The 144,179-nt window shown below is 38.5% G+C and overlaps 1 protein-coding gene across 1 annotated transcript; it reads right to left on the bottom strand.

The window, feature by feature from the left end:
• Window positions 1-130,336: 130,336 nt before the first annotated feature.
• LOC149240296 (transcription termination factor MTERF8, chloroplastic-like) lies at window positions 130,337-131,795 on the bottom strand. The gene has a single exon (XM_089373677.1). It carries the CDS (start codon window positions 131,690-131,692, stop codon window positions 130,697-130,699), a length of 996 nt encoding a protein of 331 aa, XP_089229803.1. The 5' UTR covers window positions 131,693-131,795; the 3' UTR covers window positions 130,337-130,696.
• Between the last annotated feature and the right edge of the window lie 12,384 nt (window positions 131,796-144,179).

Below are 144,179 nucleotides of genomic sequence, written 5' to 3'. Positions count from 1 at the left end.
AGCCGAAAGCCATTAGGCTCCTCTTGCTTTCCATATTTCAGTATAAGTGTTAAAAACATTGCATTAAGACCTTCCCACAACCACTGTGTCTGGCACAAATCCTCCACTAATTCATGAATCTCCATACCTAAAAACCCCCAACATTCTTTAAAAAAGTCTGAGGTGAAACCATCCAGACCTGGATATTTATTACGCGACATTTCCATAACAACCATCTCCACTTCCTTACTAATAAGACGAGCGATATAGTGAAGGATTGAATTAATAGTTGATTATCGATTATGAGAATTCTCTGACAAAATATCATGACAATATCGAACCAATTCATTTTCAATTTCTGCATGCAAAAGCCTTTTGTCCCCATCATCACCAATAATGGAAAAAATCCAGTTATTATGATGATGTTGTAACATTAAGTTGTGGAAACATTTAGAATTCCTTTCACCCTCCTTTAGCCACTGAACTATAGATTTTTGTTTCCAAAGGATTTCTTCCTGGTGCCATCTTTGTTCCAATTTATGGAGGGTAAGACCTTCGTTTATGATTAGTTCAAGAGATCAACCTTCTACAATCATTTGTTGTTCAACCCTTCACATATGATCTTCTAATAAAGCTCGTTCTTAAAAAATGTTTCCAAAATCATGTTTATTCCACAATTTGATATGGGTTTTCAAAGCCTTGAGCTTTAATTGGAATGTGTGCATTTTGTTCTTACCTCTTACAACAATTTTCAACCACCATTTTTTAGTAGATCCACAAAACCAGACACTCACAACCAAAGGCTCTCAAATTGAAAAGGTTGATTCCATGGAGCTTCCTTCAAATCTAGTTCTAGCCTAATTAGTCAGTGATTAGACCCAAGACATGGTAATATTGTTGCTTCGACAAAAATATCCTTATGTAACACTTCTTCAGAGAGGAAAAATCGATCCAACCAACTTGTAATTTGGTGTCATCCTCGTTTTCTATTTTCCAAGTATAAAGACCTTTTACAGTTGGAATATCTACCAATTGCAGTTTCTCAATGAACCTGTCAAAAGAGGCCAATTTTGGGTCTAATTTTTGAATTCCTCCTTTTTTCTCCTTCATATATCTTATTAGATTGAAATCCCCACCAATAATCCACAATCAATCTATAACATACCTCTTAGTCACCAATTTTTTCCCCAAAAATTAAGCTTATGCCCTGCCATCAAAGGACCATACATTGCTTTTAAAGAGACGAGCTCTTTGGTTATGATATAACGAAACCTACTAGTTAAGATTTGTGGACAGGCCATCCAATCCGAAAAACTACTTGTAAAGAATTCAACAAAACTACCAAACCACCAACAGTACCCCACATGCCGAGAGCCATTATTTGACACCCTTTCCAACATTTTTCACAAATTGGTGGCAGTGTCTCCCGTAGGAGTTTAGTTTCCTGCAAGATTAAAATTGTTGGTTTCTCCATCCTGATCCCATCCCTGAGGCATCATTGCTTCCCTTTTCTATTTAACCCCCCTCATGTTCCATGATAAAATATTCATGATAAATACTTTTGTGATGGGGAAAAAACCTCTAGGATAGCATTAACTTGGCTGGAGTTCACTAACTCCTCCCATGTATTATGTAGTGTCTACCTTTTTTATTTTTAACCTTTCTTTTTGGTATATTTTGACAATTCCTTCATCAAAATATATTTCCCTTTCTCCTTCAAGCTTGAATAGAATGAACCCCTTGACCTTCTCTAGAGGATTTCCTTCCAATTAATAAAAATTACAACATACTACACCTTATTCTCCTTCGACATTTCTACTAAGTCCTACTCTGCCCAATCATTCAAAAAACCAAAAAAAACTTGTTCTTCTCCTAAAAGTTCTTCCAAATTTTTCTTTACCAACAAAATGACTTCCTCAATTCTAGGTAAATCAAAGTAATCAAAATCTTCATCATTAATAACCTCTTTTCGTAATTACCACTTTTGGGGTTGCTTTTCTTGCGAGGATTCCAAAGTGTGATTAGAAATAAGAGTGTCATCCTAGATGTTAGAGTCCTCCTCCATTGTCTCCAAGGTCGAAAAGGTATTCTTATCCCCCAAGTTCAAGGCATGTGTATTTTGACCACATTGGGTGCACCATCTTGTAATAACCCTCATAAACCCATTATTTCCTATTGATCCACTAAGAGTTTGATCCTTCCTTTACAACAAGAAGTCCCAGAACAAATGACCATGCTCATGGCAATGTCGACACCAAAAAGGTACATGCTTGTAATCTAGTGTTTGGGTCCAAATCTCACCCTGGTAATCCAACTCTATAGATTCTGACAAAGGCTGTGAAATATTCATATACACACATAAACGAGCATAAGGCATGTTCTTACCCATCCTAGCCACCTCTGAAATATTTACAAAATGCCCCAAAGCATGCCCAATACCTTCCAGAATTTCAGGAATCTAGAAATCCATAGGAAGAGAATAAAGTCTTACCCATATTGGCGCCGCCAAAAATTCCTCTTTATTTGGATTAAAGCAAGCTTCCTAGTGTCTGATATATAGACCTGCATTATTATAGAAATAAGGCCCTCCCTCAAAAATCTTAGCTTTATCCTCCAAGTTCGTAGAAATGATTGTAAAGAAACCCTTGGGCCACAATCGTAAGTCTACTTTACCCTTAGGTTTCCATGTTTGTTGGATCCACCTCTCCAATTCTCCCTCAGAAGGTCAACTTCCAACAAATTTACATATGAAAGCATGTTCATGCATACATTTATGGTGATCCTCCAAGCACGTAGGAGGTATAACAAATCTAGGGTTTTGAGGAGCCTTCGAAATGCATTGTCCTCGTAAGCCCGCTTGTCATTTATCGCCAAGAATAGGAGACTACTGAAACCCAAAACTTCTCCGAGTGGGTTACTTCCGTTCAGAGGGAACTACTTTTATCCCTTGTTTGAATTGATTTTCCTACCACTATATCTGGGAAAGAGGGGTAGCCCTCCTACGTTGACACTCATCCCTAACTCCTTCACAAACCACAAAAGTGAATCAACCTTCAAATAATGAGTTGAAAAATAAGAACCATATCAAACCCTAAGACGAAAGAATGTTAATATTAACAGTGCCAAAGAAATAATGTTGATGATTAAGAAAACATTTTGGTTGTATTTGATGAGACCCATCAAATTTTATCTTTTGAGTGAAAGATTGAATAAATAAATATAATCGTTTTGAAATTAATTTATTGGTAATAAAAGAAATATTATTTTATGGATATTTTTATTTTATTAATTTTAAGAATTTGCTTTACAATTTGTTTTTCTATTTTGCTTGTTATTTTTTAAATTATAATATTATTTTATAAGTTAAAATGAATTAAGTGGAATTACATTACTAAGGAAAGGAATTGGAATTACGAGAGTTGTGCAAAAGATACAAAATGAGATAAGTTATGGAATTTAGTGTAGAAGTTAGTTTAAATCACTATTGTAAAACAAGTTGTATTTGATATAGAAAGCGTATTTAAATTGTTTATTATGTTGGTAAAATCATGTTCAAAGGGGTTGGATTCAATGGTGGAAAGCAAGGAGTTTTTCACCATTGGGTAAGATTCAATTTCAATGAGGGCTTAATCTAGGGCCATGGGGGCACCTTGAGGTATCAATTGAATATGTGGTTGCACCTAGAGAGACCATATCAAATATTTTTGTGATTGATGCACACATAAGTGGATCAACGTTCACCCCATGTCCTCATTTCTTAATAAAATCCGTTGAGGACAACTCAATTAGTAATTGTTGTGATATGAAGTATTATGTAAACTATAAAATGCAAGGTTCAATTTCCCCCAGTTAACCTATGTTTCGAGAATACAATTTTCTATATTATAGATCAACATGTTGTTACAAAGATATCAATTTGTTGTTGATGGACTTGGTTGTTTTAGGCTTGGCTTTTTCAACGATAGTAATTAGCATGCCAATGCAGTGCTTAGGCCCATAACATTTAGACTCATAATGGATAATAACTTATCCATACTATATCTATGAAGTATATTTCATGGGAACATCAACCACGAATTATCTCCTTTGATAATAGGGATGCCAAACATGATGATGGCATGTAATAACTCAAATTAGGAAGGGCATATGTGGGCACCAAGAGATATAGTGGTAGCAGTAAGAATTTACCCTAGCCTACTTGTCGATTCCTCTAGTAAAAAAAAAAAAATGTTGGTAAAATCCACCCATAAGCTTTGCTCAAACAATGGTTATTTGGCAACTAAAAAATGAACCATTAAAAAAGTAAGACTACCCAAAACTATTCAAAAAGCCAAAACCTCCTACATGGACCCTGGTTTTGGAGGAATAATACATGTTTCTTTGACAAAACTATGAAATTGGTTCTTTAGTCAACCATGGTGTTTTCTTTGAATATCAAGAATGGCCCAATTACCCAAAGATGACAATGTACTTGAAAGTTTGCCTATATTATCACTTAATAATTAGATTATTATCAATTTAAAAATTTATAAGGTGACTCGACTATAAAAATAATGCCTCATGAATCCTTTAAATGACAAATAAATATCCATCCTATTTGCATATATGGAAGAAAGAAAATAAGACGATGACAATGTTCAAAAGAAGAGATGCTAAACTTCTTCATAAATTTCTAACAAGAGTATGAGAGGAATGCATGCTCAAGGTTACACATATCCAAACATTACTATATAGTATAAAACTATTTATCCTCTAATTAATCTCTTGAAAATCTCCAAATTTCAAATTCCCAAAGAAAAGTACTATAAAATTAGTGACCATTGTAACAATCTAAATACAAGCCACTAAATTCATATAGGTGGCATGAAAGCCCATGTGGATTAGGTTTGCAATATTTGAGAGAACATAACTAGGGTGGTATCAACCCCAACATTGTGACCCTTAATATTGATGCAAGAGAAACAAACATGCAAAATGGTTGAATAAAAGGGGTAGAGTGATACATGAGAAATATGGATAAACCAAAAATGGTTTTCAAGGTGTTTCCCTTTTGAAGCAATGAACCCTAGTTTCATCTTTAATCCTCATCTAGATAAACTCTTAATGATTTCAAAATTATCTTGTTGATGGTTGAAACACAATTAGGATTTGAAGTTGATATTGGAACTTGGGGTATGATTCTTAAGTAGTTCCTTTGTTTAGAAATCACTTCATTTATTTGATTTATCTTCATCATACTTTACAGAGTATCAAACTTGGTTCTTTTGTAAGTCTTTCATAGCTATCTTTTATATTCATTTGAGGGTGGGGCCATTCACAATTGTGACAAATGCACTAACCTTGATAGCCATCTTGCAATATTGAAGAAATTTTTTGGGTTATAATCTTTTTTTTGAAGTTGGGTGTGGGCATATGTATCTTTACTTAGGAATAATCACATATACATGCTCCTCTTCTCAAGGACAAATGTATATAGGGTTATTCATACATTCCCTATGACAAAGGGAAGCACATATGTGCACCCCACCTTTTTAAAATTAATTAAAACCTTTAATTTCTTTAGAAACATATAAATGAATGGAATCAAATTGAAGATAAAAGCTTGAGGAATCACCTGGTCTAGGAAGGCCATGATTTCAACAATTCAATCTGTGAATATCACTTATTGAAAATCAAGGGATTTCACACCAAAATGCACATGGTTTGATAAAAACTTTAATGAATGGTGAAAATGAGTTATTCACTATTTTGTAAAATGTTTTACCGACTTCTCTATAGTTCTTAACCCTATTTTACATGTTTAACTAATTGACTAACTTATAACAAGTGGCTTCTAAAGGAACTTTTTGTTATTTTAGGTGCGACATCAAAATTTGTGACTTTGCAACACTTTTTCATTACTATAATTCACATTAGATCTAATGTGGTAGGTAATGTTTCCTATATTTGGCATACAAGGTAGGGATTTTTCACCTTGCATTCAACATTAAGATGTGATTTTCATTTTTTCCATAGGATCAATTCCACTATTTTGTAACATGAACCTTTCTTGTCATTTTATAAGTATTGTAAGTGGGTAGTAGATACTACACTTACATAAGTGCTTAGTTAGTACCTTGTTAGCCATTTGGTGCTCATGCTGTTATTTGTTAGTAGGTTAGGGACCCCTCTTCAGTCCCACCATGATTTTTTAATGAAGTTTCATTACTTCCTTTTAAAGCTTATTATGGCCATTTCCAGGGGGCTCGCATGGTTGAGTTGTATTATTACATTAAATTTTATTGTTTGGACTTTTGAGCCTAATGTCGACTTCAACTTGTTCTCTTATACCCTTTTTCTTATGAATTATCTTTATTTTCTAGCATTGCATCCTTTTCCTTTGTAAATCAACACCTTTATTCTTGGAGGACACATTCCCCGAGTGTCCATATATTGTACGCCTCTCTTGCATTAAGCATAGGTATGTTCCAAGTGCTTAAACTAGTTTTCTTTCCCACAACACTCATTGTATCTGTTAACACCCAGGTTGTTCCCTATGACTCCCAAGGGAATACGGCCGGGGTAACCACTAACCAATCTTTGGGTTACAGTTCCTAGCCCAACTGCAACCAGAGAGGGCTCTCTCTTTATGATTTATCTTTGTTATGATTGTGTTTTAGGCTAGCTATGATGCTCAGGTTTTGTTTATGTTTTGGTTGAAGGATTCCTTTCAGGTTTTATGATGTAGTATTTAATGATGAGATGTCATTGGGCAATGGAGTCCGGATGCCGTCAAATGATTTTATAAGTTGGGTGGTGCTCTAACTGCAAGGCCTATTGTGTGTTTAACAGACAAGTTTAAATTTGAGTGATGATATATAGCAATCAGCAGAAATCTGTTGAGAATTTTCTGTTAGGTTGGTGAAATGAAAGTGGACGCAGAGCACAGGAGCAGAGTTTGAATTCCTGTGACAGGGGCCAATATGAAAGATGTATTCTGGAAGTGCATCAGCTTAAGAATCACACTTTGTATAGATTACATCTGAAGAAAACATTTATAAACAACACAGACTGAACTCAGGGTGCTCAGTGAGCAAATCCTGGGAGTTATTCTTTTTCTTTGTTGCTTAATATTGGAAATCAGATAGCGTATATGGATTTATAACAAAACAAACTAAACATGGAGAAAGTTACAGAGACTTATTGCATGGTAAGATACGCAGGGATCCAGCAGTCATGAACAGGCACAGAACATCTTCAACACATCAAGCATCCATGAAATTCCATTGCTTCCTTTTATTAGCTTCAGAAAAATGATTACAGCATAAGAAAACTCTTTAGGGGAAATCAACAACAACCCTTGCTATCTCATGCGAAGGGGATTTTATAGCAATGTGTATACAAAATATCTCAGGCAATGAGTCATCTGAGAGAGAAAAATATCTTCAATGACGTTCAGAAAGTAGGCAAGGAGTTATTACAATGTTAAATGCAGCGTAAATGCCCTTTATGTCTGTCAGAGGATTGTTTTGACTTTTAAGAGTCACTGAGTCGGTTGCATTACTCTGTGTTAATTCTGGAGATACGCATTTACTTTAGGCTGCGCAGTGCGTTCTCGAGTTTGCCAGCTGTGGTTCTCTTTTTCTGCTTTGTTGGCCTCTACATCCGCTGAGTTAGCTCAGCTCTGATCTGTGATGCCTGCTGACTCTTTTGACTGTTCTTTTCATCATAGTTTGTAAAAAAACAGAAGTTGGTGAATAGCTTATTGTTTACAAAATTCTCTGGATTGCATCTGTCCACCATTCCTGTGTAGGGAGCTGATGCCTGAGGATGGCCTCCATTGTCTCTTCTGCTTCAGTATATTTGAAAAAATTTGGGGCCACATCAAATAAGTGATTAATTTCATTCATTATATAAAATAGATTTTCTATCTTACCATAGAAAATCTGCCCTGTAATAGGCCATGTGTCTTCTGAAGTGCTGGCCTTCTCATTGACTTGTGTTGAGGCCAAAACATTCACTCTTTTAGCATACTGTTCATGGGTGAATAATTTCCCTCCGTTGTTCAGTAAGCTAGGGAGTCCTCTATTCTGCAATACCTGGAATCTCTCCATGAACCTGTTTACCTCTGTTTGCATATCCTGGGTTCTTCTGTCCAATGTCTGTACCAGATTTCTAAGAGTAAGAACCCTCTTGATCATTTGAATAGTCTCAGTTCTATTTGTAATTCCCATGGTGGCCAACTGAGAACTTGTTTTGTGATTGAGCACATTGATCATTCTTGTAGCAATTTCAGGCATATTTCCCAATAAGGCCCTTGATGTTCGGATTTCCCTCTGTGCCTTTGGGATGAGCTCTAGTTGCTCATGGATTGTCTCGATGTATGGCCATTGGTTGTTGATGGATTGACCAATATTGGACCATATCATTGCTCTGATCTCAGCTATGATTTTATCTAGCTTGAGCTCATTCTCAAGCTCCTTGATCTTGTCTTTGAGGGCTTTGATTTCCTTGGCCTTTTCTCCCACTTGTCTTTTTGTCTTATCATGCCTTTCATTTACCTTGGCCAACTTTTCCTTAGTTTCATTCAGCTCTGTCATCTGGGCTTCCAAAATTTGTATTTCATTCTTTAGCTTCTGCATATCTAGGCTCTGATCTGTGCTGATGGGTGCTGCTGAAGTAGATGTGGCTGTTTGTTCAGCCTGCTGAGGTGGAGGCACAGTAGTAGGAACAGTCTCCTCAAGATTGATGACTTGAGGAGAGGGCTGAGATGTCTGCCCTTCTTGTGCTTGTTTTAATGATGCTTGCAGAGGTGCTTGTATAGCTTCATATTGCCCCAATTTTTCTTGTGCCTTCACAAGCTCTTTGTAAATGGAAATTAGCAGGGCAGTAGAATCCTGCTCATACCTTTGCTTTGCTACCTCATCAGTCTGTGGATGGATAGTGGCTGGAATTTTTATCTTCTTTCTTAGTGCAGCGATGTCAGCATCTCTAAGTTTCAGGATCTCTTGTATCCCTTTGATGTCATTGGGATTGTGCCCAATTTCTATAATGATTTCCTCCAGGGATCTTATCCTGTTGTCTTTGGCCTGAGAAGAGGCCCTCTCCAGTTCTAGCTGGGAAGCTGTGGCATTCAGACTACTTGTTAATTTGTAATTCTCCAAAGTCTTGTCTGCCAATGAAGCATACACCATTTCGCCAGTTTGCTTATGCAGCTCAATTTTGTCCATAGGGTGTATGTCTTTGGCAAGGACCTCTAGGTTAGTCCTAAGATAGTCAGCAGTGGATTGTGGCTGGAGTGTCGTAGGCATAAAGTGACTCATTATCAGTTTGCCTTCACTCACATCAAAAGCGGACATAAGTCTCTGCTGATTGGAAGGAGCCATGTTTAGCAGGTGATTGTACAGTTGTACTTTGATAGGATCACTCCTCCTCTTGATGTCTATAAATTGCTGCTTGATGCCTACTTGTCCTTCTTTCTGCTGGCTGGAGGAGCTGACCTCCCCTCCCATGGTCCTGTACTGTTCCTGCTGGAAGGAACTTGCTGAAGCCTCTCTGCTGGGTGGGCCCATGCCCAATGCCTCTCTTATTGCTGTATCCTCCTCTGGAAAATCATTGAGTCTCTGCCTTTTCTCTCCCTGGTCTATAGAGGATGTCAGGGGAGTCTCTCTGTCCCTTTTTCTAAAGACAAATGTATCCTCCTTTTGAGGGGTTTGGAGGACCGAGGCATCAAAGGTAGTGTCTTGTCTTGTAGGCACCGTTCTTTCAGTGGTCTGAGGAGTCTCCACTGTTTTCTTTTGCTGGGCAGACTGCTCCTGCCTTTGTTCTTCTTGATGTTGTTGCTCTTGCTGTTCTGCTTCTTCTTGCTGCCCTTGCTGCAGCCCTTCTGCTTGCTGCTGTTGGTTTTGTTGTTGTTGCTGCTGCTCCTGCTCTGCCTCCATCTCCTTTTCTTTTCCCTTCTCTGGTATCTTTCCAGCAACTCTTGTAGTTTGCTGTGGGGTGGTTGAAGAGGACGCTGCTGCTCCAACTTGTATGCTTGGCAGTGAACTGACCTGTGAATAAAACTCAAGGTCAGCCATCTTCTTTAGGTTTCTTAGAGCTCTTTGATTAAGCTCTTCTTGTGTAACAGCTTCTTCCAGAGTGCCTCTCTTCCATTTGCTTTGGTTGGCATGTTTTTCTATGTGAGGAAGGCTGCAATGATCATAGGCAGATAGTTTGTATTTCAGCCTTCTCATGGTTATGAAGTTGTTAGGGTCATAAGGTTTCCATAGGAAGCTGTATTTGAGACCCAACCCCCCAAGTATTCTATCTGCTTCCTTCCACCCTTCATCCCTTTCATTATAGAGGAAATGGCCAAGTTGACTTTTGACCTTTAGCTGTGCCTTTTTGCCTTTGCCTGAAAAGTGGAGCATATCCACAAAGCCAAACTGCCTGAAGTATTCTAAGGCAAATAGCCTCATAGGCACATATCTGGGTAGTCTAAATGGGGGCACCTCACACCCATACATTCTGATGACGGTGTGGTGTTGGTAGAAGTACCAATCCCCAATACTGTATGCTTTTGATAGCTGAAGGAGTCTTTTCATCTCATCTGTCAACCTGGGAGGAGGTGAGCCCAAGAGTAGAGTCATGGCTGGATGAATGAAGTGATCAATGAACTCACAGTAGGTGTATGGCGAATAGCTATGGAGATGAAACACAGAAGTCCAGTACACCACGGATCTCAGATTTCCCTGTGCATCTTCTCTCTTCATTGGGAAGGAGAACTTCTCATGCTGGAAGTATAGGAGCAAATGATATATGTAGGAAGTGTATTTGAACACCCTATCTCTTGATAGGTTCATCAACTGATCATGTATCTTGTCTGAGATGTATGTGGCATAGTCATAGCAGACTGGTTTTCTCCCTGGAGCAAACATGAGCATTATGTGCATGACTGTTTCATCCACATATTCCACTGAATCATATCCCAGGATGGGACTGATCATGTCAACAAGGTCTAGGCCCAATTGGTTGAGGTAGACACAGTTGATGGGAGGAGTTTGTAGAGTGTCAGCTTTGATGAACAGCTGATTGATCTTCGTAATCTGGGCCTCTGTCATTCTGGCTCCCTCCATTATCAAATCAGCTAAGGACAGAGGGACCATCTTCTTATCTGTTTTAAACTGCAGCATTTCCCTGATGATTTCCGGGGTAATGAGAAACAGAATTCCACCTGAAGAATCAAGTACAGCCCTCTGGGATGCATCATAATGCTCAGCACATAGGTGGATGAGTTCTGGGAATTGGTTGACCTGAGGTAGCTTAAAGATTGGGAGAGAGGAATCCCAAATTCCCAGGATGTCTGTCCCATTCTGCTGTTTGATTTTGATTTCATTTAGTATCTGAAGATGGAACCTGCTCCTGCCCAGCATTTCTTCTGATATTTTATAGTCTAGGTCAGCTAATGCCTGCCAGCTCAATGCTTTGTGAGGGGCATTCAAAGGAGCTACATTGAGGGCTATAGGAGCTACAGGGGGGTCCATGACTCTTCTTGGGATGTAGTTTTCTTTTGAAGACTGCTGTTACTATGCAGAGTAACACAGACAAAGTTTCTTTGCAGAGAGTGAAGATGTCTGAGGAAGAGGGTGAATGCAGAGTCTACAGCAGTTTTGAATACTATTTATAGCAGCTAGGACCAATGTTTGGCTTTTACTTGTCTCTCTCAGTGGTGAAATTTGGTTTAAATGAACCTGCCGCGATTGCGCAGACAGACGTTAGTTTTTCAACAGAATGTAGCTAGAACAAAGCTCGGCTGGTGTTTTTCGAGGTGGTAGTTGGAAATTAAAAGCTCTGCCGAGGAATTCACTGGTGAATTTATAAGTTTTAACTTTTTTTAAGCTTTCAGAGTGATTTACTGAGAATTGCAGGCGCACGGAGGATAAATGATGAGGAATACCTGGTAAAACAGTGAGCAAAGGTCGTATATGCAGGCTGAACTCGTACGCTGGAGGTCTCCTGGTCGATTTAGCAGGTTGACAGCAAACTTGGTCGTGGACGCATGCAGCAAAGAGAATGAAGAATGAATGAAAAAGAACGTAAAAATGTGATTTTTGGCCATAATATAGATTTTTAGCAATTTGGCGCCCTTTTTTGATGACGTCAGCATGACGTCATTGGTGGGGTCAAGGTCGGATGACGTCATGCTGATGTCATCGGGTGACGTGGCGAGCTATGACTGGCCCCCGGGGATGATGAGGTGGCGGGACAGATCGGCCAATGACTGGAGTGGAAGCTGACGTGGCGGCATTGGTGGCGGTGACGTAAGGCGACGGGGAGCTGACGCGGCAAGGACGTAAGGCAAGCGGAATGGGGAAACCGGAGACCGGCAGTGGTTTCGTATCGCACCGCTTCCGGTACGGGAGCGGTAATTGTCAGTTGTACCTCCGACGCGTTGTGGTGAGGGCGCGTGGCAGCGGAGTGACGTACCCAAAATACGGCCGTCGGGAGGTAAGTTTCGGGCATTGGATGAGCTCCGATGCTATGGTGGCCGTCAGATCTGCAGAGGCTAAATCGGACGGTGGTCGGCAGATTGATGTGACAGGGAGATAGTACCAATATTTCTCGGACGTCGGAAGGACTCCGACACGATCAGGGCCGTCGGATCTGGAGGGCCTGATCCAACGGTCATCGGGGAGGTGAGATGGCCAGTGTATACTGCAGCGGGCGGAGGCATAAATACGCGTTTTGATCGATTTTCCAATGTATTTCAGAAAACAAATTGTATGCGCTAACCTTGGTTAGGGAGCAGAAAGTGGGTTTTTCATGATTTTTGCTATTTGAAGCAGGTGAAGGTGGGAATTAGGCCTTTTAGGGTATTTTATGTGCAAAAAGGGGGTCAAAATGAAGGAATTAGCTCATGAAGGGGAAGGGGTAGTTGGCATAGGTTCATCAACATGACCAGGTGTCATTTGATCCCTGACTCGAGACTTTATTGGCTATAATACCAAGGGGGTGGGTATTTATAAGATTTTTGGGGTTTATACACCTTGGTGTTAGTAATATTTGGAAAAAAGGTGATATAAGGGATTTATATAATAGGGTTAGTGTTAGCATGGAGTAGAGGGTAAGTGGAGGGGGAAACCATTAAGTTTATGTGAAATAAACTTGGTTTTAAGAGTAGATCAAAATGAAAAGATCTTTAGACAAGAAATGTGGCTTCTAAAGATTAAGAACCACCATGGAACCTTAGTCTTTTCCATGAACCTAAGCTGATGGGGGAATGTTAGAAATGAAATTGGAGGGGGATGAGGGAAATTAGTCATGCTTCCTGCTGTAACTTTTGCTTTGATGCCCACCATCACCATTCTTGCAATGATAGGGACAACCTTTCTGCAACCCCAACTACTTACCCAGCTACTTACCTAGCATTTTTATTTCTTCTTGGAGGGTGCATTTGGACTTGCAGACCCTTACTTGCCTTTTCTTTTCTTTGGCTTTTTTCTTTTGCTTTTTCTATCTACCTCTACCCTTATCTCTTCCAAGGTCCCAGATTAAGCTGTTGGGAACCTTTTCTTCTCTACCTAAACTAGTTGTCTGCCAAGATTGAGCTGTTTGGACAGACTTCTTTCTCTAGTCTATAGCAGAAAATTGAACACGTGGCATGATCCAGATTAAACTGTTGGATCATCCATCAAAATTGAAATAAGGTCATCAACATTGAAACACTTTACACACCTTCTTGTTCTCTAGGAAATATGAGATCTTTGTGATATCAAAGCAGAGCATATTTGGACTTTCCCTTGCCCATCATGAAATATGAAACCTATTGGTATAGGTATCCAACAGTATCCACCATATATTAGCATTATTTTATTCATTTTCAAGGTTTTATAATTTGAAAAAGTTGAAAAAATTAAAATATGAAAAAAATAGGAGATCGAAAGAAGTGAGTTTTCAGTTTAATGTTGGAAGCAGTCATAAGTCATGTCACCCTTGTACAAATCACCAAGTTATGAATCTTTCTCTCATTAGTTTGAGTTATAGTTGTTTAGTCAATTTAGTGTTCCTAAATTGATGTCATTAATTGTCAACCCGGGGCTCATAAGCTGATGAAGTGAGGGTGTACTATATGTACTTAAGTAACTTTCTTAGAGCTTTTGTCGTTTTTGGGGGTGTTGTTTATGGTTAACTTATCTTTGATGGAGTGATGATTATAAACAGATGAGTGCAAGTGTGTGAAAAGTGAGTTCTAGATGAGTGAAAGTGTGTGTGAGTGAAGGTGATTTCTAATTACTTGCTGAATTTGTAAAGAAAAGAACTTGAAAGAAATGAGTAAATTAAAATGACTTGAAAGTAAATGACCACGTTCTAATGGCATTAGTCTCTATCCATACTGCTGCAAATAAAAGAAACAAGAAAATCACTTCAAGGATTGATGTTAATGATTATCTCCTCCTAACTCCCTGCTTCTACCACTTAGTACTGCGTAAAACACGATTAGGAGGTAGCTGAAAACAAATCCAAGAATTGATAAAAATTCTAATCTACTCTAATTGACAAATTGTAACACTACTAAGCCTTTTCCAACATACTGCTTCCTACATATGTGATTATGTGTAACAAGTGGAAAAAGTATTAGTATCACAAGCCAAGACTACTCAAATACAAGCTGCAATTAATTAGTGTTTTGTTCTCTTGAAATATAAGCCATTCATGATAAAGAGAGCATAAATGAATTAGCATCCAACTTGTAAAACTAAGCTAAAACTAGTCTAGAAAAACAAAGTCAAAAGGGCAGCATCATGAACAAGACAACTGCAACTACCATTAGAGTTTAAAACAAACACAACACACTTAATCCCGGGTGAAAACCTGCAAAGAAGTAAACCTGATCAGTGAAAATAAAGGCTGCAGCAACAAAGAGAAATCAAGTTGTACATAACTCAAGAAAAGAAATCCTGTTTGTAAAATAAAGGAATTGCAGAAATATGAACATGAAAATACTTTACAAGGCTAATACGAACAGGGGCCCTCCATCCATATTATCCACAGAAAACTCAGATGCTCTTAAGACTTCAAAACAACGTTTCCATTACTTTATATGCAAAGATACATAATCCAAAAGTGTTGGAACAGCTCTTATAAAAAGAGAGTTTGAAAACGTGCCAAAATTCTCACAAATACATACACTACAGCCTCTGAAAAGGTAACCTTAGCGTACGCAGACGCAAGTATATATAGGCACCTGTAAGATGGCCTAATACGTAAACATAAAAACAGAAAATGAACTAACTGTCATGCGTATTAAAGATGCAATTAACACGTCATAGGCTTCGTGGTCAAGCTGGAGGTCTTGGTCGATATGGGCAATGAATCTAACATTAGATCATGTCCCCCACGGCTTTCAAAACATGGACAGGTCACCTTTTCCACCGACGTGATCAAACAGCTTACGTATCCACGTTGAGCTGTCTTTATTTGACCGAAACTTGACCCCCTTTGACCGGAGGTACAAATGACGTGGCCGGCTGAACTGATGGCACAAGAACCTCGAGCATGTATATTCCAACATGCCCACGTGGCTCATTCTGCAAAATAGCACGTGGATCCTTGAGAACAACAAAATGGTTGCGGGATCATCAGATGGCTGTGGAATCAGCAGATGGCTGCGGAATCAACAGAAAGTTGCGGAATACCTGCAAGTATGTCAAAAACTAAACAAAACAATTATCCATTAGCAAAGCTCACTTGATCATGTTTAATGACAACTAATGTAATGATTTGGGTGGAAAATGAGGTAAAAGAGAGAGGAAAGTGATGAAAACAGTAGGTAATGATAGAGGATAAGGTGTAAAGTAGGGACTCTACATACCCCCACTACGAGGGCATTGCATGTCCTCATGAAAAAACACTGATCAATCAACCTGTTGTGATGCCTCTGCCAAGACATCCAATCTCCTCTTCTTTCTCTGTGTAGACACATTCACCCTTGGCTTCTTTACTAAGCATCTGAACTTTAGGTTGATCAAGGCTCTGTTGAGCTTGTTGCATCTCTTCCTTAACTTCTTGTTATTTCTTTGCCATAGGCCCAAATGTAACATGGTGTTATCATGAATCATCTTATCCAATTTAGCTTGCTCTTTCAACTTCTCATTTTCTTGCGTGATATGTCGATTTAGAACCTCAATCTCAAAAAGTTCCTGTTTCAAGGAGTGGACTTATTGTTCTAAAGGCTGAACATTACTAGGGCCAGCGGCTTCTTGCTCCAATGTTTCCAGATAATTATACACTTTTTGCTGCTCCGGGTCCACTTCAGGTGACTTTTTGGGACTTGGTTCATAATCAAATTCAGATCCATGTTCATGCTCAAGTTCATGTTCAAACGGACTTTCCTCACGTGGAGGAGAAGTCTCAATGTGCTCAGCGTGTGGAGGACTTGCAGTACCTTTTTGAGGTGAACTTAAGTCAATGAAGAATGACTGTTTACCCTTTGTGGCCCCTACTTTTCTATTTTGCAATCTGCTGCTCCTTCTTACAGAGGTGGCACTCTGTTTTTCTTTTGGTACCTTCTGCTGTTTTTCTCTTGGTACTTTTTGCTTCTGTTTTGTCTCCTTTTTGGAAAGAGCAGTTTTGTGAAGTTTGGCCATTCTCTGAGCTAAGGGTTGAGTGTCTTCCTCACTAGTATCTTCAGGGATGAGGGAAGTTTCTTGGACTACAGATTTACCCTTATCTTGCTTACGTTTCTTCTTCCCTTCTTTCCTTTTCTGAGCAATTTCTTGAGCAAGTTCTGAAAGGGTTTCAGAGATAATTCCTTGGGCTGCTTGGTTATCATCTTCAGCAAATCCAGGATCAATATCCTGTCCAGAATGTTGTATATCAGTTTCCTCATCAAACTGGTCTTGAACTGTTTCCTCTTGGGCAGTTGTTTCAGGCATAGTAGTATCAGGAACAATGGTTTCTGTTTGGGTAGTGGTTTCTTGGTTAACCCCCTCTCCTCTTTTCCTTCTACTTATTTTTGGCACTTCAGGGGATCCTCCAGAAGTTTCTCCTAACTCTTGAAAATGGTTTCTTATGAGAAACCTCTCCCATGAGTCTCTTTTTGATTTTAATTGTTCCTCTACCAGCAATTTCACAAGACCGTGATGACATAAATGTGCTTCAGCATTTCTAGGGTTCTTTTGGACCATTGCACACATTTTCTTAAGACTTGAAAAGAGAAAGTAAGGGATATTAATGTCATCACCTAGAAAATGCATCATAACCTTTGCATGATAAACATATAAGACCCCAAATCTGCCTTCACAAGTGAAAAAATTCTACACTAACAAGAGTAAAGTGGTCCACTCTTCTTTAACATAAGAAACCGGAATCCCTTTGGTAAAGATACTTGTGTCCATACCTGGGTTTTTCAAAATTCGTTTCCACTGCTGATCTTGGACTGCCCGATTCTTAAACCACCTTTCTCTTGTCTGTGGAAGTGAGGTAGCTTGAGCTATGCTGCTTTCATTGACTGTGAATTGTAAGTCTCCTATCTCCACGTGACCATCTTTTTCTCTGAAGGACCTTGCAAAGGCCTTTGTCACCTCCTTATGGTAGCCTTTGAACTTCTGTACACATTGTAGCCAATTTGCCTTTTGTAGAGCCTCCTTGACCTGAGGATAACCTTCCAAAAACTTTGAACCTTCCGGTTCTGCCCTCAAGAGCTTTCCCATTTGCTTTTACGGCTCTGTTCTATTTGAAACACGGCTTTGAACGGCTTCACACAGTCAATTCACGGCTTTGGTTTCAGGACACGGCTTCAACAAGGGTTTTACACAGTAAATTCACAACTCTGTTCTGGAACACGGCTTCAACAAGGGTATTATACAGTGAATTCACGGCTCTGTTTTGGAGCTTGGCTTTAAAATGGCCTTACACAGTGAATTTACGGCCTCAACACAGAGGATTATGGGTTCAACTTTGAATACAGCCGTAACAGACCTCTACTGGTGTTTCGAATTAGCGGAGAGGGAAAAAATAGAGTATGGTGAATGGCAGCGTAGTGAGCCCAGCATAACAGAGTGTGGTAGCAGCGTAGATGGAATGAAACATGCGAGTGGAAATGGGAGTGAAATAATATGAGCGTAAGAGGGTAGAAGGGTTAATGAATAAACAACGGCTATGTCCTTAGATCTCGGCTTCGAAATTACACTTGGCTGCGTGAGTGGAGACGTAGTACATTAGGTTACGTCACCTAAGTACGAGATCTTAATGGAAGAAGCAGCCGGCAGTGGGATTTAAAATCATGGTAATCAAGGACTGATAGTCGTGGATGATACGTGGATATATGTTCTCATGGCTAGGCAATCATTACACTTAGTGGCAAGAAACATAATTTAGAGAACTTTACATAATGAAATAATTGTTAGCTTAGGATTTGAAACATACCTCAGATTCCCGCTTAGTTTTGTCTCTGATAACTTGCCACTTAACCCTTCACTGATTTTTGCATGACTATTATTGATGACTACTGCTGTAGAGAAATTTCAAACAGACTGTGTTTTTTATTTGTGCAGGTACAGAGAGCTGCAGAATCATTAGATGGCTGCAGAATCCTCAGATGGCTGCGGAATCTGCAGTAGTGGCCTCCAACTGCACAAAAGCACTTTAGTTATAAAAAAAATAACTTTATTGATGAGATGGAGTGTAGTGGGTGGATGGATGAATGAAAACAAATGAGGTGGAGTGGAAAATGGATGAAATGGTGGGTGAAATGGTGGTGATGATGAAATGAAATGAAATAAGGGAAGAAAGGGAAAAAAAAAATTATTTTTTTTTTTAGAAAACATGAGGTGTCAGGTGACCCTGATTTTCACCTCAAGTTTTCTGTATGAGACTGCCAATCAGAGATTGGTTTTCAGGCTCATACATTTATTCTTTTTTTTCTTTTTTTTTTCTTTTTTTTTTTTCTTTTTTTTTTTTCTTTTTTTTTTTTCTTTTTTTTTTCAAAAACCAAAGCTTTAGGCTGATGGAGGAGAAGAATCCTTCTCCACCAGCCTGATTGCAGAATCTCCTTTGAACAATTTGACAAACTCTTCTTTTGAGAATGGCTTCTGATAGATTTTCAAGCGGTGGCCATTCACAATAAGAGGAGTATGGAATTCATCGATAGTTTTTACTCGAACTGCTCCATTGTTAAAGACTTCATCAATCTCATATGGCCCAAGCCAATGAGTTTGAAACTTTCCTTTGAAGTCTTTGAATTTTGAATCAAACAATAGAGCCCAATCTCCTTTCTGAAACTTTCTTTCTTTGATATGACGATCATGCCATTTAGATCTTTGGTGCTGAACTAGATCGGTCCTTAGAATTGCATCTTGTCTCATTTCATCTAGCTCATTTAGCTGGTCCATTCTGTGTCTTTGAGCTTTTGAGAGGCTCATTCCCAATTGGACTGCCATCTTGAAGGTCTTGATTTGGAACTCAATAGGAAGCAGGACTTCCTTCCCATAAACAAGTTCATAGGGGGAATGTCCTGTTGTGTTCTTCCATGTGGTCCTATAGGCCCATAAGGCTTCAGGGAGCCTTTCCGCCCAATCTCTTCTATGAAGATGAACAGTCTTGGTGATAATGCCTTCAAGAACTTTATTGGTAGATTCCACTTGACCATTAGATTGCGGATGGTAGGGAGTAGATGTTCTGTGCTTGATCTTATATTCCTCCATCAGCTTTTCCATCAAATTAGATGTAAACTGGCTGCCTTGATCTGTCACAATTTCCCTTGGGACACCAAAACGAGTGAAGATATCCTCAAAAAGAAATTGAACAACTGAATTTTCAGTGGCAGAAGGCAATGCTTTTGCTTCTACCCACTTAGTAACATAATCAGTACAAACCAGTATATATTTCTTTTGCTTTGATGGTGGATTAATTGGTCCAACGAAATCTAGAGCCCATTTCTCAAAGGGTTCGATGCATACCTGAGGCTGTAGAGGCATTTCATTTGAAGGAGTTGGTTTCCCAACTCTTTGGCAGCTGTCACACCTTTTAACATACTGCTTTGCATCTTTAAAGAGAGAAGGCCAATAATATCCTAGAGAAAGGATTTTATAGGCTGTCCTCTTGTCCGCAAAGTGCCCGCCGCATGGTTCATCATGACATGCTTTAAGGATGTCAGGCATTTCATCTTCCCGCACACATCTTCTGATTATACAATCTGGCCCTGTTTTGAACAATTCATTAGAAATCCAAGCATAATGTGAACTCTCCCGAATGATTTTCTTTTTCTCATTAGGAAATAAGTGTAGAGGAAGTTTCCCTGTAACAAGATAATTAGCCATATCTGCATACCAAGGTGTCTTGGTAGTCACTGCAAACAAGTATTCATCTGGGAACTTATCTTCTACTGGAGAATCCTCATTAGTGTTTTGGATTCTAGACAAGAAATCAGCTACTGTGTTTTGCTTTCCAGGTCTATCTAACACAGTAATGTTGAATTCTTGCAAGAGTAAAAGCCATCTTGTAACTCTACCATTAGTGACAGGTTTGTTCATTAAATATCTTATGGCAGAGTGATCAGTATGGACAAAGGTTTCATAGCCGGTTATGTAATGTCTAAACTTGTTGATTGCATGTACCACAGCTAAGAACTCTTTTTCTGTAACAGTATAATTTAACTCAGTAGGAGTCAAATTCTTACTTGTGTAATAAATGGCATAAGGGATCAAATCCTTTTGTCCCAAAACAGCTCCTAGAGCTGTATCTGAAGCATCAGTAGAGATGTGGAAAGGGAGTTTCCAATTTGGCCCCCTTAAGATGGGTGCTTCAGATATTCTAGACTTTAAAGCTTCAAAGGCAGATTGACATTCAGGATCCCACTTAAACTCACAGTCCTTGGTAAGCAATTTGAAAAGAGGGGACGCTATCCTAGTGAAGTTTTCAATAAATCTTCTGTAATACCCAGTAAACCCAAGAAAACTTCTAACATCCTTTTGGCAATTTGGAATAGGTAATTTAGAGATGACTTCAACTTTGGATTTATCAACCTTGATCCCATCTCCTGAAATATGATGTCCTAAAACAATCCCTTCAGTAAACATCATAAAACACTTTTCATGACTTAAAGAAAGATTTGTTTCCTTACATCTTACCAGTACTTTTTCCAAATTTTCCAAAGCTTCTTCAAATGTATTACCATAAACTGTGAAATCGTCCATGTATACCTCTACACAATCATGAATCAGATCTGAAAAGATTCCTAATACAGCCCTTTGAAATGTAGCAGGTGCATTGCACAATCCAAAAGGGAGTACTCGGTAGGCAAAAGTTCCCCAAGGACAAGTAAATGTGGTTTTGTCTTGATCTTCAGGTGCTACCTGAATTTGATTGTACCCACTAAAACCATCCAAGAATGAGAAATACTTTTTACCTGCTAAAGTGTCTAGTACCTGATCAATAAAAGGTAAAGGAAAATGATCCTTTAAGGTTGCCTTGTTCAATTCTCGATAATCAATGCAAACTCTCCATTTACCATTCTTTTTGGGCACTATAACCAAGGGAGAAACCCATTGGCTATCTGAGATGGGGTAAATGAAGTTTACCTTGAGCAATTTCTGCAGTTCTTCTTTCACAATTTCCCTAAGATTTGGATTCATCCTTCTTTGTGGTTGCCTAATAGGTCTGCTATTCTCTTCAATGTAGATGTGATGAATACAAGTCTTAGGATCGATTCCTTTCATGTCAGTGTATTCCCATGCAAAGGCAGTGGAATGTTTTTGCAACAGTTTAGTTAATTCTTCTCGTTGTGGTCTTCCCAAGTTTTTGTTAATGTTTAATGTTTTTCCTGGGAGGATTTCAACTGTAGAACTACCAAACTCTTCCATTGAGAAGAGAGACATTTGTCTAGAGGAGAGATATTCGATGTCTGCATCTATCTGAAAATGTTCAGAGTCATATTCTAAAGATACTTCAAAATTTTCTAATGTATTTAGAATTTGACTATCCTCACTGATCTCAGAGATGGTTAGAACTGGTTGTATAGTATCTTCATCCTCTACCCATTCATCTTCTCCTATTTCTGTTATGGCTTTTGCTGGGGGATACAAGTTGAATTTCTTGGTGGAATTACCATCTGATATATACATGTCTCCAGACCTACAGCTTATGAAAGCATCAGCTGTGGCCAGCCAAGGTCTTCCTAAAATAAGAGGATGTCCTCCTAGATTGTTCTTGGGAGTTAAAATCATAAAATCAACAGGATATTCCCAAGAATCTAGAGAGACTGGAATGTCTTCCAATACACCATCAGGTTTAATGATTGATCTATCTGCAAGCTGCAGTAGAGTGGGTGTAAAGAGAAGGTTAGGAAGCTTTAACTGATCCATGGTCTGTCTACTCATGATGTTGATCGCGCCCCCTAAGTCAATAAGAGTATTTGGGATTTCAACCCCATTAATATGAGTTTTGACAATAGGGCTACCGGGATCTACATACTTTTGCATGGTAATCTTACCCATCATTATGTCTGCAATTTTTCCAACTAGATGTATCCTTTTAGTATCTCTGGTTCTTTTTACTGTTTTCTTCAAACTCAACTCCTTTATTGTCTTCGCTAGAATGGGAATTTCCTTAATGGCCTGTAACAAGGGAATCTTGATACATACATTTTTCAATTCATCTAGGAAGTTATAGTCAGGAACCCATATCTGCTTTTCTACCCCTTTATCAATTTGCAATCTTTCAGGAAAGGGAGGTGTAGCTGTAGGTGTAGGTTGCTCAACTAGGGGAGTTGTCAAGATTGATTCTTTTTCTTTTTCTTTTTGGATATTTTGGGTTTGAAGTGATACTTCAGAACCTTTATTGACTTTGAGAGATTCTTCCTCAGAAATGCTTGGTTGTTGAACACTTGTGGAAGGTTGATCTAGGATTCTACCTGATCTAAGTTGTACTTCATTAAGAGGAACAACCATGTAGGTAGGGAATGGTTGACCTTCCATCATATAAGCATTTTGAGGGTTCCTATTATTTGGATTCGGTAATGGCTGAGAGGGAAGTTGGTTAGATTTCTGCTGGGATTGAAGTGCTACTTGAGAATTTTGATTTTGTCGAGGAGTTTGTTGTTGTTGAGGGTATGGCAATGATAGTTGTTGACCTTGGTTTGGAAGTTGTGGAGCTTGCTGATTCTGAAATGATGAAGGATATTGATAGAATTGTGCAAATCTCCCATAAGGATTTTGCATGCTTTGCATCCATGCTTGGAAAGCATTTTGAGGTTGAGGCCAAGGTTGTTGCCAAGGATTCCAACTTGGTTGGGATTGAGAATTCATAGAGTTGTTAAACCCTTGATTCTGTTGTCCTTGCCAAGGTCTCCTTGCAATAAAACAGAGAGATTCGAGTGTATCTGGATCCTCTTGAAAGACTGCTTTGAGGCCAGGGATTGAAGGACAATCCTTGGTCTCATGAGTTTCTGAGCAAATTACACATGTTTCTACAACGTGTGCATCTAAGGGACATTCCCTTAAAGCATGTTTCTTTCTACATTTCGGGCAAAAGATAGCCAAAGCTTCGGCTTCTGCTTTTTGTTTGTTGTGAATCTTAAGGGTATCAAGTTGTTCACTTAGACTCCCTAAGATGTCAGTTTTAAACTCATCAAGCATACTGCCGATTTCAGCCCTACTCACTGATCCTGTTGCAGATTTATTTGCCCTAAGGAGAGAAGGATCTCTAGGCCCTTTTTGAGTTTTTGATTTGCCCCTTGAGAGATGGATACAAAGTTCGGCTATGTCATTGAGAGAAAGTTGAGAAATATCCCCTTTCCCCATCATGTTTAAGATGTCTATCCATTCATCCCTGATGGCTTTTAATAAGAGGGCTTTTAAGGTCTCTTCATCCAAGGTGTTCATTTTTGCTCTTTTCAAGTTATATTGAAACCTTTCAAGTAAATCTTCTAGACTCTCATCCTCTTTTTGTATCATTTTAAAAACCTCGTCCTTGTGATTAGTAGGCATGCAATAGTCTAAATACCTATCCAAAAATGTCTGTTTCATCTCATCCCAAGTCCTAATGGATTGAGTGAGTAACCCCATAAACCATTTCAAGGCTTGATCCTTCAGTGTTGAAGGGAACAACTTGAGTTTCTGAGAGTCATCCAGGTAGTCATAAGTTCGACACACCACTTCAAACTCAAATAAGAATGTTTCAGGGTCCTCAGTCCTTAACCCATGGAAGTTAGGGAGGACAGATGGTGATATGTTTTTCATAGTGGCTCGGGAATCCTCATTAACAATGGGAAACCCAAATGAATTATCCCCATTTCTATTTCCTCCTCCTATGGGACCTCTACCTCCATTATTGTTATTGTTGTTTCCTCCTCCTCCTCTACCCCTACCTCTACCTCCTCCTTCTTCCTCTGCCATGATGATTCTCCTAGGGATTTCAAAATCTTCTGGTTCCTCTACAAAAGGTGAATGAGAAGGGATTTCTCCTTCTTCTTCAGATGATTCCAATTCCTCAATTACAATTGGTCTTCCTGTAGGAGAAAGAGAAGAGTCTCCTCCTGGTTCAAACTCAATAGAAGGTGTAGGAGAGTCAACTCTTGGCTCTTGAATTTCAGGAATTCTAGGACTAGGAGTTTCGGTTGGAGATGAGGGGGGTGTCTCTTGTCTATCCCTTGAAGCAGATGGACTTGTAAAAATTGAACTTCGAGCTCTAGCTAAAAACCGTCCTCTAGAATCTCTAGCTCTATGCATGTCATTTTTTATTTTTTCTTCAAGTCAAGTTAATAGTTCTTTTTCTGATCTTCCAGTTCACTCTAGGTGCAAGAAGAGAGCATACTCAAGAGACTACTAAATCAATAACTTTCTCCTTTCTGATCCTCCAGATCACTTTAAAGTGCAAGAGGAGAGCATACTTGGATAGATTATTAACTTCTTTCCTTGAATTTTTTTATGTTTTTTCTAAGTATGGCTACTTAATTTCACTTCCCCGGCAACGGCGCCAAAATGTTTAGTCAATTTAGTGTTCCTAAATTGATGTCATTAATTGTCAACCCGGGGCTCGTAAGCTGATGAAGTGAGGGTGTACTATATGTACTTAAGTAACTTTCTTAGAGCTTTTGTCGTTTTTGGGGGTGTTGTTTATGGTTAACTTATCTTTGATGGAGTGATGATTATAAACAGATGAGTGCAAGTGTGTGAAAAGTGAGTTCTAGATGAGTGAAAGTGTGTGTGAGTGAAGGTGATTTCTAATTACTTGCTGAATTTGTAAAGAAAAGAACTTGAAAGAAATGAGTAAATTAAAATGACTTGAAAGTAAATGACCACGTTCTAATGGCATTAGTCTCTATCCATACTGCTGCAAATAAAAGAAACAAGAAAATCACTTCAAGGATTGATGTTAATGATTATCTCCTCCTAACTCCCTGCTTCTACCACTTAGTACTGCGTAAAACACGATTAGGAGGTAGCTGAAAACAAATCCAAGAATTGATAAAAATTCTAATCTACTCTAATTGACAAATTGTAACACTACTAAGCCTTTTCCAACATACTGCTTCCTACATATGTGATTATGTGTAACAAGTGGAAAAAGTATTAGTATCACAAGCCAAGACTACTCAAATACAAGCTGCAATTAATTAGTGTTTTGTTCTCTTGAAATATAAGCCATTCATGATAAAGAGAGCATAAATGAATTAGCATCCAACTTGTAAAACTAAGCTAAAACTAGTCTAGAAAAACAAAGTCAAAAGGGCAGCATCATGAACAAGACAACTGCAACTACCATTAGAGTTTAAAGCAAACACAACACACTTAATCCCGGGTGAAAACCTGCAAAGAAGTAAACCTGATCAGTGAAAATAAAGGCTGCAGCAACAAAGAGAAATCAAGCTGTACATAACTCAAGAAAAGAAATCCTGTTTGTAAAATAAAGGAATTGCAGAAATATGAACATGAAAATACTTTACAAGGCTAATACGAACAGGGGCCCTCCATCCATATTATCCACAGAAAACTCAGATGCTCTTAAGACTTCAAAACAGCGTTTCCATTACTTTATATGCAAAGATACATAATCCAAAAGTGCTGGAACAGCTCTTATAAAAACAGAGTTTGAAAACGTGCCAAAATTCTCACAAATACATACACTACAGCCTCTGAAAAGGTAACCTTAGCGTACGCAGACGCAAGTATATATAGGCACCTGTAAGATGGCCTAATACGTAAACATAAAAACAGAAAATGAACTAATTGTCATGCGTATTAAAGATGCAATTAACACGTCATAGGCTTCGTGGTCAAGCTGGAGGTCTTGGTCGATATGGGCAATAAATCTAACATTAGATCATGTCCCCCACGGCTTTCAAAACATGGACAGGTCACCTTTTCCACCGACGTGATCAAACAGCTTATGTATCCACGTTGAGCTGTCTTTATTTGACCGAAACTTGACCCCCTTTGACCGGAGGTACAAATGACGTGGCCGGCTGAACTGATGGCACAGGAACCTCGAGCATGTATATTCCAACATGCCCACGTGGCTCATTCTGCAAAATAGCACGTGGATCCTTGAGAACAACAAAATGGCTGCGGGATCATCAGATGGCTGCGGAATCAGCAGATGGCTGCGGAATCAACAGAAAGCTGTGGAATACCTGCAAGTATGTCAAAAACTAAACAAAACAATTATCCATTAGCAAAGCTCACTTGATCATGTTTAATGACAACTAATGTAATGATCTGGGTGGAAAATGAGGTAAAAGAGAGAGGAAAGTGATGAAAACAGTAGGTAATGATAGAGGATAAGGTGTAAAGTAGGGACTCTACAATAGTATGACTTTAAGAGGTTGAACCTTGTTTTTTGAGTTTTTTACTCATTTGATTGGTTACTCTTCCAATCATATGGACAATCTATTGATGCCTCCTATGTCGCAAGCCTATATCATTGTCCATTTTGAGAATATGATAGTCAGGTCACCATTATGTCATGCTTATGTTCAAGGACAATTAACTCTATGTTGACCATTTTGTAATTGTCTTCTGACTCAGTTTTTCAACCTTCTCATTTGTCAAGACACTTTCAATGTTTAAAAGTATCTTTCTGATATACTCATGTCAATGTGGAAGGTATCAATTTACTTCTCACTGAAATTTTTACTCTCATCAACTACAACACATTGAGCACCAAACCTAGAGTAGAAATTTAGCCCTATTTTCATTATTGATAGGTGACCTTGTGCTCAATAGTGACATTCATTATTGGTCATTGATTGAATGATCTCCCTTTTGTTCGATGTCAACACATGTATTCACACAATGAGGCTTTTCCAGCAAGGTACTTTTTCCCACTTGCACATGGAATTCAACAATGTAGTTGATATGTCGTCAGAGGAAGGTCTTTCAATGAATTCGGTTCATCAAATTTTCTGTCTACAAGCAGGGGCGCCACATAAATTCCGATTTTTTCCCTTGGAGCTTATGGATAGATCCATTCTTTTATTTTTTGTTTTTGTTTTTGTTGCATCACAATCCCAAGGTTTTCCAACCCACTTTTTCTAGGGGTTATAAATTTTCCTTCTTGATGATGGTTATTTGTTAGACGATTAATTTTATTATGCTTTTTTGGTGAGTCTCCTAGCACCTGGGTTAGTGATTTTTTTGGCATGAAGAAGAATTGGTTTGTGCAAGTAATATTTGTAAAGATGGATATAGTGTATCAATGTTTAGATACCATGGGGTTAAATGATATAAGATGCATATATGTTCATCTATATTAATGTAAACATGGTTTTTTCTTAATGAAAACATGTTTGGTTTTTCTTTCCTGGAAAATATTCACACAATGGGATTTGTTCAATACATTGGGTTTCATTTGCACCATTGGTGGGATTCCTCACTTCTATCAATGTTTTTCATTATTGGTTGTTTCTCATAGGGTCTTCTCTATATGTTATTTCATTTGGTGCATGCAAGAGACACACTTGGTGGTGGTATTAACAATTCTTCATTTGATTCCCTCCAAATAATTGGCCATATAGTTTCACTCATGTCATTTGATTGGGGATGCCTTAATACCCTCCTTCCATTACATTTTTTCCATCAACGTCAACTCATTTTATCTAGGAATAAGATCTCGAGTCTTATTTATTAACTTGAGGTTTGTTGCCATTAGTGGTAGATTCACTCACTATTGACAATGGGAATACATCATGTCCCCTGATTGATAGATGCTATAAGTGTTTGAATTCATCCCAGTCATTTGCACTTGTTAGAATGTAATTAGTACCTTGATTCCCATTATCATCAATGGTGGGTTGTCTCATGTTAGCAATATACATCAATGACTAGTAAACAAATGATTACTCTGGTGTTTGAATTCAACTCATTTATTCGCGTGGCATAAATTTGTACCCATAGTAGTTGGTTTGAAGACCTCGGTTCAATCTATGAAAACATCTTTGTTTGAGTTGAAACATCATCAATTTATGTTGGTAATATCCTATTTGTTAAGTTTCTCTCCATTCCAGTAATATCTTTAATGATGTTGCTCAAGTTGCTGGAAACTACCACTCTTACTCACATGATTTTGGCACTTCATAGATGATTAATTTGTTCATTCCTTTGCTCCATATACCCTCCTAGTACTTTATATATATATCAAGATGTAGCTCCATTGTGTGTAGCTCATGGCTACGGTATTTTGACATGGATCCATTGTGTATTTTTTCATGGCCATTCTTACCACTCTTTATGCATATTTAATGGATTTACAAAGTACTTGATTTGGTGGCCATGATTTTCTATATCTATGCATTGGTATCCCTGCCTTAGGAAATGAGTTATCTTGATTTGGTTTCTTTTTGGAGGTGGTACTTTTGTCTATTGTTTGGTGAGCTCTTCTTGGGTCCACATAACATGTCCTCCTAGATTAACCCCACTTGGAAAGATTAATATTCAAGAGTAATCATACTTAAGAATTACCTATTTTGTGGTTGATTGGAGTAGACAGACTCAACAATAAACATAAATTCATATATATAGTTTATTAATAAATTGAAGGATGATTACAATGAATGAGGGCTCATGCTTAAAAATAGCCCAAGATCCATTTACATGAGTGGAATGATCTTTGATTGTGTCCCGTAGTCTAAAAATGGAGTTAATTAAATTAGAATAATTGTATACATAACATTGCCTCCCTCTCAAAAGAATGCTTTGTCCTCAAAGCATACATAACAATTGGTGTTGTTGATGAAATGCTGCTATCTCTCAAGAATCTTCTTTTGGTAAGTTCTTCCACTTGATCAGGTATTCCTTATTTACTCTAGATTGCATCTTCCTTTCCCTGGCAGTAACAATTCATTTTGGTTCTAAGATGAACTTGCCTTCATCATCTAATATCAGAAGCATTGTATGTGCTGATTGGTGTTTGTCCACTGCCCTTTTAAGACAAGATGCATGGAAAACATTGTGAACTCGATTATTATCCGGAAAGCTTAAGTTGTATGCTACTTGGTTAATCTTTTTTTTAATCTTATATGGTCTATAAAACTTTGGCGCCAATTTTTTTTCCCTTTTTGCTTTAGGGATAATTGCTTGTAAGGCTGAAGTTTAACAAATACCCATTCTCCAACTTCAAATTCTCTCTCTGTTATGTGCCAGCAGGCTTGCTACTTCATGCGATTTCTTACAATACTTAGATTTTCTTTTAATGTTTGAAAGACTTTTTGGGTTTCTTCTAACTGCTCATTAGCTGTTGGAACTTTTGTCTCAGAAATGGCCAAGTCCTTCCATTTAGGAGGTTCATATCCATACAAACCTTGAAATGGGTTCATCTTGCAGAAGTGTAATAAGTTGAATTTTACCACCATTCAGCGAGGTGTAACCATTGAGCCCACTTATTTTGTTTGTTTACTGCATAACAACGAAGGTAATCTTATAAGCACTTATTGACAGTTTTTGTTTGACCGTCTGTTTGAGGATGATATGTAGAACTCATGTTGAGGTATGTCCCAATATGTTTGAAATGATATTTTCAAAAATTCCCTTTGAACATGGGATCTCTATCACTAACATGACTTTTGGAAATCCATGTAATTTGTAGACATTCTTGCAAAATATCTCGGCGATCTCTTTTGTTGAATCTGATTTCTTAATTCCTATGAAGTGTTCATACTTTGTGAGTTTTCCTACTACTACAAGAATTTTATCTTTATCATTTGACATGGGTAATCCTTCAATAAAATCCATTGATATTTATCCCCATTTTTGGTTTGGGATATTTAAGGGGTGGCACATACCTTGGGTCATAATGTTCTCACCTTTATTACGCAAACATTGATCAAATTTTGCTACATATTTTTGAATATCATTATTCATACCCTTCTAGAAGAATGATTGATGTGCATTATAGTAGGTTTTAAAGAAACATACATGTCTGGTTGACAGTGAATCATGGGTCTATTTGAGAACCTTGACTTTAAATTTGGAATTTGGACTCAGGTAAATCCTTCCCTTGTACCACAAAATATCGTTTTTCCATTCAAATTTTGAATTATGAGGAGGGTTATTGATTATAGCACTTGTTTCTAGATCTTTTGCATACTCACTTCAGATTTCATTAAGCCATTATGGGATTATCGCTGAGACTGCAAACAAGGATGTTCGTTCATCTTTTCTGGAGAGAGCATCTACCACCACATTATCCTTTCCCTTTTTATTGAATATCTCCATGTCAAACGCAATAATTTTTTCAATCCATTTTTGTTGTTCTTCAGAGAGTGTTTTCTGTTGGAGGAGGTACTAGAGACTGTTATGGTCTGTTCGTATGGAGAACTTACTTCCCAAAAGATATTGTCTCCACTTGGCTAGTTCGTGCATAATCGCAAGCATTTATTTGTTGTTTGTAGACTTAAGACGTTCCCTGTTATTGAGCTTTCTATTTTCGAAAGCTATTGAATGACAATCTTGCATCAACACTGCTCCTATACCAAAAACTGAATCATCACATTCAATTATAAATGGTTTTGAAAAATGAGGAGTTACTAATACAGGTGTTTTAGACATAATTTTTTTTAAGTCTTCGAAACACTTTTCTACTTCCTCATCCCAACAAAATGAATTTTCTTTAGAAGGTTTGTCAAAGAAGTAGTTACATGGGCATATTATTTGATAAACCTTCGATAGTATCCAGTTATACCTAATAAACCCCTTAACTTCGATATGTTAATTGGTTTGGGCCACTCTCTTATAGCCTTGATTTTACTAGGATCTACTTTTACTCCTTCCTTGGATACTATATGTCTGAGATGCTCTACTTCCTCTTTCCCGAAAGTGCACTTGGATTTCTTGGCATAAAATTTATTATCTTTTAATACAATGAGAAATTTCTCTAAATGTTGTAGATGCTCCTTCCATGTTTTACTATAAATTAGAATATCATCAAAGAACACTAACACAAATTTCCTTAGATATGGACGAAATGTCTCATTCATGGTGGCTTGGAATGTTGTTGGAGCATTAGCTAGACCAAAAGACATTACCCTAAACACATAGTGACCTTCATGTGTAAAGAACACAATTTTTGCTATGTCTTCCAACCTTATCCTTATTTGGTAGTACCCTGATCTCAAATATAATTTTGAGAAGTATGTAGCTCTATGTAGTTCATCCAACATTTCATCGATAAAAGAAATTGGAAACTTGTTCCTAATCGATATTTTGTTTAGCCCTCAGTAATCTAGGCATAGTGTAAAAGATCCATCTTTTTTTCGCACTAATACAACTGGCGCAGCATATGGACTTCTACTTTTTGTGATAATGCCACATTTTAAAAGATTTTGGACTAACCTCTCAATTTCGGTTTTTTTTTATGATGTGGATACCGATACGGTTTGATGTTGATGGGATTTAATCCTTATTTGACTTTGATTGTATGTTCGATTTCTCTTGTAGGAGGCAATTTCATTGGAAGGTCTTGGAACACCTTCTTGTGTCTTTGAATTATTTCTTGAACTTCAGATGACTCTTTGTTAATCATTTTCATCATTTTCCTTTCTAATTGATTCTCAAGTGGTTGGAACCTATATAACTTGTATTTTTGTCCTTTCCATTTAAATTTTATAAATTGCTTTTGATGATTAGTAGAGTAAGTACCTAGGATTTGTAGCCATTGGATCCCTAGGACCACATCAACTCCTCCTAATGGTACAATGTAGAACGGAGATTCTAGATTATAGTTTTGAATATGTAATTTTACTTTATGGCATTTCCCTTCTTTTTCAATTTTCTTACCATCAGCTACCATAACCTTCATTTGGGCCATAGGAAATGTGAAAATGATGAGCCTTTTCACCATAGTTGAGTCCAAAAATTTGTGGGTGTTATCGATATCAATTAGAACCATTACGTTGTTTTTTTATATGACCTTTTAACTTTTTTGTATGGGACTATGATATACATGTCACTGTTGATAATGACACTTGCAGAATGTTCTCACTATCTGGTTCTCGAGAAAATTGTGGAGAATCTTGGATTTCTTCTACCTTTGATTCTTCACTGTCTGAATCATTAGTGGTTTCACACTTATACGGTTTCTTGGTTTATTTTCCCTTAACACATCTATGTTTAGGGTCCCATTTTTCGCCACAACATTTACACTTGCCTTCTTTCATTCTTTGAATTTCCAAGTTAGTTTTTTCTCCTTCATGGAGATGTGGTGGAACATATCTTGTGTTATCCATGTTCGCGGTTTGGGGAAATCTTCATCTCGAATATACTCTTTCAACCTTTGGCCACTGCATCTTTTCATGCTTCTTTTCAGCAGTTTTTTCCTTTTGTCTTGCTACTTCTATAGAAGTGACGTCATGAAGCTCAAGCTCAGCCTGGAGATGGGGTTTAAATCCGGTGATGTATGACTGAATGAGACAAGTTTTTGATAGTCCAGGTACTCATGTAGCTAAAGTTTCCCATTCTCGGGTGTATTCGTCCACATCTTTTTGTTGCAGTAGACTACTGAGTGTTGAGAAGAACTTGTCTTACTTGACACCTTGGAACCTCTTAAAGAATGCATTTTTGAATTTCTTCTAACTGATAGCAAGTGTCGTCTTCTTCCACCACATATACTAGTTATATGCTCCTCCTTCCATTCGCATGGACGCATACCTAATCTTTTCATCATCATTGTCAATACCATAAATCTTGAAATATTCTTCTGCTTTATTGAACCATGCAACAATGCACTTCTCGTTACCCTCAAATTTGGAGAGCTCAAGTTTTTCTCTTCGTTGATATGTAGCAACTGTTGGAGTGAAGAAGGAGTATTGATTCGCGAGCTTCATATTTAAGTATTGATTCCAGAGCCGCATATTTTGAAAATTCATGTTACTATGTTGTTGATGGGGTATGGACGATGCGTTTGGAGACTCATGTGAGTCTGACGAGTTTGATGTATTCAGTTGAGATGTTGAGTAGCTTCATTATTTTGGGGTATTTGATCGGGTGTAATCTTCAACTTGTCACAAATACAAGTCAACATCACCATTACTTGATTATGACTTAGATCCACCTTATTTGAAAGGATTGCATGATCCTTTTTAAATTCGTTATGGTTCTGCTCGAGTTGACTCTCTATTGTCTTTGTTGTATCCTGGAGCTACTCGATTTTTTCACCATGTCCGGTCACCTTAGTCTCAAGATCTATCAATATTTTATTAAAATCAGTCATCAACATTGATGAAAACATTGAGCTGGTATGAGGTGGAATATACTTATCCAGCATAACATTTTTTCTTAACTTGACCTAATTTTTTATTTATTTTTTTAAATAATATATATATAGTACTTTTTTAAATAATATATATCTACATATATTAATTTATATGACTTGAAATTATACAATATAATGTGTAACTATAAAGTTATAAATTATTTAAGTCTTCCCTACAAAACGAATTAAATCACATCACAGAATATTTAAATGTTAATATATATAATATAGCATATCATTGATAATTATATACTTATCGAGATAAAAGGCAACAACTCGATTTGAAACTGAAGCTCCACGACTAATAACCTTTCAACATTGGTTTTTTACCTGCTCTTTGAATTGAAGGTGGTTGTGAATGGGCACTAGTGGAGTGGTGTCGGGTCGACAAGATACAACAGAATGGTCAGAAGAGACACGGGTTGGGGAACGGTGCTAGGTTATGGGCAAATGGAAGTCATGTTAGCAGAGTGGTGGCAGTAGCCCGCGTAGGAGCGGCAAGCAGCAGACAGGGAAGACGACGATGTTTCAAGCAGGAAGGAAAGATGGAAATGTAAAATGACTGAGACGAACGATGGTAATGTAAAATGCGGTGGAAATGTAAGCGGCGACACAGGTGGGGGTTACAGTTTGATGTCTATGAAGAAACAAGGCGGCTGAAGATTTAATGGCATTGGTCACTGACAGCGTCTGCAGAGAATGATGGTGGATGGAAGGAATATGAACCAAACACAAAAATTTGTGCATTTGCAAGCATCGACCGCTCTAATACCAGATGGAGTAGACATACTCAACAATAAACAGAAATGCACATATATATATAACTAATAAATTGAAGGATGATTATAATGAATGAGGGTTCAGGCTTAAATATAGCCCAAGAGCCATTTACATGAAGGGCATGATCTTTGATCGTGCCCCTTAGTTTAAAAAACAAAGTTAATTAAGTTAGAACAATTTTATATATAGCATTGATGGCATTGTGCTAAATTTTGGTGATGTTTTACCTAATACTATGAATTTCCTTTACTCTAGTCTCGAGGAATTTGACCTTACAATTCTGGTAGATGTAGTGAAGCTAGATCAAGACATTTGCACTATTGTTAATAATTATTTCAAAGGCGATAGCCTTCATGTTGTAATTTTGGTTTTTTACACAATCTACACCTATGTCACTTGAAATTCTCAATCTAGAAAAAAAATTGGTTCACTTTTCTTTATCGAAGGGCCAACCTATTATTCCAATCAAAGAAAATGGTTTTTGGGGGAAGCAAACTTGAGTTTATCTATAGAGATAAGAAGCTTTTTAAACTTAAAATCAAGTTCCTAAAGTCAATCCATAACCAAATGAAGATCCACATTGCACCCATGGTTCAATTTTTGGGAAATGGAATTAACGTTAAAATGACTCAAAATTCTAGGTCGGGTAATCGCAATATCATCTATATTATGTTGGCATGTGGTAACCAATATGTGTGGCTTGGTGCTAAAAGTGGTGAGAAATGTTCTCATAATCAATTGTTAGATGTGAAGTTCAATATGTTTATCTTTCTTAGAATTCTAAGGGTAAATTCAAGGACTCATCCTTTATAACACCATCCACTTCAACAATTTTCATCATGGGAGCTGATATTAAGAGACAATTACAATTTTATTCATTGGAGTTGATATTAAGAGACATTTACAATTGCATTGTGTTTATAGTTACTTAAAATTTAGTGAAGTTGTCAATCCTACGACATTCAAATTGGGCATGTTTATTGGTTCATTGCAAGTTCATGAATTTGTTCTTTTCACTGGTTTGTTGGAAAAAAGGATTAATCCAGTTGAGCTAAAATAAGATCTAAAAGAAAGTAAACACTCTTTTCCAACACATTGAAATTCAAAGTAGACATCTAGGTTACAAGGGATTGTGTGTGGATAGGTGCAAATATGGCAAATGAGAATCATTAAATGGGTTTCACATGCAATTTGAAACCTTGCTATAGCATGATCATTGCCTCTCTACTCTATATTAAACAAATCAACAAGTGCACTTAGAAAAATTATCTTCTTACAAGATGAGCCTACCGAGTGAAGGCATTGAACTTGAAGGAATTGAGGAAACAGTGGTAACAATAACATTATTGTTATCTTTAGCAATATCTTGGTTACAATGGGGACTAAACTTTTAATTGTTGTTTCATTGGATGCATAAGTGGAAGGTAATATGCCTTTGTCATTGTGTTCCTCTCTCAATTCCTTTAGCCATTGTTCTAGAGTAATGGAAGGCCCCACTGTTTCATTAGGAGTTTTTATTAAAAAGTTGAACCCCTATATAACTTCCATTCCAGTACAAATTACATAATTTATAATAATTCTTTTGCTAAGCCTTGAACCCTTAGCACCACTTTATATCAAAATATTTCCTCAAAAGAAGCATTGATGACATGATTATGCAATGGAAATGGAAAAATTAAAGATAAGAGAGGAGACAATAATGTCTACTAAGAAAATGTAGTGCTAAGGAAAAAATCCTCATATATATATATATATATATATATATATATATATATATATATGTATTTATTGAAGAGAATTCCTTATTGAGAAGGCAAGGACTAAACATGATATAATTAATAATGCAATTGTTGGTTGTCTTATTGGGGAAACTTATCTATGAAAGTCTCAACCTTTTATAGGTTATCAAATTTCTATATTCAAAGTTATCTTCAATCATTTAGGTGTGGGGACATTACATATCCATTTTAGATCACATCTTCACATTGAGAAGCTTTTTAGTCTTCAAAATCTTACAAAAAACCAATCTAGATCAATGTGTCTTCTTTCTACTTCTCTAGAACATGGCTTTGACTATGTGTCGTCTTTCTACTTCTCTGGAACATGGCTTTGACTTTGGTTGATAGGTCTAGCTATTGGATCGAGTTGACTAACATTTGAGTCTGATTTTTGGCTTGCGTGTTCAAGCAATGAAAAAATTTGCTCATTGATTCTTAGTTTTGAGCAATCTCCAGATTTGAACTCTACAATTAATAGCCATTCCCATCTCTTTCAAACTTGGATATGGTCAATCTTGGTAGTCAATGAAACCAAGTCAAATGTTGATCTTCTTGTTTAGCATGACCCAAACAAGCTATGCCATCAAGTAAAAATTCCATAAAAGGTCATGTGACTACTTTCTTTGCTACAACCAATTACATCTTAGCATGGAAAAAATTCTCTAGGACTGTGTCAATTGAATGAATGTGTTGCATACCCCTACATGGTGCTTGTAGGTGACTTTATAACTAGTAATATAGTTTATATATTGGTGAGTCATTCTTCAACTAGCTCGCAATAAAAGAAATGTCAACCCATCTCTGAAATCCTTCTCTGCTCTCTCATACTTCCATTGAACAACTACTTGCTTCATTGGTGAGTCTGGCCTCCTCTGCGAGTCGCGACTACAACTCCTTGGATAGCTTCTACTCCTTGGGATGGAGATGCAAGGAATTCTTGATCATCTTTACTCCACTCTTCACACTCTCCTCTTGGTTGTGTGGTTTCTAAGGTGAAGCTTTAATGACCACTTAACTTGTAGTGGTTGAAAATATGTGTAGTGGTTGAAAATATTATTGCATTTTCCAATAGAATCATATTCATCCTTTTTGTAACTCTATTATGATGAAATACAAACGTCATTTGCATTAATGAATTAGATGAATCCTGGCCATTGATCTCAAGTGAAGTGAGATCTAATCTCAACTGATTATCACTTTGGAGATTAGAGTTATGGATTCAGTCAACAACTCAAGCTTATATAAGCTAGGCCAGAGACTATGACTTAAAGAGATCTTGATCTTAACAACGGTGAAGAAGGACTTTCATACAGAGAGCAACTCAAGGGAGGAGAGTGCAAGCAGATTGCAACAAGAGGAGGATAACCCAACTGCTAAAGAACAGGTTTTTTTTACGGACAGTTTGCCCAGTTTTGCTATAGCTTGTAATTTTCTCAGCAGACACATTATTTCTCAGGTTAGGAAAGCGCTTCTAAGCTTTGATCTTATTTAATAAGAAGCTGATCTGAAGGGTAGAAATTTGTGTACATGTGTAAAATTGATGTCTGCTTGCTTCTGCTGATTTTTTATTAACTGTTAAAATCCCAAATGTGCAATTTATTTAATAATCTGCAGTTTAATTTAGTTTACCGAAAGGAATTTACTAGGAAATATTTTGTTTGTTTGTTGGGCTTAAGAAAATTCAACAGATCGTTATTTTCATTAGGTGGAGTCATCAAATTGCAGGTGAAAATAATTATCATCTCAAAAATGACAAATGTCCATATACCAGTCATCACAATCATCATCTAAATCCAATAAAAGATGGTCATAGACTAAACCTGGCCCGTTTCTTTCATCAACATTAGCATTGCCATTTTTTAGGTCCATTAGGTTTTGAGAATAAAAAATTTCATGGCTATAACATAGAGGATATTGATCGAAAGCAGAACATATAACATAACAAATCAAACCTATGAAAATCCTCTATCCAGCGCTGTTGATCTGATGGCAATCTGAGAAACCTGTCACAAGATATCAGCTCCACGGTCTATACGGTTGTCAAGAAAAACCCCTGAAATATCTGATTTCATATCAGTAATATCTTGACCTCCCGAATTCCAATTGAGATGATTATTTTCTTTTGAAATCAGAAGTTTTCCTGAGAGGAACTCAGATATCACATGTTTTTGCCAAATTTTACACCAATGCTTCAGAAATTGATCGAAGTGTCGCAGCCCTCTTTTCTTTTGTTCCTCTGAAAACCTGTAAAATGGAAAGAAAAAAAATCTGCCCCGTTTGTGGACAAAAAAGTGCTCTGATACAAACTGCTAAACACCTGGACATCTACTATTATTCGGCTTAGGTACCTCCTCTAATTACACTACAAATCAAAAAGGGAAGAGCACAGTTTGAATTTATGTCATTCTAACACATATAGAGGTAACGCAGACATGTTATCAATGAAAGCATTAAAGATGCAGGAAGGCAAGACGAAAATCAAAGAAGTGGAGGGGCACGCATATCACTTTCTATATATTCCTAAAAAACAGATTCGAATGGAGAGCTGCGGTGGATGTTGCTGGATTATTTTCAGTTTCTTCGGATTCTATTATATGTTTTTATAGTGACAGTCTTTAGACCTGGCTGGAAGATGCTGTTAATGATGGATAATATATAGGATTAGGGAGATATGTAAGTTATACAACTATTTTTGTCGAATGAGAGAGTTGAACAAACACAAGCTATGTATATTTGATTTCTACTTTAAAGATCAACATATGTTTTTTTTATTCTTTGAAAGAAAACATTGTCATTTCTTCTTAACAGGGGAAAAAAAAATTATCAATGACACAGAAAAAGTAAAAGCGGACACATTAGAAATATATAAAAGAAGCAACACTCTTTAACTTAAAGAAGCTATAGCTAGCTGTAGGTTGTTAAAGGATTCAGTACTTACCGATGACACAGAAAATGTAAAAGCAGAAACTTTACGAAATATATAAAAGAAGAAACCCTCTTAACTTAAAGAAGCTATAGCTAGCTGTAGGTTGTTAAAGGACTCAGTGCATCCAATTTCGGTTTCACCAGAAATTAGTTTACGGCTCTATTTCCATCTCCATTTGTCCATACTGGTCCTCACTAGATACTAACGTTGCAGGTGTATTCTTATAGTAAATACTAAATAGCATTAGTAGAAAAGTTATATAAATGCTTAGTGGGATGTTACCACTTAATGCAGGGTTGTATTTAATAGTGTGCAGGGTTGTATTTAATAGTGTGGCAATGTTAGAATAAACTTTTGTCACAAGGTTCGTCGAATTTCAATTTTGAGGTTCGAATTTTCGCGAATTTTAATTTTTTTTGAAGTTTGGTTAACCTTATTGAATGTCATAGCCATTGATCAATTCCATAGATCAAAACTCATAACCTTAAGTTACAACTCAAGCGTGTAATTTATCTTTGCAGTTTCCATGTCCATGATAACATTTTTCAGATTTATTGATATTAACTTCTCACTATTTTTTCTTCCATCTCATTATAGAAAATGTATATGGACTAACCTAATGGCGAACATCATCCTAACCTCATCAAAAAATTCAAACTTGAACCAAACCTAATCATTGTCGAACTCAAACTTGAACCATATGACTTAGGACTAAACCCGATGAAAACACTTGCTTTGGTTAACACACGTCCAAGTTTAGTGTTAAGCCATTTGTCAAGGTTAACGCTGATGCAATGCAAATATTTACAATCCCATACTGTGGTCCATGCCTACTTGTATTGAGCAGTTGAGGTGGGACAACACATGATATCTCTCTGGTTTAGTGATCTGGGTTGTTGCATGTCAGCATCATGTCTGGCATGCCTATCATCAAAGGAGATAATTTGTGCTTGATCTGCCTATGAAGTCCACTTCATAGATATGGTATGGATGAGTTATCGTGCGCTATGAGTCCAACTGTTATGGACTCAAAGACGGCACTGTCATGCCAGTTACTATCGCTGTGAAAGCCAAGCCCAAACCAGCTAAGTCGATCTACAGCAAACTGATATCTCTGTAACAACAGATTGATCTCTAGTACATAAAAATTTGTTCTTGAAATAACAGCATTATGATAACAACAGATTTACCTATAACAGCTGTAGATTGAGCTATAACAGCAATAGTTTGTAGTATGCAAAACACAAATTTAGAGCACCGGTCTGGTTTTACTTTAATTTAAAATTATCATAACAAGCATTGCAAAGCAATTATAGAAACTGGGAAGCGTAGTAGTGAACAAAATTACAGAAATCTTCAAAAAAACATTATTGATAAAATAAACTCTTTAACTGTAGAGAAGACAGTAAAACTTTCCTAAGAACCTATCGTCACAGGCTCAGGCCCAAGAGGTTTCTCACAGATTCCCATACAAGCATTCACCCAAGATATCCCTACTCTAAAGCCTGAGCTTTTTTATAATGAAAACTCTCACTTTTGCTTCACTATCTTTCTCAGCTTGACCAATTGAAAATATCTTAAAAAAGCCTTGGCAGCAAAGATGGCATGATTAGTGTTGGACAGGTGAAATTTTGAATTTATTAAAATGTTCAATCTCATCATTAACTTTCATACTATTTCAGAAAAACGGTCCTAAAGATCAACCAAGTGATGAGGGGCAAAAGGTAGCAAATTTGAACTAGTTATAAGAATGGTTGCTAACTCCTTACCAAGTTTTTCAAATCCGAGGCTGCTGATTCTGATCCATTTGGCTTCTAGCATGCTTCTTGCCAACATCCCAAGGGGGAAAAGTCATTACCACACACTTTTTTCCCAAGCAAAGAAACAGAGACCATTAACAAAGCACAGAGAGAAAGTGTGCATACTAGTGTCCAATTTTTAGCTTGGATTTGAAATGTGTTAATTCCAGCTAAGTCTCATAGATATCGCAGATCTGGAAACAATCAGATCATGCTACTGTAGAAACACATAAAATTTTGAGGTCCCTACATTTGGGATTTGAATATTTCCTTTTACAAGTTAACCATGATTCAAACAGTCAGAATTTCACATCTATCCCATCACATTTCAAAGGGAGAAAGCAATGCATGATCGTTGCAAAACTACTAGCAAAAAACAAATTATCTGGCAATGAGAGTTTTTTCATCTTTCAAAAACGTGTTACCTGATGCATTCTCTGTGATTGTATTACAACTGAGTATCCTTCAATTACAATCAATCACAACTGAGTATCCTTCAATAGTGCATGTTGATTGTGATTGTGGTGCGACAAAAAACTGGCCAAAACAAGATCCCAGACCGGAACTGACTGTGTCGTGATTATCTTCTATATATACTAGTTCCCACTCACTGTGTCTTCTATATATCACTCATTACTCATGTGGGCTAGAGGGATCATGGCACTGGATCATAACAGACTGATGATCCCTTGGTTAATGTTCTCAAACCTCTTTCAATCAATAAGACCAACGCAACACAATCTAACCCTCTAACCCTGACCAAAACAGAACCCGAATATCTAGTCTTTTAGAGGAGGGCAGGCTTGCCACTGTACATTTCAAGTAACAATTTGGCATGAGGACTGCTCTGGACATATTTTTCGAGGAACTTCCGCTCACTTAAAGCAAGAGCACTAAAGAGACTAGGAGGACGCTTGGAAGGTTGCATTGCACTGAGAGCACTCAACACCTTGTGGCGCGGCTTGATCCTACGCTCCAAGCTGAAACAAGACACGACAATTGGATATGAAAAAGAAACTTTGCAGGAAGCCCTGCAGTATGCATAAAAAAGCCCATGTTCTTCTGCACCTTATCCATGGAAGCTTTTAATATATGTGGGTGCCTCCTAACAAACTCCTTGATGTCATCTTCGAGGAGCCCAAAACTTGTCAAATGCTTCAGTCTATTTTCCCAAAATTCAGGCCCGTTACGTCTAAGTAGAATTGGGCTGTATGAGCTGATCTTGCCGCAACCATGCGTGGCCTTGCTTTAAGGATAGCTGAGAGCTCAGACTGACAGAACCCACATTCGTTGAGTAAGAATTCTGTAACGGGGCATGTGTTCTCTGCTTCTGGGTAGCTTGTGGAGTTGTCATTATCAGTAGTCGCAGAAAGCCATGTTAATTTTAACAAAATAATAGGGGGAAATGGTGAAGATAGTGTTGCAACAGCCGCTGCCAGGGGGTGACGCTGAGATCCCAAAGATGAAGCCAAGAAATGGGCGAACATGGCCATTGCTGAAGCTCTGGAATTAGGGATTCCTACAAAATGATTCCATAACAAATCGCTGAAATGATAAATGTATTTGTTTATATATCCTATACAAATAGATACATAAGCTATAGGTATGAAATTATGTATGAAAGGGAGGGAAATATCCGTGATTAATCATTTTGCAATAAACTAATGATATAATAACGGGATTATTTATTATTAGTATTTTTATTTTTTTTTAATTTATTTATTTATTTATTATTATCATGAACGATATTGGTTGGTTCGCTTAAATCTACCAATCTGATTTCTCCTAAAATAATTTCCAAAAAACAAATTATTTATTATTATGGATTATTATTAATTTTTTAAAATAGATTTTTATTTATTTATTATTATTACTACTATGATATTAATAACAAATTATTTATTATTATGGATTATTATTTTTTTAAATAGATTTGGTTTTTTAATTAATTTATTTATTTTTTTAATTTTAAATTAGGGTAATTTTTTTATAAATTAAAATTAAATAAATATAATAACATTAGGGAAAATTGAACGAGGGAATTATGCCAAAAATATACAATGAAATTAGTTTATGGAGTCACCAAAAGACTTTAGCTTGAGTGGTTTTGTAAACAATTATGTTGTAAGTGACCAATGTGTGGCATTTATGAAAAAGTTATATTTAGTGTAAGTCACCAATTCTTCAAAAAAAATCATTCCCGTTAAAAAAAAGAGATAAATTTATGGAATTAGTGTAGAAGTTCTAAATCACTATTGTAGAACAAGTTGTTTTTGATATAGAAACATATTTAGATTATTGAATTTAGGCTTTTGTGATCCATATCAAGTTTATTAAGATGATTTTCGGCAATAATCACATCATAATCCATTTGTCGACGCATTTCGAACCAACCAGTGTGGTTCATCGTCAAGACAAATGGATTCTGATGTGATTATTGCCGAAAATCATCTTAATAAACATATTTAGATTATTTTAGTAGAATTTCCCTAGAAACTTTCTCTAAGCAATGGGAATATAACAAGTAAAAAATGACTAATTGGATAATTAACGCTGCCCAAAATTTGTTTACTTTCCTTCATTTTTGAGGTCGACTTGTCTATAAACCAAATCTTCATGCATGGACCTTGGTTTTGGGGAAAACTACATGATTCTTTGCTAGCACTCTGAAACTAGCTCTTTAGTCAACCATGGTGTTTTTTTTTAATATCAAGTATGGACCAATTACCCTAAGATGTGAGTGTACTTGAAATTTTGTTTCTATATCTTATTGTCAAGTTGGAAAAAAGTATTTGCATGGAGATGGTTATTGCGCAGAGAGGCGCTCTCCAACCCAGTATGGAAGAGATGGCATAATGCCTTGCCTTGTCTTGTCCTATTTTGTCATGCCCTGCTATGTTAAACATTTTGACCTGGTAAAATTGCATGAAAGTAAAATAAAATTAATAATTAAACATTATCGGACTCTAGATTTTGACAACCAATGGTTTTTCCCATAGTATTCTTCGGCCCTCAACCCGGGGTGTGCTTATCCTTATCCTTATGGCAATACACTTCCCAGGAGGATAAAGAAGAAACATTAGACAAAACATAAGCAATAGTTTTAATATGTTCTTGGTTCTCTAGGTATTGTACTCTAAGACAATTTTTTCGTTCTGCTTGCGCGTGTAAAGAGGCATCAACATTTCATTCAAGGTGCCAACCCATGAGATTTCATTCCTCTTCTATTGAAAACAACGCATATCAATTTTAGAATCATGGTGGCAAATCCTCAGAAGAAAAAAAATTCATGAAGAATAAAAGTAATGAGTGCTTGGTATCAGGCCAATTAGATGAAACCCAAGATTTATTGTTTAAGGAATTTTGTAATCTTTCAGAAGCATAAATAGAGTGTGTTCAAGATAAGGATGGATTAGGAACCATGGATGATTCAGAGAGTGATATTGCATAGTTTAGGGTGGAGGGAAGGGCTTTGGAGGGGTTTAAGTGCTTTGTTGATGTGGTGGGTAGGGTTGCGGAATGGTTTGAGGGGGCGTTGGAGACAAAAGTAAGGTTTTGCAAGGATTTAGGAGGGAATATAACAAAATTAGGGCTTTTGAAGGGTTTACAAGCAAGGCATAATCTATAAGTAAGAATTTTGATATCTTTATGGACGTCGCTAGAGACAAGGGCAAAGTTAATGAAAGCTTTCAAAATCAAATTGGAATAGAAAGAAGAGTTTTGCAAGGGCATGTTTTGGAGAAAGATGTTGAAAAAAATGGAGGAAACTTAGAAACAAGAAGAAAAGATATGCCAACCTCTATGAGAAGTTTGCAGGACAGAAGGAAGGATTTTGCGATAGAATAGAATAGAATTGCATCAAAGTATAAGAGAAAATTTTAACAGAGAAACAAATATTGAAGTCCATCATTATCAACCAAAATAGTAAAATAAGAGCATAAAACTAGCAATTGTCCCTAAAGGTGCAAGGGTACACCAAAGGAATAGAAGATTTGGGAAAATCATCTCGACAACCCATTATGAACTAATGGATGGATCTCATTGGTTGGGATGAACAATGTTTGCAAGGCCAACCCCATATATTAATCGAGAACAATATCATACTTATGTGTGTTTTTTAGAAGTAGTTGGTAAAACATATCATATCTATGTTGAAATTGAGATTTTGAGATTGAAATATTTGTTTTTTTTTGTTTAATTAGGTAAAATCTATTAGAATTTCGTTAACAAATAGGGAAAATGTAATGGTCATGGTTTACAATTTATTAATATCAGTTAATTCATTACTGAAATTAGGTTATATATATATATATAAAACAAGTAAATTTTTATGGTAGATATGTTTGCTTTAATAAATATTTACTTTTATCATATTAGTAGGCTTTTATTGATGTTGAATTTAATGGTTAAAAAAAAAAAAAACTATTCTCTTCTATTAAAAACACCTTTTACTAATAAAAATATTTTTAAATTATATTTCAAAATTTAAAAATATTATAAATAATTATTAATATCCACCAAATACCTAACACACAGACGCAAATATATATAATATTTTGTATTCAACTATATTTTGATATATAAAAGATAAATATAATTTTGCATTACATTTTTTAATGCAATAATCCATAACATTTTTATTTTGATATTATTTTAACAATTCTTATCTCATAGTTAAATAAGATTTTTTATTTTTATTTTTTACACTATTTTTGTAATGCAACAATTATAATCTATATAAGCTAGAATAAAATTTTTTAAAATCTAAAATTTGTAGAGTAAATTAAAAAAGTCAAATTTATATTTTTACCAAAATCTGTCAAAACTCACAATTTTATTAAAAGTAAAAAAATAAATAAAATATAAATATTTCATTATTAAAATTTTCAAATTTTAAATCAATTATAAAAATATTATATTTATTTACCTATGACAACTGACATATCCTTTTGGATTTGAAGTTGATTGTTCCAGATATTTGGAGGTGTCGATCACATTATTTGGATCAGTCGAATGAGACTACTTGCAATGAGCAATCGATCCTTGGATGCCATCCTCCTCTGTGTAGCTCATAATTTTTTTCAGAAGTGCAAGGCTGCTAGTGGGAGATTTATTGTTTGGAGAACTTAATGAGTTTGAATTAGGTTTCACTTGTTGGAAATAATACTGAGAGGGGGGGTGAATTAGTATTAGCAAGTCAATACTATTTCATTCCATAATCAGATTCATATACGCTACTTCAGTTAATGGAACTTGCGTGTATATGCAACTGTATTTAAGGCAACTAGCGTATATCCTGCAAACTTATGATTCAGTTAATTCATCATATGTTGATCTTTAATCAGTGCATCATAACCATATAAACAGTAACCAATCGCAGTAAAAACAGAACAGACAATCACACACATGAACACAAGATATAAGGTGGAAACCCAATATGGGTGAAAACCACCTGCTGCAATCGTCTTTATCTTCTTTTTAATAAGAAACTTCTTTTTACAATTTTTGTGCTAGTGCAGTCTTATACCAGTACACAGGCTTCTACCTGCAGAAGGCTACAACCTTCTCTCGTTCTCCAACTTCTCCTGGAAGGGAGCTACAACCCCCTAGCTCTTGTACTAGCTAATATGTTTACTAGTGCGTAGGTGTCGACCTACAAAAGGCTACAACCTTCTCTTTTCTTCCAGGGACCACATTTCATAAATTTTCATACTGGATCCATAAATAACATCATTCAAACATCAAATATATCTGCATCAACCAATCTCCTTTGCACCAACCTCAACTGAATCAATCAATCACTTTTCAGAATGCTGTAACCAGAATACAGTAAGCAGAACCCAAGCCAGAACCCAGAACACTGCAACAACAAACAGAAGTAGCTAAAGCATATTTTATGAGGTATATGCTACTTCAATGTGTTGAACCTGCGTACATACGCACTTTTCTCAAGGCAAACCTGTGTATAGATTTGCAAATCAAATTTAATATGTATACATTGTTTTGGTATGCAGAACCAACGTGTATACGCACCTTTTCTAAAGTGAACCTACGTACAAATCTGTAAATGATGATTTAAACTTTGCAACAATTCCAGACATCAGTTATACCCAGATCATCATATTTACAGATTACAACATGCGCCAGTTATTCAGATAAAAGATCAAAACCACACAAAGATACTTCACTTCAAGCCTTAAGATCTTGACCCATCATTAGATCTTATCCTTCATCAAGCGCTAAGGTTCATCCTTGATTCAGATCCAGCTATGCACCATAAACCAATTGCCTGTATTATGGATCTTTCTCTTTATCACATATTGAATACTTGATTGCTTTTGCCTAATGATCTTCTCCTCCTTTTATAGTCTTAGGCCTTGCTCAATACCATAGACCAAAACCACTTAGAACCAATACCTTGGACCAAATACCTGGGGTCAACACTTCGGACAAGATACCTTGGACCAATACCATGGATCAAAATACCATGGACCAAATACCACGGACCAAAACTAAGTTTTCCAACATGTACACGCCTATCCTTCCATGAAAGTGTGTGTGTATGTTATACGCTCCTTTTGGTCTGTGATCCCGCGTGTACACGCGGCTTGATAAATGAGGAACCTGCATATACCTCTCTTTCTTCATTCTATGAGTCTGAATTGTGATATGTCATATGAGTGAGTTTCCATCAAGGACAACACTTGTGTCATAGTGGGAAATCTGTGTCATAATGCCAACATCACTATTAGTAAAGAGAAGCTCCTAGAAAAAGACTCCCGATGAGGGACATGTGACTTTCTCCGACTATTTTTTATGAACCACTACTAAGCAGAATGCCGATAAATGTGGATAAAGTCGAAGCCCACCAAAATAAATCCCAATGCCAATCATCAAATAGATCACAACATGGATCACAACCTTCCTAACAATGGATGAGGCTAAGCTCAATTGGGGTGTGGCCATGGCCTCCGCACCCAGAATCCTTGAAAGCGCCACCACGACAAGTGTCAAGCTCGATCTCCGAGAATGTCCACACCCTCAATAAAAATTGTGTCATGATTTGATTTCAGAATCCACTCAATAAATTTCCTTCACCGCAATATTATTAGATTGCAGACGACAAAGATGAGCACTTCCCTGTTATGCGTAGTATAAAAAGTTCTTTTGTTAACTAAGTTGCAAATATTGGAAGCCCAAAGTTGTCCAAACTCGATAATGGATTTCAACAAGAGGATTTTTCCCCCTGAATTTGTATTTGGCATGGCCTTCTCAGCATTTCAAGTTTAAATCATTTTTTGCAACTCTACCTTGATGACAAGTGTGAGTCTGAAGCATTATTAAATGGTATGTTGTTTTGTAGTACTAGGGTGTAGTAGAAGATAGGAGAGGAGCCAATGTGTGGGATACATATTTTCATAAATTTGGTGCTACTTTTACCTTTCTAGAGCAACCCATGTTTTTCGTCCATCAATGTTTATTGTATAATGTTTAATTTATGCCATACTTCAATAGCAGTTTAAAGGACTCTAATGTGACAAGAATGTTAACCTCAAGAGTCAAACTAAAATATAATATTATATTTTTGTGTTTCTTTTGGCAATAATTAGTAATGGCATCTAGTTTTTGAATTTCTCCTATGACTAAGTCTCAAATATCATGATTTGAAAGGAATTGTTCCATTTTCTATTTCCATTCCAAGTAATTTGTTCCGATCAATTTGAGAAATTTAAGCATATCATAAAATTTTTAATATTGATCATACCTACTTCAAAAAATCTGCGCTCCCCACTAAAAAAAACAAAACACTTTATTACTCTAAAAAAATATACTTATGACTCCAATAGAGAAACAGAAACCCTTGTGACACTTGAGGTTAAAACAACATTGAATTAATCAACTAACTCCTATAAAGAACCGCTTATAACTAAATATGCATGACGATTTTATAATTTATAGTTTTAAGAGGGGTCTGAAAAATAACGATTACATTTTAAAAACGAGCTTTTTAGCTTTCAAAGACTTTTAGATAAAGGATTCACCTAATACCACTTCAAAAACAACTTTCATATCACTATTACTCCTTATTTTTCAAAGATGATCATTTTCTGGCAATAAATATGGTGCAACTTCCCAAAATTAAATCAAATTGAGCAATATTCTAAGCTTGACTTGTGTTAGGGTCCAACCCTAACCCCCTTATTTATGTAATAGGGTCAAGTCATAGTTATAGTTAGTTAAAGAGTCAATAAAGTCCATATTAATAATTGTAAGTGGTTGACCCGCATTTAAAGAAGGGACCACAGTTAGTTGCAAATGGGCCATGGTATTAGATAGATGGTATTAATAAGAACCATGGTACTGACCCATGGTATTGCATGTATGAATCCTATATAAAGGATAGAGACTCCCCATTGAGGAGCATCGTGTCTTATTTTGTAATCGAGCTCTGCTCTATTGGAGGTTGCCCCCTCGAAGAGGCAAGTGAACATCGCTTTCCTTTCTGAATAATAAAATACATGTTGTTATTTCTCATTGTTTTGTGTTCTGGGTTATATTTCTTTGCATATTTGGTATTCTAGTATCTTCTCGCAGGTCAAGAGAATAACAAGTTGTATCAGAGCACTTTCCAAGGCTGGTGGGATCTCCATTTTTAACAGAATTTCTTTTTGGCTAGAGACGTGTTCCGACATCTTTAAACCACGGGATCTATCATTGAGTGCATAAACTTGTGGATTTGGGGAGGCATGCACACAAGAAATACAAGAAGTGGTCATGCTTGTTGGACTCCCTTGTAACCCCTGTGGGTACCCCTTTGAGTAGTAGCGCATTAGACAGAACTGCGCACAGACTGTCTTCCATGTACCCTTTGGGTATATCGAAAGCCCCCTAGGCTCAGTTGAAATCTCGCCGTAGATAAATAGTCAGTTGTCTTGCTGCTACAGTACACCGAGAACAGAACTCGGGGAGATTACTCACGCATACGATAGAGTAGTCGAGTAGTATGGCTAAGGGTATGGTTGATCCTCCTTAGTTAGTGCCCTGAAAGATTGGGTCGAGTACTACTGTTGGACCCTTATGTATATTGCGATTTGTAGCACCTAACACTCCTTGAGACCATAATTCCCTTGTATCTCTACAGATCACCCATCATCTTCTTTTCCAAATCAGACCTAGCAGGTTGGGTTCTGTCACAGCAGCAACAATCAGATCCGCCATTCAAATGTAGCAGCAGGGGTTCGGTCGCTACCACATTCCTACTCACACTGAGCAGTTTAGGGTTTCGCAGACAGATCTGACTATTTGTGCAGGGAGGCTTGTGGCTCCTACATGTTGGGGTGATTCTCGCAGGACATTGGTCAAGATTAACTTTTCTAAGAATTGGCTACTACATTATTCCTAAGCGAGGAGTAAAACTCCGTTCGGAGTAAAAAAAAAAATCAGGACGACGGGCTGAGCAAGGTGGTACCATTCACTTGTCAGCTTCAAATTTCCGGGTGGTCCCAATTTTTTTTTCCAATAACAACAAGTGCACCGGATCTGTGCATGGTACAAACCAAAGCTCAAGCTATGGCCAATGAGAAGATAGATACCCTTGAAAAAAAGTTGGATGAATTAATGAAGCAAATCCAGTCCTTAAGTGACGCAATCACAAAGGGAAAGTCGAGGTTACAATCGGAGGCATATGCTTTTAATGAAAACCACGAGGACGAATCTAGCCATTCTCTTCACTTATATGGAAACCACCAACAGTCCCACCCTTGACCACCTAAGGTGGACCTGCATAAATTTGATGGCTCTCATCCGGCCATATGGCTATCACAAATGGAGCAATATTTCACATTGAATCACATCAGAGATGATGAGACTAAGCTAAGTGTGGGAAGCCTTTACTTGGACCAAGAAAGATGGCAATGGTGGCAATGGCATCAATGATGCTATGCAAGGCCAATGACTTGGCAAATATTCTCAAAAACCCTTTCTGATCGCTTTGATCATGTATCTAACTTTTTGGGTCGTCTTACTAAGCTCAAACAGACAGGCACAATACAAGAATATATTAAAGCCTTTGAAGCATTAGCCTTCCGCACAGGAGGTCTATGAATTCTACTTGGAATGTTTTATCAGTGGTCTCAAAGATGCCATACAAGCCCACGTCCGAATGCACCACCCAGTCACATGGTTGACAACTTGCACGATAGCTCGTGAAGTAGAACGCACGTTAGCGGACCAATTGACTCGTCTAAATTTCCTAGCCAATGGACGCCCCACCCAGGCTCCGAGCGCTACCCAAACACTTAAGGTCCAATAGGTGTCACCATCAGAAATGGCAGAAAGAAGAAGGCAAGGATTGTGTTACTACTATGATGAGAAATACTCCCCTGGGCATAAATGCAAGGAACCCAAATTATTTCAAATTGATGCTACTGATCACAGTTCATCTGAGGAAGCCCAACCATTTGAGGGACCAGAGGAGGAAGAGGAGGACAACCAGTTGGACAATGAGCTCCCAGCTACACTAGAAGAACCAGTTATCTCGCTCCATGCTTTGGCAGGCATTTCTTCTCCACAAACTCTCAAAATCAGAGGTTTTATTAAACATCACCCTGTAGTAGTCTTGATTGATAGTGGCAATACGCATAACATTATCCATCAAAGAGTTGCCGAAGCAGTGCATTGTTTTATCAGAGCAGTCTCTAATTTCCAGGTCTAGATTGCTGATGGGGGGACAACGAAATGTGACAGCCATTGTGAAAATGTCAAACTTCAGATGGGGGATTATCACCTAAAGACCCACATGTTTGCCATCATCATGGGTGGATGTGACATTGTCATGGGTGTTGAATGGCTCTGCACACTCGGCCCAATCACAATGGATTTCCAGGAATTATATATGAGCTTTAAGCAGAATGACCACACGCATACCCTCTACGGACTCCAGGCAGGTGCTCCTTCTATCATCAGCTCGCATAGGATGGAAAAGTTGTTAAAAAAGGGCGACCATGGAGTTATAGCCCAATTTAATGCCATCCAGGCCTTCAAGCCCACTTCTCTTCATATTCATCCTGAGATGCAACAGGTCTTAAACAGCCATCTGCGGGTCTTTGACAAGCCTCATGAGCTTCCACCCTCGAGAGGGGAACATGATCATAGCATTACTTTGGTCCTAGGAGCACAACCACCAAATTTGTGCTCGTATAGATATCATTTCGCCCAAAAGAATGAAATTGAAAAAATCATCAAGGAAATACTAGAAGCCGGTGTCATTCATCCTAGCATTAGTCCTTATTCATCGTCTGTGGTCATGGTGCTCAAGAAAGATGAGTAATGGTGTATGTATCCAGACTTCAAGGCCCTCAACAAGCTGACGATCAAAGATAAATTTCCCATCCCGGTTGTTGATGATTTGCTGGATGAACTAAATGGGGCTCAATTCTTTACTAAGCTCGACCTTTGCTTGGGCTATCACCAAATTTGCATGAAAGAAGTAGACATTCCAAAGACTGCTTTCAGAACTCATGAACGCTTTTATGAATTCCTGGTCATGCCATTTGGTCTTTGTAATGCCCCATCCACTTTTCAGAGCCTCATGAATCACGTGCTCAAACCATATCTCAGAAAATTTGTCCTTGCTTTCTTTGATGACATCCTCATCTATAGCCTCACCTGGGAAAAACATCTTCAGCATGTAGACCTGCTCTTGTAACTGCTTCGGAAGCACAAATTATTTGTCAAATTTTCCAAGTGCTCTTTTGGCATGAAAGAAGTCGAGTATTTGGGCCACATTGTGTGGCATGAAGGTGTTAGGGTGGATCCCAAAAAGATCCAGGCAATGCAGGATTGGCCTCAACCAAAGACCTTGAAGATTTTGAGAGGATTTTTGGGTCTCACCGGTTACTATCGCAAATTTTTCTACAATTATGGTCGCATTGCTAGACCCCTCACTCACCTTCCCAAGAAAAATTCATTCCTATGGAATGATGAAGCGCAACAGGCATTTATAGCTTTCAAACATGCCATGTGTTCCACTCCCGTATTGGCACTACTCAACTTCACCAAATCTTTTGTGATTGAATGTGATGCTTCAGGTACGGGGATTGGGGTTGTCTTAATGCAGGAAGGTCGACCCTTGGCCTTCACTAGCCAACAACTAAGTGGAACAAATTTGGGACAATCTACCTATGAGAAGGAGATGATGGCCATCTTACATGTAGTGGATACCTGGCGGCCATACTTATTGGGGCGGTGTTTCCAAATCCGCACAGACCATCAAAGCCTTAATTATTTTTTGGAGCAACGCCTATCCTCGCCACAACAAAATAAATGGCTACCCAAAATGTTGGGATATGATTATGAGATAATTTACAAGAAAAGGCATGAAAATGTCGTAGCAGATGCTTTATCACACCAATCTGAGGAGGAAAGCACCCTACTGGCAATCTCTCTTCTCATTCCAGAGTGGATTGAAGAGGCTCGCAAGGAATGGTTTTCACATCCTTCGCTCCCCCAACTCATTAATAAATTACAGGCAGATCCAAATTCCACAGCGGGCTACTCTTGGCAAGTTGAGATTCTTCACTACAAGGACAAAGTAGTGATATCACCAACATCCACCCTCAAAAGTCGCATTTTGGCAAAGTTGCACTCATCTCCCACTATAGGCCATTCAGGCTTTCAGAAGACTTATGCTCGCATTTGGCGTTCATTCTTTTGGACAGGTATGAAAAAGGACATTCTTACTTTTGTAGCTGAGTGTGATCTGTGTCAGCGCCACAAAGGAGAAATAGTCAAATCCCCAGGCACTTTACATCCATTGCCCATCCCTGCCTCAATCTGGATGGAGGTTTCTATGGATTTCATTACTGGTATTCCAAAGTCAGGCAACAAGTAAGTCATCATGGTGGTTGTGGACAGAATTTCTAAGTATGCTCATTTTTGTGCCCTACCCCACCCTTTTACACCCGCTTTGGTGGCTCAATCTTTCAATACTTCCATTGTGTCTGATCGTGACCCGATCTTCACCAGTAACTTTTGGCAGGAACTCTTCAGGCTATTAGGTACCCAACTACAACTCAGTACTTCCTATCATCCACAAACGGATGGTCAAACTGAAGCAACCAACAAATGTCTAGAGACCTACCTCAGGTGTTTCACTTCAGAAAAGCAACATCTATGGGTACAATGGTTACCTCTAGGCGAATGGTGGTATAATACTAACTATCATGCCACCACCAAGATGATTCCATATGAAGCAGTTTATGGTCAACTCCCCCCTTCACCTACTTCTTATATCCCGGGGATTCTCTAAGGTACAAGCATTGAATCAACTCTTACAGAACCGTGCAACCATGCTTACCCACCTCAAAGATAATCTCCATCAAGCTCAAAATCGCATGAAGCAACAGGCAGACCAACATCGTTCAGAGTGCACATTTCAAGAAGGGGATCAGGTATTCTTGAGGCTGCAACCATATAAGCAAACATCACTCAAAGATAAGGGTTTTCATAAATTATCTCCAAAATTCTACGGGCCGTATCAAATACTTCAACGCATCGGAGAAGTAGCCTACAAGCTAGCCTTGCCACCCACTGCAAAAATCCATCCCGTCTTCCATGTCTCATGCCTCAAGAAAGTGGTGGGGAACAATTGCAAAATTCAAATCAGTGTACTGGAATTGGATGAAGAAGGTTCGATCTGGCTCCAACCTGAACAGGTTCTTGACAAGTGAGAACGGCACCCACGCGGCCACACGATCAAGGAAGTCCTCGTCAAGTGGAAAGACACCTCTCCAGAAGATGCGACCTAGGAACCAACCACTGTTCTTCAGCAGTTTCCACAGCTTCAGCCTTGAGGACAAGGCTATTTTTATGGGGGAGGGCATTTTAGGGTCCAACCCTAACCCCCTTATTTATGTAATAAGGTCAAGTCATATTATAGTTAGTTAAAGAGTCAATAAAACCCATATTAATAATTGTAAGTGGTTGACCCGCATTTAAAGAAGGGACCATAGTTATTTGCAAATGGGTCATGGTATTAGATAGATGGTATTAATAAGAACCATGGTATTGACCCATAGTATTGCATGTATGAATCCTATATAAAGGATAGAGACTCCCCATTGAGGAGCGTCATGTCTTATTTTGTAATCGTGCCCTACTCTATTGGAGGTTGCCCCCTCGAAGAGGCAAGTGAACATTGCTTTCCTTTCTGAATAATAAAATACATGTTGTTATATCTCATTGTTCTATGTTCTGGGTTATATTTCTTCGCATATTTGGTATTCTAGTATCTTCTCGCAGTTCAAGAGCATAACAACTTGTGCGAACTCGAATTGTCGTCAGTGTCAATCTTCTACGGTTGTCAATGTCTTACAATAGTCTTCAATTATGCCCACAGTCAATATAAGGTCGGCCTTCCACACAATAACCAATCACCTGTCTCTTCCTTCCTAAAATCATCTCTACGCAGACCTTGCAGAAGACCAATATCATCGTTATAGGGTGAGCCTCCCTGCAACCAAATCCAAAAACACCCATGTTAGAAGGAATGCACTGTGTATAATCATGTGATCAATAAGTTGTGCAGGAGGATATCTATCTTATGGCGGATATGGGGATGGATGCCTACAGATTTTTAAATGAAGTATCATCTAAAAAGAAAATTATTGTTGAATGGAGAGTTGATTACATCTGACAAGGATTAATACCAATTAGTTTGTATGTGTATCATATCAAAATATTTCTTTGACATTAGGAAATCAGAATTTCGGAATCAAAGTCTTCTCCACTTGTTGATGGTAAGAAAAGCATTACAGATTGGACATCAAATTCCTCTTTCACTTTCAGATTACCAGAAAAGAATTACAAATTAGACACCAAATGAAAATCATTACAGATTTCATCGTTCTCACTCCAATTTTATATCCATCGGTTGGCGGGAAAAAAACACTACAGTAGCTCAACGCAGTGGGCTTCATGGCTTTCAGAATCGACAATTTGTAAGGCGCATACTCTATTAGAGGTGCATACTCTATCAGAGGTGATTTCAGCGCTTTCATCCCCAAATCTTCCACCGAATTGCACGAAACAAGAAGGAGATTTAATATCATAGTATAAGCTCCCTCTTCGTTAACCCAATGGGCATTCCCTCGGCATCTTCGAAATCGTGAATGGAAGTAGAAGCATTAATGACTCCATTGATTGGATGTCTACGAACTTGTCGAGTCGTGGCAACCACAACATACACGCAACATTGATTGGATGTCTACGAACTTGTCGAGTCGTGGCAACCACAACATACACGCAACCACCACTTGGAGTAATGTATTTTTTCCAACTCCCGCCATTCCCCACACAATGATCACCTGAGGCTAGGGATGAGGTTCATTAAGCCATGTCAGCAGTTGCTTCTGAGAAACTTCTATGGAAGACCCCACGAAGCCATAATTTGGTAGGGGTTTAAGAAGCACATCTGCTTGAGGCTCTGCGGACACCACAGTCTGTGAAGCATGGGCAACTGTTGAAAGAAGAACATCAAGGTGTTTGAAGAGCTCACCAAATCCGGTCTTCCATTGTCTCATATCTACAGTGATTTTGGGGGTGAAAAAGAGGCAACAAGAGGCAGCAACTACTACACTGTCCTCACCATCTGTTGGCACCATGGATGGGGACTTTGACTTCTTCTAAAGCATCCTTGATCCTTCTGAAACAACCATCCACTATTTTTGGAAGTTGCATTTGTTGATGAAGCGACAACGGTTGAAATGGCAGAAGAAGAAAGGGGTGAGGTACTGGCAATAGCAGCAACTTTCCAAGCAGAAAAGGGTGAGGTACAGCCAATCGCAGCAACTTTCCTAGTGGTAATTTTCACTGCATTGACACGTGTTGCGTTTGACGAGATGGAATGAGGAAAATGGAGTATAGTGATTGGTTGGGTTGAACAGTGTTTGCCAGCCAAATCCATAAAAAGAACACCTTGGATGTAACTAGTAAATCCAAGTTCAGGGTGTAAAAATGTAACAAAGATAATGGAAACTGAAATAAAAAGTTCACACAAATCATATGGTGGGTGTATCCCAACCATAAAGACCATTGATGAAGCGCTTGCACCTTGAGACACAAGCCTCAATGCAAAAGAGTGAAGCATTGTCCTAAAGGGGCAATAGGCAAAAGAGTGAAGCATTGTCCTAAAGGGGCAATAGGACTAGGAAATGATAGTTTAGATTTTTAAGTGGTTTGAGAAGAAAGAGTGTTATGAAGTTAATGTAATTCATTATAATATCTTGCTTGTAATTCTAGGAAGAAATTGAAAAGGTCTGGGAAAAGATGGTGAAATACAAGGTCTTTCCAACCACCACTTAAATGTGTGGTTTCTAATAATGGTATAATTTGGAAAAAAAAATCACTAGTCTCTAATAATTGTACGTTTTTTTTACATAAATATATATTTTAAAGAAAAAACTATAAAATTATTTTAAATATAAAATGGAGAGCAATTTATGCACACATATCATAATAGCTTTAATAAAAACTAATAATTAAACCAACCTAGATCCAACCTAACTCCAGATCTACCAAGAGCCGAGAGGTATCAAATCTCTTTTCACTCTAAAAAAGATTTTCACCTCAAGAGATTTGATCCCTTAGGGTTCTTAGTAGATCCAGAGTTAAGATGGATGTAGGTTGGCATCATACCATCCTAAGTTGTTAACTAAAACTTGTGTTAAGTTCATTTGTCCAAGGATACGAAAGGGGGCATGATTTATTGTTATTATGAGTAAAGGAGTGTGGAGGTGATCTTGATACTTATTCGAATGCTCTGATAGTTCCTACCATATCAAATAAGACTCTCTCATTGAAAGGGAGAACCAACAATCGTTAGAGTATGACCATAATTTAATTAAAAGAAAATGAAAAAAAAATGAATTTACTTAACTCAATTTTGTCATAGTTACTATAACAGTGTTGGTTTAGGAAACCAAATAATAGTTATCAAAACTATTGTAACTGTGTGTACTTCATTTATGAAACTCGAGAGATTGAGGAGGTTGGTAAACCTAATTGTAAAAATATCTTCCTAACAATAAAATCATTGCACTGCACGTGGATGTTTCTTTGACAAATCATCAAGGCTTAACCATGTAAATTCTTTATATATTATTTGTTTTAGTCATTATTTATGTCTTAAATGTTTGTACATTCTCTAAAAACCATCAAGTGGTATTAAACCATGGTTAAGAAAGAAAAACATTTTTTTTATTTGTGAGAGTGGTCGTCGAATGGAAGGAGACTTATAGTCTCGCAAACATGATTTCACATTGAGTAGCCACTGGACATGTTGAGCAAGAGCCAATTGTTGGTCCCATCAAGTAGGGGTATATTATAGAGGATGTCGAGCGTGGTTTCTTCAAGCCAAACAAGATGTGAGCCATAGGGTCAAGTCATAGATGTCATTAAAAGAAAAGGATAAAAAAAGGTAGTGTCTTGTAGTCGATGAGGACTCCTTGGAGCATGTAGTAGAGGCCCACACATAGAAATAATTCGATCCAACAACAAACCTGAGCCGCAAATCAAAAATCATCCAACTTTAATCCATGAAGTGGAAGAAAACCCTAGCCAAAAATTGAAACCCATGGAATCAATGAAACATATGGCTATGAAGCCAAAGAAAGTTTGGAGCAAGTTGAAGTTGAGTCTCAGAAGTTGCAAGTAATAAATTAGATATGCCTATTTTTTGAAATTTCATGGTGTTTATTTATTTTTTGGTTGAAGTCAATAGACCTTAGTGGAGAAATTTTTTTAGAGGGAAAAGATATGTGTGTGTGAAATTAAAAAACAACAAGGGTGGCAATATATAGCCAAAGAGAATGTGAACCTTAGATCTCATTGTTTACATAATATTTCATAATGCATCCATTGTCAATTGAGATCGCCCACATTATATATATATATATATATATAAACTTCAAAAAAATAAGGGTGGACAAACACACACACAAATATACATGTGTGTGAAAGAGAGAGAAGAGAAATATTTTTAAAAGTTGCGGTTTTTTCTATAAAAATAAAGTTTCTAAAAGGATTTCAAAATACCGTTTCCAGTTTGTGAAGCATGGTGTGTATATATTTTTTAATTGTGTAGAGGATTTTGAAAATAGCAACAAGAAATGTTAAAAATAGCCTCAAGAAAAATCCTAATTTCATTTGTCCTTGAATTAAATTGTAATTCTAATTCTCATAGCAACATGTAATAGTTAACTAAGTTAATTTGACTTAGTTGGCTCAGTTAATTAGAGTTGGGAGTCTATGTAGAGTCATGTAGAGTGGTTCCTAAATTTTAGGGGCCCAGGTTGAGTTCTTTTGAGTTGTAGTTATTTAATTCCAGTAGTGGGGTGTAACCTGCAATAGTGGGGTGTAACCAACACTGCTCAACTAGTGAACTAAATATTAACTCATGCATGTCAAATTAGACAAAGACCCATTTGAGATTGGAGTTCAGGGACAGTGTACTATCAGTTGTAAAATCATCTAAATTAAACCGATGGTTCATGCAATCAGAGGAAGGCATATGACGGTTGTGCAATTCATAATTGAGGAATTTCTCCATTAAATAAGGTCTAATTCCTTGAGGAACAACACAAGGAATTAGGAGCTTAGAGGCTTGGAAATTTGGCCAAGTATTGGCCAAATACAGTCAGTCAGGCAGAGGATAGAAAATACTTGTGCAGGTTGAGCAGAGCATATTGTATTCATCCAAATTCTTTGACTTATAAAACATACAGATAGAAGAGGTTTTTAGTCGTGGTTTTCCACCAAAAATCATTGTGTTATGTGTGATTGAATTCTTTCTCTTATATGTTTCGTGATTTCATTGATCGTTTATTGTTTCCACTGATGAGTAGAGTAGATTCAAGTCTTTTGTTTTATAAAATTACATAAGCAGTTTGAATCTACAAAGAATTTCTACATGGTATCAAAGTTAGATTTGTAGAAATTTCTACATGGTATTAGAGCTAAAATCATAATAGAAAATAATTTTAATTTGTCCTTGAAGATTGATGGAGCTCTATTTCAAGGCAGATCCAGAAGACCCTTTGTGCAGACTTCTTAATGGAGCTAGAAGGATGCTAGTGGGTAGATCAACGAACCAATGTTTAGTGACACAAAAGGGAGTTTTGATCATTGATATTGGTAGATTAAGGGGTATAGAAATTTCCCATAGGGAGATCAAGACTCAGAGGGAGTTTAGTTTTAGAGGGAGCATCCCTATGGAAGCTAGTACTTTAGGATCTAGGGAGATCAGACTCAATTGCAGTGGTTGTAGCAGCAACACGAAAGTAGCAGCAAAGAATTAGCAACAACAATATGAGTAGATCAGATTTAGCTCATGTATGCAAAGCCTCGAGGAGTAAGGAAGAGACTAGAGATTTGGTGGTTGAGAGGGAGCATGAATTACCTCTCAACATGTAGCCTCAGAAGCAGCCTCAGTAAGTTGTGGAGTAGACATAATTGGAGAAGTAGAGAGGAGACCGAATGGAGAAATCCACTCAAGCATAGACCTCTAGTAGGGGGGAATTTTGAGCCAAGTGGGAAGAGGGAGCACATGCAGCCATACCTCTAGGTGATAAGTGGGGCAATGTGAAGTAATAGTCCCAAGAGTGTAGAAATTTGGGCGGTATCCATTTAGGTGTTTTTTGTCTCATGGATCATTACCTTGCTACGGGGGCCTACAGTATTCAATAGCAGGAGAATCAGTGTCAGCCAGATACTGAGGAGTGAAAAGCAGGAGGCTCAGTAGTAGAGGCAGCAGCAACATAATTTTCCTAGTATACAGTTGCAAACACAATTAATTCAATTTATTTTGTTTGGATGCTTTTGTAGATGTTGCAGTAGCAACAACAACGGTGATAAGAGTTGCATGCAAAACATTCCAAAGGTGTCAATCGGGATAAACTTTAATTCCTTTCTTGTTTAGAGGGAGCGTTGAAAATAGCAACAAGAAATGTTAATAATTACATCAAGAAAAATCCTAATTTAATATATCATTGAATTAAATTGGGAATTAAATTGTAATTCTAATTCTCATGGCAACTTGTATAGTTAACTAAGTTAATTTGACTTACTTGGCTCAGTTAATTTGAGTTGGGAGTCTATCTAGAGTCATGTAGAGTGGCTCCTAAATTTTAGGGGCCTAGATTGAGTTCTTTTGAGTTGTAATTATTTAATTCAGTTTAACTGAGTTAAATTCAGTTAAATTAGTTCCAAATGATGGAGGAATTAGTGGGTGATCCAGTAGTGGGGTGTAACCAACATTGCTCAAGCAATAAACTGAAGATCACTCATAATTAACTCATGCATGTCAAATCAAAGAAAGACCTAGTTGAAATTGGAGTTCAGGGACAGTGTACTATCAGTTGTAAAATCATCTAAATTAAATCGATGGTGCATGCAATCAAAGGAAGGCCTATGAGGATTGCACAATTCATAATTGAGGAATTTATTCATTAAATAGGAGCTAATTCCTTGAGGAACAACGCAAGGAATTAGGAGCTTTGAGGCTTGGAAATTTGGCTAATTATTAGCCAAAGATAGTCAATCAGGCAGAGGATAGAAAATACTTGTGCAGGTTGAGTTCAAGCTTGAGTAGAGCATATTGTATTCATCTAGATTCTTTGACTAATGCAATATAAATATAGCAGGGGTTTTTAGCCATGTATTTCCCCATACAATCATTGTGTTATGTGTGATTGAATTCTTTATCTTACATGATTCGTGATTTCATTGATCATTTATTGTTTCCATCGATGAGTAGAGTAGATTCAAGTGTTTTGTTTTAGAAAATTACATAAGCAGTTTGAATCTACAAAGAATTTCTACATGGTAATAGAGCTAGACTTGTAGAAATTTCTACATGGTACCAGAGCTAGATTTGTAGAAATTTCTACAAAGGATAATGGCAAGGCAGAAAATACTAAATTTGAAGTTGAAATTTTTAATGGCAAAAACAACTTTGAAATGTGGAAACCTAAAATGAGGGATTTATTAGTGCAGCAAGGGTTGTATAAAGGCATTAGATGGGAGGAGGAAGAAACTTGTAACAATGACTGATGAAGAGTGGAAGGACATGGATACTAGAGCCCTCAGTACAATTAAGTTATGTCTAGTTGATGATGTCTTGTTTAACATCATTGGAGAAGCAACAACAAGAAGCTTGTGGGCTAAGTTAGAAGGACTTTATATGACAAATTCCTTGATGAACCGAACTTACTAGAAGAGGTAACTATGCAGTATGAAAAATGAAAGAAGGTACAAAAATTACAGATCACTTGAATGTGTTTAATACTTTTATTTTTCAATTGGAAAGTATGGATATTAAAATGATGGTGCATATAAGGAAGTTGCATTTTTGTGTTCATTGCTTGAATCGTGGGATCATTTAATTACTCAAATTAAACTAAAACTCTTGAATTTAATTATGTTGTTGGAGCTTTGTTGTATATGAGGAGGAAATCAATTATTGAAACCTCCACACCAAAAGCAATGGTGGCTAGAGGTTAGTCCAATGAAAGAGGAGAAAAGTTGAGAGTTACATCCAACCCAAATTCCAAAAGCAAAAAGAGAAAACTCAAATCTTGGTACTATAACATGACTAGGGGTCTCAAGAAGGATTGTTGGAAGAGACAGGAATGCAAGGATGACTCCAAAAAGAGGAAAATCTGAATGAATCAAACTCGAGTGTGATTGATGAAGTTTTTTCTATTAGTAATTTTCCCCAATACTGTGAAGAGTGATTGTTACATTATGGTGGTTCTCATCATATGTGTCCACATAGAAATTTGGTTTTCTTCATATGAATAAGTTGATGGTGGAATTGTTCTTATAGGAAATAACATTTCTTGTAATACTGATGGGGTGGGAAGTGTTAAAATTAAAATGTTTGATGGTATTATAGGAACATTAAAAATATGTGATACATGTGGCTAAACTAAAGAGGAATTTAATTTCTTTGGGAGCTTTGTATTCTAGGGGTCATATGTTTACAGGTCAAGTTAGAGAGCATTGAAGGTGTCCAAGGGCGTTTTAGTAGTCATGAAGGCTACTAAGACAATAAATGTTTACAAGTTGGATGGAAGTACTCAGATCAATGAGGCAGCCATGGCATCTAAGGAGACAACTAAATCCACTCATTTATGGCATCAACAATTGGTTGATATGTGCGAGAAAGGACTACAGGTACTAAAGCCACAAATTACTTCCAAATTTGAAATCTCTAAATTTGAATTTCTACAAACAATGTATATTTCGAAATCATTGTAGACATAAATTTAAAGACAATCATGTTAGTAAAGGAATTTTTTATTATATTCATTCTGATGTTTGGGGGTCAACCCCTACTATTTTTTTTGTAGAATCATCATATTTTGTAACATTTATAAATTATTTCTCTAGAAAAAGTGTGTGTTTATGTTTGAAAAGAAAATTTGATGTGTTTAATACATTTAAACAATTTAGAGTAATGGTAAAAAGAAAAATTGGCAAAACATTCAAATATTTAAAAATGGATAATGAAGGCATGCTCACTTCTTTAGAATTCAAAGGTATTACAAATAAGATGGGATCATAAGACACAAAACCACTACATATCCGCCCTAGCAAAATGACATAGCAAAACACATGAACATGACTCTTCTAAAAAGAACAAGAAGCATGCTCAACAATGCCAATTTGCAATAAGATTTGTGGGTAGAATCAATCATTGTTGCTTGTTATCTTATAAATTGATCACCATCAATAGCAATAAATTATAAAATTCCTAAACATGTATGGACAGGTCATTCTGCGATTATTCAAACTTAAAATTTGTTGGTTGTGAACTGTATGTTTTTACTCCTAAGAATCATTGTTCTAAACTAGACCCTAGATCAAAAAAATGTATTTTTGTTGGTTATGATGATGTTCCTAAGGGATATAGATGATGGGATCCTCATACTCATAAAATCATCAGCATCAGAGATGTGATATTTGATGAATCTCCTCTCATTAAATTAGACAGTATAGAAGATGTTTTGAAACAAGAACAAGTACAGAAACAAGGACCATTAATTCAACAAATTCAGTTGGAAACCCAACCATTTACAGTCACAAGGAAGTAAGAAGAAGCTTATAATGATAAAGAAGCCATAGATGCTAAAGATATTTAGGAAAATGTGGAAATTCCACAACCAACATTGAGAAGATCTACATGGGAGAGAAATCCTCCTAAAAGGTATACCGATTTTATTTCATCTATTGCTTCGATTATTGATAACAGGGGTCTTTCTTATTATCAAGAAGCAATAGATGATATCAAAAATTCCAAATGGAAGATAGCAATGAAAGAAGAAACGGATGCCTTGGAGAAGAACAAAACTTGGGACTTGGTATGAATTCTTAAAAATAGAAAGGTTCTCAAATGTAAATGGGTCTACAATTTAAAGAAAGGAGTTGATGGTAATGTTGAAAGGTATAAAACCATATTGGCCGCAAAAGGTTACTCTTAGATAGAAGGTATATATTTCCATGGAATATTTTGTTATTTGTTAAGCTTGTATCTACTTGTATTATGTTGGCACTAGTTGCTTTGCTTGGTTTAGAGTTAGAGAAATTAGATGTGAAAACAATATTTCTACATGGAGATTGAATGAAAAGATATAAATGGAATAAATAAAAAGTTTTGTGGAGCATCACAAAATATTAGTCTGCAAGCTCAAGAAATCATTGTGTAGCCTTAAGTGGCCACCCAGGCAATGGCACAAGAAGTTTGATTCCTTCATTATGAATTGAAACCATACTAGAAGTGGGTATAACAATTGTATGTAATTCAAAAGTTTGAATGGTATATTCATTATCTTAGTTATATGTTGATGATACGCATGTTGCAAGCAAAAGAATGGACGAGATTGACAAGTTGAAGGCTCAGATGGCTAGGACATTTGATATGAAGGGTCTAAGAGCACCAAAACAAATATTGGCCATTGAAATACACAAAGACATGAAAAAAGGCAACCTTGGGTTTTCACAACAAATGTATGCTGAGAAATTACTTGTAAACTTTGGGATGAATAATGTGAAACCTATAAATATCCCTTTGTGGCTTCTCGTTTTAAGCTTTCTCCAGGTTTATTTCCCATTAGTAAGGAAGTAAAATATTATATTTCTTGTATATATTATTCTAATACAGTAGGAAGTTTGATGTATGCACCATGCAGTGGGTATAATCAACAGGTACTTGGCAAATCCAGGAAAAGAACATTGGCATGTAGTGAAATGGGTGCTTCGGTATCTTAAAGGCACTAGTGATCATGGCATCACCTTTAATGGTTGTAATGACTATATATGTGACTTTATTGATTAATATTATGCAGATGATTTAAACAGGAGGTCTAATTTGAGTTATGTTTTCACTCTTGCAGAGATATTTATCAGTGTCACCTTATCGACCACAAAGGTAGAATACATTGTTGTCTCACATGCTTGCAAACAGGCAATTTGGTTGAAGGGTATTCTAGTTGAAATTGGAAGAATGCATAACAAATTAACTATGTTTTATGATAGTCAAAGTGTTATACATTTGGCTACAAATCCATTTTATCGTGGTAATACTAAGCATATTGATATAAACTACCATTTTGTAAAATAGACCATTGATGGAGGTGGAGTATAACTTAAAAAGGTCCACACTCAAGAAAATTGTGCAAACATGTTTACAAAAACAATATTGTTAGAGAAGATATGATGGTATTTGGCTTCTCTTGGCTTACAGAAGAGGTGATGGAAGGACTTTGGCAAGGTCAAGGTATCAAGAAATTGTTTTCAAGGTGGAGATTGTTAGAGTATGACAATAATTTAATTTTAAGAAAGTGAAAAAAATGAATTTACCTAAGTAAAATGTGTTACGGCTACTCTAATGGTATTGGTTTACAAAACAAGATGATAAGTATCAAAACTATTGTAATGATTCCTACTTTATTTATGAAACCCGAGGGATTGAGGAGGCTGGTAAGCCTAATTGCAAAAATATTCTCCTAATAATAAAACCCTCGCCTTGTCTATGGATGTTTCCTTGACAAAACGTCTAGGTTTCACCATGTAAAATATATGCATATCATTTATATCAGTCATAATTTCTCTATCATAAATACTTGTACATACTCTTAATACCAACAACTCAATCCTAGCAAACCTCCTAAACCTATGCTAATATTTGGCGTACAATGTTAGGTAGATATTTGGAAAAAATGAATAATGGAGAGAATTGTAAGAATCAACAAAAGGGAAGGTATTAGGTATCCAAATTGGCATATTGTCAACACCAATATGTAACATTTTTTATATCGTTATTCCACTTTCCCTCACCTCTTTATGCACTTTTCATCCACTATTAACCCATTCCTAGTGTAGGTATGACTAATCTCTTTTTTGCCACTTTTACACTTATTCTTATGCATTAGATTGTGAAATTGTCATCTTTCATACTAATATTGTCATACAAGAGAAAAAGGGCAATGGTTACAACTCCTCCACATTGTTGTAACTCTAGTTGTAACTCTAAAATGGTGTTGCAACTCCATAAACCATGATAGGTAGAGTGCTACGACTCTCTTCCATCCTGTAGGTTTTAACCCCGTACAAAAATTACCTGCATAAAAATTCTAAGAACAGAAAATAAATAATGTGAGAGCATAACACATAAAACACATATACATAAAGATTTTCCCTTGGATCCCAAAACCGAGACTACCAACTTGATTTTTCATTATGTTCCTTTGAATGTTACAATACATATATACATGCCGAAGCATCCAATACCATGGACCGAAAAACCATCGCGCCCAAAATCATGTGCTAAAACCATGCACAAAACCATAGGGAGGTTCATCCCACCTAATATAGGGTCCCAAAAAAATTCTCCGGGCCTCTTCCCTGGACCCCATAGAGGGGGGCTACTCGCCCCCCTCAAACCCCCTGTGACTCCCCCTCTGCGCAATCGACACAACAAAGGGGTGGCTCCGCCCCGCCTCTAACCCCCCAGTTGAATAGGTGGGATAGTCGTGGAAAGAATATAACACAACCTAACCTTCTCCCACTTGTTGTTTTCTTTCCACAGGCGGCCACAGGATAGCTTAGTCATTTATCTAGCCCTGCAATGCCCATTGTTTCTCTACACCAACAGAACTTCTCAGAGCTCACAGATTTTGTCAATGCATCTACAATATTCTTCAAAGTGTCCACCTTTACTAGCAACACCTTTTTGTCTTCTATCATATCCCTTAAAAAATGATATTGAACATCAATGTGCTTTGTCTTTGAATGGTAAGCAGGGTTCTTTGCCAAGAAAAATTCACTTTGACTATCACAGTCTATTCTTATAGCTCCCTACACTAACCACATACTTGAACACAATCTCTGCAACCAAATTGCTTCCTTGCTTGCATGAGTGGTTGCCATGTATTTTGCCTCTGTAGTTGATAGTGCCACTACAAATTGTTTCTTACTCGTCCAACTGATTGCACCTCCAAATAGGTTAAACACATACCCATTTGTATACCTTCTTTGATCCAGATCTTCAGCCTAGTCTGCATCAACAAAGCCACAAATATCCAAAACTCTATCCAATCCTGGTCTTCCTTAGTAGCACAAACCATAATCACTAGTGCCACGCAAATACCCGAAAACCCGCTTCACTGTTGTCCAATGCTCCTTCCCTGGTTTTGAGAGAAACCTACTCAATACTCTCACTACAAGTGCAATGTCTGGTCTAGTACAGACCATCCATACATCAGGCTATCGATTGCACTTGCATATGGAACACAGGACATGTCATCTTCCTCTTCTTGTGTCTTGGGACACTGTTCAACAGATAACTTTACACCTACAAGAATAGGAACCTTCACTGGTTTACTATCCTGCATATTAAACCTCTGCAATATTGTCTCGACATACTTCCTCTGATTTAACTAGAGCTTCCTCTTTGCCCAATCTCTTTTAATTTCCATGCCCAAAATATAGCTTGCAGCACCAAGATGTTTCATGTCGAATTTGGAGGACAATTGGGTCTTCAAATTCTACATAATTTATTTGTCATTTCCAACCAACAACATGTCATCCACATACAAGACCAAATAAAAAACCCGGTCAGAAATTAATTTATAATACACATATTGATCTGCTTTGCTTCGGGTGAAGCCAAGTCCCCGTATAAATGTATCAAATTTCTGATACCACATCCTTGGTGATGGTTTTAACCCATACATAGACTTTTTTAACTTGCATACCAGTTCTTTTTTACCCTTCACCGCAAAGCCTTCAGGTTTCTTCATGTATATCTCTTCTTCCAGATCCCCATGAAGAAATGTTATCTTCACATCCATCTGTTCTACCTCAAAATCAAAAGCAACAACAACAGATAAAAGTAATCTAATAGAAGCTACCTTGGCAACAGGAGAAAAAATATCACCAAAATCAATTCCCGACACCTGAGAATAACCTTTTGTTACCAACCGAGCTTTGTATTTCTCCACCTTTCCTTCTGCATTTGTCTTCTTATTGAACACCCATTTTCTGCTAATGGGTTTCCTTTCAGCCGGCAACTCCACCAGATCCCAAGCCTCATTTTTGTGCAAAGATGCCATTTCATCAACCATGGCCTCTTTCCAGAGTTTGCCATCTTCTAAATCTACTGCTTCCTTCATAGTTCTGGGATCATCATCAATATAGATAAAGCAAAATTTGAAAAGAAAGCAGATGGACTATACCTTTATGGTTGCCTTATTTTTCGAACTGATATTCTCACACCCAGAGTTTGTGGCTCTTCATCTTCTGATTCCTCTTTTGCTATAGAGTCTGATTCTTCCTCCTTTAGCTCAAACTCTATCTTCCCAAGTTCCTTTGATGGGACTTCAAGTTTAATAAAAGTTTTCACCTCTTTGAACACCACATCTCGACTGTAAACAACCTTCCTTGTTACTGGGTTCCAAATCTTATAACCCTTTAAACCATCCTTATACTCAATAAAGATGCACTTTTCAGATTTACTATCCAACTTTGTTCTTTTCTCCTTTGGAACACGTACATATGCATCACATCCAAATACCCTCAAATGTGAAAGAGAGTATTTCTTACCAGTCCATAACTCTTATGGAGTCTTATCCTCCAACACCGAGGAAGGTGATATGTTGACCAGGTAACATGCAGTCTCCACCGCCTTTGCCTAGAATTTCTTTCCTAACCTGACACCACTGAGCATGCTTCTTGCCCTTTCCATCAACGTATTCTTCATTCTTTCTGCAACTCCATTTTGCTCAGGTGTGTATGGAGTAGTCTTCTGTCGTGCTATACCACACTTCTTACAAAATTCTTCAAATTCTTTATTGTAAAACTCTCCACCGTTATCTGTCCTCAACACCTTTATCTTCTTCTCTGTCTAGTTTTCCACTAGAGCCTTAAATTCGTTAAACTTGTCAAAGACTTTATATTTCTTCTTGACGAAATATATCCATGTATTCCTTGAGAATTCGTCTATGAATGATACATAATACACAAACTTACCCAGTGATGGAACCTTCACAGGTCCAAACACATCATTGTGCACAAGCTCTAATATATGTTTCGCCCTCTTACCACCAAAGGGGAAACTCACCCGATTCTGCTTCTCATATACACAATTTTCACAGAAATCAAAATCCAAAGAGCTATTAGTCATACTTTCTACCATACCTTTACCATGAAGTATTTGAAGTCGCCTATGAATGATACATAATACACAAACTTACCCAGTGATGGAACCTTCACAAGTCCAAACACATCATTGTGCACAAGCTCTAATATATGTTTCGCCCTCTTACCACCAAAGGGGAAACTCACCCGATTCTGCTTCTCATATACACAATTTTCACAGAAATCAAAATCCAAAGAGCTATTAGTCATACTTTCTACCATACCTTTGCAATGAAGTATTTGAAGGCCCTTCTCTCCAATATTTCGAAGCCTTTGATGCCATAGCATGGTCTTTTCTCCAGAGACCATTAGATTTTATGCTCCACTTTTAGGAACCATAGAATTGTTGCACCCATTAATAACAGTGCTACCTTGAATCTTGTATAGAGTTCCAATCCGAACTCCCCGCATCAATACCAGTGCTCCTCGAACCATCTTGCAAGTGTCTTTCACGGACACTACTTTTACACATGCATCATCCAACTTGCTTATAGAAATTAGATTTCTGGCTAATGCAGGAATATGCAGAACACCCAGAAGTGTTCTAATCCTTCCACCTTGCAACTTCAACTTGAATTTTCCACAACCAATGATTCTAGCCTTCATGTCATCCCCCAAGAAGACATCACCACCATCATATGTCTCATACATGCAGAACCACTCTCTATGGGGAATGAAGTGAAAGGATGCACCTGAGTCAATCAACCATGCCTCATGATCTGTAAGGACTCTGGACACCACATATCTCCACAATGGTATGATATTGTCCACTTTGGGCCTAAGCCCTCATGGATTTGCTTTTGGACTTACCCCAAAAGGCCTCATACCAATGGAGATATTTGTCCATCCTTATATATCCATGATCCTCCCCACCTCTAGTCAATGTGGGACTTTGGTCGTATACCCAACAATCCTCCCCTCGAACAAAGGACCATCGAGCCTCCCCTCAAACGATTATCCATCCGTCCACTCTCTACCAACCAGGATTCTCCGCTCCAATGCGTTGGAAGCACACGCCTTATATGGAGCACCACCTACCTCGAGAGCTTGCTCTATCCCAGGTCAACTCCTCTTCACCGTGTTGGGACCAGGACATGTCCATGAAGAATCCGGAGCACACCGCCTGTCTAACCGAGCTCATCCACGGATCCCATCGTGATATTACCGGGGCCCACCACCTTCGTTCGGTATTTTGAGGATTCATCCACTTGGCTAACTTCGGGGCATGGCTCTGATACCACTTGTAAGGACTCTGGACACCACATATCTCCACAATGGTATGATATTGTCCACTTTGGGCCTAAGCCCTCATGGATTTGCTTTTGGACTTACCCCAAAAGGCCTCATACCAATGGAGATATTTGTCCATCCTTATATATCCATGATCCTCCCCACCTCTAGTCAATGTGGGACTTTGGTCGTATACCCAACATGATCTACATGTGTACTTGAAGAAGCTAAGTACACATCCCCACCTTCATCTGAGATGGTTTTCACCTCTGTATAAGGAGCATCATCAGATCCATTACCTTTGTCAGGAGCTTTAGATTTACAGTCCCTTTTGTAGTGCCCTTCCTTTCCGCATTTCCAGCACACCACCTTTACAGGTTTTCCTGGAGATTTAGATCTCCCACTTGATGACTTATTTTTGTTTCTGTTCTTGGACCGTCCTCATATAGACAAGGCATCACCATTTTGGCTCTCCATATTTTTCCTTCTCATCTCCTCCGTCAGCAAGTATGAGACTATTTCATCAAACAACAAGGTAGTTGCATTGCTACCTATTGCAATAGCCAGTCTATCCCACGAATCTGGTAGAGAACACAACAAAGTGATGCACTTATCTTCATCTGAATTTTAATATCAATAGACAATAACTGACTTACCACAATATTAAATGCATTCAGATGCTCTATCACCGAGTCTCCATCTTTCATCTTCAAGTTATACAGCTTTTTCTGTAAGAACAAATTATTCACCAAAGACTTATATTGGTACAAAATCCCTAACTTGACCCACAAAGCCTTCATCATAGCTTCCCCTGATACATTCAATAATACTGAATTTGAGACACCATCATATTGTGCTCTTTACCTTCCGATCCAACTTCTTCCATTCTTCATCAGACACTCCCGTTGGTTTAGTACCCAGATCTACCACGATCCACTAATCTTTATCTACCAACAGATCCTCCATCTTGAGTTTCCATAACTCAAAACTCTGACCATTAAATTTCTCGATCTCTATATTTCCACTGCTCGCCATCTTCTTTCACCACCGGAATCGATCCCGCATATCTCCCACTGAACAAGGTCCACCACAGGCCCGAGCAAAACCCCTCAGCAAAAAAGGCGTCCCCTTTAAGCCAAAACAACTTCGATACCAAATGTAGGTTTTAACCCCGTACATAAATTACCTGCTTACATCTTCTAAGAACAGAAAATAAACAATGCGAGAGCATAACACATATACACAGAGATTTCCCCTAGATCCCAAAACCGGGACTACCAGCTTGATTTTTCATTATGTTCCTTTGAATGTTACAATACATATATATACATGCCAAAGCATCCAATACCATGGACCGAAAAACCATTGCGCCCAAAACCAAGTGCTAAAACCATGCACAAAACCATAGGTAGGTTCGTCCCACCTAGTATAGGGTGCCAAAAAAATTTCCACAAGGCACTGCCCTGGACCCTATAGAGGGGGGCTACCCGCTCCCCTCAAACCCCCTGTGACCCCCCCACTGCGCAATCGGCACAACAAAGGGGGGGCTTTGCCCCCTGGTTAACTAGGTGGGCTAGTCGTTGAAAGAATATAACACATCCCATTGTTGAAACTTCTCTACAAAGTTGCAACTCCAGCATGATCACTGAAGGGAATGTTGCAATTCATCTAGGACCAACGAAGTTGTTGCAACTCATGAATGAATTGACTTTACATCGCTACAACTTTGGCACACTACGATAACTTGAAAGTCAATGCTCTTGCTATACAACAAACATGTGTTTCTCACAACTGAAGGTGATGGAGGAAAGTGGGTGACCAATCATGAAGAAAAACTCAACTACCAATAATGCCAAACTAACCTAATTCATCTTTTTCCCAAATTGTACCAAATTCTAAATATATTGTTGTAACAAGATGTGTCGCCTTATTTTCTCAAGTTGGTCATATAATCTATCACTCGGTTTAGACATTGGCATATTTGTATATATAACCAACTTCCTTCGAAGCTCGGGAGAGGAGAACAAAAGAAATTATTGTTAACTATTGTACGATTTTTTGTTTGTTGTAGTCAAAATATTCCTCTGTTCCACTCGTTCAATATTTATCTTGTGATAATGTGATTGAAGGTGTTACGATATCTCATCTAAAGAGGTAGCGACCCCTCCTTAGATTGGTACAACTAGTTAGCATTAGCAAGTAGATTAGCCTTACAATTCTGGTTAAATTACAATTAGTTACATTGTTGTTAATTGATTTATGTTTCATTGTAACTTTGATTAATGTCCTTTTGTTGTAACTCATAGTTTCCTTTTGCTACAACACAATTAATTTCCTTATGTTGCAATTCTAATATTTTTTAATATTGTAATCACATTACTTGCTACTGCAACTCCGGGTTACGTAATTCTAGGGACTAATCATAGGATTAACGGTTTGCGGATGGATTTGTGTTTTTCTAGACAATCTGGTTGTTGTTGCAACTCGTTTGAAGCTTACTTTTATTTTGTTTTCAGCGATATCTTACAATTGAGAATTTTGTCTTGTTTGAATATTATTTCTAGGTTGTTTGTTTACCATACATTGCATCCTAGGTGTGTGCCATTGCATCATTGTTACAACAAACTAAGAAACCATCACGTTAGAACATGTCACTCGTAGTAATTGGTGTGTTTCCTTTTCTGCAAGTGTGATTTACTTTTCCTGCAATAAACTTTCCTACAAGTGTGCTTTATTTCCCACAAGTGTGGCTTGTTTTGCTAGATTATTGACCTATGAAAGAATATATATCTTGAAGTGTGACAACCATTATATTACTAGAAATTCATGGCACATAACAAATTACATTAGCATAGAATGTGCGCGACAGTTCAAAGTTTCAAACAAACCTTAGATTAACAATTTAAATGCACAGTTGATCAATTGTTCATTAAAATAATTATAATTAATTTAAAAGCCCATTATTTTTTGTGCCATTGATGGGGAACTGTCAATAGTACAATTAATTTTGTGACAACTTTTGTGTGGATTTATTTGTTGATTTTCAAATTTTCAAGATTTGATTATTCTAACCTTTTATCTTTAAGTATGAATTGTTAGATTCCTAGGAGTAGGGACCAACTTGGTAGATTTATCAAGAACACCCCCATACTAACATTGTAGGACATTTTCAAAAGGGAAAGGAACAAGGCCAACGAAGTTACTTGACACCAATAGCAAGCTCTCTTGCCAAAAAGAAGCCTGGACCTTTTACTTCCAAGGTTCAAAGCCTTGCACAAACAGTTGGAGTTGAATAGATCTTTGATATAACATTAGAATTGATTCTGGATAATCCATCTTTCCAACTCATTAGGTAGAGCTCTATAGAGAATGAACAATACCTTCTTGAAAATCAGTTCAATGATTAGAACCCTTCAAAAAGTGAACCTTGTCCTTCTAACGAGTACCACCTCGAAAGCAAGAGCTTTCCTGAATCTTTAAACACACCTTTAGAAGAAGAAAATACTCCTTTAGAAGAGATGGCACACCGGCTTGTTAAAGAAGAATTTGACTCCTTTGGATTCCCCATCACGGAAATGGACTTAGATGATAAAATGAAGAACATTCCTCACTCTTCACTGTTGAACTTCCATGGTCTCTCTAAGGAAGACCCTGATACCTTGTTTTTGAGTTTGATGTCCTTTGTTGAATCTATGATTATGTAACCAATGCTTAGAAGCTAAATCTATTTCCCTCCACATTGAAATATGTGGCATTATGTTGGTTCATGAGCCTCGACCAAGTTAGCATTGCATTAGAGAAATTTTGAGGTCTAAAATGGGTCTCAAAACAAAAATGTACAACCAAAGTAAACTTTATAAGAACCAATAGAATTCAATATGATGATGTCAACCATGGAAGATGATTCACCATTTTTGGAGTAAAAAGGCAAAAAGATTAAAAAATAATAAAATTAAAAAAACTACCTTTTCAACTCGTATTTTCAACTTATCTCCCTGCGGTTTTACTCAAATTTTGAGCGGGAACACTTGTTGCATGCGAAATTTAATTCTTCATTCAAGGAGTACCCATGTTGCATACTTTCGATGGAACTCGCTACACAAAAAATAAGAAATACGTGAAAAAACGTGATTGCAATCATTAAATTATAGAGGGAAAAAAGGAGAAAATATTCCAATGTCATTCTAAATGGAAAAAAGAGAGGATGTCTCTAGAATGACCCAAGAGTAAGCTTAAAGTCCTGACGATTTATGTTGAGATATTTAATTACAAGTTGAGCAAAGAAAGGCAAGAAGACTTGACCCCTTAGACACATTGAATTTTGTTGTTACAAGGAATTTGAGACGAGTGTGTGGATCTCCTACACATGATGGGTGGAGGAGATGTTTCTCAGCTAGAATATAATGGCATCATAAAAATATGTCGAAGATAAACTCGAATAATATCAAAGCAAGCAAAGGACCACGACAAATGATGGCAAGAAATACTAAGGTTGTCGCAAATAGAGTCACCAAAGTTGAGTTGGAACTTATTGGAAAACTTCAAAACTGACCTGCTCAGTTCCTTGGGTTCTCAATTGGATTTATTGGATACCAAGAAGAAAAAGGAGGAAGTAGAAGTGGCTTTGGATATCTTCCATCCAAAATGTTGAAAATGACATCCACTTAGGGAATGTCGAGTGAATCAGGTAGATATTTGTGCTATCTGTGGGAATTACAATAACATTGATAACTGCTTGTATTTGCTTGGTTTGAAGGTTGTACATGAAGAAGCGAAAGAGCAAGAGAAGTTGTACTTTATGGCTCCAAAGAAACCATGGCATCTCAAACCTCCAAGTGTGGTCCAAGGCCAATCTTAGTTTTATAATAATGTTTATTGGAGTAACCCTGATATGCAATACAACTCATAGTCGTGGAATCTGCCAACATAATCATGGGCTCCTCCTCCCCCAAACTAGCATTGGAAACTAGGGTGGAGGTATCCTACCTATGGAGCACCCTCACAAGTTGTTGTACAACCTCGCAACTCCTTCCTCCTCCACAATTGCAAGTGCTAATATCTGACCCTCCTAGACTTCAATTGTCTGCACAACCAATCCCTAACCTGAATAATGGGAGGGAAACTCAACCTGCACAAGTTGCAACCACCTATCCTACTTACTCTATCTCTTCACTGGATTGCAATGATATTCATTTGTTATTTGGGAGGACCCTAACCAATAAACAAACTCAAGTTGTATTGAATATCTAACAAAGAGGTGTGGAATGAAGAATCTAGATAGAAATTAACTTTAGAATCTCCACATCATGAACCCCAGACTCTACCTTACCCTGACAGATTAAGCTAATAGAAACCTATTGTTTAACTTGAATTTGATCTCTTGGGGGAACTTAAAAATGTGTGTGTAAAGATACCATTAATTCAAGCCATCAAATATGTTCCCATTTACTCTAAAGCAATTAGGGAACTTTATTTGAGGAAACCCGAGGGAAAGAAGAAAGACCCCCAAACTATCCATGTTATGGGAAAACTGTCAAAACTAATGATGGGTGCGATCTTGGCAACCAAGTATTATGACCCTGGCAACCCAGTGGTTAATTTGCAGTTTTACAACATTGTTTTTCTTAACACATTAATTGAATCATTTGGATGTTTCAATTAATGTTATGATGTGTGAAACCATGTAAGTATTAGGACTCTCTAGTCTTAAGCAGATCCCCACCATGTTACAACTTGGTAACAAATTTACCATTAAACAAAAGGGATATTAGAGGATGTCGTAGTTTTAGTGGATTCAGGGGAATACCCTACATCTTTCATGATTTTGGAAACCAAAATCTCCTTCGGTGGGCATGCTTTGATATTGGGTAGACCTTGGTTGGCCCCTATCGATGCTTACATTCGCTATAGGTCAGGAAACACGACCATCTCACATGGAACCTCTACGAAACAGTTAACCCTTATCATCCCATCGAGCCCAATATAGATTCCAAAAACCTATTTGGACTAAAGAGGAGGATAGTGATGCACAGAGAGAAATTCCTCAAGACCTTTCGATACACCAATACTTGGTCATTCATGAGAAAATAGAGGATTATGAGATAAATGATTTCATAGCCTCCTCTTCTTCCTCAAATCACACACACACACACAATCACATTTTACACCCTGAGATCAAAGATTCCCTCACCTCAACAAGCAGTTCACTTATAGAGAATGATCCTTCAACAGAAGAAGATTAGGATTCCACTGTACAATCCATAGAAATTAGTCTTGGCCAAACCTTGAACATTAACAAGGGATTGAATGAATAACAAAAGGAGCAGTTGGTCTAGGTAATACAAAAACATAGTGATGCATTTGCTTAGGATTACTCAAACATGAAAGGTATCAATCCTAAATTATGAACACATCACATATATATTAAGGAAGGATCTAAACATATTTGCCAACCCCAGTGCTGGATGAATCTAGTATTGAGAGATATACTAAAGGAGGAACTACAGAAATTGCTTGCATCTGATTTTATTTACCCAATTTGTGATAGTCAATGCGTCTCCTCTCTTTTCATTGTACCTAAGAAAAATGGGAAATGGATAGTTTTCATAGATTATCAAGGATTTAACAAGGCAACTCACAAAGAACATTTTTCGCTTCCTCTTACCGCCCAGGTCTTGGACACCCTAGTAGGAACGAAGTATTTTCCTTTCCTCAACGAATTCAACAATTATAACCATATCCAAATTGTGTCTAAAGACCAAGATAAGACACCATTTACTTGTCCATGGGAGACATTTGCATATCAATATCTACCATTCAAATCGTGTATTGTCCCTACCACTTTTCAATGAGTTGTAATTGGTATATTCTCTGATCTGATACATGACTATGTGGAGATATATATGGATGATTTCACAACTTATGGTGATGAGGTTTATGAGGCATAACTAATTTGGAAAAAACATTAATAAGGTGTAAGGAATCTAATGTGGCCCTTAGCAATCTCAAGTGTCAAATGATGTTAACTTATGGCATTGTGTTAGGTCACTGCATTTCAACAAAAGGTATTCAAGTGGATCCAACAAAGATTAAGATGATATTAAATTTCTCCACTCCTCACTCACAAAAAGAAATATGCAACTTCCTGGGACATGTTGGTTACTATCAATAATTTATTGAATTTTTTCACAAATTGTGTGTCCATTGTTTGCTTTACTAACTAAAAATTTTGAACTTGTATGGACAAATGATGTTAGCATGCTTTCTAAGAATTAGAGTCGCTTTGGTTTTAAGATGGCCTAATTGGTCTGTCCCATTCCATGTTTCCACGGATGCCTCAAACACCACAATAGGAGTTGTGCTATGACAAGTTGAAGAAGGAGACATGTATGCAATCTACTATGCCAGTGAGAATCTCTCACTTATAGAGCTAAACTACATGGTAGCTGAAAAAAGGTTCCTTGTGGTTATCTATGCAATCAACAAATTCCAACCTTACATCACAGGTTATCCAATAAAATTACACATTGACCACGTTGCAATCAAGTATTTAATGAATAAACTAATTACAAATGATAGAGTTACTAGATGGTTATTGTTATTACAAGAATATGATATCACCATCCTAAATAAACCAGAAAAGGATAATATTGTGGGTGATTTTCTCTCTAGAATCACATCTAATGAAAATGAGCCCCTAGTAGAAGATTATTTTCCTATTGAGCACTTATTTCTGATTTCTACTAACTCTCGTTGGTTTGCAAATATTGCTAAGTACTTGGCTGCAGATAAATTTCCACACTATCTCTCAACGAAAGAATGTCAAAAGATTGTGAAACAAAGCAGAAGGGTCACATGGATTGATGGATGTCTCTATTACATAGGTGATGAGCCTCATCATTGGGTAACTATATGGACCTTAATACACCTCCAAGCTTATTAAAATCCAATTTTCTCATAATTCCTTACATATTTTGATTATATTTTGCTTAATGAGATGAGTAAAAGTAAGGTGTTGTGTCTAGTGGACTAATGTGCATTGATTGCAGGTTTTTGGGAGAAAATCATGGTAATTTTGGTTAATTAAGGGCAAAAACTCGAATGAGACAAGGAGGAGAGATTGTAGGATATAGATCATCCTCATTTAATCCTCACTCATTCGAATATTCCTCCATCAAATCACACTATCTTGGAGTTGCAAGCGGTCGAGCCAGTGACAGTTAAGAGCTAGTTCATCTTGAGTTTGGGAGCTGAGCCTCCCTAGATTTAAGGAAGTTGTTGGAGACTTCAGTTGTATAAATAAGGAGGCCTCATTAGGATTCAGATTTTCGAGTTCAAGACTTGTGGAAGACATTGTTATGTAATTTTCTGATATGATAATGAAAATGAGCATTTTCTTGATCCAGCGCTGAGTTGACTCAGAGGGTTGAATCTCTTGGGTTAGGGCCCAACCCTAGCAGCGAAGGCTCCTCTTCTTGTACTTGTATGCTTAGTTGATTTCATATATTAATGGTTGAATTGGTTTTAGCATTATTTTATTGCAAGTAGTTGTGGATTTGATTAGTTTTCTTCCATTTGTGCGTTGCTCTAGCAGTAGTTGTAGAGTCTCTACTTTACACCTTATCATCCATCATTACCTACTGTTTTCATCACTTTCCTCTCTCTTTTGCCTCATTTTCCACCCAGATCATTACATTAGTTGTCATTAAACATGATCAAGTGAGCTTTGCTAATGGGTGACTGTTTTGTTTAGATTTTGACATACTTACAGGCATTCCGCAGCCATCTGCTGATTCCGCAGCCATCTGATGATCCCGCAGCCATTTTGTTGATCTCAAGGTTCCACGTGCTATTTTGCAGAACGAGCCACATGGGCATGTTGGAATATATGTGCTCGAGGTTCCTGTGCCATCAGTTCAGCCAGCCACGTCATCTGTACCTCCGGTCAAAGGGGGTCAAGTTACGGTCAAATAAAGGCAGCTTAACGTTGATGCGTAAGCTGTTTGGTCACGTCGGTGGAAAAGATGACTTGTCCGTGTTTTGTAAGCCGTGGGGAACATGATCCAATGCTGGATTCATTGCCCATAACGACCAGGACCTCCAGCTCGACCATGAAGCATATGACGTGTTCACTGCACCTTTAATACGCATGATATTCAGTTTATTTTCTGTTTTATGCTTTACGCATTAGGCCATCTTGCAGATGCCTATAAATACTTGCGTCTGCGTACGCTTATGTTAACTTTTTAGCTGCTGTAGTTTATGAACTTGTGAGAATTTTAGCATCTTTCTGAACTCTGTTTTTATAGAGCTGTTCCAGCACTTTTGACTATGTATTTCTGCATATGAAGTAATGGAAACAGTGCTGTTTTGAAGTTTTAAAGCATCTGAGTTTTCTGTGGGTTGTATGGATGGAGGGCCCCCGTTCATGACTGCCCTTGTATAAGTATTTCATGTTTATACTTCTGCAATTTCTTTATTTCACATACAACATTTCCTTTTCTTGAGTTATGTACAGCTTGATTTCTTTTCATTGCTGCAGCGTTTATTTTCACTGATCAGATTTGCTTCTTTGCAGGTTTTCACCCGGGATTGAGTGTGTTGTATTTGCTTTAATATCTAATGGTAGTTGCAGTTGTCTTATTCGTAATGCTGCCCTTTTTACTCTGTTTTCTAGATTAGTTTTTAGCTTAGTTTTACAAGTTGGATGCTAACTAATTTATGCTCTCTTTATCATGAATGGTTTATCTTTCAAGAGAACAGAACACTAATTAATTGCAGCTTGTTTTTAAGTAGTCTTGGCTTGTGGCACTAATACTTTTTCCACTTGTTACACATAATCACATATGTAGGAAGCAGTATGATGGAAAAGGCTTAGTAGTGTTATAATTTGTCATTTAGAGTTTTTATCAATTCTTGGATTTGTTTTCAGCTACTTCCTAATCGTGTTTTACACAGTACTATGTGGTAGAAGCAGGGAGTTAGGAAGAGATAACCATTATCATCAGTCCTTGAAGTGATTTTCTTGTTTCTTTTATTTGCAGCAATATGAGTAGAGACTAATGCCATTAGAACGTGGTCATTTGCTTTCAAGTCATTTCAAGCTATTCATTTCTTTCAAGTTCTTTTCCTTTACAAATTCAGCAAGTAATTAGAAATCACCAATCACACACTTTCACTCATCTAGAACTCACTTTTCACACACTTGCACTCATCTGTCTATAATCATCACTCCATTTTAGGAAGATAAATCAACCACAAACAACACCCCCAAACGACAAAAAACTCTAAGAGGTTGCTTAAGTACATATAGTACACCTTCACTTCATCAGCTTACGAGCCCCGGGTTGACAATTAATGACATCAATTTAGGAACACTAAATTGACTAAACATTTTGGCGCCGTTGCCGGGGAAGTGAAATTAAGTAGCCATACTTAGAGAAAAAAAACATAAAATAATTTTCAAGGAAAGAGGTTAATAACCTATCCAAGTATGCTCTCCTCTTGCACTTCAAAGTGATCTGGAGGATCAGAAAGGAGAAAGTTATTGATTTAGTAGTTTCTTGAGTATGCTCTCTTCTTGCACCTAGAGTGACCTGGAAGATCAGAAAAAGAACTATTAACTTGACTTGAAGAAAAATAAAAAAAATGACATGCATAGAGCTAGAGATTCTAGAGGACGGTTTTTAGCTAGAGCTCGAAGTTCAATTTTTACAAGTCCATCTGCTTCAAGGGATAGACAAGAGACACCCCCCTTATCTCCAACCGAAACTCCTAGTCCTAGAATTCCTGGAATTCAAGAGCCAAGAGTTGACTCTCCTACACCTTCTATTGAGTTTGAACCAGGAAGAGACTCTTCTCTTTCTCCTACAGGAAGACCAATTGTAATTGAGGAATTGGAATCATCTGAAGAAGAAGGAGAAATCTCTTCTCATTCACCTTTTGTAGAGGAACCAGAAGATTTTGAAATCCCTAGGAGAATCATCATGGCAGAGGAAGAAGGAGGAGGTAGAGGTAGAGGTAGAGGAGGAGGAGGAAATAACAATAACAATAATGGAGGTAGAGGTCCCATTGGAGGAGGAAATAGAAATGGGGATAATTCATTTGGGTTTCCCATTGTTAATGAGGATTCCCGAGCCACTATGAAAAACATATCACCATCTGTCCTCCCTAACTTCCATGGGTTAAGGACTGAGGACCCTGAAACATTCTTATTTGAGTTTGAAGTGGTGTGTCGAACTTATGACTACTTGGATGACTCTCAGAAACTCAAGTTGTTCCCTTCAACACTGAAGGATCGAGCCTTGAAATGGTTCATGGGGTTACTCACTCAATCCATTAGGACTTGGGATGAGATGAAACAGACATTTTTGGATAGGTACTTAGACTATTGCATGCCTACTAATCACAAAGACGAGGTTTTTAAAATGATACAAAAAGAAGATGAGAGTCTAGAAGATTTACTTGAAAGATTTCAATATAACTTGAAAAGAGCAAAAATGAATACCTTGGATGAAGAGACCTTAAAAGCCCTCTTATTAAAAGCCATCAGGGATGAATGGATAGACATCTTAAACATGATGGGGAAAGGGGATATTTCTCATCTTTCTCTCAATGACATAGCAGAACTTTGTATCCATCTCTCAAGGGGCAAATCAAAAACTCAAAAAGGGCCTAGAGATCCTTCTCTCCTTAGGGCAAATAAATCTGCAACAGGATCAGTGAGTAGGGCTGAAATCGGCAGTATGCTTGATGAATTTAAAACTGACATCTTAGGGAGTCTTAGTGAACAACTTGATACCCTTAAGATTCACAATAAACAAAAAGCAGAAGCTGAGGCTTTGGCTATCTTTTGCCCGAAATGTAGAAAGAAACATGCTTTAAGGGAATGTCCCTTAGATGCACACGTTGTAGAAACATGTGTAATTTTCTCAGAAACTCATGAGACCAAGGATTGTCCCTCAATTCCTGGCCTCAAAGCAGTCTTTCAAGAGGATCCAGATACACTTGAATCTCTCTGTTTTATTGCAAGGAGACCTTGGCAAGGACAACAGAATCAAGGGTTTAACAACTCTATGAATTCTCAATGCCAACCAAATTGGAATCCTTGGCAACAACCTTGGCCTCAACCTCAAAATGCTTTCCAAGCATGGATGCAAAGCATGCAAAATCCTTATGGGAGATTTGCACAATTCTATCAATATCCTCCATCATTTCAGAATCAGCAAGCTCCACAACTTCCAAACCAAGGTCAACAACTATCATTGTCATACCCTCAACAACAACAACCTCCTCCACAAAATCAAAATTCTCAATTAGCACTTCAATCCCAGCAGAAATCCAATCAACTTCCCTCTCAGCCATTACCAAATCCAAATAATAGGAACCCTAAAAATGCTTACATGATGGAAGGTCAACCGTTCCCTACCTATATGGTTGTTCCTCTCAATGAAGTACAACTTAGATCAGGTAGAATCTTAGATCAACCTTCTACAAGTGTTCAACAACCAAGCATTTCTGAGGAGGAATCTCTCAAAGTCAATAAAGGTTCTGAAGTATCACTTCAAAACCAAAATATCCAAAAAGAAAAAGAAAAAGAATCAACCTCTACAACTCCCATAGTTGAGCAACCTACACCTGCAGCTACACCTCCCTTTCCTGAAAGGTTGCAAATTGACAAAGGGGTGGAAAAGCAGATATGGGTGCCTGACTATAACTTCCTAGATGAATTGAAGAATGTATGTATCAAGATCCCCTTGTTACAAGCCATTAAGGAAATTCCCATTCTAGCGAAGACAATAAAGGAGTTGAGTTTGAAGAAAACAGTAAAAAGAACCAGAGATACCAAAAGGATACACCTAGTTGGAAAAATTGCAGACATTATGATGGGCAAAATTACCATGCAAAAGTATGTGGATCCCGGTAGTCCTATTGTCAAAACTCATATTAATGGTGTTGAAATCCCAAATACTTTAATTGACTTAGGAGCCGCTATCAACATCATGAGTAGACAGACCATGGATCAGTTAAAGCTTCCTAACCTTCTCTTTACACCTACTTTGCTGCAGCTTGCAGATAGATCAATCATTAAACCTGATGGTGTATTGGAAGATATTCCAGTCTCTCTAGACTCTTGGGAATATCCTGTTGATTTTATGATTTTAACTCCCAAGAACAATCTAGGAGGACATCCTCTTATCTTAGGAAGACCTTGGCTAGCAACAGCTGATGCTTTCATCAGTTGTAGGTCTGGAGACATGTATATATCAGATGGTAATTCCACCAAGAAATTCAACTTGTATCCTCCAGCAAAGGCTATAACAGAAATAGGAGAAGATGAATGGGTAGAGGATGAAGATACTATACAACCAGTTCTAACCATCTCTGAGATCAGTGAGGATAGTCAAATTCTAAATACATTAGAAAATTTTGAAGTACCTTTAGAATATGACTCTGAACATTTTCAGATAGATGCAGACATTGAATATCTCTCCTCTAGACAAATGTCTCTCTTCTCAATGGAAGAGTTTGGTAGTTCTATAGCTGAAATCCTCCCAGGAAAAACATTAAACATTAACAAAAACTTGGGAAGACCACAACAAGAAGAATTAACTAAACTGTTGCAAAAACATTCCACTGCCTTTGCATGGGAATACACTGACATGAAAGGAATCGATCCTAAGGCTTGTATTCATCACATCTACATTGAAGAGAATAGCAGACCTATTACGCAACCACAAAGAAGGATGAATCCAAACCTTAGGGAAATCGTGAAAGAAGAACTCCAGAAATTGCTCAAGGTAAACTTCATTTACCCTATTTCAGATAGCCAATGGGTTTCTCCCTTGGTTATAGTGCCCAAAAAGAATGGTAAATGGAGAGTTTGCATTGATTATCGAGAATTGAACAAGGCAACATTAAAGGATCATTTTCCTCTACCTTTTATTGATCAGGTACTAGACACTTTAGCAGGTAAAAAGTATTTCTCATTCTTGGATGGTTTTAGTGGGTACAATCAAATTCAGGTAGCACCTGAAGATCAAGACAAAACCACATTTACTTGTCCTTGGGGAACTTTTGCCTACCGAGTACTCCCTTTTGGATTGTGCAATGCACCTGCTACATTTCAAAGGGCTGTATTAGGAATCTTTTCAGATCTGATTCATGATTGTGTAGAGGTATACATGGACGATTTCACAGTTTATGGTAATACATTTGAAGAAGCTTTGGAAAATTTGGAAAAAGTACTGGTAAGATGTAAGGAAACAAATCTTTCTTTAAGTCATGAAAAGTGTTTTATGATGTTTACTGAAGGGATTGTTTTAGGACATCATATTTCAGGAGATGGAATTAAGGTTGATAAATCCAAAGTTGAAGTCATCTCTAAGTTACCTGTTCCAAATTGCCAGAAGGATGTTAGAAGTTTTCTTGGGTTTACTGGGTATTACAGAAGATTTATTGAAAACTTCACTAGGATAGCATCTCCTCTTTTCAAATTGCTTACCAAAGACTGTGAGTTTAAATGGGATCCTGAGTGTCAATCTGCCTTTGAAGCTTTAAAGTCTAGAATATCTGAAGCACCCATCTTAAGGGGACCAAATTGGAAACTCCCTTTCCACATCTCTACTGATGCTTCAGATACAGCTCTAGGAGCTGTTTTGGGACAAAAGGATTTGATCCCTTATGCCATTTATTACACAAGTAAGAATTTGACTCCTACTGAGTTAAATTATACTGTTACAGAAAAAGAGTTCTTAGCTGTGGTACATGCAATCAACGAGTTTAGACATTACATAACCGGCTATGAAACCTTTGTCCATACTGATCACTCTGCCATAAGATATTTAATGAACAAACCTGTCACTAATGGTAGAGTTACAAGATGGCTTTTACTTTTGCAAGAATTTAACATTACTGTGTTAGATAGACCTGGAAAGCAAAACACAGTAGCTGATTTCTTGTCTAGAATCCAAAACACTAATGAAGATTCTCCAGTAGAAGATAAGTTTCCAGATGAATACTTGTTTGCAGTGACTACCAAGACTCCTTGGTATGCAGATATGGCTAATTATCTTGTTACAGGGAAGCTTCCTCTACACTTATTTCCTAATGAGAAAAGGAAAATCATTCGGGAGAGTTCACATTATTCTTGGATTTCTAATGAATTGTTCAAAACAGGGCCAGATTGTATAATCAGAAGGTGTGTTCGGGAAGATGAAATGCCTGACATCCTTAAGGCATGTCATGATGAACCATGCGGCGGGCACTTTGCGGACAAGAGGACAGCCTATAAAATCCTTTCTCTAGGATATTATTGGCCTTATCTCTTTAAAGATGCAAAGCAGTATGTTAGAAGGTGTGACAGCTGCCAAAGAGTTGGGAAACCAACTCCTTCAAATGAAATGCCTCTACAGCCTCAGGTATGCATCGAACCCTTTGAGAAATGGGCTCTAGATTTCGTTGGACCAATTAATCCACCATCAAAGCAAAAGAAGTATATACTGGTTTGTACTGATTATGTTACTAAGTGGGTAGAAGCAAAAGCATTGCCTTCTGCCACTGAAAATTCAGTTGTTCAATTTCTTTTTGAGGATATCTTCACTCGTTTTGGTGTCCCAAGGGAAATTGTGACAGATCAAGGCAGCCAGTTTACATCTAAATTGATGGAGAAGCTGATGGAGGAATATAAGATCAAGCACAGAACATCTACTCCCTACCATCCGCAATCCAATGGTCAAGTGGAATCTACCAATAAAGTTCTTGAAGGCATTATCACCAAGACTGTTCATCTTCATAGAAGAGATTGGGCGGAAAGGCTCCCTGAAGCCTTATGGGCCTATAGAACCACATGGAAGAACACAACAGGACATTCTCCCTATGAACTTGTTTATGGGAAGGAAGTCCTGCTTCCTATTGAGTTCCAAATCAAGACCTTCAAGATGGCAGTCCAATTGGGAATGAGCCTCTCAGAAGCTCAAAGACACAGAATGGACCAGCTAAATGAGCTAGATGAAATAAGACAAGATGCAATTCTAAGGACCGATCTAGTTCAGCACCAAAGATCTCGTCATATCAAAGAAAGGAAGTTTCAGAGAGGAGATTGGGCTCTATTGTTTGATTCAAAATTCAAAGACTTCAAAGGAAAGTTTCAAACTCATTGGCTTGGGCCATATGAGATTGATGAAGTCTTTAGCAATGGAGCAGTTCGAGTAAAAACTATTGATGAATTTCATACTCCTCTTATTGTGAATGGCCACCGCTTGAAAATCTACCAGAAGCCATTCTCAAAAGAAGAGTTTGTCAAATTGTTCAAAGAAGATTCTGCAATCAGGTTGGTGGAGAAGGATTCTTCTCCTCCATCAGCCTAATCTTTGGTTTTTGAAAAAAAAAAAAAAGAAAAAAAAAAGAAGAAAAAAAAAGAAAAGAAAAAAAAAAGAATAAATGTATGAGCCTGAAAACCAATCTCTGATTGGCAGTCTCATACAGAAAACCTGAGGTGAAAATCAGGGTCACCTGACACCTCATGTTTTCCAAAAAAAAAAAAATCTCTTTCTCCCCTTATTTCATCTCATTTCATCATCACCACCATTTCATTCATTTTCACTCCACCTCATTTTTTTCATTCATCCATCCACTCACTACATTCCATCCCATCAATAAAGTCATTTTTTTTGACAACTAAAGTTATTTTGTGCAGCTGGAGGGTACTACTGCAGATTCCGCAGCCATCTGAAGATTCTGCAGCCATCTAATGATTCCGCAGCTCTCTGTACCTGCATAAAAAAAAAAAAAAAACACAGTCTGTTTGAAATTTCTTTACAGCTCAGTAGTCATCAATAATAAATGGAAAATAATCATGCAACAGCCATAAATCAGTGAAGGGTTAGTGGCAAGTCATCAAAGGCAAATCTAAGCGGGAATCTGAGGTATGGTTTAAATCCTAAACTTACAGTTATTTCATTATGCAAAGTTTTCTAGGTTATGTTTCTTGCCACTAAGTGTAATGATTACCAGTCATGCGACCATATACCCACGTATCTCCCAAGTCTATCAGTCCTTGATTACCACGATTTTGAATTTCACTTGCGGCTGCTTCTTCCATTAAGATCTCGTACCGAGTGACGTAGCTTAATGTACTACGTCTCTATATGACATTAACTCACGCAGCCAAGTGTAACTCTGAACCCGAAACCTAAGGACATAGCCGTTTCCATTCATTATTCCATAACCCTTCTACCCTCTTACGCTCATATCATTTCACTTCCGCTGTTTCATTTCCACTCACACTGTTTCATTCCATTTACGCTGTGCTCACTACGCTACTACCATTCACCATACTCTGTTTTTCCTCTCCGCTAATTCTAATCATCGGTGGAGGCCTGTTACGGCCGTATCCAGAGCTAAAACCATAATCCACTGTGTTGAGGCCGTAAATCCACTAAGTCAAGGCCATTTTAAAGCCGTGTTCCAAGACAGAGCCGTGAATTTACTGTGTAAGACCCATGTTGAAGCCGTGTTCCAAAACAGAGCCGTGAATTTACTGTGTAAGACCCTTGTTGAAGCCGTGTTCTAGAACAAAGCCGTGAATTGATTGTGTAAGGCCGTTTTGAAGCCGTGTTTTAAATAGAACAGAGCCGTAAGAGCCAATGGGGAAGCTCTTAAGGGCAGAACCGGAGGGTTCAAAGTTTCTGGAGGGTTATCCTCAGGTTAAAGAGGCATTGCAAAAGGCAAACTGGTTACAATGCGTCCAGAAGTTCAGAGGCTACCATAAGGAGGTTACGAAGGCCTTTGCACGGTCCTTCAGAGAAAAAGATAATCACGTGGAGATAGGAGATTTACAATTCACAGTCACTGAGAGCAGCATAGCACAAGCTACCTCACTTCCACAGACTGGAGAAAGGTGGTTTAAGAACCAGTCAGTTCAAGATCAGCAGTGGAAACAAATCTTAAAAAACCCAGGTATGGATACCAGCATCTTTACCAAAGGGATTCCTGTTTCTTATGTTAAGGAGGAGTGGACAATTTTACTCTTATTAGTGCAAAAAATTTTCACTTGTGAGGGAAGATTTGGGGTCTTATATGTTTATCATGCAAAGGTTATGATGCATTTTCTAGGAGATGATATTAACCTCCCATACTTTCTACTTTCAAGTCTTAAGAAAATGTGTGCAATTGTCCAAAGGAACCCCAGAAATATTGAAGCACATTTATATCATCACGGTCTTGTGAAATTGCTAGTTGAGGAACAATTGAAATCAAAAAGAGACACATGGGAGAGGTTTCTCATAAGAAATCATTTTCAAGAATTAGGAGAAACTTCTGGAGGGTCCCCTCAAGTACCAAAAAGAAGTAGAAGAAAAAGAGGAGAGGGGGTTAACCAAGAAACTATTGCCCAAACAGAAACTATTGTTCCTGATACCACTATTCCTGAAACAACTGCCCAAGAGGAAACTGTTCAAGAACAGTTTGATGAGGAAACTGATATACAACATCCTGAACAGGAAATTGATCCTGGATTTACTGAAGATGATAACCAAGCAGCCCAAGGAATTATCACTGAAACTCTTTCAGAACTTGCTCAAGAAATTGCTCAGAAAAGAAAAGAAGGGAGGAAGAAACAAAAGCAAGATAAAGGTAAATCTGTAGTCCAAGAAACTTACCTCACTCCTGAGAATTCTAGTGAGGAAGACACTCAGCCCTTAGCTCAAAGAATGGCCAAACTCCATGAAACTGCCCTCTCTAAAAAGGTGGAAAAACAGAAGCAAAAAGTACCAAAAGAAAAACAGAGTACCACCTCTGTAAGAAGGAGCAGCAGATTACAAAACAGAAAAGTAGGGGCCACAAAGGGTAAACAGTCATTCTTCATTGACTTAAGCTCACCTCAAAAAGGTGCTACAAGTCCTGACTTGGAGAAAAGTCCTTCACACGCTGAGCATATTGAGACTAGTCCTCCACGTGAGGAAAGTCCTTTTGAACATGAACTTGAGCATGAACACGGATCTGAATTTGATTATGAACCAAGTCCCAAAAAGTCACCTGAGGTTGACCCGGATCAGCAGAAAGTGTATAATTATCTGGAGACATTGGAGCAAGCAGCTGCTGGCCCAAGCAATGTTCAACCTTTAGAGCAACAAGTCCACTCCTTAAAACAGAAAATTTTTGAGATTGAGGTTCTAAATCGACATATCATGCAAGAAAATGAAAAGTTGAAAGAGCAAGCCAAACTGGATAAGATGATTCATGATAACACCATGTTACATTTGGGCCTGTGGCAAAGAAGTAACAAAAAGTTAAGGAAGAAATGCAAAAGGCTAAACAGAGCCTTGATCAACCTAAAGTTCAGATGCTTAGTAAAGAAGCCAAGGGTCAATGTGTCTACATAGAGAAAGAAGAGGAGATTGGATGTCTTGGCAGAGGCATCACAGCAGGTTGATTAATCAGTGTTTTTGCATGAGGACATGCAATGCCCTCGTAGTGGGGGTATGTAGAGTCTCTACTTTACACCTTATCATCCATCATTACCTACTGTTTTCATCACTTTCCTCTCTCTTTTGCCTCATTTTCCACCCAGATCATTACATTAGTTGTCATTAAACATGATCAAGTGAGCTTTGCTAATGGGTGACTGTTTTGTTTAGATTTTGACATACTTACAGGCATTCCGCAGCCATCTGCTGATTCCGCAGCCATCTGATGATCCCGCAGCCATTTTGTTGATCTCAAGGTTCCACGTGCTATTTTGCAGAACGAGCCACATGGGCATGTTGGAATATATGTGCTCGAGGTTCCTGTGCCATCAGTTCAGCCAGCCACGTCATCTGTACCTCCGGTCAAAGGGGGTCAAGTTACGGTCAAATAAAGGCAGCTTAACGTTGATGCGTAAGCTGTTTGGTCACGTCGGTGGAAAAGATGACTTGTCCGTGTTTTGTAAGCCGTGGGGAACATGATCCAATGCTGGATTCATTTCCCATAACGACCAGGACCTCCAGCTCGACCATGAAGCATATGACGTGTTCACTGCACCTTTAATACGCATGATATTCAGTTTATTTTCTGTTTTATGCTTTACGCATTAGGCCATCTTGCAGATGCCTATAAATACTTGCGTCTGCGTACGCTTATGTTAACTTTTTAGCTGCTTTAGTTTATGAACTTGTGAGAATTTTAGCATCTTTCTGAACTCTGTTTTTATAGAGCTGTTCCAGCACTTTTGACTATGTATTTCTGCATATGAAGTAATGGAAACAGTGTTGTTTTGAAGTTTTAAAGCATCTGAGTTTTCTGTGGGTTGTATGGATGGAGGGCCCCCGTTCATGACTGCCCTTGTATAAGTATTTCATGTTTATACTTCTGCAATTTCTTTATTTCACATACAACATTTCCTTTTCTTGAGTTATGTACAACTTGATTTCTTTTCATTGCTGCAGCCTTTATTTTCACTGATCAGATTTGCTTCTTTGCAGGTTTTCACCCGGGATTGAGTGTGTTGTATTTGCTTTAATATCTAATGGTAGTTGCAGTTGTCTTATTCGTAATGCTGCCCTTTTTACTCTGTTTTCTAGATTAGTTTTTAGCTTAGTTTTACAAGTTGGATGCTAACTAATTTATGCTCTCTTTATCATGAATGGTTTATCTTTCAAGAGAACAGAACACTAATTAATTGCAGCTTGTTTTTAAGTAGTCTTGGCTTGTGGCACTAATACTTTTTCCACTTGTTACACATAATCACATATGTAGGAAGCAGTATGATGGAAAAGGCTTAGTAGTGTTATAATTTGTCATTTAGAGTTTTTATCAATTCTTGGATTTGTTTTCAGCTACTTCCTAATCGTGTTTTACACAGTACTATGTGGTAGAAGCAGGGAGTTAGGAAGAGATAACCATTATCATCAGTCCTTGAAGTGATTTTCTTGTTTCTTTTATTTGCAGCAATATGAGTAGAGACTAATGCCATTAGAACGTGGTCATTTGCTTTCAAGTCATTTCAAGCTATTCATTTCTTTCAAGTTCTTTTCCTTTACAAATTCAGCAAGTAATTAGAAATCACCAATCACACACTTTCACTCATCTAGAACTCACTTTTCACACACTTGCACTCATCTGTCTATAATCATCACTCCATTTTAGGAAGATAAATCAACCACAAACAACACCCCCAAACGACAAAAAACTCTAAGAGGTTGCTTAAGTACATATAGTACACCTTCACTTCATCAGCTTACGAGCCCCGGGTTGACAATTAATGACATCAATTTAGGAACACTAAATTGACTAAACAGTAGCTAAGAAAGATAGAGGAATACCAAAAAGTTGATAATAAGTAGGTTTGGCCTCACTCCTCCCTTCAGGGGCCATGGTTTGAGGAAAGAACTCCTATGCATCCCCAAAAAGACAGAATTATGATTTCTTATGGAATTTAGGGTTTTTAGTTTTCAAGAATAGAATTCCATTGTCATTTATGATATCTTTAGCCTTGTGTTAGATCTCATAGTGTTTCACATTATTTTGCAAGCATTTACATGTGTGAACTAGGCAACTAGGTAATGAAATTTTGTTTTCTTAAGATGGTTGGAAATCTTTCTTATTTGACATGATTCATGGATAAATGCCAGTGATTGATGCAGTGCAGGAGTTTCAATAGTGTAGGGAGATCTCATGACCAGCAACCCCAAACTAACTTCATCCATCCATGATCATCAAAAGCCACTAAGTCCCTCACCAAATTCATCATTCCACAAGAACAAATTTCCAAGTTTGTTGAGCGAATCCAGCCATCTTACAAACTATGTTTTGAGCTCTGAAGAAGTCCTAGTCACTCTCTTGCCTTATTTCTCCCACCATTCACCTTCCCTAATCCCTACACCACCTTCCAAATCACTCCTATTTCTCTCGGCCGGATCTTGTATGAATATAGGGGATCTTGTAGGAGCATTAAGACATCTTGTAGGAGGCATTAAGACATCCTGTAGGACGACCTTTAGTGGCAAGTTTTGAGGCTGAATTGTGGAAAAAGCATCTAGGAAGATAGGAGAAGACCCCTACTTGCCTCCTAAGCCATCTAACATTCCACCACCATCTCTAACCCACCTGCCACATCACCAAGAGGATTTAGCACTCACATTTTCACACAGAAAGGACAAAAAGGAAAAAGAATTATTGTATTCATTTATATGGACAACAGTAGAATGTTTGGTTATTTCAGATTGCATGCCTAGGACAGTAGGATTACACACATGTTAACTTAGCATTCTTTTGAAGCAAAGCCTCTTAGCAGTTAGTTAAATGAATGGTGTGTTTGAGCATTTGATTTCAGTCTTTCCTTACTACAGTAGACAAGATTTCAGTTAGTGCAAATTTTCCCTTTCCTCATTGGTAATAAAGCTTCTTCTGAATCAATAGAATGTTGGTTTGAGAAACCATATTGATCTATCGCTAGCTTAGCAGTGACAAAGAGTGGACTCATCACATATGCTTGTGTATACAACACTGTCACCTCCAAGTTTGTACAGACCCCGGGTTGATAAAGTAAATTTGGTAGCCCCAGGAGTTGCAACACGCTCGCTGCAATACTGGTGCTCATCACTTTTTGGTGCCGTTGCCGGGGAGGTGTTTGAGTAAGATGTGATTTATGTTTTCTTTCTTCCATTTCTTATCTCTAACATTTTTCTATTAGCTTCATTTCTGCAAAAGTAATTTTAAGTTGGTTTGCTTTCTTTTCCATTCTACAAGTGAGATTTCATTCAGCAGTTAGTTTCCATTCAGTTTGTTATTTCAATTCTGCAATTAGTCTCAAAGTTTGAAAACCCCACAAAACAAAACAAAAACACTTCTTTCATGCCTCATAGGAATAGGGATAAAATAGGAAAATTTCTACCAAATACCCCACCACTTCAAACAACCAACCTTCCCTCTTCTTCGGTAGCTATGAATTGGAGGACCCCTTAGGCGAACAACTAGAGATTTTTGAAGAGCCTACAAGCCTGGGAGAAGAAGAAGGAAAACCCATTCCAACCGACTTAATGGCTGAAAATAGAAATGACAGAGGAGATAGAGAAATAATTGAGGGTGTATTTGCCATCAGAGAAACTAATGGGGATACCAAGATGAAAAACATAACCCCCTCTACTCTTCCTCACTTCCATGGCCTGACCTCAGAAGATCCAGATGCTTTCTTGTTTGAGTTCACTATCATATGCAGAACTTATGATTACACCACTGATGAGCAAGAGTTGAAATTATTCCCATCCACTCTCAAGGATGCAGCTATGCGTTGGTTCATGGGTTTAGCTAGGGATAGCCTCATAACCTGGGCTTAGATGCAGCAAGCCTTCAAAAAAAGTATCGAGACTACTACAGGTCCAAAGACACTAAAGAGGAGATTTTTAGGATGACCTTGGTGCATGCTGAATCCTTAGAGAATTATGAAGAAAGATTCCAGCGTAGCTACAAAAGGGCCAGGTGCACACTTGATCCTGAGTCACTAAAGCTAGTCCTATTACGAGAGGTAAGGGAAGATCTTTTGGATACCTTAAACCTGCTCGTAGGAGGAGACATCTAGCAGCTACCCTATGAAGATATCAAGACTGTTTTTAGGAACCATTCTAGGGCAGCCAGGAAAAAGGGTAGGGGTAGTCAACCAATGGCCGGCTCATCCTCTTCCAACACATCCATAAAAGGTGAAATTGGAAATATGCTAGAAGATTTCAAGAGTGAAATGTCGCAAACCCTTGCCCTACAGATGGACACTATGCACATCAAGAGAAAGAAGGAGGAATCAGAGGGAGCATTAGCCATCTTTTTCCCTTGATGCACAAGGAAGCACCCTAGGAATGAATGTCCATTAAATATGATCGAAATATGCTCAGTCTGTGAAGAAAACCACTCCACAGACAAGTGCCCTTCTCTACCTAGACTAAAAGTTGTGTATCAGGGAACTGAAGGGGTGACTGACAGCTCTGCTACATAAATCAAAGGAGACCCTAGGGGCCTCGGCCATACTAGCAGGGCATGCAAGGGTCATCCCATGCATATTACAACCCTAACCAGAACACATCCATTCCCTCTTGGGGGCCCCTTGCACATCCCTCCTGGTTTACCCCTCCTCCTTGGTATTTTGCACCTCATTACCATTCCCAGCCGACCAGCCAGTCATTTCAGCCATATACTCCGCCATAGCCTCAGTGGAATGCACCACCCTAGGGGTGGAGGCCCCCATACAACAATACTCAAGCTTTATTGCCTCCACCTCCTGCTCAACCACAACTTTTACACCCTGCTCCATCTAAACAACCTCAGATCCCTGCCTAGCCAAATCTGAACCAGAACAACGGAAAGGCACAACAAGTATATAGTGGAGATACATCCTATCCTGCTTATGCAGTGGAGATTCAGGAAATCAACCTAAGATCTGGGAGAGTACTCCCAAACAACCAACCTCCATCTCCACCTAGGGAGAGTGAGGAGGAAAGAGAGGAAAGCATGCCTAGAGTGAATCCACCACCCTTTCCTGAAATATTAACTCATCCAGTCCAACCTACCCTAGAGGAGAATGAACTTCTTCGTGAATTGAAAAATCAATGTGTCAAAATTCCACTTCTCCAGGCCATCAAGGATGTACCTATTTACAACAAATTGATTAAAAAGATGTGTTTCAAACATCGAGGGAGGCGAAAAAGAGACACCCCTAACATTAATGTCATTGGACAATTGTCCGACTTAATACTAGGGCAGGTAATTTGCTCAAAGTATTTGGACCCTGGAAGCCCTATAGTAGATGTGCACATCAATGGCACCATTGTCCCACACACTTTGATTGATCTCGGGGCTACCATTAATGTAATGACTAAGGACACTGTTCTCAAGTTCAATCTCCAGTGGTCATTAAGAAAGACCACAACAGTCTTGCAACTTGCAGACCGTTCCATAGTAGCCCTTGAGGGGATTTTTGAGGATGTGATGGTCTCCATTGACGCCTTGGAGTACCCTGCAGACTTCCTAGTTCTCCAGCCTAAGGCCAAACTTACTGGTTATCCTCTCATACTTGGGAGGCCTTGGTTAGCCACTGTCGATGCCTACATCAGTTGCAAGGCTGGAATTATGACTATAAAAAAGGGCATGTGTTCAAGTAGTTGGTCTTGTACCCTCCTACTCAATGATCTCTAGAACATGACTTACCTTTATGGCTAGAAGAGGAGGAAGAAGATGAAATCTACTCAGCCCAACTCTGTACCCTAGAAACTGCCATGGGAGGAGGACAATGGGATGAAGATGATTTGATTATACACATACTCCAAAGTCCAACTCCTAGCACCTTTTCCTTAGAAGAAGTAGTAAAGGAAACCAAGAGCAACCATCAAATTGATCTATGCTTAGCTGATTCAAACCCTACCCGTGTCAAAACCATAGAATTCGACCCTGAAAGAACTTTGAAAATCAACCCCTCTTTCTGTACACCAAGAAGAAAAGTTGTGCAACATGCTAAGGGAACATCTGGATGTCTTTGCTTGGAGTTACAAGGAAATGAAGGGAGTGCACCCCTTGGTGTGTACTCACCACATTTATATCAAAGAAGGGTGAAAACCAGTTCAACAACCCCAAAGGAGAATGAATCCAGCTCTCAAAGATATAGTCAAAGAATAACTGCAAAAGTTGTTGGATGCAAGATTTATTTACCCTATCTCAGACAGTGAGTGGGTTTCTCATTTGGTGTTGGTTCCAAAGAAAAATGGGAAGTGGAAGATTTGTGTCGATTACAGAGAGTTAAACAAAGCAACAAAGAAGGACCATTTCCCTCTACCTTTCATTGACCAAGTGCTAGATGGCCAGGTAGGGAAGAAGTTTTTTTCTTTCCTAGATGGGTTCAACGGGTACAATCAAATCCAGATTAGCCCAGAGGACCAAGATAAAACCACCTTCACCTATCCTTGGGGTACTTTCGCTTATAGCATCCTTCCTTTTGGCCTATACAATGCCCCTGCCACTTTCCAAAGCGCAATCCTGAGTATCTTTGTCGAGCTAGTCCATGATGCAGTAGAAATTTATATGTATGATTTTACACCCTATGGGTGTGATTTCCAAGAGGCTCTGTCCAACTTGGGTAAGGTGTTGAACAAATGCATTGAAATGAACTTGTCCCTTAGTCCCAAAAAATGTGAATTCTTAATGACTACAGGGACTGTTCTAGGTCATTCAATATCCCAAAAAGGACTGCGGGTGGACCCAAATAAGATAGCCATCATCCAAAGGGTCCCACCTCTGCAAAAACAAGGGGATGTCAAAAGTTTTCTAGGTTTAGTTGGATACTATAGGAAATTTATAAAAGACTTCAGCAAGTTAGCTTCTCCTTTATTTGGGTTATTGGCCAAAGACTCTGAATTTTTATGGTCAGAAAGCTGTCAAGAGGCTTTAGACACCTTAAAGGACAAGTTGACCACTGCACCTATTCTCCGAGGCCCAAATTGGGCCCTTCCTTTCCATATACATGTTGATGCCTCTCAGAAAGCCATAGGAGCAACTCTAGGCTAGATGGATGACAATTTACCTTGTTCCATTTGCTTCATCAGTAAGAATCTGTCAAAGGCCGAACTGAACTATACAGTGATTGAAAAGGAGCTCCTAGTTGTTGTGCATTCATTGAACAAATTTAGGAATTACATTACAAGTTACCAAACATTTGTACATACTGACCATGTTGCAATTAAATACTTGATGAATAAACATGATGTAAATTCCCGGATTATTAGATGGTTACTTTTATTACAATAGTTTGATCTAACTATTATTGATAAGCCTGGCAAAGAGAATGTTGTTGTAGCTTTTTTATCTAGATTAACTTTGCCTACAGGGGAGGAAGGAACGGTTGATGATCAGTTACTAGATGAACACTTATTCGCCATTTCAGTTCTCTTTCCATGGTTTGCTGACATAGAAAATTACTTGGTGTCTGCACAGTTTCCATCGAATTTGTCCTCCAAAGAGAAAAACAAGATTGTGAGGTAGAGCACCCCATTCACTTATATTGGGGGAAACCTCTTCAAACTAGGCCCAGATCAAATTCTGAGAAGATGTGTCAGGGAGGAAGAAGTCTTTGACATCCTTTTGACCTGTCATGATGGGCCTTATGGAGGTCACTTAGCAGCCAAAAGGACAACATTCAAGGTCGTACAAGCTGGTTATTACTGGCTCACTCTTCACCACGATGTGAGGAGGTATACTAGTTAGTGTGATAGGTGCCAAAGGATGGGGAAACCTACCCCAACGGATGAAATGTCTCTGCAACCTCAAGTGACTTTTGAGCCATTTGATAAGTGGGGCGTGGATTTCATTGGAGTCATTGACCCTCCATCCAGGCGAAAGCAATACATCATTGTGTGCACTGACTATTTAACCAAGTGGGTTGAAGCCAAGGCCATCAAAGCAGCAACAATGGAGAAAGTGGCTGAGTTCTTAAGTAAAAATGTATTTTATAAATTTGGGTACCCTAGAGAACTGGTCACTGATCAAAGCAACCAGATTACATCTCACATAATTGAAAATTTGTTAATCCAACACAAGATCAAGCATAGAACATCCACTCCTTACCACCCACAAGCTAATGGGCAAGTGGAGGTAACCAATAAAGCGCTGGAAAACATTCTGACCAAAGTGATTAGCAGCAGCAGAAAGGACTGGGTAGATAGATTAATTGAGGCCATTTGGGCCTACAATACCACCTGGAAGACCACCACTAGATTCACTCCTTATGATTTGGTCTATGGGAAGAAGGCCCTGCTATCCATTGAATTTGAATACAACACCTTAAGAATGGCAGCACAACTAGATCTAGATCTCACCAAGGCACAAAAAGAGAGATTGCTCCAGCGAAATGAGTTATATAAGTTTAGAATGCAGGGCCTCCTGCGCACAGAGGTGACTCAAGTTCAAAGGAAGATCTGGCATGACAAGAACATAAAGGACAAACCGTTTCAATAAGGTGATTTAGCTCTGTTGTATGATTCCAGATACAAGGATTTTTCAAGGCAAGTTAAGGACTAGATGGTTAGGGTCTTATGTAATAGAAAAATGCCATGATAATGGTTCAGTACAGGTAAGAACCATTGATGCAGAGGCTATTCCTTTACTTGTCAATGGGCATAGATTTAAAGTCTACAAGAAGCCCTTGTCAAAGCAAGAATTCATCAATGGAATCAGCAAGATAGTGATGATGGTAGAGCAAGTCTCAACTTCTACTCCATCAAGTCCTTGTAAATAAAATAAAATATAAAAAAAAAGAGGCTCAATTGAAAACCTCCATGAAGCACCTAAGTCCCACTGTTGGGTTGAAAACCTCTTGAGGCGGCCCAATGGTGTCGAAAAAAGAAAAAATAAAAGGATCTCTGGGTGAAAACCTCTTTTGAGGCACCCATAGCACGCAGCTAGGATGAAAACCTCTTGGAGGCATAGTATTTGTTAAAAAAAACAATATATATATATAGAGAGAGAAAAAGAAAACTTTGAAAATGTTGTTTGCAGGTCAATGGAAGGAGGATCATAGCAACTTGAGAGGAGCTGAAGGACCTATACACTCCATATTTGCATTCCTCCATCCCATATTCTTCATCATCCCATCAATCCCTCCATTTATGAACTCCTCCAACTCAGTTTACACAGGCTCTGTGTTTTCTACAGGATTCCCTGTCAACCTACAAGAGGATCCTGTAGGAATTACAGTGGCTTGGGAATCCTAAGAAAAATGAACCTAGAGCAAGGGGATGACCAGCTTGTGTCAAAAAATAAAATTTTCACTCCACCATGTCATCACCATGCCTCTCACCATCATGATTATCCCCACATTCATCCAATAAGTCAGTTCCAAAAAGATTACAGTTTTCAGAGAAAAAAAAAACAAATAGAAGAGGGCAAGAACAAAAAACAAGGGGATAATACTTGAAGGCTAGACCTCTCCCCTACCAATCAGTAGATCCCTTCTCTACCCATGACAACAATCCTCATGCTCTAGAAGTGAGAAAAGAATGAAAAGTTTAGGGGAGAGGCAGCTACAGGACATCCTATAGGTTTCCTATAGGAAATCCTGTAGCAGCCTATCCCACAAAATGAAATTTCGCAGGGTTGCAGTCATCTTCAGCATAGAGATCCCAATGTCAAGGAAGCTCCTCCGGAGCTCAATAGGATCATCAGCAGCACTCTCCAGCACTTGCACATCAAAGAAAACAAGCATCAAAGGATGCCAATAATAAAAAATATGCAGCAAATACACAACACAGGGACATCATTCTTCAACAAGCAGCATCATCAAAGCAGCTTACCCACATGTATGTCATCTTGCTTAAGCTCTCTCGTTAGCATAATAGGATAAAAAAATGTAGGATTGTGTAGGAATTGATTTTATAAGAAAAGGTGGTGATTTAACTTGGCCACCTTCGGCTAGTCGGCGAGGAGAATACAATTAAATCACTCCACACGTGGCAGTGGTCAAATCAGAATAAAAAGGAGATAAGGCCAAAAATGGCTAAGTTACGGATGATCGAAGTGGGAGATGATTACAAGGTAAGGAGGAATGATGGAGTGGTAGTGGGATCAACGATCCAAAAGTGGGCGCTCATACTTAGGCATCCAACACGTCATCCCACATAATCACCCATATGAGGAAATAAAACAATGATTTCCATGAAAAGGAAGCATTCGCAATCTCGATGATTCATCAAAGCAAGCTTGCTCTTGGCCCTTGAAGCAGTATCTACAGGAAAACCAGTGAGAATTTTTTAGCGCAGGAGCACCTACAAGGTCCTATAGGATACAGAGCAGTCATCTACAGGGTTATCAATGGGCATTTAGAGAGGAAAGATTAAAGGTTGGCTTCATCAGACAGTAACCAAGAGGTAGGAGCTATACCTTCCCAAATTTTCCAGTTTAAAAAAGTAAAGAAAAATCCTCCATTTGGTTAAGGAAGTTGAAGTCTAGGGGAATTACATTGCAGGGTTATCATGTAAATATCTCACCCACTATAATTCTCAAATTATACCCATACAAGCCTCCACAATTACCAAAGGAAAAATGACAGGGGGATTTAACAAGGGGGAACCCACAAACACAGTAAGAATTCATGAGCACCCTCCTGTAGTAGAAAATTTCACAAGGCACAATTAGATGGTTTCTTTGAAAGAATGAAGGGATCCAATGATGAGGTGGCCAGAGAATTTGCTCTCTCACTCATACCCCTCACTAGGACCCATGCCACTACTGTGGTGAAAGGCCTCTCAGTAGAAATCACCCCTAAAATCATAAGCAGAATCATCATACTTCCTTTAGGATTGCCTTGGATAAAAGAAGATAAGGGCAACAACACCCTTGCAAAGAAGAAATTATTTTTGGAAGGGGAGGAGGCAATGGAAGACAAAAATGGGGTCAGAAGAGAAAGCCTTACATACCCTTGGAATGAAATTAGCTACCACCTCATTAAATATATATCATGTGAAGGGAGATACAATGTGGTGTATGGATACCATTTTAGGCTTCTCCAAGAACTGAGATTTGGAGCAGACACACCTCCTTAAAACAGACTAAGTATACCCTACTTCTTCTTCAATCAGTGATAGATATGAGCATCAAAGTGTAGGAAGGAAAAAATCAACAGCTAGCCCATAATGGGTTAATCAAACTTATCCTAGAATATTCTCTCCAAAACCTAAGACTCCCTATTACATGGACAACTTTTAGAGGCATACAAGCAGAGGGAGAAATAAAAGCTCTTGAATATGACTAAATCCCCACTGCGAGTGAAAGGGATGAAGAGGAAACAGAGGAGGAAGAAGGGGAAGAAAAGGAGGAGGAAAATGATGAAGAGACAAATGAATAGAGTGAGGAACTAGAGGAAGAAGAGGAAGAGAGACAAAGATGAGAAGGAGAATGGGAAAGAGGAAACAGAACAGAAAGAAGAAAAAAGGTCTACAGTTCAAGGCAAGGAAGGGGAAGAATCACCAAGAGACTCCCCAGAACCCACTAAGAAAGAGGCAACAACTGCTCTTACTGCCCTAACGTTATCCAGTCAAAATGGAAGAGACAAAGACAAACCCCATTGTACTTTAGGACAAGAAAAAACACAAGGATCAGGCAAGGAAGACCTCAAACACCCACCAAAATTCCTATTGTCATTGAATACCGACCAAAGTAGCAAAAAAAGATAGCTCCTCTTGAGAAAAATCAAGGAGAAGGATCATTAGGACAAGCCTCTCCCAAATCTCCCATCACTTATGTTAGGAGGCCTGTCACAAGGTCTGCCTCATCAAAGGGAAAATGTCTCCTACAAGAGACATAGAAAGACCTACAGGAAGCAGAGGCAATCCTACATGAAACTTAGGAAATGGACCAAGAAGGTATCAATCAGCAAGAAACAAAGAATGAAGACCCAGAACTAAAATAACCTAGTCCTAAACCCAACCTCGACTCTTACTACAGGTTTATTGAAGGGAGTAGGGTCATTCCACAGAAATTTGCCATCCCCTTATTCTTTGAGCTTGAAAAAGAAAGGGCAAGAACACATAGGTGGATGCAAATTGTCAAATCTAAAGGAGTAGAGGATATAGGCCACATGGAGGAAAAATTAAAGGATATGGGCAGAGAACTGAGCAGCATAAGGGACAAAGAGGCAATCATGAAAGCTCAACTGGAAGCAGAAAATGCATGGCTAAGGGGACAGTTACAAGAAAAAGAAAGTCAATTGGCAGCTATGGCCATTTTATCCTTAAAGGAAATCCAGTGCAAGATGCCAACAAATTATTATGCCTTGTATCTTAAGGAACAGTGGCTACAATTCCAAATTAAAACGTTAGCACAAAGAGGCACTATGCCCTCCCAAGACTTCAGACAATTCATTGATCTCTGTGATCAAAGCACCTTTGAAGATAGAGCAAAAATGTCTAAGTTTTAGCTACACAACTTGGACTTGACAGATTTGAATGTGTGGGACCCAAATTCAAAACTAGGGGACTTTCAATTGATGGCCTTAGCCTCATGGATGAATCATGAGGAGGCAAGAGTTGTAGAGATGAAGAAGGTAAGGGAAAGAGAAGAGACATAACCCCTCATGATAAGAGATGAGCAATCTAACCCAATCGCTGTCATAAACACCCACAACCTGATTGCAAATGACCCTAAGCTTGCACCTAGGTACCTTGTTGCCCAAGAGCAAGCAGTCACACACTTTGAAGACATGTTCAAATTGTTAGGAGATGACAACATGCAAGCTTGCCAAAGGAGATGGAACACCTTGCCTTACAGCCTGGAAATAAGAGAATACCATTCTCCTCAGAGAATGAGAGAGGCACTAAATAGAACACCCATGTACAAGCAAGCTCTACAAAGACTCAAAGTCAATTGGATTGGCTTGAGACCCTGTCCACCACTGCTCTTAGGAATGTTGGAAGGAAGGAAAGAAGAGGAAGAAAGAAAGCAGTGAGAAGAGATAGAGAGGAGGGAATGATTATATTCACGGGAAGAAGAAACTACATCAGAAGCATGGGATGTCAGGGAGGCCACTAGAGCAATGAAGGACATGGATATAAATTGAGTTTCTCAGAGGATGAGCAACACTTTCAATAGGGGGGTGATGATGAGCCTCATCACTGGGTAACTATATGGACCTTAATACACCTCCAAGCTTTTTAAAATCCAATCTTCTCATAGTTCCTTACAGATTTTGATTATATTTTGCTTAATGAGATGAGTAAAAGTAAGGTGTTATGTCTAGTGGACTAATGTGAATTGATTGCAGGTTTTTGAGATAAAATCATGGCAATTTTGGCTAATCAAGGGCATAAACTCAAATGAGACAAGGATGAGATATTGTAGGAGATAGATCCTCCTCATTTAATCCTCACTCATTCGAATATTCCTCCATCAAATCACACTAGCTCGGAGTTGCAAGCAACCAAGCCATGAAGATCAAAAGGCAGCCAAGCTAGTGACAGTTAAGAGCCAGTTCATCTTGAGTTTGGGAGCCGAGCCTCCTTAGATTTAAGGAAGTCGTTGGAGACTTCAATTGTATAAATAATGAGGCCTAGAGCTTCATTAGGATTCAGATTTTTTATGTAAGAGCACTAAGCATTTTCGAGTTCAAGACTTGTGGAAGACATTGCTATGTAATTTTCTGATATGATAATGAGAATGAGCATTTTCTTGATCCAACACTGAGTTGACCCAGAGGGTTGAATCTCTTGGGTTAGAGCCGAACCTTAGCAGCAAAGACTCCTCTTCTTGTACTTGTCTGCTTAGTTGATTTCATAGATTAATGGTTGAATTGGTTTTGGCATTATTTTATTGCAAGTGGTTGTGGATTTGATTAGTTTGCTTCCATTTGTGCATTACTCTAACAGTAGCTTAGAAAGATAGAGGAATACCAAAAAGTTGATAATAGGTAGGTTTGGCCTCACTTCTCCCCTCAGGGACCATGGTTTGAGGAAAGAATTCATGCGCAGCCCCAAAAAGGCAGAATTCTGATTTCTTATGGAATTTAGGGCTTTCTGCTACATAGGCCAGCATCTTTTTAGTTTTCAAGAATATGATTCCATTATCATTTATGATACTTTCAGCCTTGTGTTATATCTCATAGTGTTTCACATTATTCTACAAGCATTTCCATGAATGAACTAGGCAACTAGATAATGAAATTTTGTTTTCTTAAGATGGTTGGAAATCTTTCTTATTTGACATGATTCATGGATAAATGCCAGTGATTGATGCAGTGCAGGAGTTTCAATAGTGCAGAGAGATCTCATGACCAACAACCCCATCCTAACTTCATCCATCCATGATCATCAAAATCCACTAAGTCCCTCACCAAATTCATCATTTCATAAGAACAACTTTCTAGGTTTGTTGAGCAAATCCAACCATCTTTCAAACTCTATTTTGAGCTCTGAAGAAGTCCTAGTCACTCTCTTGCCTTATTTCTCCCACCATTCACCTTCCCTAAGACCTACACCACCTTCCAAATCACTCCCATTGCTCTCAGCCGAATCCTGTAGGAATACAGGGGATCCAGTAGGAGCATTAGGACATCTTGTAGGAGGCATTAGGACATCCTGTAGGATGACCTGTAGTGGCCTGTTTTGACACTGAATTGTGGAAAAAACATCTAGGAAGATAGGAGAAGGCCCCTACTTTCCTCCTAAGCCATCTGACCTTCCACCACCATCTCTAACTATTAATTTTAGGTATGTCCTATGATTAGAAAAAAATATTTCAATTTTCACAGTTAGCTCAATATCTTTTCTGGATTAGCAATCACATCAACATTAAAGTAAATTGCAGATAGAACATAAACATAAATCGCAGAAGACAAGCCAAGACAAGAGGACACAAGATGTGGCGCTAGCCAGGGACAAACCCCAATGTGGGGAAACCCTTGATCAATTCTTCTTATATGTTCTTTAATAGTTCAGTAGAGAGAGAGAGAGAGATAGTACGTTTACAACAGGAGTCAACACTTTGACTTATCTAGATAAGAGCATAGATTATCTCTAAGAAGATGATACATGAGATCAGTTGAAGACATGCAGCTTCAAATGATTCTCCAAGGTGACTCCTTCACCTATCGTTGTGTTGCATTTCGTCATCATGTTGCACCTCACCGCGCTGCACCATGTTGCACCCATCATCACTATGCTGCATCTCATCACGCTTCATTAATCATGATTGTACCCATCACTGTACTGCATTATGTGCCATTGTTGCACCATGTTGCCATACTGGCCTATTTGTAGGCTACACCTTGATTTCTTATTGTCCCTTGCTTTTGGTGTCCCTAGCATGCTTGTTGTCCTTAGCATGCTTCTTGTTGCATGCTAGTTGTCTCTTGAATGCTAGTTGTAACATTGCATGCTTGGTGTATACACTGCTAAGTACCATACAACTATCCCAATGTTAGTTAGTTTTACCTTGCATGTTTCTCTCCTTCGGAGACAGATGCTCCGACAGTTCTCGACAGTTCCGGCAGTTCCCGACAATTCCAGCAATTCCCGACAGTTCCGGCAGTTCCCAACAGTTCCAGTTGTCCCGGCTGTTCCGACAGTTCTCGGCAGTTCTGGAAGTTCTGGCAGTGCCGGCAATTCCCAGCAGTTCCCCGCAGTTCCCCACAGTTCCCAGCAGTTCCCGACATTTCCCGGCTTTTCCTGGAAATTCCCAGCAGTTCTCGGCTATTCCTGGCAGTTCGGTTGTTCCAGTTGTTCCGGCTGTTCCCGGCAGTTCCCGGCTATTCCGTTATTCCCGACAGTTCTGGATTTTTCCGGCAGTTCCGAAAGTTCCCAGCTATTCCCAGAAGTTCTGGCTTATGTCCTCTAGATTAGGGCAGCGTTATCCCTTAGGATCTCTCCTCCTACTAAAACCCAAAGACAAGTAGAGATGAAGAGATCCCAAGTGTGTTGAAAATGACTTGAAGGCCATCTCTATTTATACTAAAACGTTGAGCACAAGTGGGGTTTATTTGGTTGCTGGCCGACCTTGATGAATTGTCCCGTAACACAAATAAATTCATATCTCCATGAATACTTATCGAAATCGGATGATCTTTAGATCAATCCTACACCTCGAAATCGGATGATCTCAATGAGAAGGATCCACGAAAAATATCAGATTCCATTAATAAGATGACCCATATGGAGTTTGGCCCTAGTTTTCAATTTTAATACTCCCTCTCAACTAGGGAGAAATCCATCTGTTGATCCATATGTCCTACTGTACTATCTTTGCCATCAGTGCCCTGCACTGCTCTAATCTGTTATGCTTTGTTGAACCATGAAGAAGAAGAATTGATTGAGAATGTCTCATTCTACTGACCCAAAGTCAATTTCATTTAAAGAGAGTGTGTCACATCACTCTTACTGACCCGAAGTCAGTTTTATTAATCCTAGATCAATATCACAAGAGAGTGTCTCAAACCACTCATACTGATCCCAAATCAGTTTCATTGATCCTAGATCAATGGAGGTCATCCTAGCATTGGGAGTATGGTAAATACAATGATGTGTCCATTGATAGTACTACTATGGTCCCTAACCCCATTTCTATGCTCATTGATCAGATGAGAGGTATTTCCCACGAGTCCCAGACTACATGGGTAGGATGCCTCGACAGGAGAACTAATCATCCTGTCCACAGGAGAACGAATCATCCTGCCCCACAGTCGCCACGGGAGAACTAATCATCCCGGCCCACAGGAGAATTAATAATCCTGCTTCACAATTTCCAGGGAGAATTAATCATCCTGGCCCACAAGAGAACTAATCATCTTGTTCCATAGTTGCCACAGGAGAACTAATCATCCCGGCCCACAGGAGAACTAATCATCATGTTTCACAGTTTCCACGGGAGAACTAATCATCTCGGCCCACAGGAGAACTAATCATCCTGTTCCATAGTTGCCACGGGAGAACTAATCATCCCGGCCCACAGGAGAACTAATCATCTTGTTTCACAGTTGCCACGGGAAAACTAATCATCCCAGCCCACAGGAGAACTAATCATCCTATTCCACAGTCGCCACGAGGTATCACAGGGGAAGGTTGAACCTGTCATCTTGTACATAGTGCACCATTAGGGGAGGGTGAGTCACCCTTTGGTCGTATGTTGCTCCAGTAAGTACCCCAAGCGCCCCAGAGCTCCAAGAGCTCAATGCATGCAACATGCAGGACCCTTATGAGAAGGTCTCTCAACAACTCCAAGTCGTTCGGGAAAGTCACAGATTTGACCTTTCCCCGGGGCTTTGACAAAATGTCTGCGACCTATACATCAGTCTTAATGCGATGGAGCCTCCTCGCTCATCGACTTACCATATCCTAGATAAGGAAGTATCTGATGTCTATCTTCTAGAGCGATCATCGTATACAGGATTCCTCAATAATCGAATCCCCCCTCTAGTTGTCACAGAGAATCACAGTGGTATTCATCATGTGTACAAACAGCTCACTGAAGAGCTTTCGCAACCAGGGAGCTTCACACAAGATCATACTCGTAGCTATGTATTAGGTCTCGGCGGTGCTTACAGCAACCGACTTTTGCTTCTTGCTCATCCATGATATCGAAACAGAATCCAAAGAGAACCAACACTAATAAGTGCTCTAGTGATCCTCCACACTACCTGCGCAGTCAGCGTTCGAATAATCATGCGGTTTCATATTTCCGACAGTGTATCTCAATCCATGAGAGAGTGTGCCCCGAAGATATCTCAAAAGATTCTTGGCACCAATCCAGTGAGGCTCAACCAAATGTGAGCTCACCATGCTAACTGCAAAACATATGTCCGGACGGAAGTGCACCAAGAACATCAACGCGAATGAGTTTATGAAACTCAGAGGCATTTCCCGAATCTAGTCCGACATCACTACCATATAACCTCTGAAAGTTAAGATCCTCGAGGTAGTCACAGGCTTGCAGTTTATCATTCCACATCCGAAATCCAACTCCCGCTTACTTCTGCAAATGAGAGGGTCTGCACCTATCAGAAATAGTTCATCCTCATAAGGTATCAATATGAGAGGTCTATCATCCATAATCTTCGGGTAATGGTTTTGATCGGTTTCACTCCTAGTGAATCTCAGCTTCATCTGACAGCTATCAATCCTCTCATACTACACCCGGGGAATTTTGCTTCGAGCCATAAAGGGATTTCTTCCACCTGCATACGTGAGATTCCCGATCATTAATCTCAAACTCCTCGGGTTGTTCCAAACCTGTGGACCTGCTGCATAAGGGGAATGGTCCCCTTATAAGATTTTCCTTTAGACATGTACCTTCATGCTCTTCTTGAATTCAGGCATCCCTATCACCATCTTACTCACATCGGGTAGGGCCCCATAGGTAGACCTCCAATGTTATAGATGTATTATGTCAATTGACATGATCCCCAATGGACCATCCTGCAACTTGATACAAATTGCCAACCTTGAACCCATGAGAAAAATCATCTTTGAAAATTCTATTTTTTAACACATACCTTTCCATCGATGAATACCACCCTAAAACCTTTGACTTCCATTTCTGAGATGGACACCAGGTTCTTCTTGCGATCAGGTACATAAAAGAGATTCTGTAAATGAATCGGGTTACCCTCATTCAATTGAGGGGTAACATTCCCTACACCCTTTCTGGGATAGGTGGCATCGGCTCCAAGTATAATCCCATGATTGTTTCCATCTCTACCAAATTAGAGAGTGCACCTACTATCCGATGAAGTGCCTTGAAGCACTACAATCAATAAGCCAAATTCCCAAAGAATCTGAAGGAGAGGGCCAATACAAGATAACGCTTTTTTATCTTATCAGAAACAACATTTGATGCTTCATACCAGGGGTTCCTTGCTTTCTCTGAAGAGTCGATCATTTCGTTGATGACCTGCATTATCTGTCATTCCTTTGATCATTGAAGATGTCCTTGGAATGATTGTTCTCTTCATCAAGAGATGTGTCTCTGCCATTTAGACACTCCTTCGCATAATGGCCGAACTTATTACAACCAAGGCATCTGCCTTTCCTTCCACCCTTAGATCCGAGCTTCCATTGAAGTGAATTTTAGGTAGGCCATCAAATACTTCCGTTGCGCCATTCTGATAATATTCTCTGCTTCGACATCACCCTCGGTGAATTGGAAGAGGGATAAGGAATCCATTGATCCTTTTGTCCTTTCCCAACTGTCTTCAGTGATTGCTCTTTCATTCTTGCTTGGGCATTGTCTTCACCTCAGCTCTAATAACATATTAATTTTAGGTATGTTCTATGCTTAGAGCAATTTATTTCAATTTTCACAGTTAGCTCAATATCTTTTCCAGATTAGCAATCACATCAACATTAAAGTAAACTGCAAATAGAACATAAACATAAATCGTAGAAGACAAGCCAAGACAAGAGGACATAAGATGTGGCGCTAGCCAGGGACCAACCCCAATGTGGGGAAACCCTTGATCAATTCTTCTTATATGTTCTTCAATAATTCAGCAAAGAGAGAGAGAGAGATAGTACGTTTACAACAAGAGTCAACACTTTGACTTATCTAGATAAGAGCATAGATCATCTTTAAGAAGATGATACATGAGATCAATTGAAGACATGCGGCTTCAAATGATTCTCCAAGGTGACTCCTTCACCTATCGTTGTGTTGCATTTCATCATCATGTTGCACCTCACCGCGCTGCACCATGCTGTACCCATCATCACTATGTTGCATCTCATCATGCTTCATTAATCATGAATGTACCCATCATTGTACTACATTATGTGCCATTGCTGCACCATGTTGCCATACTAGCCTATGTGTAGGCTGCACCTTGCTTGCTTATTTTCCCTTGCTTGTTGTCCCTAGCATGCTTGTTGTCCTTAGCATGCTTGTTGTTGCATGCTAGCTATCCCTTGCATGCTAGTTGTAACATTGCATGCTTGGTGTATTTGTTGCTAAGTACCATACAACTATCTCAATGTTAGTTAGTTGTCCCTTGCATGTTGCTCTCCTTCGGAGACAGATGCTGCGAAAGTACCTGACCGTTCCAGCAGTTCCCGATAGTTCCGACAGTTCCCGACAATTTCGGTTGTCCCGGTTGTTCTGGCAGTTCCAGCAGTTCCGGCAGTTCTGACAATTCTCGGCAGTTCCCCGCATTTCCCAGCTTTTCTCGGCTTTTCCCGGCATTCCCGACAGTTCTTGATAGTTCCCAGCAGTTCCTGGCTTTTCCCAACAGTTTTGGTTGTTCCAGTTGTTCCCGACAGTTCCCGACTATTCCCGACAGTTCCAATAGTTCCGGCTTTTCCCTGCAGTTCCGACAGTTCCCAGCAGTTCCCTGCAGATCCCGAAATTTCCCGGTTTTTCCTGGCGTTCCAGGCAGTTCCCCGCTATTCTTGGCAGTTCCAGCTTCTGCCCTCTAGATTAGGGCAGCATTATCCCTTAGGATCTCTCCTCCTACTAAAACCCAAAGACAAGTAGAGAGGAAGAGATCCCAAGTGTGTTGAAAATGACTTGAAGGCCACCTCTATTTATACTAAAATGTTGAACACAAGTGGGGTTTATTTGGTTGTTCGCTGACTTTGACGAATTGTCCCATAACACAAATAAATTCATATCTCCATGAATATATATCGGAATCGGATGATCTTTAGATCAATCCTACACCTCTCGATGAGAGGGATCCAAGAAAAATATCAGATTCCATTAATAAGATGACCCACATGGAGTTTGGCCCTAATTGTCAATTTTAACACTAACCCACCTGCCACATCACCAAGAGGATTTAACACTCGCATTTTCACACAAAAAAGACAAAAAGGAAAAAGAGTTATTGTGTTCATTTATATGCACAGCGGTAGAATGTTTGGTTATTTCATATTGCATGCCTAGAACAATAGGATTACACACATGTTAACTTAGCATTCTTTTGAAGCAAAGCCTCTTAGCAGTTAGTTAGATGAATGGTGTGTTTTAGCATTTGATTTAAGTCTTTCCTTACTACAGTAGACAAGATTTCAGTTAGTGCAAATTTTCCCTTTCCCCATTGGTAATCAAGCTTCTTCTGAATCAATAGAAGGTTGGTTTGAGAAACCATATTAGTCTATCGCCAGCTTAGCAGTGACAAAGAGTGGGCCCATCAGATCTGCTTGTGTATACAACATTGTCACCTCCAATTTTGTACAAACCCCGGGTTGATAAAGTAAAGTTGGTAGCCCCAGGATTTGCAGCACTCTTGCTGCAATATTTGTGCTCATCAATAGGCCCCAACCTCATCATTCAGAGATGTGTGGGAGAAGACAATCTATGAGATCCTTAAAGCTTGCTATGGTGGTTTATGTCGGGGCTACTTTGTCAACAAAAGAATAGGGTACAAGGTACTTCATCAAGGTACTATTCACCAACCATCTTCAAAAATTCCAAGGAGTCTGTAAAGCGGTGTGACAATTGCCAACACATGTGAAACTCTGTGCAATTCCATGAGATGTCGCTACAACCACAACTAGTGTTGGAACCATTTGACAAATGGGACATTGACTTCATTAGGCCAATCAACTCACCATCTCACCACAACTCCTACATTCTGGTATGGATGGATTATGTCACAAAATGGATGGAGGCAAAAGCATTTCCAACTGCAACTAAACAAGCTATAACAAAATTTTGCCAATGAAGAAATATTCACCAAAATTTAAGATACCGCAAGAGATAGTCACAGATGGAGGAGCCTAGTTCACATCAAATCTCATTGAAGACTTAATGGGTAAATACATGATCAAAGCACAAATTTACCACACGGAATCATCTACAGGTTGATGGACAAGTGGAAGGAACAAATAAGATTCTTATAACATCATCACCCAAATTGTTCAGTTACATATGAAGAATTGGGTTGACATATTTCCTAAGACTTTATGGGCCTTTTGGACCGCATGGAGAACTATTATTGGTTGCACTCCTTACAAGTCAATATATGGGAAAGGAGTATTGTTGACAATTGAGACAAAATTCCAAACACTTAGAACAACCATCCAACCTAGAATGGACCTAACAAAAGCTCAAAAGTAGAAACTCCTCCATATCAATGAACCAAATTAACTTTGTAGAGCTTCCTTGCACCAAACAACAATGATACATAATCAAAGGGCACAATGGCATGATAAATTGATCAAGAAGAAAAAGTTAAAGGCTAAGGACTCAGCTCTATTATTTGATTCCAAGTTTAAAGACTTCAGTGGAAAGTTACGCACTAGATGGCTCAGGCCTTTTGAGATTGATACTATCTATGACAACTAAGCCATTACGCTCCGCACTATAAATGAGGATAGAACTCCCCTAATTGCCAATGGACATAAGTTTACTTATATCATCAACCTTTATCTAAGGAAGCCTTCCTATGGAAAATCACAAGCGGAGGACCCAATAGTGATCTGGAGTTAGTTCAGAAACAAAAGGTTCCTACTAGATAATTCATTCATTCATTGATGAATAGGTCTTAAAGTGGCAAGAGTACTTCTGTATCATTACCTACTACTACCATTCCCTTACATCATATTCCCAAATCATAACTCATTCAACAGAAATCGTTAAACCCATCACTCTGCATCAGAATTAGAAATTACCCCTCACACATTGTCAAAGTTGTCATTTCCTCTTGTAACAGTGACAATCGAAAGAAGATAGTTACAGGTACCATGGGTGGCTCACTTATCCATCATGAACATGCTAAAGTAGTGATATTGGGATCATATGACCATGTTCAAGCTATTTTTCAACAGGCAGGATGGATGGAATACGTGCGCAAGTTAAAAGGTTGCGATGATGAGATAACATTGGAATTTTCCCTGAATTTCAAGGCCAATAGGCCTATAGTTGTTGGAGTTGTTGTAGAAGTGACAGAAGAGGTTTGGGCAAAAGTGATGGGACTTCCTCAAGAAGAGGAGCAATGGTACTACAAATGAACCTCCAAGCCTGAAATTCTACAAAAATTCTTAGAGCTAGAAGAAGCTTTGGTGAAGAAGGGGATAGCATTTGATCGCCATTCTTTGTCGAATGCTTGGGAAGATGTAGCCTCACTTATACAGAGCTACATCACATGCAAGGGTTATTACAGGACCATGTATCTTCAACACATTTTCCTCCTCGACCATCTCAAAAATGGTCGCACTATCAACCTGTTATATGTATTCAAGACTTTGCAAAACATGGTGTCCCATGCACAGAAAGAAAACATGTTGAGAGACACCTTTTCCCATCATGGCCCTATTAGGTTGCTCGTGGAACGAGCTCTAGACAGAGCAAGGAGAACATGGGAAGAATTCACTGCAACTCCAATGGTTGCAACTTTGTCACACAAGCCCGACATTGTTGTAACTCCACCTGTTGCAATTGCGGAGGAAGAAGAATATATTGTTGTGACCCCCTTAGCTCTAGAGTATCTGCTAGTTCCTATTGAGGAAGAAGGGCCAAGCATTGCAACACAATAGAAGGAAAGCAACCCTCGTGTCGAAATAATTAGCAGTAAATCAACCACCAAGAGGATGAGAGGGTATCGAAAGAGACTAGCCATGTTCCAAGGAAAGGACACGATACACTCCTATTGCCACCCAAACCCCTACTGGTCCACAAGAACTAGTAGGGAAACAAGGGCAAAAGAAACCAAAGAGCACCAGGAAGATACCACCCCTACTAACACACAAGAACTAGCAAGGGCAGAGGACCTAAGGTTTGAAGAATTTGGGATAGGCAACCTTGTTGCTCCACAAGAACCAACAAGGAGTGCTCTTGGGGGAGGATTCATTGTTATGTTAGATGCATATTTGGATGATAAGGCCGCAGTCATAGTTGCTACTACTCCCAATGACACAGTTGTTGCCACCCCTGTAGGCACACTCGTTGACATCATGAAGAGATTAGTGTTGTTGACCATGAATAAGTAATTGTTGCTACTCTCATGGGCACAATTGTTGCCACTCCTATAGAGACCAATGTTGTTGGCTAAGAAGAAGTAATTGATGCCATTCCCATAAAGCGTAAAAGGTAAGGCATATTCCCTCTTTACTTTTATATACATCACTCATTCCAAATAAACAAGCTACTCAAAATGAAGAATCAGGAATTGCAAATCATGATTAATGTAATGAGGAAAAACTTGGATGAAGGGAAATCCTTTGAAGGACTAGAGTTTCTCACCCTGGTAGTAGATTCTCTTGTTGCCAATGAACCCACTAAACAAAAAAAGGAGACAACACCTGACGAGGAAAGAGGAAAGAAAGATATGGCAGTACAAACCATAAGTTCCATTGTTGATAAAATTATTGAAACTAAAACTAGGGTAGAGGAAGACAAATAGTGGATAAAAGCAAAAGAGAACAAATGGAAACAATTGCTAACTTCTTATGGGGAGGAGGTGTTAGCCCTCAAAGAACGCCAGAAAGTTGTTAGAGAACTAAAGGAAAAATGGGTTGAGACAACCAAGATTTATAAGATGAAATGGGAAGCAGAGGAAGAGGATGGGAAGAAAGTGGATCAACTAGAGCGCATAATCAACAAATTAGAGATCCAAAAGGTCCAATTGGGCATGTTGATAGATGCTAACCTCAGCAGCAAATCTCCCTCACCTCAATACATAATGTTCTTCCAAGAGAAGTATTTATTGTTCCAGAAAAATGCATTAATCACTGGTAAGCCTTTTGAAATCATTAGTCCTCTCAGCGTCGTTGCGACTTACTTAGAATGCACTCACAAGGAGAAGAACCTCCTTTGTGAGCTCTATCAACATGATAACGTATTATTTCATGACAAAATTTGGAAACCTGATCATTTTGTAGGGGATATTCAATTGAAAGCTTTTGTTTCCTTTCTATCCAACCAATTTGAATGGGCTACAACTCAGAGAGTTGTAGAAAATAATATTGACAATGGTTTGTGGATAAGGGGAGAACACTTCATGCCCTTGCAAGTCATCCAAAATCATAAGAGTTGGACCTCTTCTCCCCCTCAAGCAACCTTTGCATTAAAGAATAAGCAAGAGGTTGTTACACAATGTGTGGATCAAATCAATATACTTAGGAAACCTGATGAGGGAGGGCGTAAAGTGAGATGGAAACAGGGTAGGGTGACATCAAGTAGAAAGGCTTGTTGATTGCCTTGGAGAGAGTACATAACTATGTAAGGTGCATAGGAGAGTGCATATATAATTGGATTGGATTGAACTTCCAATATCCTATGATACAGTTTCCAGACAGGCTCTAAAAAAGGGAATTTAAATTGGCTAAGAGAAAGGAGGTTGCATGCTGAAAAACTACACGGGAAAAAGGAGGATACCACCTTCCAGAAGAAGCAGGGCAATCAGATTTCAACCTCAACAACCTCCATGGGAGCCCTATTCTCTAACTCTAAGTATTTGTTGGTTGCATAAGGGACATGCAACAATTTTGGCTAGATGGAGATGGCGTGTGTCCAAATTGGCATAATTTCAACACTCGTGTGTAACCTTTTTTATATCATTCTTTCACTGCCATCACCTCTGTGTGCACTTTTCATACAATACTACCCCATTCCTAATGTCGGTATGACTAATCTCTTTTCCACCACTTTTATACTTATTCTTATGCATTATGTTGCAAAAGTTGTCATCTTTCATATTAATATTATCAAGCAAGAGCAAAAGAGCAATGGCTACAACTCCAATTGTAATGCCACAATGGTGCTACAACTCCATGAGACATGATAACCAGAGTGGTGCGACTCTCTTCCATCCCTTCGCTGCAACATCTCTATAATGTTACAACTTTAACATGATCATTGAAGGGTATGTTGCAATTCATCCATAGCCAACAAAGCTGTTACAACTCATGAGTGCCTTGACTTTGCACTGTTGCAACTCTAGTTGTTGCAACTTTAGTACAATATGACAACTCGGCGGTCAATGCTCTAGTTGTATGACCAACATGTGTTTTTCACGATGGAAGGCGACAGAGGCAAGTGGGTGACCAATCAAGAAGGACAACTCAACTGCCAACAACGCTAGTTGATCTAAGTCAACCTTTGCCCAAATTGTACCAAATTCTAAATGTATTTTTGTAATAGGATGTGTCGCCTAATTCGTACAAGTTGGTCATCCGATGTATCACTCAGTTTAGACATTAGCATTGTTTTATAAATACCCATCTACCTTTGAAGCTCACGTAAGGACAAGAAAGGAAAAAATTATTATTGACAATTGTACGATTCTGTATTTTTTGTAATAGAAAATTTCTTTTTTTCCACTCGCTAGATGTCTATCTTGTGATCATGTGATTGAAGGTTTTACAATACTTATCTGAGATAAGGCCCCCTCATTAGCTTGGTACTACTCGGTAACATTAGAAAGTAGCTTATTCTTTACAATTATGATTAAATTACAATTAGTTTACATTGTTGTTGCTTGATTTACATGTCATTGGACCTCTGATTAATCTCCTTTTACTGGAACTCGTATTTTCCTTTCGTTGCAACTTTAGCTTCCTTTTCCTACAACACAGTTAATTTCCTTCTACTACAATTTCAATATTTGTTAATGTTGTTATCACATGACTTCTTGTTGCAACTCTAGGTTATGTAATTATAAGCACTAATCATAGGATTAACGATTGGCTGACGGATTTACGTAATTTTGGACAATCTGGTTGTTGTTGCAACTCGCCTGTAGCTTACTTTTACTTTGTTTTCAGCAATAACTTGTGATTGAAAATTGTCTTGTTTGAATATTATTTCTAGGTAGTTTGCTTATCATACATTACATCCTAGGCATGTGTCATTGCATCTTTCTGACAACAAACCAAGAATACCATTATACTGGAACATGTCACTATTAGTAATTGGTGTGTTTCCTTTTGTGCAAGTGTGATTTACTTTTCTTGCAAGTATGCATTATTTTCCACAAGCGTGGTGTGTTTTGCTAGATCATTGACCTATGAAAGCATTTATACCTTGAACTGTGACAACCATTATATTACTACAACTTCATGACACATAACATATGGTATTGGCATAAATTGTGCATGGCAATTCACAAGTTCCAAACAAACCTCGGATTGACAATTTAAATGCACAATAAGATAATTATAAGTAACTAAAAATCTTGTTAGAAGGGCCCGCTCAAATTGGACCTTGTTGGTTGTGAACATACTCTATTTTTTGCAATTGAAGTCTATAAGGAAATGAGTTCAACAATGTAATGAATGCAATGTATGGTCAATATTAACAAGATGAAACAAGACACTAGATAGGAGTAGAACAAGATTGACCGTGTCAACCATTTTATGGCTATTTAGAAACCTAGTCCCAAGTTGAATAGGTTAGATACTTTTTGGTATTAAACTTATTCTATTTGTTATATTATATGTTGATTTCTCCTATGAATAAATTGAGCTCTAAAATTTCAATAATGGATTTTTCTTCTAGCATCTGGATTTCCCACTTATTCTTAGTGTGTCACTATGTATTATTTATGGTTATGTTTTGTTTTGACATTATTTTGTTATCATTGTTCTCTTTGCTATAGTTATTATTGTTCAATTATAGTTAACTTTTCAAGAAATTGATATTTGCCTATACTTTATTAGCCAATTATTCTATCATAAAAGTATATTGATTTTGTTTCATAGGTTGAGCCCCATTTAATCCCAACATTTGACAAGTAGTCCCATGAACTCACAAATCTTTCAATGTGAGGAGATACCACTAGCAAACCTTGAAGCAAGGTTCTATACTGCAAGTCAAAATGACCTACAATGACCTTGCTATGTCATTGAAGAAGAATGCTTGAAAGACCACTCCTCCTAACCAATAAGAAGGATAGCTACAAGGAGAGATCCCACATCCAACAACCATTTTGATCTAAGGTTTTCAGAATGAAGATATGCATAGGAAGATTCCAAGATATTAGATAGACGAAAGAAAGTCCAAACAATACAAAGTATGAAATAAGACCTTAGAAAGGTCAAAGAAGGTGAGTCAAAGAGTTTGAAGTGTCATGGGTGACATGTATAGGGAAACATAAAGATAAGGTACACAACAAGTGCTAGTCGAATATGTCAAAAGTTTCCCACCTTCGATGGCAAGTCATTTGGTGAATAAACTTAGGTGGATCATTTAATCACTTTTGGTATCAATTGGGAATGTTAAAAGGGGCAAATGCCACCATCTAATGGGTTAACTTCAAAGGTATCGTGTAGGATGCCACACTGAAGTGGTACTAAAAAATAGAGGATTAGAAACTTTTTCTCTACTAGGAGCACAGTGTTTGATAGTTCAAGAATACATATGGATGCCTAGAGATGAATACTAGAGTACTCAACGAACATTAGGTAGATCACCAATTGCTCACAAACATTAGGTGATCCTTGGGAAGCCTCCCTTGTGATAAGATTCCACTAAAGAGAAGAAGGAAGATTCTTGAGGTGACAATGGCAATCTCCCTCTGTTATGCTCTTAACTTGCAAGACGATACCAGAATACCAAATATGCGAAGAAATATACCCCGAACATAGAACAATGAGAAATAACAAGTATTTTATTATTCAGAAAGAAATGTTCACTTGCCTCTTCGAGGGGGAAACCTCTAGTAGAGCTAAGCTCGATAACAAAATAAGACACAATGCTCCTCGAGGGGAGTCTCTATCCTTTATATAGGATTCATACATGCAATACCATGGGGCAATACCATGGTTCTTATTAATACCATCTATCTAATACCATGGCCCATTTGCAACTAACTGTGGTCCTTTCATTAAATGCGGGTTAACCACTTACAATTATTAATATGGGCTTTATTGACTCTTTACTTAACTATAACTATGACTCGATCCTATTACATAAATAAGCGGGTTAGGGTTGGACCCTAACATGCCCTCCCCCATAAGAATAGCCTTGTCCTCAAGGCTGAAGCTACGGAAACTACTGAAGGATAGTGGCTGGTTCCCAAGTTGCATCTTCCGGAGAGGTGTCTTTCCACTTGACGAGGACTTCCTTGATCGTGCAGCCACGCAGGTGTCGTTCTCGTGTGTCAAGAACCTGTTCAGGTTGGAGCCAGATTGACCCTTCTTCATCCAGTTCAGGTAGACTGGTTTGAATTCTGCAATTGTTCCCAATCACTTTCTTAAGGCATGAAACATGGAAGACTGGATGGATTTTTGTTGTGGGTGGCAAAGCTAGCTTATAGGCAACTTCTCCAATGCGCTGAAGTACTTGATACGGTCCGTAGAATTTTGGAGATGATTTCTGACAACCCTTGTCTTTGAGTGATGTTTGCTTATATGGTTGCAGCCTCAAAATTCCCTGATCCCCTTCTTGAAATTGGCGTTCTGAGCGATGTTGATCTGCTTGTTACTTCATGCAGTTTTGGGCTTGATGAAGATTCTCTCTAAGGTGGGCCAACATGGTTGTGCGGTTCTGTAGGAGTTGATCCACTGCTTCTACCTTCGAGCATCCCTTGATATGAGAAGTAGGGGAAGGAGGGAGTTGACCATAAACTGCTTCATATGGAGTCATTTTGGTGGTGGCATGATAGTTGATGTTATACCAGCATTCGGCGAGAGGTAACCACTGTACCTATAGATGTTGCTTTTCTGAAGTGAAACACCTAAGGTAGGTCTCCAGACATTTGTTCACTGCTTCAGTTTGACCATCAGTTTGTGGATGATAAGAAGTATTGAGTTGTAGTTGGGTACCTTCTAGCTGGAAGAGTTCCTGCCAAAAGTTACTGGTGAAGATTGGGTCACGATTAGACACAATGGAAGTGGGCATGCCATGCAATTTGAAGATCTGATCCATGAAAGATTGAGCGACCAAAGTCGGTGTAAAAGGGTGGGGTAGGGCGCAAAAATGAGCATACTTAGAAAGTCTGCCCACAACCACCATGATGACTGACTTGTTTCCTGACTTTGGAAGACCCGTAATGAAATCTATAGAAACCTCCGTCTAGATTGAGGCCGGGATGGGCAATGGCTGTAATGTGCCTGGGGATTTCACTGCTTCTACTTTGTGGCGCTGACAGATGTCGCATTCAACTACAAAATAAGAATGTCCTTTTTCATGCCTGTCCAAAAAAATGATCGTCGAGTGCAAGCATACGTCTTCTGAAAGCCTGAATGTCCTGCAGTGGGAGATGAGTACAATTCCGCCAACATGCGGCTTTTGAGGGTGGATGTTGGTGATATTACGACTCTGTCCTTGTAGCAAAGAATCTCATCCTGCCATGAGTACCCGCTGTGGAATTTGGATCTGCCTGCAATTGATTAATGAGTTGGGAGAGCCAGGGATGTGAAAACCATTCCTTACGAGCCTCTTTAATCCATTCTGGAATGGGAAGGGAAATTGCGAGTAGGGTACTTTCCTCTTCAAATTGGCGGGATAACGCATCTGCTACAATATTTCGCGCCCTTTCTTGTAAATTATCTCATAATCATATCCCAGCATTTTGGCAAGCCATTTATTTTGTTGTGGTGAGGATAGGCATTGCTCCAAAAAATATTTAAGGCTTTGATGGTTTGTGCGGATTTGGAAACGTCGCCCCAATAAGTATGGTTGCCAGGTATCTACTGCATGTAAGATGGCCATCATCTCCTTCTCATAGGTAGATTGTCCCAGATTCTTCCCACTTAGTTGTTGGCTCGTGAAGGCCAAAGGTCGACCTTCCTGCATTAAGACCGCCCCAATACTCGTACCAGAAGCATCACATTCAATCACAAAAGATTTGGTGAAGTCAGGTAGTGCTAAGAGACTGGAGTGGAACACATAGCATGTTTGAGCGCTGTAAAGGCCTGTTGTGCTTCATCATTCCAGAGGAATGAATTTTTCTTGAGGAATTGAGTGAGGGGCCTAGCAATGCGACCATAATTGCGGACAAATTTGCGATAGTAGCCTGTGAGACCCAAAAATCCTCTCAAGCTCTTCAAGGTCTTTGGTTGAGGCCAATCCTGCATTGCCTAGATCTTTTTGGGGTCCACCGTGACACATTCACGCCCCACAATGTGGCCCAAATACTCAACTTCTTCAATGCCAAAAGAGCACTTGGACATCTTGACAAATAATTTATGTTTGCGGAGCAGTTGCAAGAGCAGATCTACATGCTGAAGATGTGTGACCCAGGTGTGACTGTAGATGAGGATGTCATCAAAGAAAACAAGAAAAAAATTTTCTGAGATATGGTTTGAGCAGGTGGTTCATAAGGCTCTGAAAAGTGGATGGGGCATTACAAAGACCAAATGGCATGACCAGGAACTCATAATGGCCTTCATGAGTTCGGAAAGTAGTCTTTGGAATGTCTACTTATTTCATGCGAATTTGGTGGTAGCCCAAGCAAAGGTCGAGCTTAGTAAAGAATTGAGCCCCATTTAGTTCATCCAGCAAATCATCGACAACCGGGATGGGAAATTTATCTTTGACCGTCAACTTATTGAGGGCCCTGAAGTCTGGACACATACGCCATTCCCCATCTTTTTTTAGCACCATGACCACTGGCGATGAATAAGGACTAATGCTGGGACGAATGGCACCTGCTTCCAAGAGTTCCTTGATTATTTTTTCAATTTCATTCTTTTGGGCGAACATATATGTATATGGGCGCACATTTGGTGGTTGGGCCCCAGGGACCAAAGTAATGCTATGATCATGTTCCCCTCTCGAGGGTGGAAGCTCATGAGGCTTGTCAAAGACTGGCAGATGGTTGATTAAGATCTGTTGCATCTCAGGATGAATATGAAGAGAATTGGGTTCGAAGGCCTGGATGGCATTAAATTGGGTTATAACTCCATGGTGGCCATTTTTTAACAATTTTTCCATCCGATGTGAGCTAATGATAGAGGGAGCTCCGGCCTGGAGTCCGCGGAGGGTATGTGTGTGGTTGTTCTGCTTAAAGCTCATATATAACTCCTGGAAATCCATTGTGATTGGGCCAAGTGTGCAAAGCCATTCAGCACTAAGGACAATGTCGCACCCTCCCATGATTATGGCAAACATGTGGGTTTTTAACTGATAATCTCCCATTTGAAGTTTGACATTTTCACAGCGGCCTTCACATTTCATTGTCCCCCCATCAACAATTTGGACCTGGAAGTTAGAAACTGCTCGGACAAAACAATGCACTGCTTCCGCGACTCTTTGATGGATAAAATTATGTGTACTGCCACTATCAATCAAGACTACTACTGGGCGATGCTTAATAAAACCTCTGATTTTGAGAGTTTGGGGAGAAGAAATCCCTGCCAAAGCATGCAGCGAGATAACTGGTTCTTCAGGTACATTGTCCTGCTGGTTGTCCTCTTCTTCCTCCTCTGGTTCCTCAAGTGGTGCGGCTTCCTCCGATGAACTGTGATCAGTAGCATCAATTTGAAAGAATTTAGGCTCCTTGCATTTATGCCCTGGGGAGTATTTCTCATCATAGTAGTAACACAATCCTTGCTTTCTTCTTTCCGCCATTTCCGCTGGTGACACCTTTTGAACCTTGAGTGTTTGGGTAGTGCTTTGAGCCTGTGTGGGGCGACCCTTGGCGATGAAATTTGGGCGATTGGATTGGGCCGCCAACGCACGTTCTACTTCATGAGCTATCCTGCAATCCTGCAGCCATGAGCTAGGGTGGTGCAGTCAGACGTGGGCTTGTATGGCTTCTTTGAGACCACTGACAAAACATTCTATGTAGAACTCATCGTGTAGACCTCCAGTGAAGAAAGCTAAGGCTTCAAAGGCTGCAATATTTTGTTCCTTGTTCCTATCTGTCGGAGCTTAATGAGACAACCCAAAAAATCATATTCCTGTCAAAGCGATCCATAAGAGCTTTTTTGAATGTTTGCCAAGTCAAGGGCCTTCCATAGCAACGTTGATGCCATTGCCACCATTGCCATCTTTCATTGTCCAAGTACATGATACCCACACTAAGCTGAGTCGCATCATCTAGGAGGTAATTCAGTGTGAAATATTGCTCCATTTGTGCTATCCATGCGGCCGGGTGAGAGCCATCAAATTTATACATGTCCAGCTTGGGTGGTCGCGGATGGGATTGTTGGTGGGTGCCAAAGAGGTGAAGAGACTGGCTAGACTCGCCCTCAATGTTTTCATTGCCAATATATGCCTCCGCACGTGCCTCCATCTTGCCCTTAGAGAGTGTTTCATTTAAGTTCTGCAGCTGCAACACGACCTCTTTCAATTGTGATTCAAGGCTATCAATCCTCTCATTGGCCATAGCTTGAGCTCTAGTTTGTACCATGCACCAATCCGATGTACTTGAAATTTGGGACCGCCCGAAATTTTTGGCACTAACAATTGAATGGTACCACCTTGCTCAGCTCGTCGTCCTAATTCTTATGGGCTAAGTCACCAATAAGCGCCCCGAGGTTTTTTTTTTTTACTCCTTGCTTAAGAATACTGCAGTAGCCGAATCCCAAAAATGTCAATGCTGCCCAAAGTCATGTGAAAATCACGCCTAGGTATAGTAACCCACATAATGAGTCAGATCTGAATGCGGATCTGATTGTTGCGACAGCTACAAAGCCCAAACTACTAAATCTGGATGGCGGATCTGATGGATCTAAGAGATCTGAATGGTTGATCTGAACGACGGAACTGATTGCTACTGCAGATCTGATGGATTTGATAGGTCTGAATGGCTGATCTGATAGATTTGAACGGCGGAACTAATTGTTGCTACTGCGACAAAATCCCACTTGCGAGATCTGATCTGGCACAGATTATGCATGATACAGAGATAGAGAAGGGAACTATGGTCTCCAGGAGTGTCAGGTGCTACAAATCGCAATATACATAAGGATCTGACAGTAGTACTCAGCCCAATTTTTCAGGGCACTAACTAAGAAAGATCAACTGTACCCTTAGCCGTACAACCCGACTACCCTATCGTACGCGCGAGCAATCTCTTCGAGTGTTGTTCTCGATGTACTGTAGCAGCAAGACGGCCAACGGTTTATCTATGGCAAGGTTTCAAGGGAGCTAGGGGGCTTCCGATATACCCAGAGGGTACTTGGAAGACAGTCCATGCACGGTTCCGTCTAATGCACTACTACTCGAGGGGGTACCCACAGGGGTTACAAGGGAGTCCAACAAGCGTGACCACCTCTTATATTTCCTGCCTGCATGCCTCCCCAAATCCGCAGGTTTATGCGCTCAATGACAGATCCCGTGGTTTAAAGACGTCAGAACGCGTCTCTAGCCAAAAAAAAAATGCTAAAAATTAGAGATCCCACCGGCCCTGGAAAGCGCTTTGATACCACTTGTTATGCTCTTAACCTACAAGACGATACCAAAATACCAAATATGCGAAGAAATATACCTCGAACATAGAACAATGAGAAATAACAAGTATTTTATTATTCAGAAAGCAATTTTCACTTGCCTCTTCGAGGGGGCAACCTCCAATAGAGCTGAGCTCGATTACAAAATAAGACACGATGCTTCTCGAGGGGAGTCTCTATCCTTTATATAGGATTCATACATGCAATACCATGGAGCAATACCATGGTTCTTATTAATACCATCTATCAAATACCATGGCCCATTTGCAACTAACTGTGGTCCTTTCATTAAATGCGGGTTAACCACTTACAATTATTAATATGGGCTTTATTGACTCTTTACTTAACTATAACTATGACTCGATCCTATTACATAAATAAGGGCGTTAGGGTTGGACCCTAACACTCTCATTGTTGCAACAGGGTCTAGACCTTGCTTTGTGAGCCCTCTCACAAGGCCTGCTAGATTTTGAGGCAACCAATCCCATGGATAAGTGTTGACCACAATGTTGAAGCCAAGGTACAACTACTAGCCATCATACTGAAGCAGTCCAATAAGTTGCCCTTTAAACCTAGGTCCCACATCAGTGTGCATGTTGACTCCCCTTTGAAGATACACAAACTCAATAGCCAGCTGAAAATAGTGCTATAATTGCCTACCAAGATCATATGCAAATCCATCCATATCCAAGAAACCATTCACATAACACATTATTGGAGCATAAGCCTGCTAAAAACCAATAGTCATAACCAAATCTTGACTTTCCTCCATGATGTTATCTTCATAAGGTGGAATAGAGTCATCAAATAGAAGATGAAAATAGTTATTATCGCTCCACAAATGACAAATATCCATATACCAGTCATCACAAACATCCTCTAAATCATACCAAGAATATCTTTCTCGGTTATACTCTTCACTATTCCAACAACATACAGTCATAGAGTAAACAAGGAAGATTTCTTTCATCAACAGTATCATATTGCCGTTTTTTAGATCCATTAGGGTTTGAGAATAGAAATTTTCAATGGCTATAATGTAGAGAAAATTGATCAAAAGCAAAACATATAATATAACCAATAAAACCTTTGAAAACCCTCTATCCAATGGTGTTGATCTGATGGCAATCTAAAGAATTGTCAAAATATATCAGCTCTGCAGTCTATGCAATCGTGATGAAAAAACCCTGAAATAGCTTATTTCAAATCAGTGATATCATGACCTTCCGACTGTGATTGAGACGATTTTTTTCTTAAATCAGTTTTTTTTCAAGAGGTACTCAGCTATACAACTGTTTTTGCCAAGTTTTGCACCAAAAGCTACAAAAATTGATCAAACTGTCGCAGCCATCCTTTTGTTTTTACTCTTTTGAAAACCTACAAAATAATAAAGATTCTGCCCCTTTTTGGCCAAAAAAGGGCTTTGATACCAACTATTAAGTAACACAAATATGTATATAGAATCACATACAAAACATCCAAGAATAATATAGAAATTCTTCACTCTTTATTAATATAAAAGCCTTGAAGTAGGGTAACACCTTACAATTGAACTTTTCTTGGAAAGGCACTTCCCACTTCGAGGGGGTAACCTCCGAATGAGCTAAGGTCCAATCACAATAATTTTTCACCATGCTTATTACATTGCTTATAATAATATCTACCTCCTTCTAACACTCTATAAAAGGAACCTTTTAGTGAATGGAACTTTCTAGTAAGCTTTCTTACAATATGTGTTCACACTACTAAAGAGGTCGTATTTATTACTGATGGTCTTCATTACATAGCAATACCTAAACATCTACTAGTCCCCTTCAGTACCTCCCTAGATACCACATATTACCCCATAGGAGAGGGAAGGGAACAGTTTGAGTTTATCTCATTCCAACATATATACAGAAAACTTAGCATAAAAACAGACCTGTTATCAAAAGAAGCATTAAAGATGCAGAAAGGCAAGAATCAAGATCAAAATTGAGGAAGAAGTGGAGAGGCATGCCTAACTATCTTTATATATTTTTAAAAAATAGATCTTTCAAATGGATAGCTGTGGTGGAAGTCGCTTGATTATTTCCAGACTCCAGTTTTTTCCAGTTGATTATTTTATGTTCTTGTAGTGCCAGCCTTCAGACCTGGCTGGAAGATGCTGTTAATGATAAATAATATATAGGAGTAGGGAGATATGTAGGTTTTTGGATGAAACTGTAGATCAGTTTTTGTTTTCCGAGTGTTAGACAAACACAAGCTATGCATATTTGACATGCTTTAATATTAGTATATGTTTTTCTTTCTTCGTAAAAATACATTGCAATTTCTCCTTCATATGAAAAAAAAGCAACACTCTTTAACTGAGAAAAGCTATAGCTAGCTGCAGGTTGTTAAAGGACTCAGAATTTGAAATTTCGGTGTTACTGGAATTGAGTTTACGGTTCTATTTCCATCTCCATTTTTCCATACTGATCCTCACTAGTTATTCCATACTGATCCTCACTAGTTACTAACGTCACAAGTGTATTTGTATAGTAAACAGCATTAGCAGAGAAGTTTCTAAATGTTTGGTGGGATGTGACCACCTTATGCACGGTTATATTAAATAGTTTGGCAAAACACTTGCTTTGGTTAACACTTGCTTTGATATCTTAACACTTAGTGTTAAGCCATTTGTCAAGGTTAATGCTCATGCAATGCTGATCCTTACAATCTCATTGTGGTTCATACCCACTTGTGTCGGAGGGGTGGCGCAATGTTTTTTAAACCGGAATGATACCTAATGTTTCCGAAATAACTATTGCTAAACGTTTAAAAAAATACATTAAATAATTAATTTTTAATGAAACAAAACTTTTTGCCATGATTCCAAGCCAATCAGACAATGCAAGTTTGCTATTTATACCATTCACATCATGGCACTGAATGCAATACAAATCATCAACAAATAGCAAAATCCATAACAATGAGGCTCTAAATGGCCTATAAAGTCCAAAAACAATGCTGCAAGCTATGAGGCCATTGCCATACAAGTAATAGTATACAAATGACAATCATCAAGTTCAATACCACTAAATAGTAGACACAAGATCATCATCAAGAGCTACAGTAGAATATGTTTAAGTCGAGGATGCTCAGAATGCATCAGTATCAATGATGATGTGGACCTAATGGAAGCACGAGTTGTCACATGCATGCTATGCCTATTGGTTCCTTGGATGTATTGATCCATCTATGCACCACATAATCTGCTTCATGTGTCGATATCAAAATGCCACAAATTTCAGTCTACCATTATGTTGGATCATATCGTAACACATTGATCTAGATCAAGGATTTTCTTATCATTGAGCTCTAATTCATTTATTGTTTACTCCTGAAGTATTCTGCATTTTGAAGAAATCTAAAATTCTGTTTCTCCATATGAAATCCAATGAGTTGAATCTCAAACATCCTGAGTATTTCATGGTAATGTTAAAAATTTAAGTAAAAGATGTGCAAATTAAAGAAATGTCACTTTACTTTAAGAATTTAACATTACATTAATGCAACATTGTTAGGGTTGAAACACTTACTCAAATTTCATGTAACTGGTGGTTGTGCCTAAAACAATTTAGTCAAAACCGGTTATCACCGGTAAAAATCGGGCAAATGTCTGACTATTTAGGCTTCGGATACGGCAGCTAACTAGTTTGAGGTTACCGTCTGATGGTAAAACTATGGGCGCAACACATGAAATCTGTCCCTGGTTTAGTGATATGAGTTGGTGCATGCCACAATCATGTCCGGCATCCTTATCATCAAAGGATATAATTTGTGGTTGATGCTCCCATGAAGTCTAATTAAGATATAATATGGATGAGTTATTGTGCATTATGAGTAACAGTTATGGACCCAAAGAATGCACTGACATGCTTATTACTATCGCTGTAAAAGCCAAGCCCAAACCAACCAAGTCTATCAACAGCAAACTGATATCTCTGTAATAACATGTTGATGATATCTCTGTAATAACTTGTTGATCTATAGTTCCTAAAATTTTCTTCTCGAAATAACAACATTATGATAACAACAGACTTACCTATAACAGCCGTAGATTCAGCTATAACAATAATAGATTTTACAGCGCAAAACAATAATTTGGAGTACTGGTCTGCTTTTATGTTAACCTAAAATAATCATAACAAACACCACAACTGCAATTATAGAAACTGGGAAACCAGGTAGTGAACAAGATTGCAGAAATCTTCAACAAACATTATTGATAAAATAGACTATTCAACTGCACATAAGACAAGAAAATTTTCATAAGAACGTATGGTCACAAGCTCAGGCCCAAGAGCTCTCTCACAGATTCCCATACAAGCGTTCACCCAGATATCCCTACTCTAAGCCTATGAACTTTTTTATAATGAGAACTCTCACTTTTACTTCATTATCTTTCTCAGCTAGACCAACTGAAAAAATCTTGAAGAAAGCCTTGGCAGGAAAGACTGCATGATCAGTGCTGGACATGTGAAATTTTAAACTTATTAAAAAGGTAGATCTCATCATTAACTTTCACACCATTTTAGAAAGACGGCACTATAGATCAACTAAAAAATCTTAAAGAAAGCCTTGGCAGGAAAGATTGCATGATCAGTGCTGGACATGTGAAATTTTAAACTTATTGAAAAGGTAGATCTCATCATTAACTTTCACACCATTTTAGAAAGACGGCACTATAGATCAACTAAGTGATGAAGGGGCAAAAGGAAGCAAATTTCGACTAGTTATAAGAATGACGGCTACCTCCTTAGCAAGTTTCTCAAATACGAGGCTGCTGATTCTGATCCATTAGGCTTGTCAAATTCTTCTTGCCAACATCCCAAAGGGGAAAAATATTATGCAACAGGTTATCCCAGATGTGCACAGCTCACTGTAGATGTTGCACTGAAAACTAATGAAGAAAACAGCAAGAAAGCATTTGCAAATAGTTTAAACCCAATATGACCAAAAATATCAATGGTTCCCATCCCTCATCTGGTGGAGTGTCACCTCGTCTGCCTATTTGGAAGGCACCGTGCAACAAGAGTTGACAAACTTCTATGAATATTTGCCGGACCAAGGATAAGTGAGCGTCCAACCACATTCGGACGAGGGAAGGTGTCAATGATTGTTTGCCTAGCCAATCATGCATCAGAAGCTGTGTTTTAGAGTAGGGGCTAGGGTTCTGCTTTACAAGACGTGTGATTGAAATGGATCTCATTCCATTACCGCTAGGAATAGTCTATGATAGCAGCAAGAAAAGTCATTACCACAAACCTTTTTTTCCCAAGCAAAGAAACAGAGACCATTGACAAAGCACAAAGAGAAAGTGTGCAAACTAGTGTCTAATGTTTAGCTTGTATTTGAAATGTATTAATTCCAGTTAAGTTTCATAGATATAGCAGATGTGGAAACAATAAGATCATACTACTGTAAGAAAACATAAGAATTTAAAGTCCCTACGTCTGCCTATGAGATTTGAATATTTAATTTACAAGTTAACCATGATTCAAACAGTAAAAAAATTCACATCTATCCCATCACATTTTAAAGGGAGGGAGCAATGCATGATTGTTGCAAAACTATTAGCAAAAAAACAAATTATCTGGTGATGCGAGTTTCATTTTTCATGTTTCAAAAACGTGTTACCTGATGCATTCCAAGAGGCATTTCTCTGTGCTTGTATTACAACTCAGTATACTTCAATAGTGTATGTTGATCGTGATTGTGATAAACTGGCCAAAACAAGATCCCAGGCCTCAACTGACTGTGTCATGACCCAGAGTGATAATATATAAATATATACACTAATTCGCAGCCATTACTCATGCGGGCTGGAGGGATCATGGGACTGGATCATAACAGACAGATGATCCTTGGTTAGTGTTCTTAAACCTCTTTCAATCAACAAGGGAAATGCGATACAATCTAACCCTGACCAAAACAGAAACCCGAATATCTAGTCTTTTACGAGCAAGAAAGCTTGCCACTGTAAATTTCAAGTAACTTCCGGGTTTGAGGACTGCACTGGACATATTTTTCGCGGAACTTACGCTCACTTAAACAAAGCGCACTAATGAAACTATGAGGATGCTTGGGAGGTTGCATTGCACTAAGGGCACTCAACACCTTGTAACGAGGCTTGATTCTACACTCCAAGCTGAAACAAGACACTAACAGAGGATACGAAAAAATAAACTTTGCAGGAAACCCTGCAGTATGCATCAAAAAGTCCATGTTCTTCTGCACCTTATCCATGGAAGCTTTTAATATAAGTGGGTGCCTCCTAACAAGCTCCTTGATGTCATCTTCAAGGAGGCCAAAACTTGTCAAATGCTTCAATTTCTTTTCCCAAAATTCAGGCCCGTTTCGTTTAGGTAGAATAAGAGGTGCCAATTTGAAAACACTTGAGACATCAGCCTCTGATCCAAACAGGTTTTGAAGATACTGGATATTGGGACGCAGAGTTTTCTCGAGACTCCCGTTAAGCAATCTGGATCCATTGGATATGACATTTCCCAAGTCTTGTGCAGAAAGGCCCAATGTTTTCATGAACTCAATCTTGGGTTTCAACTGCCGATCAGCATTGAGAAAAAGAATAGCTGGGTTTCTGGTAATAGTCTTCCTTACCTGGTGCTCTGTGAACTCCGAATCTCTCAGTAACTGTACCGCTTGTTGGGCTGTGTGAGCTGATCTCGTCGCAACCAAGGATGGCCTTGCTTTAAGGATAGTTGAGAGCTCAGACTGACACAACCCACATTCGTTGAGTAAGAATTCTGAAACGGGGCATGTGCTATCGGCTTCAGGGTAGCTTGTGGACTTGTCTTTATCAGCAATAGTTGTAGAAAGTCGTGATAATTTTAACAAAATAATCCGGAGAAATGGTGAAGATGGTGCTGCAACAGCTGCCGCCAGGGAGTGACGCTGAGATCCCAAAGATGAAGCCAAGTACTGGGCGAACATGGCGATCGCTGAAAATATGAAGTTAGGGATTTGTCCAATATGATCCCTTAACAAATTGCTTCAAAGAGGATTGGTGGGATTCGTACAGAGATAAACATGTTTATTATATGAAAGGGAAGGGGATTAGGGCAGGAAAGATATAAGTTACATATGAAAGGTAGGGTATTGGGAAAGAAAAAGGAATTTATGCTTGAAGCGTTCGTCTCTTTCTACAATTTTTTTTTTTATTATCATCTTAATGTTAAAGGGATGAGGATATGAATTTCAACTCTAAGCATCCTTAAGTTTTTATAATTTTAACTGGTTTTAATCAGTTTAATATTAACATTAAAAAAAATTGTTATTAATTTTTTTTAAATAAAATATCATATTATATTGCATCATATAAACAAGATTACATAAAGATAAGGATTATTTAAGTTGTAAGGGTTATTAAAGCCATAATAATAATAATAATTATATTTATATCCAATTAATAACCACAAAGTAGGTCAAAAGAACTGTTGAGTACACTGATGTATATACAAACCGGGAGAACCAAACTGTCTTCTATAAAAGATACAATGCATGAAGTAAATTAAAGATACAATGCATGAAGTAAATCAACATCTGGCCTTAGCAGAGAAGATCCAGGACCTAAAAGGTCTGAGGATCAGACCCATCTCTCCTAACATCTGAGGCTGAATGAATAACGCCGAAGAAACTCAACAATGTCTGTTGGCCCGATGAAGAGTCGATGGCAAGTGCAGATTGTCCACTAAATCATGTCCTGGGGGGGTTCACATGTTGTTGAATGTTGGAGGACCTAGTTTGTCTCCTAGGAACGAATCTGAGACGGAACTGTTGCTGAGATCTTGTGTAGCAGGGTGAAGTCCCACGGATCCTCACTGATCTGGAGTCTGGATATGCACCGGTATCAATCGATCTCTTGGTGCCCCTGTTTGAAGGTAGTACCTTGAAAAATGTCGTGATCCTCTGTGTGGGGTCTGGTCTGATGGGAGGTTGAAGAATATGCACTCGGAACCTAAGAGCCTCCTGCATATATATGAAGAGTCGATGGCAAGTGTAGATTGTCCACTAAATCGTGTCCTGGGGGGTTCACACGTTGTTGAATGTTGGAGGACCTAGTTTGTCTCCTAGGAACAGATCTGAGACGGAACTGTTGCTGAGATCTCGTGTAGCAGGGTGAAGTCCCACGGATCCTCACTGATCTGGAGTATGGATACGCACCGGTATCAATCGATCTCTTGGTGCCCCTGTTTGAAGGTAGTACCTTGAAAAATGTCGTGATCCTCTGTGTGGGGTCTGGTCTGATGGGAGGCTGAAGAATATGCACTCGGAACCTAAGAGCCTCCTGCATATATAGGGCCAAACATCTTTGATCGGGGTACCTGAAAAAGTCGACGAGGGTCCGAGAATCTCTGAACAAGTAATGAAACATTCCTCTGATCTCGTAATAGACAGGGCATCCAAGGATGAAGTGCACCTCGGTCTCCACTTCCTATAAATGACATACCTGGCAGAGTCTGTCTAGTCTATCCACTTGGTGGTCTGTCTCTACCAGAAGTCTATGAGAACCTACTCTAAAATGGCCTAGAGGAATGCGAAGAGCATGCATCCAGTGGTGAAACATATATTGGGGTCTAACAATGAGCCCGTCTCTCAACTCCAAGAAGTGCTCAGCATAGAAGGCCATCTTTGGGCGCAACCCTCCTGGAGGATTGACCCAGGTGACCTGGACAAATTGCCTGTAGAAGTCCTCCTTGATGATCTTGTTTAGCTCCTGTCTAGTAGGTAAAAGGTGACTAGTAGCATCTAAGGAATATTAGAAAAGAGGGAGACAATCCAACTGAATTCCCACTAACTCTAAGAGGTTTGAAACTCATGTAAACCAACATCTAGCTCGACCTGAGGGAGTAGAACAGGCAATAGTCTCAAAAGAGCAATATGACAAATAAGGATAATGGTCCCTACTCTTTATCGAGTCTGCCAAGCCCTGGACACGATGCAAGAATGAAACCAATCTGAAGACCGTCTCAAGCCGAAAAGGCTGAGCTCCAAACTCTGCAAGGATGATGTGTTGTGGCACTGTTAGTTTGCACCTAATGATGCGGTGGAGAAGAAGAATCTGGACTCTCTCAGCTGAAGCCCAGTCTGACTCAAGTAAAGACAGTCCCCAAATCTCTTAGCCATATAGAACAGTGGGACGAATCAAGGTGTCCATGAGGCTCATCTTGGACGAGATGTCCTGGAAGTGATGTCGAAAGCACTGTCTCTCGAGAAGGCTAAGGATCCATATCCTTTGTTGATCTGAGGCTGAAGCGTTGGTCACAAACTTAAGCGAGGACCTGAAAATTGCACCCCCGAGTAATTATATGTGCTGGTGATCTCAATCTCCTCCCCTCTGAATAGAAAGCGAAGGTCTGAGGCTTTCTTCACCCCATTGAAGATCATAACCTTGGTTTTACCCAAGTTGACCGTCAACTATCAATGGTCACATAACAGAGCTAAGGCATCCAGTTGCCTTTGTAATCCTTCTGGGGATGAGGAGAGGAGGACCACGTCGTCAGCAAAGAGTAGAATAGATATCAGAACCTGGTGAAGAAGGCAGTGATCAGTGTCCTGGATATGCTCGTGTAGAAATGCTTCCAACTCATCAATATAGATCCCAAACAAGGTAGGGGACAATGGAAAACCCTATTTAACCCCAATAGTGCTTCGAATGAAATCAGACATCCCATGGGCTGCGTGAAGACGACCAAGAACGAACTCATATAGGCGCATAATAGCGATCAATAGGGTTGCAGAAATGCCAATATCTCTGAGTCTCTGGAGCAAGGCCTCCCTCGGAACAGATTCAAAAGCTTTCCAAAAATCTACGAAACAACAGTAGACTTTTGAAGAGCGGTGTTGTGCCTCCTTAATCATGGCGCAAAGGGTGAAAATGTGGTCAATGGTCTGATGATCCAGTCGGAAAAATGCTTGTCCCCTAGCTCTGAGTTTTCTCTGCTCAAGGTCACTGGAGAGCTTCCTATGTAGAACAGTAGCATACAACTTCAAGAACATGTAACCCACCATGATCGTTCTGTGGTTATTGGGATTTGATATGGAACCTGATTTGTGGATCGGATGGATGATGTGGTGTGCCCATGTCGGTGGAAAACCTTCACAAACTACATGGTTGAAGAGATCAGCCAAGTAGCTAACCAAAGCATGGAAATCGTGCTTAAAGAACTTTGCTTGGTAGACTTCCTCATCGGCTGCTTTGTTGTTGTTCATCACCCAAATGGCCTCTCTAATATCTTTGTATGAGAATAGATAATAGGAAGAGGGTGGGGAGGTAACATGAATTTGGGCCTGCCCAGGAATATCATAAAGGTTGGAAGTGTGAGAGAACATGGATGTAGGGTCGAGGTCAGGTGGAATAGGGGATCGTCAGGGGAGGATGGTACGCCAGAATTTTTTAGGGGAGTGGACAAGGAGAGCAGAAAGTTCATGTCTTCTATGGGAGACAAAGAGTTGTTTCTTGTGATGAAGGAGACGACAATAAGAAGCTTTGAGTTCGGAGTAGGAGGGTTGAGAGTGGGTGAAAGCATATCGAAGTTCTCAATGTAGAGCCTTGCATTCATCATCGTACCATTTGTTCATGGGGCAAGATCCAACTTTAGGGGAGATAGAAATGGAACGAGCGGAGTGGGGGAAGGATTTGAGTGCTGCTTCCCAAATGGCAATTGAAAGACAAGTGTATTTAGTGGAAGCAGAGTCAAGCAAGGAGAATTGGGTTTTTAGTGGGAGTATCTTGGATAGGGTAGAGGAGAAAATGTTAGGGTCTCCTTCGTCAAATTAGAAGGTAGTTCGGTGTGGGCCCCAAGGGGAGGGATGGGGTGGAAGGGGAAGGTCAAACCAGAGAGAGAAGGAAATAAGTGCATGATCAACAAGGGGGATGGGGGAGACTAAGAGATGGTGAACATAGCAAGTTTGTGAGAGGTTATCAACCACTTCGTTGAGTACACAAGTAACAACAAAAACATCAACCACTTAGGACAACAACAACAATAATCATTATAAAAAACAAACACAACAACATATAATCTCCACCAACATTGACCATAAGCACCAACACAAAGTGAAATAGAACTGGGACCCTCATAGTTGACCATGTCAAACTTCACAAGAGGATCTATCCAACACCATTCATCAAAAAACCATGTAGCAACCTGTAAAACTAGGGCACCACTGGAATGACATGTCAGAGAGTTGTAGACCATATGAAGTCCTCCCACAAACACCAAACACAGTTGGCTCGAGCTTCATCCCAAAAAATGCCAACTGTCAACACCAAACATCACGACAGCCACCAAAAGGGAATAAAGGTTTGCAACCAAACATCAAAGATAGAGCAAACAATGCATAGTATGCCTACTAGACCAATACTCCAACTGCAGAACCATCCAAAAAGTGCACCCAGAAAAGGCCACGAAAGACAATCAAACCAGACAACCCGCACCATACCCATGCACCTCAAAATAAGATAAGACCAAAAGAACAAGAGACATCTCTAGTTATTCAAACATAGGGATCGAGGGGTTCAGGGAGCTTGTAAACATAGTTCTAGTAGGGTCTCCAAAAGGATCGGTGAGATCCCCAGAATATCTATCAAAAACCAAAGGTTTTTCCACTTAACACAGGCGTGCATCCATATCATTAACCTTAAATCTCACATTTCTGAGAATTCCCTTTATGTCTTCCAAACCAAAGAAAATGTTGTAGTTATGGATATGATTGTCTTTAAAAACTAAGTGAAACAAAGGATCCAACTGCAGCCGCATGGATTAGGAATTCAAGTAAATATTTTTCCTGCATTTTGTTAGGGTCTCAGACCCCTAGCAAATTTGCATTAATAACCTTTTAGTCTGCAAAATAGGGGTGTTCCCCAGATTCCTTAGATTCCAGAACTATAATCTCCCTTCGCACCTTCAAGGATACAACATCAAAGATAGAAGCAATGGAGTTACCTACAAATGGTTGATGTCATCTGATCCCCGCTTGACCAAAACCACCCCGGCGACTAACCATGTGTTGTCGGGGAACCATAATTGCCAACACCAAGAGACTATGCAGATAGCCAACTAAAGAGCCATGATTTACAATATGAACCACACAGACAAACCACTGAACCGTAAAGACTTGACCCTAGGACAAGAGTATCAGCCCCCATAGACCAGAAGAGAGGGTGTAATGTAGTAGTTAACCACTGGGACACACCTAGGACTACAATACCGACCCCAAGAAACAGATTGCAAGGATTGAATTTTTTTTTATACCCAAGTTCCCCAACTTGACCCCAGAACTGTAGCAGGAGGGGAAAAAACCTCTAAAACAACACGGGAAAGGACAGAAAGTGAAAAATATAACCTCTAGCCACCAACAACTGATACGATGATGAAAAAACAAAATACAATTATTGGGATACCAATCTATAAAACAAACTTGCACCCATTGAAGCAATATAGATCAAGACTTATAACCAAAGTGAAAAATTACTAGAATACCAACAGTCGTAAACCAACACCAAACAAGGGTATGAGATACTTGAGAATTATGACTCCCAAAGATGTGCATTTAACATAACTGCCACCAACTCAAAAATCGACCCTTGCATTGCAGAGTGCAAGAAGAGAACGAAATACATGGTTGTGTCACACTAACCACCATGGATAATACCAACATAGAAAATAGACAGAAACTCCTTGAATTGCCACCACTACCAACACCACAAGGGGAGTATTAATATGCACCATAACCTATACTATTAAAACCTCACAACAGATAACCATAAAACCAGAAGTGTGGGGGTGGGTGGTGTACCTCACCTCCATTGTAACTCACAGGTCCACTTTGCCACCCCACATGCATGAATTTAATGTGGGGGGATGTCGAATGTATATCCCAAATCCCACCTCCATCATCTTGCCACGCCATGTGAATTGATTGCCAGATGTCCACCTTCATTACGAGTTTCAATGGGTTCATTAATGTCATAGCAGGATTAGTTAATGGCACCCTCATTGGAAGATATCTAGACAAGGAAGCTTTGTTTGCATTCACCTTATGTTTTATAAGATGAATTTCAGTGTGTGTATTACTTGAAGGCCATGATTCATTCAAATTAAAGTTCTTACACTTGCACCCCAAATTTGCTAATAAATTTTCGACCCTATTCCCTCCATGCCGAGTATGATGAGAAATAATGTAATTGAACTTTGGTATCAAACCATTTATACTAGAAACAACATCCTCAAACCTCCAGTGATGCACTATTTTATGAACGGGTTTCTCGTTCGAAAGTTTTTGTATACATTGAATTACTACCTGAGAATCACCATCCACTTGCAATAACTGGAAACCTTCTCGGATAGCAATAATAAGGCCTCTCTCCACAGCCATAATTTCAGCTAAATTATTGTTGCAATCCCACAAGAAATCGAAAATTGTTGCAATGGCTGAGAATTTTCATCCTGGAAAATCCCTCCACAGCCTGCAACTCTTGGGTTCCCTTTGGAGGCCCCATCAAAGCTCATCTTGATAAAGGAGCTCAAGGTGGAGAATAGGAGTTAGAAATTGAAGGATAAAATGCTTTCGCCGATGGAAGTGAAGAAGGGATCATTGAAGGATCAAAATTGAGGTTTTTCATAATAACTGCTTCAGAATCCTCCACCTGCCAATTATCCGTAGACCAAGAAGAGGCAAGAATGGTCTCTCAAATATTCAATATGATCAAATCCTTGAGCACCAAAGTTGATTGATTCTTTGGGCCAAATTTTTGAAAAATCCTCTCTTTCCATAAGTTCCAAAGAATAAAACCTAGTGCAAGCATCCAATCATGAGAAATAATATGGTTTTTAAATTTCTGGCAGTACTATTGATCCAACATAATATTAATATTCTCTGAGAAGGGATGCTCCATGCCAAAAATATGAGGAAGGAGATCCCAAATTTCCACCAAAAAAGAGCATGAAAGAAAAATATGTTCTACTGTCTCTTCAACTTGTAAGCAAAGAAAAGATAAGGATGGATCCTCATATCCCTTTTTATGAATATGATCCCAAGTAAGAAGCCCCAAACCCATGCAAGTAATCATAAAAGGGTAGAAATTTTTGGCCACCACATTCTAGCTCATATTTGAGACCACAAGACTACGTTCTCCATTTTCAAAAAAATTGCAATAAAGGAGTAAGCCTCTTTTAGAGAAAAGGAGCCTATCGATTGTTGTACCCATCATAAAACATTATCATTCTAAGAAATCCTAATATGTCTATCTTCTAGTGTCCTTTTAAGATCCTCCCATGGTAGTGTAGTCGAAGTAGGAGGCCAATCATCTTTGTATTTCCACCGTCGCCATAATTGATTAACCTCCAGAGGTTTTCAATAATTAGCAACACTCACTACACCTAATGAGTGGGTAAAAAAATTAATAGAACAAAGACTATCTTTATCATCCAAACAAGGTAACTGCTACTAGACATCCTCCCAAAAAAAAGTTGTCTCCCCTACTTTTATATCCTATAAAGCATGTTTTCTCACTACATCCTTATAGCCCTGCACCCACTTTCAAATACACGAACCTGGAATATTACCATCAAAGCGCAATTGACCCTCCTATTTATCCAATGGGGACATACTTACAGAGCTATAAGTGCTTCCATAATTCACGACCCCCCTTAACCCAAAGCCACAAAATTTTTATACCAAAAGCTTTATTGACCAGTTTAGGGTCCTGTAACCCTAATCCACCAGCAGATTTTGATTGGATCAATTTATCCCAACCTACAAGTGACTAATTTCTAGCTTTAGTAGAACCTCTCTAAATAAAATCACACCACAAGGATTAAATCCTATTATAGGATGTTTTCGAGATTGGCATCACAACTAGTTGGTAATTTGGTAATGCCTGTAATCTTCCTGCAAAATTGAGAGCATGAAATGTCAATTATTAATTTTCAAGGATATTCTAGATAAAAGGTCTTTCCGATAGGATACATGGTTTTGATATAGCACCAGTGGACCCAAATATTTAGAAGGTAACTAAGCCTCGGGAAATCCAATATTCAAGTCAAATGACTCTAAATAGAATATTGACAATTAAAACAGAAAATATTGGTCTTGTCTTTATTAACTAGAGTTCCTAAAGCCACCATGGTGGTCTATAGGATTCACCATATTCCTTTCACTTCCTTTAGAGTAGGAAAAACAAAGAGAACAACATCATCAATGAATCATTGATGTGTAATTGATAGATTTTCTCCAAACAGTCATAACCCAAAAATGTGACCCATTGAACATAATTTACTATAAAATCTCCCAAGCCCTTCCACAACGAAAATGAAAATAAAGGTGATAGAATATCACCTTACCACAAACCTCTTGAAGATTTGAAGATATAAGATCCATATCCATTAACCAAAATAGAGAAAAAGGGAGGTGATATAAAAGAACTTACCCATGAGATCCACTGCGCTCAAAACCCAAAAGCAGTTTAAACTTGTAACAAATAATCCCAACTGATTCTATCATAGACCTTAGACAAATCCATTTTAATCACCATACCTAGTCATTTGGATGCTCTAAGGGAGTGAATGATTTCCTATGCAATAATTATACCATCTAAGATGTGTCGTCCCTCTACAAAGCCAGTTTGTGCCAAAGAAATTAACTATGGAAGTAATGGCTTCAAAAATTTCACGATTATTGTAGAGATGATTTTTTAGATCACATTACACATGGCAATAAGCCGAAAGCCACTAGGCTCCTCTGAATGTCCATATTTCAGTATAAGTGTTAAAAATGTTGCATTAAGACCTTCCCACAACCACTGTGTCTGGCACAAATCCTCCACCAATTCATGAATCTCCATACCTAAAAACCCCCAACATTCTTTAAAAAAGTCTAAGGTGAAACCATCCAGACCTGGAGATTTATGATGCAACATTTCCATAACAACCATCTCCACATCCTGGATCGATATTGGTCACATGAGAGCTAGGTTTTGTTCCTTACTAATAAGTCGAGTGATATAGTGAAGGATTGAATTAATAGTTTATTGTCAATTATGAGAATTCTCTGACAAAATATCATGATAATATCGAACCAATTCATTTTCAATTTCTGCATGCAAAATCCTTTTGTCCCATCATCACCAATAATGGAAAAAATCCAGTTATTATGATGATGTTGTAACATCAAGTTGTGGAAAAATTTAGAATTCCTTTCACCCCCTTAAGCCACTGAACTCTAGATTTTTATTCCAAAGGATTTCTTCCTGGTGCCATCTTTGTTCCAATTTATGGAGGGTAAGATCTTCCTTTATGATTAGTTCAAGAGATCAACCTTCTACAATCATTTGTTGTTCAACCCTTCGCATATGATCTTCTAATAAAGCTCTTTCTTCAAAAATGTTGCCAAAATTTTGTTTATTCCACAATTTGATATGGGTTTTCAAAGCCTTGAGCTTTAATTGGAATGTGTGCATTTTGTTCTTACCTCTCGCAACAATTTTCAACCACCATTTTTTTAATAGATCCACAAAACCAGACACTCACAACCAAAGGCTCTCAAATTGAAAAGGGTGATTCCATGGAGCTTCCTTCAAATCCAGTTCTAGCCTAATCGGTCAGTGATTGGACCCAAGACATGGTAATATTTTTGCTTCGACAAAAATATCATTATGCAACACTTCTTCAGAGAGGAAAAATCGATCCAACCAACTTGCAATTTGGTGTCATCCTACTCGTCTATTTTCTAAGTATAAAGACCATTTACAGTTGGAATATCTACCAATTGCAGTTTCTCAATGAATCTGTCAAAAGAGGCCAATTTTGGGTCTAATTTCTAAATTCCTCCTTTTTTCTCCTTCATGTATCTTATTAGATTGAAATCCCCACCAACAATCCATAATTAATCTATAACATACCTCTTAGTTGCCAATTTTTTTTCCAAAAAATTAAGCTTATGCCCTACCATCAAAGGACCATACACTGCTTTTAAAGAGACGAGCTCTTTGGTTCCGAAATAACGAAACCTACTAGTTAAGATTTGTGGACAAGCCATCCAATCCTAAAAAAATACTTCTAAAGAGCTCAACAAAACCACCAAACCACCAACAGTACCCCGCGCGTCGAGAGCCATTATTTGACACCCTTTCCAACATTTTTCACAAATTGGTAGCAGTGTCTCCCACAGGAGTTTAGTTTCCTACAAGATTACAATTATTGGTTTCTCCATCCTGATCATATCCCTGAGGCATCATTGCTTCCCTTTTCTATTTAACCCCCTCATGTTCCATGATAAAATATTCATGATAAATATTTTTGTGATGGGGAAAAAACCTCTGGGATAGCATTAACTTGGCCGGAGTTCACTAACTCCTCCCATGTATTATGTAGCGTTTCCCTTTTTTATTTGTGACCTTTATTTTTGGTATATTTTGACAAGTCCTTCATCAAAATATATTTCCCTTTCTCCTTCAAGCTTGAATTGAATGAACTCCTTGACCTTCTCTAGAGGACTGCCTCCGTTTGGTCTTCCAATTAATAAAAATTACAACATACTGCTCCTGATTCTCCTTAGACAATTCTACTAAGTCTTGCTCTGCCCAATCATTCAAAAATCGAAACAAAACTCATTCTTCTCCTGAAAGTTCTTCCAAATTTTTCTTTGCCAACACAATAACTTCCTCAATTCCAGGTAAATCAAAGTAATTAGAATCTTCATCATTAATAACCTCTTCTAGTAATTTCCACTTTTGGGGTTGCTTTTCTTGCGAGGATTCCAAAGTGTGATCAGAAATAGGAGTGTCATCCTAGATGTTAGAGTCCTCCTCCATTGTCTCCAAGGTCGAAAAGGTATTCTTATCCCCAAGTTCAAGGCATGTGTATTTTGACCACGTTGGGTGCACCGTCTTGTAATAACCCTCATAAACCCATCATTTCCCACTGATCCACTAAGAGTTTGATCCTTCCTTTACAACGAGAAGTCCCAGAACAAATGACCATGCTCATGGAAATGTCGACACCAAAAAGGTACATGCTTGTAATCTGTTGTTTGGGTCCAAATCTCACCCTGGTAATCCAACTCTATAGATTCCGACAAAGGTTGTGAAATATTCATATACACACATAAACGAGCATAAGACATGTTCTTACCCATCCTAGCCACCTCTGAAATATTTACAAAATGCCCCAAAGCATGCCCAATACCTTCCAGAATTTTAGGAATCTAGAAATCAATAGGAAGAGAATAAAGTCTTACCCATACCGGCACCGCCAAAAATTCCTGTTTATCTATATTAAAGCAAGCTTCCTAGTGTTTGATATATAGACCTGCATTATTATAGAAATAAGGCCCTCCCTCAAAAATCTCGGCTTTATCCTCCAAGTTCACAGAAATGGTTGAAAGAAACCCTTGGGCCACAATTGTAAGTCCACTTTACCCTTAGGTTTCCATGTTTGTTGGATCCACCTCTCTAATTCTCTCTGAGAAGGCTAACTTCCAATAAATTTACATATGAAAGCATGATCACACATACATTTACGGTGATCCTCCAAGCACATAGGAGGTATTACAAATCTAGGGTTTTGAGGAGCCTTCAAAATGCATTGTCCTCGTAAACCCGCTTGTCATTTATTGCCAAGAATAGGAGACTACTGAAACCCAAAACTTCTCCCAGTGGGTTACTTCCTTCCAGAGGGTTACTTTTATCCCCTGTTTGAATTGATTTTCCTGCCACTATATTTGGGAAAGAGGGGTAGCCCTCCTACCTTGACACTCATCCATAACTCCTTCACAAACCACAAAAGTGAATCAACCTTCAAATAATGAGTTGAAAAATAGGAACCATATCAAACCCTAAGACGAAAGAATGTTAATATTAACAGTGCCAAATAAATAATGTTGACGAGTAAGCAAACATTTTGGTTGTATTTGATGAGACCCATCAAATTTTATCTTTCGAGTGAAAGATTGAATAAATAAATATAATCGTTTAGTAATTAATTTATTAGTAATAAAAGAAATATTTTTATGGATGTTTTTATTATTTTTATTTTATTAATTTTAAGAATTTGCTTTACAATTTTTTTTCTATTTTTTAAATTATAATATTATTTTATAAGTTAAAATGAACTAAGTGGAATGATATTACTAAGGAAAGGAATTGGAATTAGGAGATTTGTGCAAAAGATACACAATGAGATAAGTTATGGAATTTAGTGTAGAAGTTAATTTAAATCACTATTGTAAAACAAGTTGTATTTGATATAGAAAGCATATTTAAATTTTTTATTATGTTGGTAAAATCATGTTCAAAGGGGTTGGATTCGATGGTGGAGAGCAAGGAGTCTTTCACCATTTGGTAAGATTCAATTTCAATGAGGGATTAATCTAGGGCCATGTGGGCACCTTGAGTTATCAATTGAATGTGTGGTTGCAC

This window comes from Pinus tabuliformis, chromosome 8 (genome assembly GCF_031772625.1).
Source record: "Pinus tabuliformis cultivar Carrire ecotype Pingquan chromosome 8, CPIR1, whole genome shotgun sequence".
Lineage (NCBI taxonomy): Eukaryota > Viridiplantae > Streptophyta > Pinopsida > Pinales > Pinaceae > Pinus > Pinus tabuliformis.
Note: the sequence above shows the minus strand (reverse complement) of the source record. Positions and strands in the feature narration are given on the sequence as shown.

Excerpts from the sequence above, each read along its gene's own strand:
- LOC149240296 (XM_089373677.1), bottom strand. The coding sequence starts at position 131,692 with ATGTTCGCCCAGTACTTGGCTTCATCTTTGGGATCTCAGCGTCACTCC.